This window comes from Rhopalosiphum padi, chromosome 1 (genome assembly GCF_020882245.1).
Source record: "Rhopalosiphum padi isolate XX-2018 chromosome 1, ASM2088224v1, whole genome shotgun sequence".
NCBI lineage: Eukaryota > Metazoa > Arthropoda > Insecta > Hemiptera > Aphididae > Rhopalosiphum > Rhopalosiphum padi.
In genome coordinates, this window is record NC_083597.1 from 36,190,680 (window position 1) to 36,304,679 (window position 114,000).

Genomic DNA, 114,000 nt, shown 5'->3' on the forward strand with positions numbered 1-114,000 from the left:
TTATTTAAATAAAATAGTTATATGGGATAAATTATACCTAGAAAATTTTTGGTGACAATATTTTCATCATGTGTAGAGCTGTTAATTTTTCCAAGCTGTATAGCCAAATAGCTATTATTTATTCTATTTTATTTATATGTTCTCTTTCGTGTTTAACTGTACTTAGTTATTTTGCCGTTTATTTTTCATTATCTATAAACACAAATGAGTATACTCGATTATAATCGTATTTGTTACACGACCAATTTTTACGAGTGAAATAACTTAAACTTATATAATATTATGTATGTACTTATTACTTACTATTATATTTATAGAAAAAATACAAATTTTTAATTATCTGTAGATAAATGTGGTCATATTTTATTATCGATTATTGGGATAAATATTTTGAGCGTTATCTAATATTAATACTTGTCTAGAAAAATGTCAATGAATTATCTATTATCTTGTATATAGATAAATTGAGGGTTACCTTTGTACAACACTAAACATTATGTGTTTCAAATGAGTACGTTGTGAGCGTATAATATACATAATTATATAAAAAAAAGCTAAAAATCTGACCGACTACATAGTTTTTATTATAATGGAATTAATGGATAATCGGATTTAAATGATTTCATAGTAAATATAGTAACCACCACCCAAGTAAGATGCCTGCACGGGTTAGGCGATATGACTGCACACAATGTATATAGCCACATAGGTGACAAAAATGAAATAAAAAATACAGCAGTACACAATATTCAATTATACGATATATGATATTCTTGTACGGTTGAACGGGTCTTAAAAAACCAAGATTTCTTATAAATTGGGAAAATTACTTACTAACTACAGTAGAACCTCATTAATTCGGACCTCATTAGTCCGGACTTCGCTTAATCCGGACAGCCATTTATAATACATAAATTACGCTAGTTTATGTCATAGATTAAAATAAACGAGAAAACGAATTCTAAAAATATCCTATATGTATTATGTATCATGTATTTTTAGGTTAAATATTGTAAGACATACATATGTATTTATATTTAGTTTGAATAGTAAATTAATATCCAATATATTTTTTTTTAAATTTATAATTTACGATTTTTGGTTATTTTGTTTAATCCGGACTTTCAATAATTCGGACAACCTAGAGCCCCATATAGTCCGGATTAATGAGGTTCTACTGTATAACTTTTAAAAAATCGTCTTACACAAATCGATTCTTTTAATATTTAACAAACATTATCTCAAACAGTAACTGGGAGTTGATGTTATTGAAAATATTTTGCATACGATACGTTCAAAAATGTTGTTTTATAACGAATTCGTATATTATAGGTATGTAAAAAAAATATATATATAATATATATTCAAAACCGTTAATGAACAGGTTATCTATAAGAGGTCTCGCCAGTGTTTACATATTTTGTATTTCCAACGGAAAATTTTTCGTATAACAATATTTCTGATTAAAATTTAAAATTGCTCTAATAACAACCCCTTGTATAGTTGTACGGTATGTGTGTTGTATTATTTTCGTTTTCGCACACTCGATCGTTTGTAATTGTAATGACGTTTTCCCTAATTACTCGTGCGCGGTTCTCGGCCTCTCAGGCACCTATCGTTTATTTTTCTCAACAACTAGAGTGCATGCACAACGTACCGCGACGGCGGCCCGTAGCCGATAAATCATCGCTGTAGAGTGTAGATATTAGTTGTAATTTAAAATAACCAAACGAAACCAGTCCGCTAGTTAATTGGTCATGTATATAATATATATAATATATATACATAAAAGTGTACACGGAGACCCAGGTATATATGCTCGTACAGGTGTCTGACTGCGTGAGAACACACAGTCTCCGCGCGAGTGTTATTTTAACGACCTGTTGGGTGTTGTATTGAAATTGAAAATAATCAATACAACATCGGATCGTGTAGTATTATGCACTGTCATAAACCATGCTGCAGTGCTCGACGCTGTTGCATATTATGCAGTTGACGCGCGGGAAATGCGCTTCCAACGCATTTTTAAGCTCGTGTCCCGTTGTGTGTTTTTATGTGTGTGTGTGTGTGTGTGTGTGTGTGTGTGTGTGTGTGTGTGTGCATATTGCAATATATATACTCGTGATATTAAAATCACCCTCTTAAATCAAATTGTTTTCTTGAACGTTGAAATCGCCACAACCACTGCTAAAACGTATGATTAAAATTCAACACCGGTTATAATATATAATATAGGCAATACACGGTTAAAATATAATTTCAATATAATTAGATATGAAATTAATTTAATAAAATAGTCAAATCTAATATCTTCATGAATATTTACTGCAGTAAGTTGTATTAAAGTATATTTAAACTCATAAAAAATTGGTACTATATTAATACTCAAATGGTCAGATCATACATAGTATGTGTAGGTACATTGTGCATAAACAACGATTTAGTTCAAGAATCAAGATATTGTGGCCATGCATAATAATTATTAAGGTAGGTACCTAAGAATTGATATTATTATTACATTTATAACATAAAATACTAATAAATAGTATCTATACAACACGTATAAATTTAAGCTATTAACTTTTTTTCGTAGTAATATTGTATACATTGAACTATGAGAAATAAGTAAAAGAAAGCTCAAAAACAAATATTTAAATAATCAATACCGGCCGTATCTACATTTATATCGGTATACTGTTTGCAATTACTCTTATACGCTATTTTTTCAAACGAATAAATACATTTTTTTAGTTTAACATATGTTTATACAAGCATATTTCACACTGTGAAGCTTACTTGAACTAATTAAATTATGTTAAAACACCGAGGTCACAACTCACAACTCTCATTTTACCAACCGACTAATTATTGTTCTACATCGCGATTGTTAGAAGGTTGTATCTAGTTTTAAAATGTTGCAATGCATAATAAATTATAAATATTTTCAATATAGGTACTTTATAATCAATAAATTACATGAAACATGTTAGCACTCGATAATAACTTGTATATGAGTGCTTGTCGGTTATTTTTCACACTATATTATATTATAATTTTATGATAAATGCACTCGAAGAACCCAACAGTTAACTTTTAAAGTTTCATAATTATAAATGTTTTAATAATTAAATTAGTAACAAACCTGTTAAATATTTTCAAACAACCTGCAGGTATAAAACACCTATATATAACATGATACAATTTAATATATTGATATTATTAATTAAATAAATAAGTTTTGCCAGGCAACAAACAAAAGTGAGCCGAACCAAGTGACCAAGTGAATTAAATACACATAATTTCTACTTTCTATAAAGAATTAAAATTTTCGATACTACATTGTCAAAAGACAAAATTTAGATGAATACTTATAATACATATACATACCACTAAAAGTCTAAACATTATAACAACCTAATAGGTTGAACCTATAATTTTAATTTAAAAATAATATGCATTATATATTTATATTTATTTAAATAATAACTCATAACTAAAAAGTATAATACAATTATTATAATTGATAGGTATACGTAAGACAATCGTTTCTGATGAAATAGTAAAGATTTCAACTGAAGAAATCTGATAATTCACGTTCCGTTTAAACACTTCCCTTCTAAAATAATTGACAAGTTGTTTCTTTCAAAGCATATCTGCCTACGAACATACCAATAGATGCAATTTAAATTCCATAACCTACTAATTTTTATAGACATTTTGTCAACGTATCAATATATTGATTGTTTTCAATTAGGTATTACACTAGATACCCAGGAAAAATATACTGCTCGTATACAGAAAAATGCAGACTTTTAACGTTTAAATTATATATACCTGAAAAATTTGTAATAAACTTACTTTTATTTATGTAAACACTAAACAGTGATCAATATTTTATTTATTTTTAAAACGTATGTTCACAATCTGTATGAAAAATACTATAAGTAATAAACACAATACAATTTACAGGGCTTGACGGCTTGAGTGAAAGTTTTTATTATATTTTTGTTTCCCTCAACTAATATATGTTTAGAAGATCGCGTGGATAATTACGCTTTAAGCAGCGGGTAAAATTACCCAAGATATTGAGAGAAGTTAGACTTGATATTATGGGATTTGGGTGGGCTGAAGTGTTGAAATGGAATTTTTTATAGTAAGTGGGAGCGAGTCTTAAAGTAGGGATTTTTAAATCTTTATAAGAAGTTTTGTTCCTATAACGTACCACGAAGATTTGATTAATAAACGTAAGTTTATAGACTAAGAAAATTTAAACAGTTTAAAATTAGAGACTTTGGTCGATCCACAGATTTGGATACCATGAGGCATAAATCATCGCAGGATGAACATTAGTTGTAAAAAAAAAATGTTATTATTGAGTGAGATGTTGGAGCGAAGAAAGAGTCTTAAACTAAAAAGTTTTAATTTTAGGGAAATTTCTTTTTTTTTCTAATATGAGTTTTCCAACCTAGGCCTTTATTGAGATAAACGCCTAACTATTTAACTGAGCCGACAATGGGAATTATTTTATTATCGATATTAGTGGAGGACTGGCTAGGGCACAACATATTTTTGTGAACAATAATTTCGTGCTGCCATCTAGTTTTTGGTTTGAAGACATGCAGATTTTTATATTAAAAAATTACATTATCTTCATTTATAGATGGCGTACAAAACACGTTATGATAAACAATATAACTGGTCACTTTATTTTGTACTTATGCTGTATAATTTATTTATTACGCAATACGCACGTATAATAATGAAATAATTGTATGAAATCTTTATATTCTCTGGATATATAAAATTACAATATAGTGACGTTTAAAAATCACAATAATGAATGTAGAAATCAAAAGTCTTTATTTGTCATTAATAATAATTAATGACAAGCCATTAAAGATATATGAGTAATGTATTTTAAGAATATTGTAATAAACGTAGTAATATGAAGGTTTAATATCATAAGCTTCAATTTAATTAATTTTAAAGACCATTTTAATTAAAAATAGATCTATATACTATTTTATAATTGTTGATTGATAATAAGACGTCGTATTAAGTACAATAACAACATAATGTCGTCCTTAACGTCCAAAACAAATAGGTTGTAATTGAAAAAAATTAATTTAATTTTTAATTCGTACTTATATATAATAATCCAAAGTAAATATAGATGCGAATGTATGGAAATACATTATACGCAATATTGTAATAGGCGATATATTGTCATTAAAAATTAAAATAATTAAAGTAACTATAATGGCTTAATAGTTAATTATGTAATTAACCGCCGTTACATATCTATTATTTTGATTAACTTGTTTTATATTTTGTCGTTAATTTTTATTATCATTGTTACACGTAATTATTACTATTATATCATTTTTTTTATTATTATTAAATTTAATATTAATATAATTCAACGAAACCCGAACGCTATTCAAAATCAAATGTTTATGGTTAACATAACTTCTATTATGAAAACGAGTGAAATAAAATTGATATAAAATTATAATAAACTTAAACCTAATTATTATATGCAATCAATCACAAAAACTAATATCAATTTCATACTACGCAATGACTTCTGTTCAAATTTTTAAATATATGCAAATACGTATGTGTGTTTTCAGAAACCAATTAACAAAATATATTTAAATAATACACGTAATTAATATAACTAATTAAATTTTAAAAATATATATTTTAATTTTAAAATTGTATATGTTACATGTGAATATTATACTTCGTCCATGGCGACGGCATATTATTATGTTATTACTTATTTAGTTATTTATAATGTCGTTTCTTTAGTTTTTGCAATTTAGATTCAACAAATAATAAATGGCGTAGGTAATAGGTATATTAATACTATATATGTCCATAATTACCTAAGTTTAAGTATTATAGACACTTATGGTCGTTTAATATTTTTGAACTTAAACATTTGCTTAGTCGATATTTAAGCAAACCACTCATAAATAATAGCAATAGTAATTATTTAAAATAACCAAACACAATATATGGGATGGAACTCTTTCGGGACAAAATATACCTTTCCTTTTTCAACCGGTGTACATTTTCAGGCTTTCTGTAAAAAAAATTTTAAAAATTTTCAGCACACACTATTTTGGTCACAAAAGTAAAATTATATAACTAATTTATCATCAAAATGATATCTACGATTTTGAATCCAAACATTTATCGTTTGATATAAGATTATCATCTCCTCATAAAATATTATACCTGCATATTATGATACATAGAGGATTTTCTGTTGTTTGTTGATATTGTCATTTAGGTATTTGTATACTACGGGTTGTGTAATATGTGTGTGCGTAGGTACTCGTATTAAAAATTCACTGGCATTTATTTTAATAATTTATTGTAAGTACTTATAATAAGCATATAAATTTAAAATTTATTTTTAATTTATTTTGCATCTTTTTAATGATGAAGTAATTTTACATAAGTAACCAAAATAGTGCACTGGCTAAAAAAAGGTTATTATAGAATAACCGAAAAATTACATTGGTCGAAAATAGAAAGGTAGAAAAAGAGAAATGGTTCCGTCCCAACATATAGGACCAACGGGCCACGGCCTATAATATTATTATAAATTATAAAATACAAAATAATAGTGGCCTTAAATTGCCTACCTAACGCGCCGTTCGTTAATATGTAATACTTTGTCATAAATACCGGTCATTTGGTAAGTGTCATACTATAACACCTCAAATACCTCTAGGCTTCAGACCCACTTACGTATTTATTTTGACAACTGATTTAGATATGTAAGTATAATGAATGCCAAAGATGGACATTATAGCTATAACTTTTATGTTTGACTTTTTTATTAATAACTCAACTAGTTTATTTATATTGTAATAACTTTTCCAAATGGTTTAAAAACAAAAATTAATCTGTTAAATTTAAATTTAAAATTATTTTAATATTTTTTACTTATTCACGCCATATAAATGGTTTTAAATGCAATAAATAATTTCATCGTGTTTTCTTATAACACAACAATAGATAAAAAATACTACATGATAATGTTATCTAAAGGTAAAATTGGAATTAAAAGAATTTTACTAGATAAAACAAAAAAAAAATGTCATCTGGTGTCTCGGGTAATACCTATAAAATAAAATATTCTAAAAATATAAAATTGATAAAAAATAACCCACGTAGAAAATATGAGTGAATTTTAATGATTATCATAAAGTCGATCACTTATCATTATTTACAACTATTTTAATAAAACAATTTTAGTCAATAATTTGTATCCGTCATATTATATAGACTATTAATAAATTTTGATATTTTTCAGATTTTAATTTCAGCCGTCCCGTAACAATAAAGACTTTTAAATAATTATCGAACTACACTAGTTACAGTACTACCCAGTATATATGACAGAAATGAATCAATGAACTAAAATAAACAGTGTTAGCATTCTATTTTTATTTTTATTTTCAATGCCTGAAATAATATTTTATTAATATAATAATACAATTTTATCAATATTTACATCATTGTAATATCAGTTTCGTTAACGGTATTTAATATCGACAATACTAAGTACTGACTGTATGTTGTGTTTTTGTCGAATAAACTAGGAACATAAAAATTTAGACGTGTTACTTGCCAATGTACTGATTGACGAATAAGTGATAATAATTCTGATAACTAACTTTTATTAAATCATCATGCATCAATAATCATAATCAATCATATTATGCATCTGGATTGATTTATATAATATAATTTATTTGTTATACATTACCTCTTTGACTCTTTCACACATCATTGAGTTTTGAAATAAAATGTTTATAAAAACAAAAATTTTAAAATACAATAATTATTCACAATTATATTTATGTTTACGAATAAAAATGATCCCTTCCTTTTATCACCTGTCCTGTGCATATAATGATAATGTTAAAAAAAAATGTTAAATCAAAATAGATTAGAAAATACAATATCGTTATAATAAACTTAAACTATATATCTAGTAGGTAACAAATGTTTTTATCATTTTCTATTAGTACTTACACAATGTACATGACTTCAAGTAGCCAACAATCATAATAACGCATTCTAATACTTATTACACTCCTATATGAATTCTTACTAATAACTATTTTAACAATAGTTTTTGATTGTTTTTATTTCAACTAATTATTTTTGCATCCATCAACACAAACGTTTAGCTGTCTACGTTACTTTAAGATAATATAATAATTAATTATTATTAAGACTATACAAATTAAAAAGAGTATTTTTTATGACGTGATTAGGTTCGATCATACCGTTCTATCGGAAAAGGGGATTTTTCCTGAAAATATAAAAACGTTATTAATATATTTTGTTGAAATTATAACTAATTTGCAAGATTTAAAATACTAACTATACTAGACCCGATGCTTATCAACCACCATATTATGGTGATCGTGACGAATATCAGCTGATTATTTTACATTTTTTAGTAAAACAAATTTATATTTATCGGTATGCCAGAAAGCTGTTTAATTCGGCCACACGCTCAACATAGGAAATACACGTTTAATATAACCAAATGTGTTCTGTTACCTTTAATTATTTAGAGTGAATTGACCTATTATAAAAGTTAAAGCGAAGAATTTAATTTAGAACAACTTGTAAGGTATATTATTAATATTTTGATTATATCGTATGTGACGTACAACACGTAAGGTGACAATAGTATGGCACGGATACATCAAAATTGTATACAAATAAACAATCTACACTTTTTTTCCCGTGACGTGATAACATATATACATATGATATAGCACGCGCGCTCACGTGACGTGACAATATAGACTGTTCCCGGTTTAAAACATTTAAGATTTTTTTTTGTTTTTGTAAATGATAACGTATATAAATTAAAAATTTGAACAAGTAATTTTCAAATTATTAAACTTTGTGTACCTACAAATTCGAAAAAATGCATTATTATAAAGATTAAAACGGAGATTATAGCGTGCTTGCTAAATCCTGTGACATGTATTATTATTACACGTGCACATTTTTTTATGCAGTTATTTTTAATATTGTATAAATATTTAGTTATTTTACACATTGTATATATGTATGTATTACTATGCATTTTTTTATCATATACGATGAATCTCGTACCATGTAATAGTCTATCCGTGACGCCGTACTATCATATTTTTATGATACCTAGTATGTACATTGTACAACCTACTTAATGATTTTAAAAATTAATTGATATTGAAAAAATGAACCAAATAGAATTACATACTTCACAACACCTGTACAATGAAAGTGGTCTTGGATAAAGCATAAGCACGTTTTACAATTTTTTTTTTTCATTAAAAAAAAACATAATAGCGAATCCATGACGCTGTACTATTATATTTTTTTATGATACGTAATGTTTTAAAAATTAATGGATACTAGCAAAATGAACCGAGTAAAAATAAAATATAAGAAACTAATTAATCAAACTTATTGGAGTAATAGTACTTTCAATAAATTACTATGATTTTCATTTCATATAATTTATCAATTACTCACATAGTTATGAAAAATAATTTATCATATGAAATAAAAGAAAATTATTCGTCGTTATATACATAATCATTTATGCCTAAACGAAAGACAATGTAAATTACAATTTTTAATGTTAGATAAAGTTATAAATTATATCAATAAGAATTAATTTATCATACAAAAATAACTAAAGTATTAGTGATTTAACAACTCTTAAATTTATTGTACGATCCTTAACAATTATCAAAATTTTAAAAACATTAGACTTTCAAAATATATGAATTAGATGTTTGTTGATATTCGCAACAATGTATTAAGGATTGCAATGTTATTATATACTAAAAGATGATCGGTTATTTACCAAACATATTAACCAAATATTATGTTTTACCTCGTAACTATCCTACTTTTATGCATATTAAATATTAATATATTTTGTTCATAAAAACGAAAAGTTATTGAATATTAGCCATATTTTTAGATTATGTATTATTATCCTACATCGTTTATAATTATTTGAATTTTATATATGTTTTAAGAGGCCACCACACCAACATTCATTTTCTCTGTCTATCTCTCATATAATATAGGAACAAATATATTCCATATTTCCACGATTGCGACTCATTGGTTCAGTTTAAGGCAAAGGCACCTATTATATATTTTATAAAGAAGAATATTTGTTGTGCATTGATCAGTAAGATTTTTAATATTTACATTTTTTTAATAAAATTATTAATGGTTAAAAATAATGAAAATAATTTTAAATTAAAACATGTTTATATTTATAAAAAATGTAAATATTAAAAATCTAACTGGTTAATACACAGGAATTATCTACTTTGTAAAATATATAATAATTATCTTTGTCCTAAACTGAACTAGAGAGTCATATAATCACAAAAATACGGAATATCTTTGTTCTTATATTATGTGGGAGACAGACAGAAAAAACAATTGTTGGTGTAGCGGCCCAATTAACAAATAACAATAATATACTACATACCTATTAATTGGACGAGTTAAGTATAAATTATTAGAATCAGAGAAGGATGTGAATAAAATCATCTGACATCGTACAGCAATTAAAATGTGTACCGTCTATTGATCAAATCATCGTAGATATGACAGTGAAAGATCGTATATATCTAACTTTTATACATTTCTTCGAGCATTGATTAAATTATATTTTATTAAAAATCTATGATTTTATACCTCGAGCAATTAATTAGACTATATATAAGAAATGTTATTATAAATCATTGTTTTCCAAACCAATAAGTGTATTTATTTTTGAACTATTTACTATATAGTAATTTTGTATATGTTTTATACTGCAATATTATCTTGAATAATTTCTACGAAAACTAATAGATTAAAATATTCAGAAAATAATTTTAAGTATTGAATAAAAATATTTTATATTTTTTTTTAATTATCTTTATTAGGTATTTATAAAATCGCTTAACAATATTGTAAAATCTGCCTACGTGTATATTGTACGCATAAAATCAAAAACTAACAGTAAAGTTCTGAAAAATGGTGCAAAGCATTCTTGCTATTAAATAAAATATATCATCTCGGAAGAAAATCACCCTATATAATATATTATTATACGTTCACATTGATTTATTATTTAATTATTTGACACGTTATATTAAATTGTATTATTATGAATTTTTTATTATATATATATTATACAAGAATAAGACTCTCCGAACATGTAACATAATAGCCTATCCATGACGCCGTACTATCACATTTTTAAAATATTTATTTAGACTATTTGGTACTTAGTAGTTTGTGGTATCTACTGTTTTTAAAAATGAATTTATACTAGAACATTAAATCAAAATATAGAATATAACATATCTTCAACACCTACAGCGTGAAAATGGTTTTGGATAAAATAGAAACCCGTTTCACCGTTTTTTTTTTCAATTAAAAAAAGACAAACCACTGATGAATTGTCAATATGCGCACTTATTTTTATTATTACTATTTCTATGCGTCAGTCAGCAGATAAGTAATTTGAATTAAAATATATATGCTGCGTGTGATATTTAAAACTAATTAAGTAATATTATACTATTGAGTTAGTATCAGGTCATTATTATTTCCTATTATAATACCACACTAAGATTAAGCAAATAACATACTTTAGCTCTTTTTTTAAACATATACTTAATATTTTAAATTCACCAATTTTGAGTTGTCAACATAGCAAATTTATTTTCATTAGAAACAAAAGATTTTTGTGTTTTTAACTTTAATATTATAGCGAATTTACCTTTTATCAAACTTACAAATAAAAACATTATTTTTTAACTCTCGTCGGTTTCTACGATATTTTAATTTTTAAGCAATTATAATTTATGGACATTTTTATATTTTAGTTTTACACATATTTTCATTAATCGCTTATAAATTAAAATATCGTAAAATACCTCAAATAACAGATAATGGTCTTACCTGTAATGAGATTGATAATAGATCAATCCGCTTTAATATTAAAGTCAGAAACACAAAATCGACTGAAAGCAAATTTGATGTGTTGTACGTTTTTTAAGCCGGAAATAACACTTGCGGGTGTAGCATCCTCTTTAATAATTAATTTCTACTCGAAGTGCAAATTCATTAAAAACATAGGCGTGCGCACAGGGGGTTCCGGGTGTGCCTGGGCACCCCCACCGACTTGTAATTGGGGCCCTAAAATTTAAGTCCTATAGCATATATATGGGTCCGTATTTTAACTAATGTTACTAGAATAAAATTATAAAAATGATATTTTTTCTAAAATATGTTGTAAAAAAGTTATGTTTTGAGATAAAAAAAATAATACAACTTAAAATATTTTAAATTTGCATGGTAAAACTTATTATGATTATAACAGCTAGATGTTAAGTACAAAACAATAATTGACTACAAAAGTAAAAATAATAAATAAAATATATTGCAATTATCTTGAAAATAGATTTTAGATCCAACTATCTAATGAAATATTATATAACTTGGTACTAGTAATACTAATGATTAATATGTATTACGTGATATAATTTAAGTAATGTTTATTCAGTCATTATAATTTATTAAAATATGTACATGTCTTGTTAAAAGAGGGCACAAATTCAGAAAAGGGCCCGAAAAAATTGTAAGTACCCCCCGAAATTCAGGTCTGCGCACGCCTATGATTAAAAATTAATATATTTTCATCTATAGCCTATAGGTATATGTAAGAATGGTACCTAATTTCAAATACATTATACATATATCAATAACGGTAATTAATAATAATGGATAAATATAAAAATGTTATAGTTTTACATAATAAAAAACCGAAACCATATGACCAATATTATCGATACGAACAAAAAATATAAATAAATAACGTAAATATTAGGACGCCAGGAAATAGAGCAAAAATGTAAAAAATCACATTTTTTTTTATTATTTCCGTTATTTACACCGGCGGATTGCATAGCAAATAATGTTTAGCTTTCTCTATTGATTCTATTTTATTTCTCGTGAACTTCATAAGAAAATGCAAATCCTTGATCATATTATACTATTATAATGGTTATTACTCATTTATCGAAAACAATTTAAAAATACACATCGATTTGTCAACAGAAAATGAAATATTTTTGCAGTTTATATTTGTACATTGTACATCAGTATTATTGTCACATCTGTCAACAACTTATATATTATTGTTTATTAAATACTACTGACTCAGTCCACAGGCATTATTGTGTATTTTTATTTTTATTGATCGCCAATTAAAACATAACATCCTAATTAATAATTACAATATTATTTTAGTATATTACCTACCTATACAGCATGCCTTCACTTGTGGCAGGATACCTATCTAATAGTTTCAGTGTGTACTACATGACTACATTAATACATTTTACACGAAACAAAGGGTGGACGATAATATGTTTACTTATAAATTATAACTCATTACCGTTACCGTCAATATGTATTTATATTATTATGGATAAAATATGTTTTCGATTTTTTCTGGCATGTTTATCTCACACTGTTAATTAATTTTCGATACACACTGGGTTTATTATTGTTTTTTAAAAAAGACAGTACTACTTACCTGTCTCTATTACAATGTATATTTCACAGCAAACTGAGCATTATTTTCAAACCACAAAAATCTGCCGTCTCTCGAACATCAACCACTCTTTGCAATATCTATTCCAAGAAATCTCACTACATAGAAGGCTGTAAAGAAATTGGCCAATAGGCGCCTTAAACCAATAATAATTGTGTTACCAATTAATTTTTGTAAACAATATAACCAAGGTAGTTTCGTCTCAGTCTAATCTACCGCAGTCCATGTACCTACAATTTTACTTTTCACATTTATGTTTAAATTAATTATAATATTATACGCAAATTACAAAAATAAGTATATATTATACCGTATATGTGCCGAAATGAGCATATCATGAGAATTGCAACCGCGGTAGATTAATCTACCGTGATTACAACTATGATTGTTTAAGAAATAAAAATATAGTTACCCTTACGTTTGGCGATGCTTTCATAGCGAAACGACGAATTATAAATCGCTTGTTTTTAAATAACACTGCGTGTATTTAAATGGCGAAAATGGAAGCATATTTATAATATTACGATTGCGCCATTAAATTTCTCCGACATCAACTAGAGTATCGAAAATAAATGACGACAAAAAATTTCGAATCAAAAACAGCGTATTTTACACAAATTATTATTATTACAATACCTACAAGAATCGTTCCGTTTTCTTTGTCAAGCAAGTTGGCGGTTCTCTGGTCTATGAGCAACAATTGGAACCCCTTTTTAATATTGATATTGATACTGCATGTAAATAAAAAAAAATGTAACGGAATTATATTTGTTCTTGATGGGACCCCCCTCTTAACACACATACAACTAAACAAAATACCGGGATACGACCGTCGACTATAGTAACTGTTGTAGGCAAGTATAAACGTGTCTAGTAAAGCTCTACGGGAAATTGTCGAAAACTTAAAATCAAACAGACTGATACTTTATCGTGCAATAGTATATATTAACTATTATGTTTAGCAACGGATTAAGGGGAATAGGTACCGAGACAATAGATCCTTGTGCATATTTTTTCGTTTGTATTCGCACGTGTAACCTCCTCTATTAATTTATCATCGACAGTCGTACGACTATTGTTTTGTTTTTTTATTTTTATTTTTTACGCCTTAAAAATTTCAAATCGTAAATGACCTGCAAACCGTGAACAATTGCGATTCGTTTCGGTCAGCAAAAAATACGTGGCCAACACAAGCTTGCATAGCTTTCCTCGTTTCAGATACGCTTAAGTCTCGAGTGAAATCATAAATACATCGCAAAACCGTATAAATTGATAATATATTATTATTATTATACCGGTTGTACCGCACACACGCTCGTCGACTGCTTTTCAATATATTCATAACTAGACCAACAATATTAATGTAATCGTGTGACTAGTTGATTATTTTGAATTTCATTTTATCAAAATTATCATCGTGGAAAACGATTTGAAACGTTTTATTTTTTTTTCGCTATTAGGACATTAAGATACAAAAATAATCATCCACAGTTTCATAGGTATTTTTACAAGTTTATTTTATAGAAAAATCAAATAAGTAGGTACCTAAAAAAAAAAAAGAATGATAATAGATTCATAAAAAAGCGAATAATATTATAAATCCAACACAATACTTAATAATACAAAAATTAATAGTTAACAAAATTAGTCTTAAGTATAAATCATATAAAATGTATAAAAAAAAAAATAGGGCACTTACCATATTTCTAACCTGTTTACCGTTACAAAAAAATTCATAATATAGACGTATACAAAATAATAAAACGAAATTTTGTTGGTAGTTTGTAAATAATATAAATCAAGGAAAATGCCCATTATTAACACAAAAATACAATAATAAACATTGTACATGGTCAGATCGATCTAAATCAGTCAGATGAAGTATATATTTAAATACATATATTATATATATACATATATATAACATAAAATTATTGTCATGGAAAAATAGTGATTTTTTTTAAGTAAATCTAGTGGTGCATAAGATGAAGACCCGTAGCGATTAAACAGTCGATATGTAATATTCAAAATCCTAAGACTTGATTTCGTGAGCAAATTCATAAAACATGAATCACCTACACTCTTATTGTACTATTTTTATCATTTTCCCAACAGTGTGGAATTCGTTTAACAATATTTCGTTCCGACATATTACAAAATATGGTAGTTAACTGACAACTAATTTTAACCATCATATAAAAATACAAACCTAACATATAACAAAGCACATGTAAAAAAAATTTTACAAAAAATAAAACATGTACACCTGAAAATACAACAAACATTTGGAAGACACTAGTTGTACATACATTTTTAAAAACGAGAGTATAATTTGAATGCTGTAGTTTAAGTAAAAATTCAATAATCACATGTTCATAAGGCACTTTGGAAGCTCACAGTGAGGTATATCCGTAAAAAATATATAATAAAACATTGATACAAAAAGAAAAAAATATTTTATCACATAGCGTTAAACAATTCATGAGCTTTGAAATTCGTAATTATATAATAATAATAAATTCGCTTAAGTACTAAATCTTATAAAAATAATTAATACTAGAGAATAAACTTATATGTAAGTTTAAATGATTAACATTTATCATTTAGTTTAATATATATTTTAGGAACAAGTGTAGCGGTTAATCCTTAAATACTGCATACATAATATTAATATTATATAAAATAATACGCACACTGTCCTACAATTACATAAGAAAAAAAATACAACTTAACATAAGACACATGCATATAACATTTTACATAAAAACTCAGTTTCAAAAACATCTGGTCATAATGAGGACAACATTATTCATATAAAATTCCAATGCTTAGGAAACAATATTAAGTCATAGTGCTTTAAAATGTTCTTGGACATTATACAATACACACTGGATAAAATTAATAACTGTAAATATAATAAAATCAATAGAATCAACTCGAATTGATATTGAGCCTTAAAATTATTTGTTCAAACGAGTTAGGAAAATAATTGTTTTATTTCATTCAATAAATTGGAAGCTAATACTGAACCCTGATCAATGAAGTTTCCATGAAATCACAACAATGAGCAAATATGAAGGTTTGTTTAATAATAATAATAAAAAAAAATTAAAAATAAAAAAAAGTTTAGAGAGCCTCAACTACTCAAAACTTTTATATTGGATGTTGTGACGCATCTAGGAACTTACTCTAACGCAGTATGATACTTGCGTATGTGCACCCTAAGATTACCACTCTGTTTGGCGCGATATTCGCAATGAGGACAACGATGAACTGGTTCTTTTCCTCCACATTCAAACACTTCATGACGTTTTAATGTACTCTTCCATCGATATCTCTTACCACAATGCTGACAACTGAATGGATTTGCTTGGGTTGTACGCACATATTTGGAGTTTTGTTCAAAGTTTTTCCACCATAAAGAACCTAAAGAAAGAACTATAATAAATAAACATAATCTATTAACACATAAAATCGACTTATGTCAAATGACAAAGTCGTCATAAATACCTTGATCCTGCATGTTTTGTGGTATGTTCATGCCTCCATACTCAGTAAGTTCCATACCTAGAAAAATAATTTTAAATTTTGATTAATATAAAATATTTAATTAATTATTAGCAGTCAATGAATTAAATTAGATTTTTAATGGTAACAAATCCATATAATAAAAACAATGAGTTTTAATTTAAAAAATGATTTTTACCTTCTTCGGGCCGAAAATTTGTCATGCTGATTTGTGAGGATGATAAGTCTACTTTAACAGTTGTGCTTGTTGTACACATTTCACTATGGACATTATTTTCACTTTCACTAGCTTCTTCTTCTGTATCAGTTTTCTCAAGTTTAATATCACTTATTGAGCCACTAGAAGGCCAGTACTTATCTTCTTTATCTCCAATTACTAAACCATTTACTTCGGGCTTTTTCTCAGAATTTTCCTCATCAGCTTGAACATTTGCTGATTCCACCACAGGTTTAGGAATAACTGGAGGAGATGGTATGTTTGCCTTGCCTTCACCAGCTAAACTGGGTGCAGTGGGATTTGGTGTATTGTTAACATCTAAACTATTGGCATTAGTACGACTTGGATTAACTGGTGAAACAACAAGGCTACTAAAGTTCTTTACTGGTTGTACTAATTTACGTCGTTTTGTATTTGGTATAGTAGGTACAATAGGTGTTGGTGGTGGCAGTGGTGGGGCAGTCATAGATGGATCAAAAGCACCATCAGCAACTTTAGGTGTAACAGACTTTTTTGGCAAGCCAGGTGAAATATTTCTTGTTGCATTTTTTCGAGTATCTAGTTTTCGATCAGATCGGCCACTACTTTCAGTCAGTCCTTTAATTTGCAACGATTCTGCAGCTTTCAGGAATGATCCGAGTTGTTCTTGGGTAATATTTACTTCACCGCGGTACATATAGTCCATCATAGACCGCAATTCTTGATATGTTACATCTTTAAGTATAAGCACCGGATATTTGTCGAAATGTTGATTTAACAGCATCTAAAAGTAAAAAAATAAGAGTAAAAATTAGTTAAAAAGGCTTATAGTAATTATGAAACATTTAATAAATAAATTATATTTCAATTTATAAGTATAACCTAAATTAAGAAAATTGATTAAGACCAGTGTTATATTTAAATTGAAAAGATTTTAAAACAACGAAAAAATGTACCTACAAATCTTTGAGTTAAAATTGAATAATTATACTTCCATAAGCTCGCATGAGTTTAATGTAAAATAAGAAAATACCTTCTATAAGAAAAAAACAATTGTCTGAAGTAATCAAAACAACTACCTACTCATTTCATTCAATGCAATGATAAGACTAATTATTATTTAAAGTAATTTACTTAAAATTAAATGTATAGATAAAATGGACTAGCAATGAGTTATGTGATATTTTTTTATTATAGCCTAGCTCTGTGTCCAACACAGTAGGTAGGCTATTATTAAATAATAATTCACATAGTTTGTTACTGGTATCTCATAAAAGAGGTCAAGTTGACAAAGTGTATCAGACAGCTGTCTGAATAATGTCATACACTCAATAGTCTACCGGAACAAGAAAAAAAAGTATGAGCTAATTTCTCCTCACACATACAGGCTAAACAATATATTATATTCTACACATTTATTGCCTATTGTGTGACATATTATTTTCTTTTTTTATTATATTTATAAATTCCTTAAAAAATTGTGTTTAATAGTATAAGAAAAATCAAACCACTATTTAAGTGTTAAATTTGATTTATTCTATTTATTACATATACATTTAATAAATATATAATAGATCTAAGTGAATTTTTAAAATAAATAATTAAAATACTAAATTAGGTAACGAAATAAACATTAAAAAAAAAAAAATTATCTAGGCCACTTTTTTTGTGATGTACCTTCTATTATAATTGACAGTACACTCAAAGTTGGATGTACCAAATCAGTGAATGGAAAATAGAAAGGCAATAATAAGATGAGGCTAAACACAATTATATAATAGTTTCCAACAAGATTTTCACGGTATTTGTTTAATTTAAATCATTCAGTTGAACTAAAAGTAATTCAACAAAGACCTAAATATGAAATATATTATATTTTAAATGCAAGTTCAAAAATGACATATTTATAATATATAATATACATTTTTTTTAAATCAATACCTAACTTAATATAATAACAAAAAATAAATAAATACATAATCTATTATGTACATAATGTACCTATATAAATTATACCAGAATAAAGATTTGTATTGGTATAAATATATTCACTTGTAATATCTCTATGGATAACAAATTATACACAAATAAGGCAATTCTCAATGATTAATAGGTAATAAGCACTCTCTATTCAGTTAATAAAAAATGTAATAGATTATAACAAATACACAAATTGCATACCTTAAAATAAACAACATAAACACTTTATTCATACATAAACATTAAGACAAATTATTATAATTTTTAACATCAAATATATTTTTTTTTATTCCTTTAAATTTAAAAAAAAAATAAGAAATAAAAGAATAAAATATTATTTTGCTACACATTTAGTTTGTACACAAAGTATTTTAAAATATGATAAATAAGCTAAATATTCCCTTATCTCTGAAATATGCTTTAATAAGCGAAAAATAAACTTTTTCTACGAATTATTTTTTAACAAATTGTCAACATATTTGTCAACCACATCACATTATGTAATAACTTTTTGTACTTACTTGGGTAATGATAAATAATTAAACAAATTATGCAAATTACAATACATTGTTAAATGTATGGTAGAACAAACACAGTAATTTAATTGAAAAATTAGTTAACACTATACCCAACTATTGTACAATATAAAGGTAAAATAAGTTTATGTAAAAAAAAAATACCAATAATTAATATGTTTATGTTGTGTAATACCTACATCTTAAATTTGGAAATTATAATTATATATTATATAAAAAGGTTTGAATTTTGATAATTCTTAATAACAGAGGCAAAACTAATAATGACTGTTTTTAACATATACGAAAAATAATTGATCTAATGATCTTTCGACAATTTATAGTTTGATAAAACAATGTCTGATCAATAATTATTAACAAGGGTTTCAATAAAAAAAAATGAATACAGTATAATTGACAAAACATGATTAAAAGTTTTGAAATTAAATGTTTGTTTTAAATTATAATAAAATTGTTTGATACCCAATAAGTAATAAGTATTAAAACATTTAAAATGCAAAGTATAACTAAAAAATAGAAAAAGGTACCTAAGATTTAAAAATGACTACATTAAAAAAAAAGTATACCTAACAGTTGTTATTTGATTTCTATTTAACCATTGTATTATTACTATTTTTTAATCTTAAAATACATTTAACTAAAACAATAAATTATAAAAATGTTAAATAATCTTTTTGGTGTGGCAATGAAAAAGATAATTGTTTGATTGAATTGTTTTATTCTTTTAAATTAATTATTAAAGTCACATAAATAAGTTTACCTTAATCAGTTTATTTTAATAAAGTTTTATACAAAGAAAATTCAAAAAACATTTATTTGATTATTAGAAAATATAATAACAACAAACTATTTAGAATCCAATGGTTTTCAATTAAATTGATCTATTAAAAAACAATAATAATAATAATAACAATAATTTATTTAATAATGATTAATATTTTTATTTACTCATCAACATTGATATAACCTAAACATTTTTAAAAAAATGTTATTATTATTTTAACTTTACATTTTAATGTGCAATAGAAGACCATTATAAATATGTATCATCAAATGCATTGATACCAAATATTTATTTAAGAAAATTGTATTTTATACATAAAACTATGCAGTGATCTAATTTTTAATTTAAAATCAACAATTGCTTCGTTTTTAAATAATAAATATGATGTCATAACAATCATGAAAAAATAAAATAAATCAAACAATATGGTTAACATCACACATTTATAATTAATTTTATAAAGGAAATTTGCCCAATCCATTTAATGATTATTTAAAAATACTTATATCAAATTAATTCATAGAGCTTGTTTGAAAATCTAATTGAGATAACAAAGGTATTTAATATGTTATTAAGCATAAATGTAGGTAAATAAAAATAAAGCAAGTAGTTTATAGTTATAATTAAAATACTAACACTACTAACAGGTATATGTAATCAACAACTTTAATTTACAAAGACCATTATTATATACAACTTAAAATTTTAGTGTCTAGGTAAAATAATAATAAAATTTATATATATTTAAAATAAAATAAAATAGTATAAAAGTTAAATTCAATTTTTCATTGTACACTCAAGTCCGTACAATATAACTAATTGTTTACTACCTACATTAAATGTAAATAAAATGCATCTTTGATATTATACATTAAATAGGTACTAACACTGGAATGCTTATCCAATTTTAATAGGTACATTAGATATGTGTAACCTAACAGTTTCAACTTTCTGTCGGTTAATATATTAATACCTGTGGTAGAGTATATCAGTGAGGATTATATTATAGTAAACTTGCCATTTACAACTCACACCATAAGTTGTTTATTAATTTAAAATATATTTTCTTTTAACAATAATTTTACTCTAAAATATCAAATACTATGAAATGTTTTATAACACCTATTTATATAAATTAAGACAGGTATTTCTATACAAGGAATTAAGTTAGCTAGTCACCATTACTGTATTGTTGGTAAAAAAGGTGCTATATGATATAATCAATAAGTAAGCAATAAAATAATTTATTCTAGTTTTCAATAGATATAAAATGTATAACAAATTGTCAATAAATTTTGAAAATTTATGTTTAGTTGTTACACATTGAAATTCAACTTGATATGATCATCCTTACATATATACATTTTTAAAACAAGTTTAAGACACATCGAACCAGACTCCCTTACATAACTATACTGCTATGAGTATACCTTAATTCAGAAGATTCTGGCTTTCTACAGCAAATACATAAATTAATAAATCAATAGAGAAATTTTTAAAATATCAGTGTTATTCAAACAATACAAAAGTTATATGAAATTTCTTGTGAAATGTTAATAGATAACATATATATAATACCTATTAATATTTGAATAACCAAAATCTTTATACATTTTCCATCATATAGGTGTTTATAAAATTAGGAACATAAAACAACATATCTATTATTTATGGGTACTGACTAATTTAAAAAAGATCGTTAAGTATTATTTTTTTTATATAATCAAATATAATTTTTAATACTAATAGTTACACTAGCATCTCAATTAAAATTAAAAACAATTTAGTTTGTAGGAGACATCTATTAAAAAGTGAAATAGTATGCTAAATTTAATGTGGTTGATAACCTTTTAAAGATAGCATTCAATAGGACCTATTAACAATTTTTAATGTTCTGATTCATTTTCTATATTATTAATATTATATCAATATAATATGCTTGTATGAATGTATGTTATAATATACCTTTATACATGTGTCTAATATACCAGACAATAGTATTTTTAAGCTAACTTAAATGAAAGGGTAGTTAAATTAATTACTATAAAATAATTTAGTATACATAGTTTTTGTAGATATCCATATAGATACCTATAACATAGATTTTTTTTTAAACTTAATTTAAAGCGTAGTTTAAAGCAATTATAAGCCAAATCTCAATAAACAATCACACAATGAAAAAGTGTGAACACAACTTTTCATATAAATGCTTATACCGCACATTGATAAAGATTTAGGTTAGTTTAATCACAAGAGCCAAAACCAAAATATAAGAAGCCGATTTCAGTCGGTGCAAAAAATAATGTATCAAAAATGTAAATGTCGAATAACTAAAGCATTTGAACAATCGTAACCTATAGTCAAATAAAAATCACATTTTCGATTGATCAATAGCAGATTGGGAAATATCAAAACCACTAAAAAAGTTTTGAGAACAATAGATATCAATTATTAAAACAATAATAAAAACAAGAACAACCGCGACCACGACAACAAAGAAAAAGTTGGAAGTTTCTATGGGGGAAAAATCGATACGTTCTGGCACACTCAACAGGTGCTTCGCGCGGTCAAACAAAAACGCGGAGGCTCAACATATGGGACACGCCACAACGTGGTCGTCGCAAGATTTCGTGGATGACACGACGCAATAAGTCGGGTGGACTACGACGACAACGACACAACCATATAACATAATAATAATATTATATAAAATTACAAACGGTTTACGAGGCTTACCGCGAAATAAGGGCTGCAGGCGGACAGGACGACTTTGTGCGCGTTCATGCACTGTCCCTCGGCGGCCAGGGCGCAGTCCACCAGCGATCCGCTCTCCAACAGGCTATCGAACACCGAAATCAACGTGTTCTGATGGTTGTTCCACCGCAAGCAGAACTGTTGCTGCTGCTGCTGTTGGTGGTCCATGGCGTGACGGGACGTGATGCGCGTTCGGCGGTGGTTATAATGATAGTAATATTATTACTACGACAATAACAATATATATTATAGTCCGGACGCAAAGATGCTGCTGACCGGCTAAAACGTGGACGGTGAATTGCTGTTCTCTTGCCTGACGAAAATGTCTGCGTTACAAAATGCGACGACAACAACGGCGACGAGCAGCCGACGCGAAGACGACCTGTTGTGCGCGTTCGCGTGTGCACAACATATACACACGCACGCACGCACACACACACACACACACACGCACGTACACACGCACTCGCAAGCACACGACCGATAGGCCCGGACGGCTGTGTAAAGTAAACGCGCTGCGGCGGCAGCACCACACGCACTACAAAAAGCGCCGATCGCACAGACACATGAGATCGCGAAAAACTTGTCGGCAGAAAATCCGAACGAAATAGATAGAGAAACGTATGGGGAAAATTTACAGATAAAAAAGAAAAAAATTAAAAATTAAAAAATTCGGTACGTTTGAAAAATACTTGAATAGCTAAACACGATAAGAGGTCGTCTCCGGACTGAATAATTACTATTGGCGTTGCTACGGTGCAGAGGAAGTTTGTGATGATAATAAAACAATATTATGTCGTTAACGATCCACGACGTCGTTACAGATTTCGCGACGGACCGGACGCGCAGAACGAGTCGAACTATGGAGCGCCGCACGGTCGTGTCGGCGACAAAAGCGTCGGATGAGTTATAGCCGGCCGATATGATGGGTAGTGGGTACCTATTGGACGTCCGGCGGTCCCGTTTTCAGCGGTGGCAGCAGCACCGGCGAAAGCAGCGCTGTGGGACAAAGAGAAATTTTCACACTGAAACGCGGCGTAACGAAATTCAAACATACCATCGCATCGGCACTCCGGTGTGGTGTTCGGCACTTCGGTTCGTTCGTCGCGTATATTACCAAAAATATTGTGTGTGCGCGCGCGCGCGCTCGCGGGCCGGGTAGTCTCGGGCCGTGGGAGGGGTAGGACTGGAACGGGGGCGCGGGGAGCCGAGAGAGAAATACACGAAAAATAGAGAGAAAAAACAACAACACAAAAAAAAAACAGAAACGACGGCGCGAAACGCGGACAATAAAGTTTTTTTTCGGCAGTGCCAACTTTGAAAGTTTGCACGGTAATTTAGGACCGGTCGGCGGTCGCTGCACGGAGCGCGGTCGTCTTTGGGCCACCGCGCCGGTTACATGGAGGCTTGTCGGTAGTAACTAAGTTATCACTCTCGCCAAATTGCATATGAAATCATCAAACAACGCTAACGACAGTGTAATGTCGTGTTGTATGATGATTTATCTTTTAATATTATTATTAATGTGTGCTCATACACACGCTCGCACACTCATTATATAAAAAAAAATCATAATTGTTATCAGTCCGCGTGTCAGCACGCGTAAATGAGTTTTTTTTATTAATGAAATGAACAACGGAGGGCAGTGTTAATTAGTGCGGGACCGGGGGGGACGTCGGTGGGGGCGGCGGCTGCGATTACGGATCCGTAAACATGACCGACAATTTATAGTTGTATAGTAATAATAATATCCGAATAATTATTTCTGTTATCCGGTAGGCTGTTCGTACTGTTCACAGCAATAGCTGCTCCTCGCCGACGTGCCGAATTGGTTGAGTCAAAACGTGCTTGCAGTGTGCGCGCCCGAGGGAATGGCAGCATTCGGCGTACCGGTCACACTGCGCGCGACGAACGTTTGGAAAGTTCGACGGCGGCGGCAGCGGCTGTTTGTTTACACAATATATACAACCGCGGAGATTCGAACGCGGGCAAAAAAAAAAAAACAACGAAACAAGGGAAAAAAAAATAAAGAGAGAAATAATATGAATTTTCGACGGCGGCACGGGTTGTTGCCGCCATCGTTTCGGTGGGAGGAGAGAATTCTATTTCACGGAATTACATTGTGATGATCCGTATCGGGTCCGTCCTCACTCCTCATCGCTGCCTCATGGTTCTTTTATTATATTATATATATATTATACACGTTTTATTATTATTTTGCTGAAACGCGTATATAATACAATGCGCTCGAAAAACGGTAATATACTTTAATATTATCGTACTTTGCGTCCTCTCCTCGCACATATTTTATTGGAAAGCTAATGCGCGTGTACTAACCATTTATAACATTATATATGTAGATAGGTACTGTGGATATGTGTGAACGTGTGATTATGTTATGTTTATGATGTCTTGTTTAATATATTATGCACAATATGGTATTTAATAGTAATTCCCGAAAAAACTAGCTCGGCGCTTACGTATATTAATATACGCTTTACACACGTCAATAAATTCATAATACCTAATATATAAATATTATACAATTCGTCGGCCAAATCGTAATATTTTAAATATTTAATGAAAAAAATTATATTACGGCGAAACGTCACGTGTAATGGCATGACGGCAAACCAGCGTATATTTCATTTTTAACGGTAAACACGTGTTACGTACACGTATGATGTACCATTATATTATATTATCATTTGAGACCAAGATGGACAATAAAATCGATCGTTGTCCGGTGGTGGCGATCTGTTCACGTAGTTTTTATTCAGTTTTTCTGCTGCCGCCACCGGACTCGACATATGTGTGCATGCCACGAATTCCAAGAATTTGGATAAAAACAGCGGACGACCCGAAAACAACGATGGTCCGTCGCTTCGCCCCCAAAAGGCAAAAACGTATAGAGAAAAAAATGTGTTCACCACCACAGGCTGCAGACCCACGAAATAATACGTTGTTATACGTAATGTTCGCCACACAGTTAAGGACTACTACGTCCACATACAGGGCGCACGCATTGTTACGCAAGGCCGGAAACAGAGAATGATTATAATACCATCGTTGACCAACTACATCACATCATACTATAGTGGGCAGTCCCTGAGATAATTATCGATCAATTATCATAATAATGAACGATATTATTAAGTATTATTATAATATTATTATATTAATGTATGATTAGTGATTACTGCTGTATACCGATTGAAATTTGTTCATCAGATATAAATGAGATTCCTTGACTGTAATACTGGTGCACAACTGCACAAGCACAAAATAATTCAAAGTCCTGCGGTATTAATGCGGGATTGAAAGCTATGAATTTCTAGCTTTAACTAACACACGACACGCAACATACAGGGATTTAAATATTATGTGGTATATTTCCAATGGACTGAGTACTCTATAGTGAAGAGATACGTGTACTCCGAACATTTTATTTATTTGTATGTGTTGTAGTCTACTTGAGATCAAATTTCGCAAATTTTTTCCTAAGCATTGAAATAGTATGATCATTTTTTGATTTCTACTTTTTATGAGTTAGAAAGATAAAAAATCAAAAATATGTGAAAGTCGATCTCCAATAGATTAGCGAAAAATTAAAATATGTTTTGAGAATTCTGACGGCTAAGATCAGAATCATCAGATCAATCATTATACGTAACAAATAAAGAACATTTAAATTCATATATTATGAAGTGCGTATAACGTATTTTATACAATAACTAATAATAATTGCTGCTTTCAATCCATGATATTATTTGTATTTATTTTTACATTATATTTGTTATAAATTATAATAATTTATTATATGGAATAGACTACCATACTGGTATCGTATCAATGAAAAAATGTGTCTTGAAACCGTCATATTATATATTATGGAGTCATAAAAATATAATTGCATTTGTTTTAATCAAAGATGGATCACGAAATAATTATTGTCGAATTATACATTTAGAATAACTTGTTTTTTATGACGGTCGGAATAAGAGAAGACTATAGATCCTTTAACTCTTTTCAGATTTATGTACGAATAAACAAAGAAGATAAAATTAATTTTAAATTAATTATTGTTCTTTTTTACCCTTGTGAATTTAATTTAAAAAAAATTCGGGTGGTTTGATTGATAGAGGATTTTAAAAGCCCCAGTTTTTCATTGAAATTTCGACCCTGAAGTCATTAAATCTTAACAAACTTGAGTGATTTGAGAGAAATTTATGTTTCCTTCAATTAATTTTTTTTACTAATTCAACTTACGAATTAATCGATATTGTTCAATATAATATTATTAACAATATTAACAGTAAATATTATTATTTATTACAAACATACGGTATAGTAGTTTTTCGTATGTCGATGCAATGGACGAAACACGGACTATCGGAATACTAAATATTATTTTATACAACGTTTGCGTACAAATTTCTTTTCGAACCAACCATATGAATATAATGTTAATAATAATAATAATAATAATATTTGGCAATAAATCTCGTCGACCCCGCGCCATCGAATATAACCTATACGGCTATACCTGCTGCTATTCATTGTGCCGAGCCCGTTTTGAACCCTTGTCCAAAAGCGACACACACGTGGTAACCTCGCTATTATACTTTATACAACGACTGTGTTCATCCACTGTTCCCAAAGATGGTTTTTGGAACTGGCGATCCAAATGTTCAACGTTCACACAATAACGCGCGCGCATCATCGTCTCTTGTACTGCAGTAGGTGGTAGGTAAGTATACGTGAAAAAAAATACAGGTAGGTAGTCGGTAGATAAGTAGGCATGGGTTTAGGGTTATGCTGCCGACAGAATGAAAAAAAAAAAAGGTTCGACGACGACGAAATATCCAAAAACTGGTTTACGAACGGGTATATATGCGATATTCGTGCGTAAAGCGCGTATACAGGGCGCTTCAATTAATCTACGAATCCGTCTGACAATCACAATATCAATATTGTGGTGTATGTACATAGTAAAGTCATAGTTATTAGTTATCGCCACAGACAATGATATTAATATTATTGAAATTGTTCAAAAACACACTCGGATATTTTCATACAATCATATTCTGAAAACTATAAATCTCTTTTAAATTAGAGTCCTTACTTCTTCCTAGGATACGTTTAAAAAGTCCATTCGAACAATACCTACTATCGTTTTGAAATACATTTTGACATTTTGTGGCCGGGGTGTTTTCGATTTTAAATCAAAATTATGTACGGCTCTGTACAACGATGATGCCACTTGGGGTGGGGATTCCTTGAAGGTCACGCACAGCATTTCGAATGTGTGATCAATAATATTTCAAAAAGAAATAAAAATTGACTTGGGTAAAATAACGTGTGTGAAATGTTTTACTATTATATGCGAAGGACTGGTTGGCACTAAAAGAATCACTCGGTATAATATGGCGCGCGCGATTGTATATGAATAAATACTAAATAACGACAAAAAACCTCTATATTTTAATAGTTAAAATATATATATTCGTAAAAAACATAAAACGTACAAGATTATATTTCAACTACCTAACTGTCCAGTCACGATAAGGTTAGGTACATTATAAATTCGTATATATACTTTTTTTGGTTCGATCGCGAAAACGTGTTGACCGTAATATTATTACAATATACCGTCGGTAGCTGAATTTTTATTGCGCTTTTATCAATTTATATTATATTAATATTATTAGATATATAAATATAACAATATACATTATGATTTATCATCATAAAGCAAAATATTTATAAATACATGTACTTCCCGTACATAAATACATAATTAATGTAAATAAATAAATACACAGAAGGAGTATAGAAAGACGCATATTAAATGATGCACATAAGACATAAAATATGATGATTGGCCGAGATCGATATACCCTCAAAAATCTTGTTCGATACGAATGACCGATATGGGCGATATTATATGACCGTTAAAACTTAAAATCAAACTACATAATATTATAATAAAATGTACGGTAATAATCGGTTCGCACACTTTATAATAATATGCACAACGACGACGATCTATAATAATGGTACCGCGTATAAAGAGATTTATAATACTCATTATTCTGTTTTACCGCGACGAACGGTTCGAAAAGTACGATGAAAGTCAGCGGCGGCGGCGGTGTTCTGCTTGCCGCTCGGTGTGCCGATGTAGGTCTCCGGCCTCCTCCGCCGCCGCGCAATGAAAATGTTTTTCTCTCGCGATTCGTTACGTTTGGTTTCCATCAGAAAAGCGCTCCGGCGCGGCATCGTCACACTCTTCTCTAATCTCCATTTCTCGCCACGACCGTCAACCAAAACTGTACATATTATTATTATAATCATCGTCGTGCGCGTGTACACTATACAACTATTTTCCAATGTCGTCGGCCTTCGGAATTCGCGTCCACCAAGGCCAGGGATTGTCGAATTCACGCGTATAGGTAAACGGAATCGCGACAAGTCCAGTTTAGACGCCATTATACAATTTATACATATTCTATTGAATAGTATAAAAAATAATACAAATCATTTATTTATGTATTATACTTATACACCTATTTTTATTATTTACCGATCGTTTTCGTTCGATTATATTAAATTACGCGCACGCGTGCCCGCTAATCGGACGGGTCGATAAACGATCGTTAAAAAAACACACACACTAGCGCACGCGAAAAGACGGAAAGAAAACGGTACATTAATTTCCACTTATAGAATAAGAAAACGCATTATGCCACCCAATAGTAGGACATTTTAAAATAATACTTGAATGTGTTTAAAACAAACTGTTTTCTTGCTAAAAACTAAAAAGATACAATAGGTAATTTCATTCTGACTTATAATATACTGAATTACTGAATACTAATTGATTGATCAATTGCGCAATAAGTATATTTTGAAAGAAACTTATAGGATTCCTCGTTTTCTCGCCTTGTCTTGATTAGATCATATAATAAACCAATTTACTCATCAAAATTTGACTTTAAAAACGTAAACCGGGGAATTAGGTACATACTCAACTGTTTGTATAGTTGGTGTCAACTGACTCGACTGTACCTCGTCATTGAGTATAGGTCATTCTATAATATGTATGTGTTAAATTTCAATTAAATTATTGAAAACGAAAACGATTTTGACAAAACGTTGCTTGTTAGTTTATAAAGTTACATTATACAACCAATCATTCCTATCACTTTATACGTTTATATACATTAGTAATTTATTTTACTATTAAACATTTAAATCAACATAATAGGTAGTAGGTTAAACTTATTTTTTTCCAAAATCATTATATTATATTATTATTAATTATTGTAATAATAGTTAATACTAATATTTTGTATTTTATATTATTGTTATTGTTAACTTTTGACTTTTGAGTCAATATCAACTTGTAACGCGTATAACTTGATATATTCAGGAAATAATATTTAATATTAATTTTAATATTTAAGAGGACGCCATACCCGCATGTTGTCTCTGTCTTACTAATGTACATCATAACAAATTTTCGTTCAGCAGAATACATTTTGTGATGTTAGCTATTATTAGAGTAAATTTACCTATAATCAAATTTAAAGGTAAGAATATTATCTAGCCTATGCAATATGCTTTTAATGATATTATCATTTTAAAGTTGTAATATTTTACATAGCTGTAACTCACTTTAAAATTATAATATCATTAACAGCATAATATGTACGTTAGTATAACACAGATAAAACACATGCGGGTATGGCGTCCTCTTAAAAATATATCATTGCAGCTTACTATGTATAGTAAAATATAATCATTAATCATATAATGAAAATATAATATAATATTATTATTTATTTTTTTATTATAATATTTTTAAATATATAATCATATATGAATATACCTATAGGTAAATATAAAAATTTAAAATTCCTGATTCGCAGTAAATAGTACGAAAAATTAACTAAAAACGTTCATTTTTGTTTAAATGTTTATTTTGTTAAAATTTTAACTTCAAATGCCTAAAAAAAATTGTGCAAATATATTTTTAAAGATTTTTAAGTTTCATTAAGTAAGTACTTATAAGTTATAACTTTATAAGTAATCCAAGATTTACTATAAGCTTGTATTATATCTTCAAGCCTATATAAGCTATTAAAATTAAAAATATGTTTTCCAAAGGCGACGTTACATGCGCGCGGGTACCAGAGTGGGCAAGTGCCCCCCTAACATTTGATATTGTCCCCCCCTATAATTTAATGTTAAAAATATGTAAGTAAATAAAGAAATTGTATATCATTATTAATATATAAAATAGTATTAATTACTTTTAAGAGTTTTTAGACTGAAGTTATATTATTTTAAGTTTGATAAATTAAATATACTTTTTTTGCACATTTAGAAACAACAGTGGCTTATTTGAGGGGGGTCAATAGGGGTATATTCCCTACCTGAGGAACCTAGATTTAATAAGTTAAATTCCATTATTATGAATATTATGACTAGGACGTGGCTTTATTAAATATTCATAAACACTGCGAGGGCATTTAAATAGATGAGGTCATTATTGATATGCTGCCACGAAAAAAAGGAATATAGACCTTATAATATAATTATTATTTTATGACTACCTATGACTATAAACTATTTTATATTCAAATTTAAACTTTTGAGCAATAAATAAGGTGCTTTTTATTGTGTTTAATTTATTTTGGATTATAACTGAATAAGTTTGAACTAATGTCTAAAACCCTAACCAAATAAAAATAATAAACCATTTTAACCATTGTATTCCCTATATTAAAATTTCCTTATATTTTAACAGCTGAGAGATTTTCGTATTTCCCCCCTGAAAAATTATCTCAAACACGCCACTGAGAAACAAATATAATACTTAATAGAGTTAATGCTAACGGCACACTTTCTAAAATCTCATATACATTAAAAAATAAAAAGTTATGTATTGTTACATACAGATAAAAAAAAATGGAGGAAATTTGAAGTTTTACTGTAGTCAATTTGTGATAATAATATAAACTAGGTACATTTTTTGTTTATTTATTTAGAAATATTACTTATCATATCTAAAAAAACGTTAACAATATGAAAATATGGTATATAAACAAATTAATGGGTGATCAGTAGTCATACATAAATGCCCTACCAGAAAAAAATTTCCGGTATCGCCCCCTCCCCTCCCCCCAATAAAATTATCTCGCACCACCATTGCTTAATTCATTTAAATTAATAGAATGAATATAGAATTATACTACCAAACATTTATTTAAGGAAAAAAATGACTTGATAAAACATATATATTAAGTCACTTCACTTAAAAACTTATAATAACGCTCATAAATACTAGTCATATATCATATTTCATATTATATACAATTCTACAAAAAAATTCTAGAACTATATATCTATAATCAAAATATTTTCATCACCACCATCCTCCACAGTTACATAAAAGTTTAATTCAGGCGCGCGTAGCTAAGAATTTCAAAGAGGTGGACTGGGGTGTTATTCAAAATTAATTGACAACATTATATACACAAAATTAATAACTTTACGTATACTTTACAAGTGAATAGATAATGGTTTATGAGAAAAAATTTAAATATTTTTATTATTAATAAAAAAAAAAATGTTATTTTTAATTTAATTTAAGAGGACGCTACACCCGCGCGCATCATGTGTTGTCTCATTTGAGTTCAGTTGAACACATTTTATGATGTAGCTTTAATATTAGAGGAAATTTATCTATTAACAAATTTAAAGCTAAGAATAATATTTAGGCAATGTCATATGCTTTTATTGATATTATCATAGGTGGAACTAAACATATTCATTAGACTGGGCCACTTATGTGAGTCATTTTGCACCTATCATACCCAAGTCCCAAAGGAAAGGGTGAAGGAAGATAGGAAACACAAATGTTTTTTTATTATAATACGAATGTATAACATAAGTAATTATTAATGTTTTAAACTTATAAATCTAAAATTGTATCACTTTTACAAATCTTACATATGAAATACAGATGCTAAATATATTTTAAACATTTAAACTATTTATTACGTACTATTAATTTATCAATTTTTTTTCGTATTTATACCTAATAATTTATTTTATTACATTTAAAATAATATATTCTTAGCAAATGTATGCATTAATACAAGTCAATTAACCTGGGCCATGGCCCAGTTGGCCCAGGCCGTAGTTTCGCCCATGGATATTATATTATATTTTTAAAGTGAGTTATAGCTATGTAAAATATTACAACTTTAAAATGTTCATAACTCACTTTAAAATGATAATATCAATAAAACCATATCATATTACCTAGATAATATTCTTAGCTTTAAATTTGTTAATAGGTAAATTTACTCTAATATTAAAGCGCTACATCACAAAATATGTTCTGCTGAACGCAAATTTGCTATGATGTACGTTAGTAACACAGAGACAACAGATGCGGGTGTAGCGTCCATCTTAATGCGTCGACTTTTTAAAGCTAGTGTAAGTAATAGGTATCTATTATTTCGTCTAAGGTTACGACTAAATCTCGATGAATATTCTTTACTGCTAAGCTGTTTAAGCAATTTTCACTAGTTGTGTTTCTCAGATAAGTTTTCAAGCGTCGTAATGAGAATAAAAGATCTTTCATTGCTTGCAGTAGTTGTTACTGATAAAAGTAATCAATATTTCAATATTTGTAAAAGTCAATGAACAGTAGGAAATATTTCTTCATTGCAATCAATGAAAGATTTAAGATTCCGTAGCATTTTTAGGATTTTTGTTTTTTATCTATTGATACCATATTGTAAACTCACAAATTGCAGATAAGACATAAGTATACCTTGGCAGTGGGGGGAGGGGTGTTACTACACCTGTAACACTCCCCATGACTACGCCACTTAATAATATAATGGTTTAATGATTAAACCATTAAACCATAATATTATTATAAAAAAAAAAAGGTACTTAATTAAGTATTTATAAATAAATATTCTGGATATACAAAAATGTATTTAGATTTTAGCAAATATATTTTAATATTTTAGAGTGTAAAGAATTTAAATCATTTTTATTTATTTTAGTTTCAATCATAGGTATATTAGGTACCTACCTATTAAATTATACAAAATAATCATTACCATTTATTACATAAATAAATATAAAAATGTTTATGATAGGTATATATTATATATATTCATTATTCATTATTATTATTTATGTAAATATTTGATTCTTAAATTTTTAGACACATTTTTGTGTAAATTAAAGTAATGAATGAAAAAAGTATGTACATGGATAGAGCAATGGAAGTCTGGAGAATTACTTATAAAATTATATAAATTAAGTACCTACTGATTTACCATGAATATTATATATTGAAGGTGGAACGAAGTGACAATCAATATGTGCTGCGGTGTACGCGATCGTTAAAGTTTATAGTTTATAATATTATATGTATGAAAAATGATAACGAAGTACGAAGTACTTATTTGAAATGAAAATACAATTATTCTTAAAAGTAATTCTACCAGTTTACCTATTCCTAAACACCACTTAGAAGTATTTAAAATGCGTATTGACAATTTACATAGCTCAAAAGTTTCTTGCTGTACTAAAAACATACAAATCATATAATACTATTACTATATAGCTAATGCCTAATGCCTTATTATCTATATCTTATTGTCTATAATTATATACTTGGGGTATTAGTGTACTTATTTATAGGTGAATTAAGAACACTTTACCAGTATCTGCAAGCGATTCCTTTATTGTAATTCATGATCTGCTTATTATTTAAAAAAATATTAAAAGGTTTTTGAAAATAGTTCTTTCACATAATTTTGTATAATAAAAAAACCCCAAAAACAAAATGTTTCTATTTTTATTATTGTTTATCATTATAACTAATATAAATATGAAATAAATAAATACGTAGATTATTAAATTTTGGACGTTTAGTTTTTAGTTATATATAAATTTTCTGTAGATCCTATAGATATTAAAAGTTTTAATGAATTAAATGGAATACACTGTTAATTAAAACTTTAAATAAACCAGTAGTCCGAAATTTGATTTTTACAAATCGAAATACTCTGAATAATATTTTACTTAAATCCTAAGGAAAACGAAATTAAAAATGCATGTTATTGCACAAAAAAAAGTTTAACATACTTGAAAATATAATGAAATATATATTTTTAGAAAATCTGTTTTTTATCACTGAAAATAATTTTAAAAAAAAATTTCAAGAACTTTTATCGCGTGATGTCGACAGTGAGTGGATTAGAATAAAAAAAAAATCACTCTGTATGCACATATTTAAATTTTAATCTGTCAAAGTTATCACAACTATTATTTGGTTGTAAATATAGCTGCTATTGTTCCTGCTTTCGATTATTGTTGTAAATTATTCGTAATTTATGTAATCATAGACGATATTATACTGTACATTAAAAATAAATACATGCATATAGATATAGATTGTGATTGTCAATATGGCATATGCGGGTACGCGATTAAGATGTAGTTTTTAGTAATTATCACAGTTGATGACACACCATTATTCCTGGTATTAGTGGCGCCGAGTTATGTGCATTTGAACCACCTAAAATTGTGGTGGGGTACTTTAACCAAAATAGTTAATAGTTTAATACTATTACCATAGTAATAGTATAAAGTAGATAAGTATACCTACTTAAATATGACAGGAATTATTAGATCCAATCAGTTTTTGATTGATGGACAAGTGATCAGTCAGCAAATTTTGCTATTCTGCTTCGTTAAAATCGCCACTGTAGCCGCCGCACCGTTCCATAATTTGTACTCGTAAATTGATGAGAAGTACAAAACACTTACATATCTAGGTACCGAACAGCAATTGGTAAGCGGCTAGTCTATTGTAATGTCTATACGATTATAGATTAGTATTTTGCTTTCCTCGGCGATATATAGCTAGTGGTACATTTGTAATATTATATATATTTTCATCTTTCATGTTCTAAATCGATACATTTATATAATAATATGTAACAATTGTGTGAGTGTACATTATCGATAATTTTCGGAAAAATTTCGAAAAAAATAACCAGTGACCAATGGAAAGAAACCTAATTGCTAATACTTACTTACGACTGGAAAGTGAATTTTAAAACCATGTGGTTGATCGTAGTATTAATCATAACTTACGGTAAAGTTTAACATATTAAAATTAGGTACCTACTGATAAATTTATTTTTCATAATTCACAAGTAATGTCAGGGACACCGATCACGTATTCACGTGGTTCAACTGTGACAATTTCTACAGTTAATTTAAATGGGTGAGTCTAGACACCTAAAATTGGTAAAACCAGGTTTTGAATTACAACATACCAAAAGAGATTCAAAAATTTGCTTATAGTTAGTTGTTAAACCTAAACGGGAGTTAATGAACCTCTAGTGGCTAGTGCCCTAGTGGATTGAGGTGGGTTTTAGGTATACTATTAAATGGAAATTTGTCATGTGTATTTCAGATGACAATTGCGCCACTGAATAATAGTAATGTTAGCATTTATGCTGACAATAAGTAATAACTACAAATAAGATTTTCAGAATATATTGTCATTAATATTAATTTTGAACAGAGAGTCATGTCAAATTTTATTTAATAATATTAATTTATAAAATATATATTTAATTAATTAATTAATGTTATTAGATAAATCACAAAAGAATTAACTACCTATTTCTAATGTGTACAAATATACATGTACCAATGAAAATTGTTAATGATAATTCAATAATATAATTTTAAAAATATTTATACAGATTTTAAATTTGTTTAAATGTCTATATAGATACAGTAATTAATAAATTGTAAAATAAAAAAAAAACTATTAAAACTATTATTACACATCATTTAAAAAAAATTGTTCATAAAGGAGTAGACGGTGCAATTTTTCTGAACTTATAGCTTTTACTAGCTGGATTTGCCCAACACTCTTTAACATGTTCCTTTACATTCTTAAAAAGTTTATAACAAAATGAACAATAAGTTTGACTGACCATAGAGCTTTTGGGAGCGATTTTGGGAATTTTAGGAGTTGAAACCTGTGACCGAGTCACTGGATAAGGTTGGCTAATCATCACTGATGATGGAGTGGTAACAGGTGTCGAAGTTTGTTGTAAAAACACTGGTCGTGGCTGTAACATTGTATACTGAACAGGGTTGTTTGAGTTTTTACCATGATCGCCCAGAAAAATTTGATAAGCAATCCCAGGCATTTGAGGAGAAGGCATAATAATCTGATGTTGAGCTTGCTCCAAATGTGAAGTACTTGCTGAAGCTATGGGTTGGGTCATGGGCAGTATAGGTCTAGGTCTACGACCCATTCGTCCTCTAGGCTTTTTCACTGTTTTGAAATTAAGTTTTGGTAAAGCATTTTTTTTTACTTGAATGTCAATTGCTGGTGGTGGTGGTGGAGGTGGTTGAATTGGCTCACATACTATTGGTGGTTGTATTTTGATTTCTTCTTCTTCTATTTCTTCTATTTCATCCTTAACATCTATTATGGTTTGGTACTCGCATTCGGATATTTCTTCTTTGATTTGATCTGTAAACAATTCATCTGAAGGTTTCACCCAAACTCTTTGATCACCATGAATTGTTATCTCATTTTCTTCGTGGTTTTCAAGTACTATTGATTTTACAGCATCACTAGCTTCTTCTAAATCTTCTGTTACTTCAGTTTCTTTAGTTGATTGGTGGTCCATATCATAATTAAAATTGTCATCATCTTAATTTAAAATAATAATGATTAGTTAAAATATTAAAATTAATTAAAAACAATATTTAGAAGCGTTAATATAATAGCATATAAACATAGCCGAATAGCAATTTACTGAAGACAAAAAAACAGTAAAAGAACACTATAATAGATAATAAGTTAACTTGAAAGTATGACAAATTTATTAAGTTTATCATATGCAGCATATATTTCAAGGAACAGGATCAAGGACTATAAAATAACAATACTTATGCATTTGAATTAATTTAATATATTATAACATAACTTTAAATTTCAATTAATACATTTATTATAAACAAACTACCAAAATGACTGTAATATATTGAACTTTATTTCTAAAGTATACTTTTGTGCCATAAATATATATGTATTAATATGAATGATCAGATAATTGCAAGGAAACAATTATCTTTTCAAAAATATTAACACAAAAATATATTATGTAAATGTGGATCACAAAATTGTTGCAAATAGTAGAATTTCAACCAGCCTAAATTCATGATAAAATAATAAAATAAAAGTATACTGATTAGTGATTATCTTTTAATGATATATATTATTTTGTGCATTTACTCGTCACAAATATTTTACTACTTTCCTGGAACATACTTACTCATACATTATGGATTCAGTCTTAGTGTACGCTGACAAGTAGTTACGAAAATAATTAAAGTTATACTTTACCGTTTTGATAGCTGACATAATTTTAATTTTAATTATTATTATGTATTAGAATATTTTTTCAGTTAAAATCTAAGAAATAAAATATACAATTAAAAGCTCTAATCACAGACCTATGAACTAAAATTTAACTTTTCTACAACTATTCTGTGGTTAATATCTTGATAGTACCATAGCCTTAAATCCTAACTCTAAGTAGAATTTGTATTTTTAACTAGAACAGTAGAAAATAGAAATAAGCAAAATACTAAATACAAATCAAACTATCTCTTATCAACCGTAAATTGAAAAATGATAAGATAGTTGGACTGATAATAATAATTTTAATAATAATTATAATTTTATTGTACCCGAAACACACTGTACTTCACGATTAAATATATATTATACCATTTATGCCTCATATTACAAACTTTAATCGTGGTAGTAGGTACTACACTAAAACTTTGTTACACTCATTAGTCATTAATTATTTTACTATATAGTAAATAGTATTTACCAAACAAATTTTTTTATAATTAGTAATGAATAATGACCTAAGTAATAATCGAACTATCGAGTTTAGTAATGACATTGCAAATTTGTATTCTTTATACTAGCACGGTTTTCTTAAATCAGGGTAACAAATTTGAGACCCACCAGGCTGCTACTCGTGAATATTTACCACATTTAATCCTTCCGATCGATCATTAATAAAAAATATCATATGTACCCTTCTATAATAATTTTAAATAAAATCAGTACATGAATTTGCCACCGCAAAAAAATTTCATTCAAAATTAACCACTCTAACCCTTCTATAAAAAAAGTTTTCCCTTTTATATTGTGAAAAAATAATATGTCCTCTTAATTTCAAAAACCTGTGCTGGAGACCTTTTAAAATTGAATATGAAAAAAATTTATACTATAAGCCTAACATTTCTAACCTGAGATTTTTATCTGAATAGTCTCCTTTTTGTGTGTTCCATGCCCAATGTTTTAAATTTTCTGTAGGTACTCTATAATTTCTATTATTGTTTATTGATGTGTAATATATTGAACATATTGTGTATTTATAGATTGTAAATATATAAGAATAATAAAAAAAGACCCATTAAGTAGGTAGGTATTTAATGTTATTTTGAACAATATGATTATAATTCATAAGTATCAGCTAGGTACTCAGTACTCACAGATTAAATGAAACATATGGTTCAGAATATATTTAAACTTTAAAACCTATTATAATAATATTAATTAGTAATTACTGAATAAGTAATAACTAATGTACTGATACTGTCATCAATTACCAGTACAAATACAAAACAAAATGTAAAAATAATACGTAATAATCACAGTTGTAAATAATACTATGTATAATATAATGTATATATAATCCAGCGACAGTTTGTGACCACAGTCTTAAAAAATTAGATATAATAATAATATGTCAATTAATATTTTTTTGCTTTGTTTAAAATATGGAAATTTTTAATTTAATTAAATTAATTGACAAATGACATTGAATATTTCAAATTTCAATGTATCTTGTTTCAATCAACACACTATCATGATTAACTTAGTTAGTTAATCATGCACACTATGATCTGACTACTAATACATACAATTAAAAAAAAAAAAAAAAAAAACCAATAAAAATAATGTTTCACAGGTATGTATATGTCAATTCAATGGTGTCAAACTTGTTAATTGTTATGAAGGGTTAAAAGTTAAAACATTGATACATTTACTAGAAAAAAAAATAATTTTGAATAGCCAAATTTTAATTTAAGAAATTATCAGTTCATTTTTTTGGAAAAAATTAATAACCAAGATTTTGCAGTCATTCTAATTTAACTACTAAAAAAAATGAATTAATTATTCTGATACTTTTAATATTGGAAAAGTAAGATTGGTAAGACAATTATTTTCAACATGACATATTTGAGGTATCTCAATAGGCATCATAGATTATTCTGAATTTTTATAAATTATAATTATATAAATATATTAAAAATGTATACACTAGTATTTTTCTAATAGTTCAGGTTGTATTTTTAACCTTAAGAGTTATGACTTATGATTTACAAAATCACTTTAATTAGACTAGACTATGCAAATTACAATCAATCTGTAAGTTGTAACCTATACAATTATAACATTTAATGAAAAACTAATAATCATAAAAAAAAATTGATTAAATATCGCAACAAATTTCACTAAATTATGTTTTAAACATAAAACGATGGATTGTTAATAAATAATATTATTAGATTAAAGATGTTAGTATTGGTCTGAGTGTAACACTCAAATATGTTATATTATGCAATCATTTGGATAAATGTGCAAATACAACATATTAGTAGTTATATGTATTTATAAATTGAATAATTAAATAATATATTTGATGAATACAATTTTCTAAGGAACTTATACAAAATAAAATAACAATTTAATTATAAGCGTTTTAGATGAACGTTGTGTATAGTGAAAAAAATAAGGAATAACGAAATGTTAAAAGTACGCTTAAGAGATTATTATTATTTTTTTTGTTGTTGACTAATGATTAGAGCCGTGGTGTTGGGATTCGGCTAAGGAAGGTGATAAAAGCTTAACAGACTCTGGTAAAAAGTATAAACCAGTTGGTGTAAACTTCATCACTCCATTATCTGATGTTGGTGAGGCTGATCTGGAATTTCCACTAGTTTCATTAGGTATTTTTTTACCTTAAATAATAAAAAATGTTAATATAATAATATTTATGTTTAAAAATGCTTAGAATATATACTCACTAGAACTAGAAAGTGGTGATAAAGCTTCATATAGTATAGTTGGTTGCAAACTTTCTGATCTTAACATTTGCATACAACTTTTTAGTTCTTCTATATGCCGTTTACGTAAATTCTCTAATTCAAAATATTGCCTAAAATAAAATCCAAATATACATAACAACTCAAATAATAAATAATAAATACTTTAATTTTATTAAATTTTACCTTTGTAATAAATTTTGAAAATCAAAAGAAGATACATTTAATTGAGTAGCTTGTGATATTTCAATTGAATTAGAAGGTTTAAAATCTATGTTTAAATCTTTCTGCTCTTTAGTTTCTTCGTTCTAAAAAAAATATATAAAAATCAATAAATATACAGATTATGATAAAATAATAATTAATGTAGAAATTTATGTTTTATGTTGGAATATTATGGTTAAATATGTTTAACATACAGAGTGTGAAACTGATTGGTAATTATCACAAGGGACATCTGTATCTACAGATTGTGTCACATGTTGATCGGTTGATGAGGGTAATGTATGGAAATTGACTGCATTTGAGGAATATTTTTTGTATGTATTGCTATGGATACTAGACAATTTCTAAAACAAATAATCAACAAATTATTCATAAAATATTTTGATAATGGATTTATCGTGATAGATTTACTTTAATCTATACAAAATGAGAAGGAACCTAAGAAACCTGCTATAAGCATCAACCAGACAGAAAAAACTACAATAAGTCATCACTTTTCTATTTGATGTGATAGGACTCAATGCAACATTGGTAAAAATCAATCCACTAAAGTTCCTTCTCATGTCTCATTCAAACCGCAGAAAAATTTAAATATTCAAGAAAATATTGTCATGAAACTTTTGAATATAATATGACATTATGTTATACTGTTTATTTTATTTGTTAATATTACCTTACACGTTATCATAACAATAATATTATACGGTAATTAATTTCTATCAACTATAACCAAAGGTCACAGAATTATCTTAGTTTACATTCTTATAAATTTATAACTGATCAATTTAGACTATGTACTCTTCCCCTGTTACTTATTTAACAAACCTAGTCATCCATTTTTTGATATAATATAATATAATATATTTAATGTGTTTTTTATAAAACGTGTGATATAAAAAAAATTATTAATACTTTGATATCTACACAAATATTTAATAATACTAATTTATTCCCATACATTTTTATTTTTATTTAACTATTACTTTTAAACATTACCTTTTCTAAACTATGCAAATCAACTGACTGAGCACGACTAATTTTTCTTTCTTTAGAATCTTCTTTATGACTATTTGAATTATTTTCAAATTCCTAATAAATAAATGGTTAACAATTTAGTTAGTAATGTGGTTAAAAAATTAAGCTAAGGGTATAACAAAGTGCTTTAAATACTTGAACAGACGGATCTTGGTTTTGTATAAATCTTGAATGAACCATAATGACATGACCCGGTAATGGTTGTACAACCATAGTTTGTTGATCTTTATTTTCCTCTGGTACTATTACACGTTGGAGTGTTTCATTACCCGTCAAAATTGACTGAGCTTGAACTGCATGCACAACAATTGGCCCAACTTCATCACCAATATGTACCTCGTCAACTCCAATGGCTACTGGTTGCATAGGCTTAACAACTTCAATGGCAATAGGTATTTTTAATTTAGATGTTGCAGAACTTATTGCATGTAATGTACTTTGAGGTGAGAGCGGTCCCTTTAATATGTAATATAATTATAAACGGTAAATACATATTTAATAACGAGTTTGGTTAATACATACAAGTATGTTGCCAGCAGGCATTGAAATGGAAGCTAAACGTTTTTGAAGGTTATTCATGTATGTCTCATAACCAGTATGCCCATGTGGTGTACTTGGATGAGAACCAATAGGTGGAGTACTAGATAACTCTGATGGCTGAGCTGTCAGTTGGATTAATTTTTGCTGGAGTTCGGATATTGTAAGAGAACCTCCTTTTTGACATGCTCTAAATATAATTGCCATTAATTAATCAATAATTTTAATTTATTCTTCATTTTGATAAATTTTATTTAATACATACGTATCAGATGAAACTTGGGAATGTAGTTTAGAATCAGTCGTAAGACCGGTATTCATATCAGGATTTGATGTATCTTCATTTGTAGTTGAAGAACAAACCGTTACATTTTGATTATTAGTACTTGCCAGTGTTATCATTTCATTTAAAATATTTTTTTGAAGTGATTCTGGACTGAGTAATTCATTTTGTTTTGGTATGTTCTTATCAAAATTATACTAATAAAATAATGAAAATAATAAAAAAAATACAAATACAATAATAAAATAATAGACTTACATCTTCTAATGTTTGTTCTGTAATGACTGGGCTTACTAAAAACCTTGATATTTTTCGTGCCTAAGTAAACAATAATTGAAATTAGGACCAATAGACATAAGTTTTATAGTTAATAAACTAAAATTTTAAAATTTGATTTTATGTAAAAGAAAAAATTATTAGTGTTTAAGTGCATACTGGTTTTTTTTTCTCTGGCTCTGATTTTTCTTCAACTTCTTTTATGGGTTCAGTAACAGTAACATTGATTTGATTTGTATTTATTGCATTTTCTGAGTCTCCAGTAATTGGAATTCCTTCAGTCTAAAGATAACATTAATTAAAAAAAAAAATAAAAAAATAATAGAATATTTAGTTATTAATAACAAGAAAAGGTTTACTAGTATCACCAATGTAGTAAGTACAATAAATAAATTTGTTTTTATGACACCACTACATTAGGTTAGATTAGATAAATATTAACAATTCACAAATTTTTAAATATTATATTTATTGTTCAACACTTAGTGCCCAACTGTACGTGTGAACTCATAATTTGTATAAAAACAGTAAAATTATATCAAAATTTTTAATTTTCAAAAATCAAATGAAAATAAGAAATTATTTTTATTTGTGAATATGCTTATATGTTATTGTTCATAAACCATCATAATGGTCAATATATTAATGTTATAAAAATTGTATGTAAATAGTACCTCTTGTTTTAATAGAGACGGATCAACACAATTTGATAAAGGTTCCATATCCAATTTCAGTTTATTCACCAAGTCTTTCATCATTTCAGCCACTAAATCCACATGGGATACTTCTAACAAATCTTCAGTGACCTTAAAATTAAAGTAAACCAAACATTATTTTATAATTTTTATTTGTTTTTATCTTAGATTTTTAAACAATCTATTTAGTCCTTACCAATTTGTTTGCTACATCATAAGGTACAACATCATCAATGTTAAACCTGAATGTCACAGTTTTATGTTTATTATTTTCTAATTGACATTCTGCTTGACGATTATCATACACAGCCAAAAGATTTAATGAAGGACCAGAAGTTCTACTTTTTTTTCTAGTTGCAGCCTCTTTTATCACAGATGATTCTTCTAAATTATCAACCCTAAAATACCAATAATAGATAATTTAACAGTTTTTTATTTCATTAAAGCAGTAAGCATAAAATAAATCACATTCATAAAATTAATACAATAAATGAAAATAAGTTATTAATTAGTAATTAATTCATGATTTTTGTAAATTTATATGTTTTTACTTTGTTTTTTAAATAAATATCAAGTATTAATAAAATAAAATTATCAATTTTATTATTTATAATTTATAAGCATTAATTATTGATAATTTACAGTTAGCATCTTAGCGAATAAAATCAGTACACAGAGATTCTGATCTTATGGTTCAGTTATGACAAATGTTAAAGATAATTTAAGTGGGTAGATCGGTCTAGACACCTAAAATTGGTAAAACCAAGCTTTTAACTATCACATATCAAAATAGATTGAAAACTTTGCCTATAATTATTTGTTCAAAGAGAGATATTGAACCTCTAGTAAGTTGTAGTAGGTGGTAGGTATACTAGTTATACCATTATATAAAAATGTATCATAAATATTTCAGTCTGAAATTTTCAGATAACATTGGTACCACCGTCAGTACAAATATATGATATTCAACATTAAATTAAGAACATATTTTTTTACCTCAAGTTTTGTTTAACATCAGGTTCAGCAACATTAGTCGATGATTCAACAGTAGGTTCCAACAATTTTTCTTCTACCTGTATGGTCTCTTCAGGAAGGATAATTTGATTATTATAATTTGAACATACTTGATTTTCTTGATAGGATTGTATATTTGATAAATATGCTTCATTGGATGGAGATTGTGCATTACAATAATTTAAATTATCAGATTGGTTCACATTTATTCCTTCTTGATTTCTTACATATACATTCTGATTATTTTGTAATGCATTTTCTTCGTGTATAATAGCATGAAGCTGGATATCTTGTAAGACAAGTCCTTGAACTGAATCTGACGATAATGAAGATAAATTTGAAACAGTAGATACTGTAGATATTTTTCTTTGTAACTCTTCATCAGCTGTTGGAGGCAATTGATTCTGAACAGTATTAACTTGATAATTCCAATGTGCATTTTGAATAAATGTAGAAGCATCTTGATTTATTGCAGGTTCGACATTTTGATACACAGTAGAATCTTGATGATAAATATTGTCATTTCCATTTGATACATAGTTTTCTGGTACAACTTCTACCATATTTGGCACTTGATTCATATCAGAGAGCTGTTTGTAAGTCATATTGGTATCTGATGTATAAGCTGAATCTGTAGATGCATTAGATATATTTGATATTTTTCTATAGTTATCTTGCTGACTTAATGTATCTACTGATCGAAGAGGGAGACTTTTAGATGGGGAGGTCTGTGTAAATAATTGGTCTTGATTAATAAGTTCTGTTACGTTAATTTCACTTGAAGGTTTAAGTAGATTTTTAGGTGGAATTGATGTATTATCGTACTTAATTTCTTCGTCCTATAATAAAAATACTAAGTATCAAAATCAATTTTGGTTAATAAAAAAAATGTGAATTGAATTGAATCAACAATATTTTATGTATATTAAGATTTAATAACAATGAAATATATGTATAAATATATTAATTGTATACCTGATTAATATATTTAGCAGGTTGATACATAACAACAGTTTCTGGTTGTCGAAACTGCAATCCACTAACATCTGAATTCATATCATCTAAATAAAAAATAAAAATAATGTCCATGTAGTTTCAAAACAATTCCTAACCCAAATTCTAAAATTTATTGTATAACAATTAATTCATATGTACCCTTATATAGTTCTTCGTCAATTGGCACATCTCTTTTGTCATTTTGTTCTTTATTTAGATTATAAACTTGATTAGTTAACATTTTAGCAATGGTTTTACTATCTTCCTCCAAAATTAATCCAGATTTTGCCTACAAAATAATAGATATTAGTATATATCTGTAAATTATTCAAAAAATGAAATTTTATACCATTTCAGATGCTACATCATCTGCATTATCATTATTGATATCAAAATCAAATTGAATTGCTTCATTTTCTCTGTGTTTATTGCTGCAACGCTTTTTTGGATCAAGAATACGTAAACGAAATTCAATTCGACTGTCTGTTCGACTAACCATTTCTAATTTAATACCTGGGTCTTCCGTAAAAAAATCATGAGCCAATAATTCTTTAATTGATGGTCTATAAAAAAAAATACTCCATAATATCAAATATATATTATTCTATTATATTAAAAGGTGTTTAAAATTACCTTTCTTCTTTTTTCAATTTTATACATGACTCTATTATATCTTTTATTTCTGGATTTTCAATCTTATCAAAACTTAAAGGTTTAACACCCTAAAAGTTTATAAAATAAAGATTACATAAATACAAAATATATAATAAATAATAATATACATCTATTAGTTCATTTTCTTTACAAAAGTATTGACTTACACTTATAACTTTTTTATAAATTTGAGCAGGTCCAGTGCATTCAGTATAAGGATACTCAGACGTAGCCATTTCCAGCATGCACATTCCAAAGGCGTATACATCAACACTCTCATCATAATGTTCTTCATACATTTCTGGAGCCATAAACTCAGGAGTACCTAAAATGTACAATCTAAAATGAGTATCTTAAAATAAACTACTATTGGTTATAAATTACCAATCACAGATTTAGCAAATGATCGATTTTTTAGAGTGGCTAGTCCTAAATCTCCAATTTTTACGCATCCAGTTGTACCAGTAATAAAAATATTATCACATTTTAGATCTCTGTGTATAATTGGAGGTGTTCGAGAATGCAAAAAACTTAATCCTTTTACGATTTGTCGACACCAAGATTTTAGTACTTTAGGATTAATCTTTTTGAAACGACGTAAATATGTTTTTAATGTTCCTGATGTCATTAATTCAGTAACAAGAACAATATATTTTCGTTTTGTCAAAGAAACTTCCCAATAGTCATAAAACCGAACTATATTAGGATGCTGTAAACCTTTAAGCATTTCAGCTTCTTCTCGAAACCGAGCGCGTTCAGTCTTGGTTAACTTATTTTCCTATAAATAATAATACAATGAAATTAATAATTAAATCAATAATAAATTATAATAATTCAATAACAATTTTTTTTTTTTAATTTACCTGGAGCTCACACCAAGCAACTGCAACTCCAGTTTGAGTATCTAAACCTCGGAAGACTGTTTTAAAAGAACCATGTCCAAGCTCCTCATCAAATTTGAGAAACCTAATATTTATATAAGTAATGAATAAGTAAATATTATAAAAACTTCTCATAAAATGCAATAAATAAAATTAATTACCTTCCATCTGGAGAAATTCCAGTAGCTTTTTCTTCATCGTCATCTGAACGATTGAGTATAGCTGATTTTGTATTCAATATTTCTGTTGGTATTGGTAATGTAATTTGAGGAGAACATGACTCTTCGATTATCTCTACAGAACAAGAACCTGTGTCATAATAATTCTGGGTAAATAGATATGATTGTTTGGACGGCATATCTGCAGATGATGATTGGCATTCCTTATTAGGTTTGTTATCCACAGTTTTCTTTTGAACAGTTGTTTCACGTCTGAAACGAGGAGATGGTGTTGCAGCTCCTCTACCTCTTGCTGACACCTATGGAAATAAAATATTGAAATAATAATAAGAAAATAAATAAAAGATATAAACCTTTCTTTGTGGAGTACTTGGAGAACTCAGACTGGTACGATTTATTGTGGTTTTTGTAATAGTTCTATTTGGAGTTCTACAACTGGCTGCACAACTCGAATCGCCTGTCAATTGGTTTAATCTGTAATTGTTAGTGATCGTTTTATAACTCGATTTCACTGTTCCGGATTAAACCAAACTACCTAGGAATTCTATTAACGCCTAACACTCTATCTACAGAAGTAGCATTTCTGTGTGCTTCGTGGTTGCCATTAATGCGATCGTGCTCAACACTACTTGCTCGTAACTTAGTAGCACTGCAACAGTCGTGTCTGGAAGTATTTTTGTTCCTTGAAGGTGTTTCGTTGTTGTTTTTTGCGACGCGGGACAGCCGATTCCGAAAACTCATGGCTCACTGTGTCAACGAGAAAAAAAAGTGAAAAAATGTACCTAGGTAATATTAAACAGTCGGAAAAATCAAACAGATTTACGCTCAAAATTGCAAGCGGAAATAACAAAAAACGAAACGATGTCAAATCTCAATGGAGAACGAAATAATCCTGTGATGCAGCTGTCACTGCAGTGGTTTTCTCGTATCGGGCTATACACAACAGAGCTTACCTTATATTCACATATTACTACGGTCGCTCATTGAGCCAAACACGTACGGCGCACTAACAAACCGATGCACAAAAACAGTCGCGTCTCTATTGCGTCGAGTATATTTAGTGACTTGGTATGTTATTTTTTTTTAAATTGAGTTAAATTTTCTCGGCTCTGGCCTATCCCCACAATATCGCGCAGGCAGATCGGAACTCGGGCAACTCCACTGCTGAGGTGATAATAGATGAAACCACAAGAACAGGCCGATTAGGCCGGGACGGCGGGACGGAACCTCGCGAAGTGAGATACTGCCTACTGGTGCCGTGGCGGGGATGACGACGGCGGGGCGCGGCGATGAAATAGCGCCGCCCAAAACAACCTTGGTACAAGTGCTGCCACCACCCGTTGACGGAGTCAATGAACGTGAAATCTCTATGGGAGCCAATTTAATTAATAATAATAATAATAATAATAATAATAATAAAAAAATTGCATATTATACACTTGCAGGCACGGTAACACACGTATGCACACCACAAATGAGCAAACGCACACACATACGTGATACGTCACACACATGCATCCGTCCCTCTATCCGCTGCAGCAATAAAAATTAAATTTTTTTAATATCGATTTTTTTTTCAATTATTTTATTACCTGCGGACTGAAATTTTGATATTTAGAATGTATAATATTTATCGTTGACGCCCGTCATCGGTGCAGAAAAAAAACCAACGACCGTAAAACAAACAGCACATCGCAATCTTTCTGTCAATAGTCAATATAATATAATATTGTCTAGGTACGTCGAATTCTTTTGATTTACAAGTTACAACAACTGTTTTGTCATAGAATTTTTTTTTCGTTTGAAGCGCACAAGAATGTCACTGTTTTTACGCCGTTACCGTCGATGATGTCACCCGGTCGTCATCGACTACGCCCACTTTTCATTTTATCTCTCAGAACTTCGTCTGGTATTATTGTGTTATCTGATTTTCCACAATTTTAGTCTAGTCAGTGAATGTTCTATATAGTCGTAGTCGACGACGTCATACTGAATATTTTTATATTTAACGACGTCGAAGCGAAACTCATAAAGACATTATGTGTCTACCTTTTAGGCAGTTGAAGGTACACTTCGCATTCATCTTTTTCTATGGTAATTGGTTGTGTAATGTTTAGGCATATCGCGAGAAAGCTCATCAATATTCGTAAACTCTTTCTTTGTTTCTTTTACCACAGCATAGGAAAACCACGTACTGACTAAATGTTTCAATTGATTATTATATTAATGTGTGTTTGATTTTATACAACCTATGTAATATATAAAATGTATTTAAGTATTTACTGCGGTAAATATAATAATACTAATACCTATAGTATAGCAATACTAATTTATATGTTATTGCAATTTTGAGGTAACAATGTTCTATTATACTTTAGACGTATACAGTCATATTATTATTTTATAATACGTTAACGAATGATATAATGAGTCAATAGTTTACCATTCTAAATTTATATCATTACCGTATTGGCAAAATATGTAAGTCCACGCGACCATCTGTGATCTAAAAATTAAAAATATTTTTACGGAAAGACCGCGAAATTCGTGAAATTGTAAATGGAAGAATAAAAAAAGCCGTTTTACTTTCCACAACGTAATGTAACTTCATCGCCGAACGACGCCTATCAATGTTATCGTAATTGATAACATATCTTGCATTTAATTTAGGATTACTGATTAGGTTTTACCATTGATTAAAGAATAGTCTATTCTATAATCAAATATCAATGGTTTTACTTTGGACAATTTGGAGTTTAGGGCTTGGGAATCAAATATCAATTTTATTTGTATAGAATAAAGATAATTATGGCAATAATGTTCAAATATTTGTATTAACTGTTAACTTTAAGTCTTTAAATAATTAAATCATTTTAAATATTAATTACCTTCATAAACTCAGCTGCTGTATTGTACAAATACAAATATGTCGGTCTAGGTTCAATTGATTAATTTTAGTTACATGACCTATTCTAGGTATAGTAATCTTTGTTCAATAAAGACTGCAGAGCTATAAATTGTTATTCCTGTGTTTACGAGTGCAAATGATTTACAGTTCAAAATGCATGACGTGTACGAAGTTGTAAAACTGTTAAAGTATTCTGTACAAATCGAAAGTATCACTGCTTATGGTAATTGTTTTCATCATAAATACCTATGGATTTAATTTAATATTTAATTCTTAAAAAGTATCTATTGTATCTATAAAATATTATTCAATTTTTATTATTATTATTAATTTTTAACGGGTGTTCATATTAGATGATATACAGAAATCTGCATCATATGCTTAATTATTTGTTTTTTTTTTTAACTATTTATGTGCATAAAAAACATTACAGTGTTTTAGATTATTCTATTTGATTTGAATTTCTTTGCCATATTCATTACCTATATAAATTGTTTTTATAGAATTTGATTAATATTTCTTCTAATTATATTCCAATTAGTTTATAATTTATAAATTTAAATATCAATAGGTGAACATATCACAAACTATAGAATATATGTGACCATATAAAATTATTATTAATAACATTCTTTTGTTTTTTAGATAATTATTTGCTGGTTGGTAATCGTTTAGGGCATATATTCTTATATACTACCAGTCCTAGAGTACAATTAGTTGACTGTAATAAAACATTTAGCAAAAGACCTATACTACAATTAACCGCAATATCAGAATGTCAAATAGTTATTTGTCTATCAGGTATTTAATATTTTAATAATAAACTATTTTTATACTATTAAATTTTTTTTATTACATTTTTAGATGAAAGAGTTAGTGTACTAGATGTATCTCGAGATAAAGTAATACATTTAAAAACACCTGGTTTACAAAAAACTAAAGGTGCTAGTACTTTTACTGTAAATGTGAAGGTAAATTATTTATATAAATGTAATGTGTACACAAAAAAAATTATTAAAATTAATTTATAGACTCCCGATGGATTGCAAAGTAATGCCAGTAACACAGTAGTTCGTCTCTGTGTAGCTGTTAAAAGACAATTGCAAGTTTACTATTGGAAAGGAAAAGATTTTTTAGAGCATTCTGAAAATATTAACTTACCAGATATACCTCGCACATTAGTGTGGTGTGATCAAACAGTAATTATTGGCTGTAAAAATGAATATTACTTATTTGATGTAAGTATCTATAATAATAACTATACATTTTTTTTAGATGGTAGTTTTTAATACTTAAACATCATAAGTTATTAACCTAAAGAATAAAAAAAAAATAATATGTTGCAAAATATTAAAAATTAAAAGTTATGTTTATCAAATATTCATTAATTTGAATGATATTATAATTAGCTATGCAAATATTTAAAATTTCGAGTCGTATTGCCTTGTTTAATAAATGTATGAATAAACCACAATAAAAAAAATATTAAAAAAATAATATTTTGTGTTGTACTCAATGTATAACAATTTTTATAATTAAATAGTACACTAGAAATACAATTTTTTTCTATAGAACTGCATTAAATTTCATAAAATAACTATCGTATTTTACAATAATTCAAAAATTAAATTTTTTACAATAAAAAATTTATTTACTTATTGATTTTATGAAATATATCTATAGCTTTTAACATGTTTAAGAATATTTGCCATGTGTACAGTGTACATTATATTTATCTGAAATTACACGGTCCGATTAAAATCTAAGATATGTGAGTTAATAATACAAGTTTTTATAAGTGATTACACTATTTTAAGTTAGTTAGGATTTTGTGCTATTATATTCACTGAGACTTGAAAGCTTCTTCTAAATTGTTTGATATTTAGGTATTTTGTATGTATTTAAATTTTGGACATTTTTAAATGATATGTTGAATTGTTAAGTCAATTAGGCATTAAGTGTGTATGAGTGTTGGATCTTTACTAATTAGCATAGGCGCAAATAGAGGGGCGCTTAGGGGGTATTAGCACCCCCAATTTTAAAAGTAGCACCCTCAAATATTTTTTTTATACTATTACAATCAGTAACTATTCAACGCTATGTCCGGAAAATGAAGAGATTAAGTACCCTCAGTTTTTTTTATTAAAATTGCACCTATGCTAATTAGGAATTGCTCTATAGAAGTGGCTTCCTATCATCTATTGCAGTGTTTTGGATTTGTGATTTTTTGTAATTTTTAATTTATTAGATGTTAAGATTGAATTTCATTAATTTTCCCACACCATGTTTATTTGTTTTGTTTGATGGAGATTTAATATTATTAGTATGTCAGTGATTATTCTAGTCACAAGATCTGCTTTATCAGCCATCCTGATACCAGTTAAACTCTATACCTACCATATTCAGTAATTATATTCAGATAAATTTAATTTTTTTTTAAAAGTGTTAAATTTGGTTGAGATATTTAATTTGTCATCAACAGACATTGATTGTACAAATATTAAATGAGCTAAGTTTTTAGAACTATATATCATACAAATACTCGGGATTCATAATACCCACAGATAGTTGTAAATAATTTTAAGCTGAATATTTTAGTATAAATATGAGTCATGGGTCATGAGGAATATTGAAAAATAATCATAATTATAAGCTTCAATTTAAAATTTAAATGCAATTGAAAATCTAAATCTGTTCATTATCAGTTAAACTGTGAAAACTAATAAATAAACCACTTCCTAAAAGTGTTTTATAAAGTATAACAATTAAATATAAATAAAAACTTAAGTGTACCTACCTAATTCATAGAATTAGAGTAACAATTATAAATAATTAATGGAAGAGTAAATGTAGAGATAGATCATGGATACATTCATTTTTAAGTTTAAATTAAGAGTTTATCAAAAAATCTTCTAATGATATATTGATATTTTATGGTAGATACAAAACAATTAAGGGGATTGGAAGCGGTGACTTTCTGTCTTTGTCTAATACACGTGGAACATAGATATACGCCTGATAAAAATTAAGGAACTTCTAGTTGTTCGATTTAAAATATGTAAAGATGTTTTAATTTGTATACAAGTTTACTTTGCATCGGTCAAAGCACTTTTTTGATTGTTTTATTATTTAAAATAAATATTTTAAATTTGTCAATTTTTATTATTAAATATATTAAAAATATTAAAAATATGCTTCGACCGATGCAAAGTAAACTTGTATACTAATTCAATCATCTTTACATATTTTAAATCGAACAACTAGAAGTACATTACTTTTTGTCAGGCGCATATAGCTATTTTTCCTATGTTCTACGTGTGTAAGACAAAGACAGAAAATCACCGCTTTCAATCCCCTTAAAATCAAACCTTTGAATTTTTGGTTTTGTCATTAATTATTAATTTGCTAGTTATTACATTCTATAGGTTTTAATGTCTTGTTTATGTAAGTTTTAGGAATTAAGCTCAACAATAATAATAATCATATTTTTCTATTTTTGCAAACATTTTTATAACAGTTGAAGTTTCAATAACTAGTTATTAGTAAATAATATGATTCATTATTTAAAAATTAGAACATTAGTATATAGTTTATAGTGTATACCAGCTATAATAATATGAACCTTTACCTGTTGAAAGAATTTAAGTTTTAAAATAAATACTTGATATATTCTGATTATGTTAATATTTTTAGTTAAATTGAATAGAGTTAAAGAAATTTAAATATTGTATTTTATATCTATTTTAGGTTACTATGGAACAAGTAAAACCATTGATCTTAACTGGCAAAAATCAAGAACCTATTATAACCAAAATATCTGACACAATGTTTGGTGTTGTCAAAGATTCTCAGTTAATTGTTATGAGTACAATGGGTAAAGTAGCTGAACAGCAATTTGTTAAATGGGTGGACACACCGTCTATTATTTGTATGTAAAAGTTTTATATTTAAAAATATACTTAACTATTGTACTTATTAATATAATTTTATTTCAGTGTATGATGAACCTTACTTAATTGCAAGTATAAGTGATAAATTGTATGTACAAACTATAGAATCAGTTGAAAGTTCGGTCTCACGTCAAGTAATATCAGCTTCTTCTAAAACTATGAATATGTTCACTTGTAAAAATGGTTTAATTTATGTTTCGTCTACGTTGGATGTTTGCTGTTTAAAAGCAGTTCCATTTGCTAAACAAATCAAACGGCTTCTTGAAGATAAAGATTTTCAGCTTGCTTTAAAATTGGCTGTAAGTAGTTAACTATAAAGAATGTTTTACATAGAATAATGCATTTTAAATTGAATACTATTTCCTTACAAAAAATTATTTAGAGAAATGTACATTTTACTTAACTTTTTTTTTTTAAAAATGTGTATTAAAACGTTGATTACTACAGCTGTCATGTATATGCTCTCTTCTTATATAAAAAATTTGTATTTCAAATTAAATAACATCTATAACTACAATAGTGGATATTACGTGAATGCAACCTAGCCAAACACAGCTGACTTCATGCAGTCTAATAAACACTTTCTTTTTATTTGCAACATATAGAACGGAAATCACAAATTTAAAAAAAGTATTTCCCAATACAGTAAATTTAATCCAGTGCAACTAGCTGCAGTTGTCAGAAGGTCAATACTTTAATAATAGTTTACAATTTTAATCTATTTTACAGATAATTGGCAATTGTGATTCTATCACCAACAATTACAATTCTTTTATGTAGTGTTTTTAACTGTTTATTGATTTCCATAGACGTGTCCAGACCTTTGATGCAGAGGGAACAACCCTGCACCCCCCGTGGACATGTCTATGTTGATTTCTAGTAATTTAAATCTAATTTAATTGATATTGTATCTGTTTTAAAATATTTTAATATTTCAGTTCACTATTCATCCTATCTTTTGAGTTTATTTGTTTAGTAACATACACATAAAAATAAAAATGATAACTAATGTAATAACTAGAGCTCAGATTTCAATGCATTTGCATCTTTTTTTTTGGAATCTCTTACACGATGCTACAAATTTGTTTCAAGTACTCTGTCTTCTATCCACAAAATTTTTTTGAGGCATTTTTGACAAATTTCTCCTATTATAACTAAAAAAATTGACTTCATTAAAATATTAGTACTGTATAGTACTACGTAATATAAATTATTTTCATTTTGACCTTACCACCAGGTAATCCGGTTTTAAATTAGAAAAGACTGAAATTGTAAATTTCTCTTATTGTATGGTGTAATGCTAATGTAATTTAAGTTTTTACTCACTTTTTTGTATTATATTTTTTTTTACATAATAATTTGAATTTATTTAATAAATAATGCATTTTTGGTATTTTTAAGGGCATTTGTATCTGAGCCCTAGTAACAACAATAAAATTCCCTTTTAACTGTTATAAAAGTAAATCAATATTATTTTTATACAGTCATAATTCTTATTAATAAAAATCATATATTCATACTTATATTTTACGTACAATATAGAACATATCTGATGAATCTATCGATGATAAAGAAAAAAATGTATCACAAATTAGAACCTTATATGCCAATGATTTATTTGAAAAAAAGAAATATCAAGAATCTATGAGAGAGTTTTTGAAGTTAAATACGGGTATGAAGAATTTATAATTAATATTTTAAAATTTATCTTTGTGCAATAATGATTTAATTCTTACAGATCCTTATGATGTTATCAGATTATTTCCAAATTTATTACCTCAAAGTGATTCAGATTATGGAGAAGAAATACTTGAAAAAGAGATGGAAATAAAAATTGTTGCATTGATTGAATATTTAACTGAAGTAATTAGACGAGTATTTAATTTAATTGATTGTATTTCAAGATTAAAACTTGGTTTCTGGTGAATTTTTAGGTGAGATTTAATCTTTTGAAAGAACCCAATATTAAAAATCAGTCAGATATTCTTGAAACAAATACTAATCATCAAGAACAGTTACTTCAGATTATAGACACAACACTTCTAAAATGTTATTTACAAGTAAGCTAGCTATAGATATGAAAAATAATGAAAAAATTATAATTTTTAAATGTTTGTGTTATAGACTAATGATGCTCTGATAGCGCCTCTTTTAAGACTTAACCATTGTCATTTATTAGAAACTGAAACAACCTTAAAAAAGTATAAGAAATACAGTGAATTAATAATTTTGTACCAAACTAAAGGACTACATAGTAAAGCATTAGAACTTCTTCAAAAGCAGTCAGATGATTTTGATTCTAATCTCAAAGGACCTGAAAGAACTATTCAGTACCTACAAAATATTGGTAATTAATTACCATTATTATTTTTTATTATATGAATTACTACAATTTACAAAATATTTACATTATAGGTTCAAATAATATTGATATCATTCTACAGTTTTCTGATTGGGTATTAAAAAAGTATCCAGAAGAAGGGCTTACTATATTTACAGAAGATGTTGCTGAAGTAGAAAATTTACCTAGACCTAAAGTATTAGATTTTTTAATTAGAAATCACAAAAATTTGATTATACCTTATATGGAACATGTAATACACGTTTGGAATGATACTAATGCTATATGTCATAATGCTTTAATACATCAATATAGAGAAAAGCTTCAAAAATACAACACCATGTCAATGCAAGCTGATGAACAAACAGCACAAAATACTAAAATAAAACTTCTGGAATTTTTAGAACAATCAAAGTATTATACTCCTGAAACAGTATTGGTACATTTTCCATTGGATGGTAATATTAAAAAAGTTTTACTATTATTAAATTGTTAAAGATATCTTTTTTTTTTTTATTTTGTTAAAAAAAAAAAAAAAAAAAAAGATATCTTACCACTATCACATATAATTTAACAGGATTTTTTGAAGAACGTGCTATAGTATTAGGTAAGCTAGGTCGCCATGAACAAGTCTTGTCGATGTATGTCACTGTGTTGGATGATGTTAACCGAGCGATTGAATACTGTGATAAAGTTTATAAATCAAAAAATGAAAACTGTGATCAAGTAATTTTTATAACTAAAAATTATAATACATCTTATGTTTATACATTTAAAAATTAATTATAGATTTACGTTATACTATTGAGATTGCTCATTGACCCTCCAGATAGTTGGTTAGCTGGACTAGGTGATGTATCAAAACCAGCACCCAATTTAGAGAAAGTTATTGAAATTTTAAATAAAAATGCTGCTCAAATAGCTACTCCAGATGTATTAAAAGTATTACCAGATGAAATACCCATTCATCGTATAAGTAATTTTCTAGTTATTGCTCAAGAAAAAGCAATTAGCAATAGAAGGCTTTATCAAGTGAATCGTGGACTACTTTATGCTAAACTTTTAAAAGTAATAATTATTAATATTGTTTAATATGTACTTGAAATTCTAATATTCAATATTATTCTTTATTAGATTCAACAACAGAGAATATTTTATGAATCGCAAAATATCACTTTGACGGAATTTAATATCTGTGGAGTATGTAAAAAACGATTTGGAAATCAAAGGTATTTTAATTAATTAAATAATAAAAAACAAAATGTTCATTATCTTAATGTTTCAGTGCATTTGTAAGATGCCCAAATGGTGAGATTGTCCACTATTCATGTCATAATCACAAGGCAGATCAATAAGAAAACTTATAATATCCGAGTTCGTTGGCATAGGTAAAAACTGTCATGAATTATATAGATATGTCAGATCCAGATCCTTCATGATCAGAATCCATGAATGTATCTTCTTCATGTACAGCATTATTGAATGGTGTTGATTCATTTTCAGCATTATTAACACCACTAAATGTCGCATCTAAAAGTGAACCATTTAAAACGGGTCCAGTAGAATCTGCGGATGTGGCTGTTGAAGTATTGCACGGTTTTCCCAAACCCTCTAAACTCTCCATAACTCGTTTGTTATTCGGGTCAAGACTAAAAAAAAACCATTAAATGATAGTTATTAAGTGAATTTTTTAAATTTTAATTTATAAAATCTGTATAATAAATTGTAATAAAAAAGTAATATTTTATATATATATAGTTACATTAATTTTAGAATACAATTATTAAAAAAAAATCCTATTGTTATCAGATGAAATATTCTAATTAAACTATGTTTTTTGTTTTTATTGTTTTTACAATTAGACATTAATATTTAATATTTACCTAAATTTTATTATTTTTAAAAATGAAAACATTATTATACTTAAATTATTAAGATATTATATTATATTAATATCATTTATTCAATCATAATATTTATTACACCTAACAAAGAATATCAAACAACCCTTAAAGATAGTTGAGCAACTTGTAATTGTAGTGTAATCAAGTGAAATGGTGTTAAATAAAAAGATTGTGCATGTAAAGTAAACACATTTCCCTGACCAATAAAAATGTAATTTTATTATACTTTGATTGTCTTAAATTATATTTTAATTTCTTAATTTTAGAGCATTAGACAATTTAGTTCACCTATTTTATAAATATTCAAAAAATAACAAATAAACATACTATAAAATGCAAGTTGTAGAATTCTGTGTTTGTAATTATAGCATAATAATAATAAGATAACTTGATCATTGCATAGACTGATGAGCTATAACATATATTACTGCAAGATCATGAACTGGAGTAAATAATTACCACATGGCCTATGTGCAATACTAACGGTTGATTAAATTGGCACAATTACATAAGTTAAATAAAATTGCTGAAGGTTATCCTATCCTAATAATAATTAATTAAATTTATATAATTTTTTAACGTATATATAAATAAATTATCATTTCTATTAAATTTATGGATACACCATTATATAAAAATCTGCAAGTCAAAATGACTGATATCATTGTTAACCACAATATTATTACATCTCTTTTCTTCTTGTTTAAATGTTAGTATCTTTATCGCTCGGAAGCTTCTATGCAAGTGACAATCATTATTTCTCTCTCTATTATGTAAGTTTAAAAGTGTGTATTTAGCGAATATAAGAATGCCATATCCACATGATTGATATAAAATGTAAATCAAATTAATTACTTTAGTGCAGAATAATAGAAGTCAAATGCTTTTTCTAATTGATTTTGTTTGACACTTAAATCACCCAACATTTGATATAATCTACAAGTTGGTTGATCTAATGCTTGCTTATGTAATACAGCAACAGCAGGACTGTAATTTCCTTCTTGTTCAAATATCTGAGCAATCATATATATTGCTGGAAGATAATATTCGTCAACATTTAATGCTCTTTCCAAAAGTATTTTTGCTTTGCCAACAGTCATTGGATCTTTCATTAATATTGAAGCATATAACTGGAAAATAAATATGAATTATTTAATATATATTTATAAATACAAAGAAACTTATGAATATTTACTTAAGAGATATAATAATTAAATTGATATTGATTTACTAAATATTCCAACCTCTAAGTAAAATAGGGAACAAGAAAATTGAAATGAAAATGATTTTTTTTATGATTTGTATTTAAATAGAAATATTGCTGCTTCTAAAATACTAATTTATAAAATTTGACAACCTTTTGCATTAATGATATAATTGCTATTAAATCAAAAATATATATAACATATAAATTATTAATAAAATTATTACTTACAGTTAATGCTTTTGGATGGTTATTCATTTGTTTACAACAATTGCTAGCAGCTGTCACAGCATTTCTCATCTTATGCAATGCTATGTAACAATCTACCATACCTTTATGTGGATCGAACAGATAAGAAGCAATCTAAGAAATAAAACATCCATTATATCATGATAAAAAAAAGAAAATTTAATAACTTACATCATTAGCTTTACGAAATTGTAAAATAGCATCAGAATACTTTTTCATACTTGTTAATATCATTCCGTGCAACAATAATGCTTCAATATTTCTTGAATCAACAGAACAAGCCTGTATAATCACATAATGGTTAGCATACAGTAAATTAAATATATTTATTTAAAAATCTTTACAAATACCTTTTGCGCCAAACACAAAGCTTTTGAATAATTACTATTACTATAGCATACAAAAGCAAGAACAATCCACATATGGGAATCAATCGATGATTCATCTGCATAACTTGTCGGGAGTAATTTTTCTAACTCTCTGTTGTGTTTTTCCATGTATAGACACATAGCTAGAGTACACAGGCCATCTTGCATAAGTGGATTTAACCTGTAAGCCTACAACATGAACTGTATTAAAATATATTTAAAAAAAAAATAAAATTGAAACAAGGAATGGTTTTAAATACTAACTCTTTGTAAGTAAATTAGTGCATTTTTACGATCTCCATAAAAATAATATGATCTTCCAATAGCTACTAATAATCTATTACTATTGCATAAAGGTGAATTATCATCCAACTGTTTTAAGGTACTAATAGCTGCAGGATATTCAGTCTGTTGAAATAGATAGGCATGGGCTTTTATCCAACCACTAATCCTAAAAATATATATAATATGTACTATATATATATACAATCAGTAATATAACTTCATAAATATTAAATACTAACCATTCAAGTCCATTAATTCCAACCATTTCTAACATAATAGCATTTACTTCATTTCCTTTAACACCTAAGCTCAAAAGCCCTTCAGCTGCTTCAATTGCTAGTGGGCATTCCTTGAAAATTAAATTAAAACTGAATTAAATTATCTATAAATTAGTTAAATATTCTGAGAAAAACAAACAATGCAGTAATGATTTTTTAAATTTGATTTTAATTTTATCTTTATGAATATAAATTTAAAAAAAAAGAGATATATTTAAGACATTTTTTTATAACAATATAATAATTTTAAGTTTGAAAAAAATTTTTATAGAGATTAACATTAAACAATATGATTGAAAATTAACAGTAATATAATATCTAGCTTATAAAAAAACTTTGGTATTCTTGATGTATGCGGTTTACCTCACACTTGTCGTCTACCACACATGTCTTTACACATTTTATAATATGGTCTACCGCACACCTAATCTACCACACATCTATATAATATGTATATATTATATATATATTATATAGTTATTCCTAATGATTCGTCGACGATTAAGTTTTATCTTAACGTTGTAACTTCTTTAATAATAATATAATACTATAATATAACCTAGGTCTAATGTATGAGATAATCGGTTACTGTTTAGTTTGTGCTGTAATACATGATACATTTTTCTGCACTTAAAACATTTTAAACATTATGTTAGCCAAATATTTTTATGCAATTGAAGAATTGGAGGAAAATACCATAGCTTTTTTAAAGGAAAGAGGACTTATTGACTTTTTTACCTATGTGGTAGGCATATATAAACATAGGTGGTAGACCACATGTGACATGTAGAAATGGGCAGTAGACTGCATACGACAAGAATACCAAAACATTAAAACTATTACAAAAGATTGCAGATACTTACTTTTAAAACTTTGTTATAAGCAGTAACAGCATGAACAATATTGCCCATTTGATGATTTAGTTTTGCTATGGCCATGTTAATTTTAGTTTTTCTTTGTTTGGATGGTACTGATTGTAAAATAGCTAAAGCCTGTTTATTATCTTTTAATTTCACCAAACATAAATGCAAATGATATTTTATATCTATAAAAATAAACAGTATTTTGCTATTTTTAATAAAAATTAAATAAATAAAACACTAAAAATGTATTACATATATTATTTATACTAACCTAAATCAGGCATAGGATCTTTTAAGCCATCATATTGTTTTTGTGTAGCTTTTGCTGTAGAACAGGCATCTTTAAAGGTCAATGCTGTTTTATACGCAGCTTCTGCTTGACGATAATTACCTAAGTAATAATGTGAATCACCCTGATATGCTAATATACGGAATTTATGTGGGGCTGTTAAGATATCTGTTGAGTGTTCACTAACTTTTAAAACCATCTCTGCCTAAATAAAATTTAAGTAAAATTAGTCAAAAAATATAATAAAATAAAATAACACTTTCTAAATATATATATAATTTACCACTTTTATGACATTGGAGTGTAACTTTTGACTGTGTAACAATTTTATTTGATCAAATAACATACTCATTTTGAAAAATAAATTTAAATTTTGTATTAGATTGCCTTTAAAAATAATAACTTTTGGCACTTTTAAATGTAATTATGTATAAAATTAATATTATTGTTACTTGTTAGAAGTAAAAATCCAAAATAAAAGATAGGAAAATACAATATTCAAGAAGTATTTTAAAATAAACAAAACAATAGGTACAATTAGATAAATGTATAGTTAAAAATCATAGGAAAAGGTTATTCCGGTAAAATACAATTCAGTACACTATATAGTAGAAAAAGTTTAACAAGCCAAATAGCTAATAAACGAAAAAATGTAATTATAACGATTAACAGCTTAAAAGTTAATAAAGTCACAGCGTTAATTAATTAATATTTAATAATAATGTCTTAACGAAATAACGAATAATCTGTAATCTGTATGAGTTATCACTAATAACAACATAGATATTAGATGGAACAAGAGACCAATCACGGTTCATGAGGGTTCTTGTGAATTTGAGAATTTGTAGCGCTCCTCGTAATAAATAATCAATTCATTTTATCCATATTCCCGCGCAAATAACATTTAAACTCAATAGTTAATTATTAAACATACAAGACACAACAATAACAGTTCAAAAGTTTGAACAATTAAATAATAATGATAATAACAATAAATACCATCACGAGGAAGGTTAATCTTCTATATTATAATATTTATATATTCATAATTCATATAAAAGAAGAGACTGATTAAAAAGTGATTCATCGAGACATTGACTGACTGACACAATTTATCAACGCTGGGTCTACAAACTTTGCCAATCCTAATCAACCCTCTACCTCATCATACTACCGTATAGACATATAGTTAATTCCTACACAAACACGGTAACGCCGTCTGTTGGCAAACAGTATCTACATAAAACATAAATACATAATATATATAAACCTTTATACACGCATTTCAATTTGAAATCCCGAGTAGGTACCTATATATTAATACATTATAATATTTTTACGATCATAACGCAGGTCGTTATATCTAATAGTAAATTAACTTCTTTCGCGGTGTTGCGGTAGACCGCAACTTCGACTGCGGAATCTAACATTTAAAATAGTATCGTGAAGTCAAATAAGACGCATCAGCTTTTAATTAAATATTTAATCTCTAGTCCATAAGTTTATCGAAGTATCGAGAATATAGAACTTTATAATTAGTATTGTATAAGACTACTTGTACAAGCAGCCCACCTGCAGACTGCAGAGTTCTTACAAAGGTTGAAAGGTGTTACTGTGTTGACGATATAATATACTTTTTGTGCAGCACTACTGCACTAGTAAAATCATTTTGCTTTATCCAGTAAGTATAATAAATTAATAACCAATAAATAATAATATTCAAATTATTTATTTCTTAAGAAGACTATGAACCCTTAGTACCCATCTATGATTTTTTATAAAAATTTAAATTAATATCATATCATATAGATATAATTGAATCATAATATTCACATGGGGCATCGGTTGAGTCTCAAATGTCGATACTTATAGTTGAGTACTTGAGTAGCTTACTGATGGCGTGACTGGTTTTTTTTTTTTTTTTTGCTAAGACTATTGGATTATACTATTTATACTAGATAAAGTATAAACGCCTGCCACGAGCACGTGCTCAATTCCCTTAAACCTCGGGCTTTCATTTTGTTTAATATTTCTATTTTCCATGTAGATATTAAGATATTGAGTTGATACGGACACTGTTACGCGTTGAAGTTTAGATTCAGGCGGAATAATACCACACCACCTCGTTTTTTACTAGAAAATCATGACCTAACAGAATCACACGGCAGTATATATAAGTTGTCGAGTATAGGGGAACATAGGACGAAATAAGGTTTTAATATAAGAATAAATTGTTTATTTCATATGATATTTTTCTAAAATTACAGTCATATTATCTTTATGTCATCTCATATGTATGGGGCAAAATGGAGTACTCTTTATAAACTGAATAACAATTTAACTAAACACAATTTTTTTAATTTTTTAATTTATTTTATTACCTAATCTTAGTTTTCTTATTTCATTTTTACAAATAATTGTATGAGTAGGTAACATAAAGAAAAAATAGTTTTATGAGTAATATAATATGTATAAAAAAAAATTATGAACAAAATTCACATCAATGCCAGCATAAAAATTATGAACATAAAGATTGTGCATTTAATCTAGCCATCAATAGACTTAAAAACTAAAGTAAAATTCATCACAATAAAAACAAATATCATCATCATTTTATAAATATCACGTCTTCATTTTGTCCCTAAAACACATGTTATATTTATTGAATTATTTTGGCAGACGTTATGACGTTTATTATTTTTATGAAAACACTCTTTTTAGTTTTTATGTACATAGATATGCATTGCTGAAATAATTAATAATTAAAAAATAATTTACCTTCAATCAAAGAAAAAATTAAAAACATTATTTTTAAATCACGGTCTGCACGGTATTTTTATCAATAGGTATAGGTAACTCATATTATAATGCAAATAAAATAATTAAATATTAACTACGTTTTCTCGAAGGAGGACCAATTCTAAACGGCTATATTAAAAACTTAAATTGTCATTATTTCCTTAAAAATTAATTATGTTCCCCTATTAATTGGGGGAAAATGTGAATAATTGTATTCTTTTGGTTCCAGTTTATCAGATAAGTGAATCGTTTTATAGTCTATATTCTATAATCTATATATATATAAACTTATTATTAGCTTTGTCCTCTGTGTACGCAGTCACTTTTCGAGAGATGCCGTACCATAATAGTGTATGCAACCATGCAGGGTTTCGATGGCGGATACTTTTGAGGGTGATATCAGAGCTAATATATTATTACCTTTATGAAAAAGTGGATCGGATTCAGGGTCTTTTGTTAATATTTTTGTAGCTTCATTTTATATGGTAATATAAACATAGTTATTCGTTTAATTGCGTAATAGTAATTACAATATAACTAATATATATGTAGTTAGGTATGTAGTAGGTACCTACTTTATACTTATAGATAAGTACTTGACTATTTGAAACCTATTAGCTATGTTTATATACCCAGTTCGCCGACACTATAGGTTTTTTATATGAATTGTATTATTCATTCAATAAATACTTTATTCCGGAAACATAAAATTTATATATACAAAATAATTCAACTAAATACTTTTTGAAATAGCTGCTGAAATGGATTAACTATAGGTATAGTATCAAACTTAAAGGTCTCCGGGCCCCAAAACAGCTTCTAAAAAGGGCGTCTTTTTAAAATATATTAATAAAAACTGCTTTTAATTTGCTATTAAAAATGTATAAAATATGGTTAAGATAGACATTATTACTTTATACAATATACATCCATAACAATATAACATCAACAATATAGTAAATTAGTAAAACATATTATTAATTTCCAAGTTACTATCTACCTCATGATGATATTTATATAAGGCTATTGCCTATTTCTATCGAAGCCTTAAAATAAATAAATAAATAATATACTATATACAAAATATTTCTCCATGTTGATCCATTTTGTGTGACATTTTTTTTTGTTTTTGGTACTTGAGCACCGAGAAGGTAGGTATCTAAGAGCCACTAGGCAGCTGCCTATAGTTTGCCTAGGCAGAAGTTTAGCACTGAGTCCATGTCCATAAGAATAAATTACTTCAGTCTACATTAATATGGCTTACAAAACTATTTTTATACTTTAGAATATTATTTTAACAGTTTTTTATTGGTACCCATATTCAACATAAAACTTTATACATCAATATTAACTACATAATTCAATATGCATTTTATCTCCGTCTCAGTGATAATTATTAAATATGATTAACATCTATATTTCTTTTAAAACTTGTAGGTGTAGACTGTTGGTATACGGTATACCCTATTTTAATAGAACTTACAAGCTATTTATTGGATAATTACCTTTTTGACTTATGACTAATGTAGCTCAATAATTATAATTATCATTATTATCAATATATAATTAGTTTTAATATTAGAATATCCGATTTATAATTTGATTATATAATAAATAAAAGATTAATAAAATCATTGATTATAAATACTATAGTATATTCAATGATAAAATGTATACTTATTATTAATTTTATATTTAAATTATAATTATAAGTGATACATAATTTTGAATACAAACACAAATAATAAAAAATATATCCACAACTAATATTAATATTTATAAATATTTAAATATGAAAAAATGATACAATAAATTGTAAATACATATAGACAGATAGAAAAGTTACGGTAGTACTTAAATATAAACACATCGTTATTATTATTGTACGAGTATATTATAATGAATAAATCATGTTTTATATTTAATATGATGATTGTAAACCAAATCACGCCACTTTGTTATACATCAGACTACATATTACTTCCTTATTAATTGGTTATAGATAAAAACATTATATTAGGATTATTAGTGAATTAGCCGTTTAGGTGCGGTTACGCTGCAGTTGGAGTATATATATATACGTTGTAACTTGTAATTGAGTGTTTATTAGGTTTATTTCACTCGGTATATTTAAACGTTAAATTTAAATTTTTAAACACTTATCATTATTATTAATAAAATTAAACTTTCTATTTTAAAATGTCAAAAGTTCCTGCTGTAAATATGTCTAATTATGACAAACAAGGATGTCTCGACGAGATGTTTAAAATTCAAGCAAACGCTACCCCAAATGCAGTTGCTGTAGTTAATGTTGATGGATCAACGGTTAGTTCAGTTGTTTATAGTTTATATTATATCGACATTTAATAAAATGAATTGTTACTTTCATTTAAGGTCACGTTTAAAGAATTAGATGAAATGACAGATGTATTGGCCGCAAAACTAAGGAGTATTGGTGTTACCAAAAACTCGATGGTTGGAATCATGATGGAACGTTGTCTTGAGTATACTATTAGTTACATTGCTATTCATAAAGCTGGTACCTACGTCATTAGTGACATTTATTATTTGTTTATTCTTTATTAGTAAAGGTTTAATAATTTAATATTCAACAAATTATATTCTAACTGTATAGGTGGCGCATGTTTAATCTTGGAGGTATCTTATCCATTACCACTACTTCGTTCGGTTTTAGAGGATTCGACTCCTAAAGCAATTCTTACCAAAGAATTCTTTGAAAGTCGATTTAAAGAACAGCAACTAATTTACTTGGATAATGGTTGGTACGATAATTTGAAGAAATCAGTGGATAAATCACTTCTCAAGAAAGAACCAAATGAACTCGATGATTTGGCTCTTGTAGTGTTCTCATCTGGCACCACAGGAAAACCAAAAGGTATTTTTCGTTATATAAATGTATGATACTATTAAAATTAACCTTAGATAATGTCAAGGTAAAATTTGTTATAGGTATATTAATTATTCATAGAAAAAACTATTTAACTTAGTTGTAAACGTAATTTAATTCAAAAATTGCTTTGATATAAAATGTATACAATTTATATTAATTAATTAATTTTTCATTAATTCCATATTATACCAATGTAGGCTTTTAAATATTTAGTTTAGACAATAATATATTAAAGCGACTATTAGTATTAATTAATTGTTAACTTTGATTAATAGACTTAAATATAATAATAAAAAACTACTAGATCAAAACTTTTTTGTCAACTGTTATAAATAGTTATTATGTTTACCTAATTTAAACAGTTTTGCTACTGACTATATACAAAATAGTAAATATTAATGTATTTGTATAGTTATATAGCTATATGAAAATTAAACAGATATAACAAATATTCATATTTATAAAACTAAATAATTGTAAAGGTATTCAATGTCCTCATCGTGGTGCTGTGTATTCATTTACATGGAGACATAAAGCATACCCTTACGTGGATGAAGACAGAGAAGCTTGTAATGTATTTTTTATCTGGGAAATGATTAGACCATTACTTAAAGGTAAATTTATATTTTATTAATTTATTGGTAGTATAGATGGTATGTGTGGACAAGTGGTGTATTTTTAAAAAACAATACATTAAAGATTAAAGATGATTAAAGAGTTGGTTGTATCGTATAATCACTATAATCCAACATGTACGTTATATTGTTATTTTATGTAAGTATTATATATATATACTATCTCTTACCTATTAATTATTTTTATTTAAAATAAATTTATAATTAATTGATAAAACATAAAGAGTAAATATATTCTTTTAGTCACATGCATATGAATTAATTTATAAGTTTTATAAATTAGCTTAATAACGAAATAATTATAATTAATATATAATATACTTGCATAATTTTAAATTAAATAATATATGTATTTCGTTATTTTTTAATTTATTTTTTATAATTGTATATTTATTACATTTAGTTGTCTATTATGTAATATACGCAAATATTTATAGGATTTCCGATGTATATAATTCCTGATGATGCGATTTACGATCCGCCAAGATTATTAATGTTTTTACGGATAAATAAAATAACAAGAATGTTATTCACGCCATCGCTTTTACAAACAGTCCTAGATTACAAGGGTATAAACATTCCCGAAGGATTCAAATCACTTAAGTAAAATATTTAATCAAATATCAAAAAACTATTAGGCTATATCATATTATTTCATATTCATAATATTTCTTTATTTTTGTAATAATTGTTTATTTATTGCATATTCATCAGACAAATTTGGATATGTGGAGAAGTAATGACATCCTCTTTAAGAGACAGAATGGAAAAAATTGCTCCGTGGGTTAAAATGTTTAACTTTTATAGTGTGTCTGAATGTCATGACGTGACTTGTGCTGGTAACTATTAAATATATTTATTATTTTATAATATTCATTACTTAACATTTTATAGATGTTTCAAAAGCATGTAACTTAGAACCAAGCAAATTTGCTCCCGTTGGTGCATCTTTGCCTGGTGTTCACATAATAATAATGGACAACGAATATAAAGTTAAAAGCATAGGAATATCAGGCGAGGTAAAATTATATTTTATTCGGTTGAATAATGTTCTTTCGTTAGGTTCTTAAATAGTAATAACCGCTTTAATATTATGATTACGTATGTATATACATAGATTTATGTCGGAGGACCTACACTTGCAATTGGTTATTTAAATCGTCCCGAATTAAATGCTTTAAGATTCATTAAAAGACCCAGTACAGTACCAAAAGAATTTGGTGATCGATTATACAAAACCGGTGATTGGGGTTATTTGAGATCTGATGGAAGTTTAGAGATTTGTGGACGTTGTGATACTATGGTTAAGATTAGAGGCTATACTGTTGAACTACAGGTTAGTATAGGACTATAGCATATAAATTAAACTACCAGATGCCAGTGTTTTTATTACATAATTATTTTTTGTTTAGCTATCATATATGACATTTATTATTTAATCACAAATATATATCTTTTGTCAATATTATCTAAATAAATATATGACTATAATTTATGTATTTTATGCATTGTATGCATCCGTTATTGGTTCTTAGATTTTATGATGTATTAATATAATTTATAAACACTTTATTTTTATAGGCTATTGAAGCTACTATTTTAAGTGAACCTGAAGTAAATTCCGTGTGTGTCTTATCCATTGGAGAAGAAGGCACTGACAAGTATTTAATAGGTTATGTTGTATTAGAAGCTGAAGCAAAGTTATCTGCATCATCATTAAAACAAAGATTGAAACTTAAATTACCATTTTACATGGTTCCACCATTTTTCTTCTTCTTAGATAGGTTTGTATAGAACATATAGGGGTGACTCTTGTGCATTGTTATTTTTTTTTACTTTTTATGATAACAAAAATGTGATAGTTTATTTAATACGTTGTTTGGTAATTTCGATTATCTGAAGGAAGTATTAATTAATGTATTCGGTAGTTTTAACTTTTTAAGATCATTTTTTATTTTTTTTTATGAATACATTTATGTGTGTCTTTAAGTTTTTAACTTTTGACTTTTGAGTATGATAAAAACTACTCCAATAGCTTCAAATAACATTTTATAGAAAACAATATTATATTAGTATTATTGAAAAATAGTTTTGATGTATTCTCAAATACTTTATTGTAACTCAAGGTCGTACATAGGTAAGGGGGGGTTCAAATCCTCCCCAATATTTTCTTGCATTACCCAAATTTATCATTATTTTATAGGTACACCACTTACTAAGATTTGTATACGCTGCCCCTCCCCCCACGAGAACATTTTTTTGGGAGTACGCGACCTTATAGAGATCTGTTTTTTGGATACTCAAAAATGTTCGTGTAAACTGGACCTGGATTTTTCGTAGTCAGAACATGACATTTTTTTCCGATGTCTTAACACCATTCCTCCATTTTATTTATTAACCCTTTTGACAAATTTGACATTTGACATAGTACGCCGCCAAAAGACGCGTATGGGCCAAGCATCAATTACACAAAAACAAAATTCCTCAAGAATTTTTAAACTTTTATATTAATATATTATAGGCATATTTTTAGCTCAAATGTCCTTGACCCTTGATTGTTGAGTGTCATTATCAGAAGACATCAATGCACAAGTAGGTACATTCATCGTAGTAGCGGGGTTTTTAAACGTATAGTAGCGTCATAATAAGGTAATAGGAACGATAGGGTATTTCATGAGGCCATTGCTTCAAAACCAATTTGCTTTCGGGACTTGGCTATGAAATATAACAATATATAATTATACGGTTTTGGATAATAAAATGTAGGAGGTGGTGATGATTGACCTTTCACATCTATAGCATTTAGGTTGGTTTTAAGGGAATTGAAAGCGGTGATTTTCTATCTTTGTTTAATACATACGCAATATAGGATTATAGACGTGTTTTATTTCCAACGTACTAATTGATATAACGAAGCAATAAGAATATTCTGAACACAGATTTTATCGTCAAATCGACTTTCCCACATTTTAATGTTACTCCCCCAAAATCCTAAAATCGTTTTATTAAAAAAGTATTTAAAAAATTGACATATTATAATTTATTCCTGTTGGAGAAGTAAAAATCAAAAATATGAGAAAGTCGATCACAAGAAGACTTGATGCCAAATTTAAATCAGTTTTCAGAATTCTTATCGCTTTATTATATTAATCGGTACGATGAAAATAGAACACGTCTATAATCCTAATATGTTGCGTGTGTGTTAGACAATTCTTTAAATTTGATATAGGTAATAAATAATAATACTAATAATGCATATTATAATAAATTCCTAAAAACAAAACTTACTATAATACTATATTATAATTTATAGACTATTTATAGTTTATTTAAACACAATTGTCAATTAAATATGATTAGGTACTTATGTTTTATAAGTGTTATAATATAATATCAATAGTCATTACTTATTAGTCATTATTCATATTCGTAGTTTATCTTTAGTCTTAAAATATTAATGTAATAATATAATATTATTAGCTATGGAAAACTTTTAAATACCCACCGAGGCAGCGCGAGAGTGTAGTTGATTCACTCGTGTCGTACAACAGTGACACTCCAAGTCGGTATTTTGGTCGCAACTCACAAATTAAAGGACACGAAGACAAAGCACCAACAGCACCAACTGGCTAACTGGCAACTACACTCTCGGCCTCTCGGAAAGCCGGGAATGTCGTTAAAATGTTCAATTCACATTTCACGACGAGGCGACCTCGTGAGAGTGTGGACTGTGGAGCTAGCGTTACAATAATATATTATAATATATTATAATATATAAATAACAATTATTTATAATAACATTAAATATTATAACTTAATTATAGATTGCCAGTTGTAGCAGCTTCTGGTAAATTGGATAAGTCAGTTTTACCAAAAATTATCTTGGATAAATCAAATGGTATTTTAATTGAAAACTGGAAAACACAAACTGAAAAAACTGTGGCTATCATATTTTGTAAAGCTTTGAAAACCTATAGTCTTGATGTTGAAGATAATTTTTTTGAGAATGGCGGGTAAGTAGAAAATAAACTACCTATAAGAGTATTTTTATAGTAGTTACCTACCTATTGTAATAGAATATAGTTAAGAAATCTATATAATATAAAAATTGATAATTTGTGGTTAGGTTACCATGTTCAAAACATATTTTTATTAAATTTCTAGCAATTTACACATTAATTACCAATATGTAATGATGCCAAATTGTCTATTGTGTTATTTGTATTGATCGATTTTAATAAAATACAATTAATACACCTACATGTAATGCTTGTCAAATAAAAATTAAAAATCATGAGAGATTAGATACCTAGCAAATTTTTAAATTCAAAGATTTAGTTAGTAGTTAGTACATCTTAATTAGTGAGAATAAGCCACCATAGACTGTCTTAATACCACCATATTTTTAGACTGTCGACACAAATTTATAAAATGAAACATTTGATCTTATTTTACTATGTACAGGTCATTTAGTTGGGTTGTTAGTAATAAACCATTAAGAAGTATAATGATTATAATGTAACAAAATGTGAACAAACTAATATAGTAATATAGGTAGCTATAGATATGTACTATCTATATATATTATCTATAGCCTGGTTAAAAGGCTCAAGCCCCTCCTCCAAGATGTATGAGCTAGTTGTTCCAGTGTGTTACTGTCTCTACACTCTATCACATTCATGAGGATTGACCATGCCTATTAATTCCCATTACTTATAGGATGTACCAACTGTCATAAGTACAGTCATAGAAAAGAGATTATTATATTATACATACCTACTTATAATAATAGGTAAAACTTTTATTATTTTATTTCTAAAAAATACTACATTGTTACTGGTGAGACTTAGTAATAAAATATAAACTCTCATCAAATTATTTTGTATTTACTGTTATTTTTAATTTTAGGCATTCATTATTAGCAGCTAGTGTAATTGGAGAATTAAATAATACATTTGGAACTCAATTGCGTGTATACGACTTATTTCTAAATCCTAATGTTAAAGCAATGGCATCACTATTAGATCAAAACATATCTGCATCACATGAAATTAACTTAATGAAAGAACTAAATAATCTTGTCGATGATTCTATCATGTAATGTATACGGATTCTTGGTTGAATACAAATTACATTTTATAACAAACATTATATACCTTTATAGTTCAGATAAAATGATAAGATGGTTTTGGAGAGCTGCAAATTTAAATAAAAATAAATTCACTAATGGTAATGTACTCCTTACTGGCGCAACTGGATTTGTTGGTGCATTTATTTTGCAAAAGTTATTGCAAACTCAAGTAATTATTATCTGTGTACTAATATTAAATTTACTAATAATAATTGCACTATTATTACAAGTACTCTATCAATGTTTTATCTAGGTGAACATATTCTGCTTGATAAGGGATTCAGCAGAATTCAAACCTTTGGAAAAGCTTGAACAGACTATGAAAAAGTATAATATAAATGTTGGTTCTTTAAATAGCCCATTTTATTCTAAAGTTGTTGTCTTAAAAGGTACCTATATAAATTGAACATTGAAAACTATCTACCTATATACTTAATTGCTATATATGTTATGTACTATGTAATATTTATGCTATAATAATGAAATATAATATATTTTGTATAACATGATACTATAATAGTAAATAAGTAAATACGCACATTTTTAATGAAATTAGTAATTTTTTGGGTTACCTGCCTGAAATAATGGTAAGGAGGAAGGGTACTAGTTCTTTTAAGTGAGCATTTGTTAAATTTTTCGAGATAACCACCTCTGCTGATAAACACTTATAATTTGCATACATATATAATTAGATTTAAGGATCACATGAAATACTGGATTCTGAAATTTTTGTCCTGGGACAGGTTTTATTTTCCCAGTAATATTTTATAACTACCTACTCCATGGAATTTTCTGGTCATAAAAATCTATATTATGTTTTAAGTAGGAATAGTTAAACTTTGTATTTATTATATTATTAATAAATTAAATTACTTAAACCGCTTAACTATATTTTAGGTGATGTATCATTAATACAATTTGGAATGTCAGATGATGATTATGAAGCAATATGTTATGATATTGATTATGTTATACATGCAGCAGCTCAAGTTAATTTATCATATCCATTTGGAGCATTGTATAAAAATAATGTCATAGGTACCAAAAATATAATAAAATTTTGTATGGATGGTAAAATTAAACCACTACATCATATTAGGTTCGTAAAAATATTCAGTACTAAAGCTATTTTTATTATTTTTTATCATAAAATATCAAAATAATTTTAAGTTGTATCACATATATTAATTTTCAATTGACCTTCCGAGAAAATTAAAAATATATACAAAATTTAATATGAATTGATTACAATGTGTATTATTATTTATTAATAATAGAAACCAGTTTTTTTAGTAAATTAAAATAATATGTGGTGATTTACATAAATATATTTTTGTGTTGAAAATGAAATATAAAATAAGTTGTGTAAAATGATACAAATTTTTAAACATAAATTATAAGAAATAACTACAATATTTATAATCACCTATTAATAAATATTAATAAAATATTTATATATGTAAACATTTTAAAATAAAATAAAAATCATACATTTATCTATCATATTTTCAGCTCATCGGCTGTTTTTCCTCAAGGGCTTAAAGATGTTTCAGAAGATGATAACCCTGAAAACTGGGCACCATTACTCAAAAGTGGTTATGCGCAAACTAAGTGGCTAGCTGAACAATTAATTTTGAATGCTATTAAAAAAGGATTACCAGCAACAATATTTAGATGTGGTAACATAAGTGGAAGTAGATTGGTACCTTGCTGGAACTTTGCAGATTTTACTTTATTTATAATACAAGGTGTATTATATACAAATGCATGTCCTGATTTAAGTTGGAAGGTGAATATTATATTAAACATGGGATATTCGATATATTTTTAAATAAGGGTATAAGTAGGCTATAAGAGGATATATGATAAAACAAACAAATAATATGCAAAATTATTTACAGATTGAACTAACTCCTGTTGATTTTGTCGCAAATACTATTGTGGAACTGGCACAACATTTAAATGAATCCTCAGGAAAAATCTATCATTTAATTAATGACACATTTGATTCAAAGTATGAATTAATTTTTAAAATGGATTTATATAAATAATGATCATTAATTTTTTTTGTAGATATTTATGGGAAGAAATGAAAGACATTGGGTATAGTTTAGAATGTGTGTCTTATAAAAAATGGTCAGAAATAATTGAAAAAAATTCTAATCTTCAACCTCAATTAGCTTCTCTTGCTTATTTATTAAATTCTTCTGTGGAAGATAATAATTATTTAGAGAATCAGTCAACAGTGAAAAAAACAAATGTCGAATCATATTTAACTTCTGTCAATTTAAAATATCCAATTTTAGACAGTAACGAATGCCGTAGAATTTTAGTAACATTAGCCAATTTAAATTTGATTCCCCAACCGGCCCTATTCGAAGGTAAAGTATATTTTTGAAATTAATAGTGAATGGTTTTATAAAAAAATATTTTGAAAAAAAAAATTAAAACCTTACATTTACACACAGTCTTTACATTTTAAATAAATAGTAATATTGATGAAAAAAAATTATATCATCTTAAATAGTGTACTGTTAACTGTTAAGGTTCTTATTTTCATTCTATTTTGTCTTTGTATGTGCTATAAACCTTAAGTATTTTATAAACTATATAATTTACCTGTTTATTTAGGTTCAGTTAAACCATTAACAACACAGTTTTTGCCTTTAAAGTCAAAAGTTATATTGATTACTGGAGCTTCTTCAGGTATTGGTTATGAAATAACTAAAAGCTTAGCATTAGCTGGTGCTATAGTGATTCCAACTGGAAGACGAATCAATCGCCTGATGGAATTAAAAAAGAAGATTTTTTCACTGGGTGTAACCAACAAAAACATAGTTTTTCCATATGAAATGGACGTTACTGATCCAATTAATGTATATTTAATTATTTAGGTTATATATTATTTTGTAAATAGATATTATAGCTATTATTTATTAATAAAGGTTAGAACCGTGGTTAAAAATATTGAAGAATCAATTGGCCCTATTGATATAATGATTATAAATGCAGGAGTAATGTTTTATACAACTTTTGACAAATGTAAAGTAGACGAATGGAATGAAATGATACAAGTCAATTGTAATGGTATGTTAAATTGTCTTGGAGCTGTCCTTCCTACCATGACACTAAGAAATTCCGGCCATATTGTAAACATAACATCAAATGCTGGTCGAAGAGTAAGTCATTAACTCAAAATTTATGTATAGTTCAATGTATAAATATAAATTTAAAAATTTAAATTATAAAATAATGGCATTTCATAGTCATTTCCAGGTTTAGGAGTATACTCAGGAACAAAATTTTTCATGGAGGGCATATCTAGTGCACTAAGAACTGAGATGACTGAGCATAACATAAAAGTCACCTGCATTCAACCTGGAGACGTTAAAACTGAATTGTTACACAAGACTAGTGATTATGAGGTAAAAATAGTTTCCTGCATTTTGATAAAATTATAATATTATATTACAAATACTATTATACAATATATATAAATATTTGTTCTTAACAACTAATAATACTTTACTATAAAGTATAAAATATTTTTTAAATTTAGGCTTTAAAGCGATATGACTGCAGCTCTAATAATGAAATTCTCGAGCCATCAAATATTGCCGAAGCTGTTTTATTTGCTGTTACACAACCATCATTTTGTGCTGTCAATGAAATTCTAATTGAACCAAAAATGCTCCCAATTTAAATATTTATTATCACAGTTCTACAGTACAAAAAAAATATATGTATATATATTATAAAAGAAAGATATGTATTATAATTTTATTTTTTTAGCAATATTATATTACTCTTTATATTTTTTTTATTGTTTTTAATAAATATATATTTTTTTTTATTTGACTAAATTGACCATATTAAAATTGTTTAACATAATTAGGTATTTAGGTACTATTATTTTCTATAAAAGATGAGAAAAATGGTTATATATTTATATACCTATTTATATATCACTGCTCTAAATGAGAATACTATTTATAAAGAGATATGAACTTAGATGTTATGAAAATATTAGAAATAATATGATTATTATTAAAATGTATGTAGGTATTATCATTGTGTATTTTTCTATTAACGATGCCTAGTAGCTATATATTATATACAGTAAGTCAGTAAATTATAAATTACTAACTATTAAGTACTAACAATGGCAGATTTACGGTAGCCGTGGAGTCTGGATCCCTCCCCTCCAGACACTGATTTAAACATATATAATTATACAAGAAGACTAGATTTTATTTTGTGAATTTTGAATTTTAGGTCCACATACAATATAGTATAATATTTAGGATCCCCCCCAGAAAAATTTTGAAATCTGCCACTAAGTACTAAAACTAAAGTATTTATTAATTAAAAGTGATAGCTAAATAATTGCAATTATTGTCTATTGGTAATAGATATTATAGATATTTATTAAATTAATTATTCATTATACAAATATGATTCCTCATAGACGTGTGCAAACTCTAAAAGTACCTAGTTAATACCCATATATTATTTTCGGTCCTCAAATCTCTATATTTAAATTTTTAGACTTTTTTAAAATCAAATGTGTTTTAATATACATATAATAGAAAAATATAATTTGTACATATCCATTGGTATATTTTGGTTGGTTCATTGGGAGGTACCTATCAAAAATATCTCTTAATAACCTGGTAAAATTTGGATAATTCCTGGATATTTCAGATAAACTGTGAACTTAAAAACATACCTTGAAAAGTGTGGTTGGATCTAATAAAATTAATTTTACTTTGGAGTTTTGCAGTTTGGATATATGTAAATATTTTGATAGACGTGAGTAAAATACCAATTTATTGGGCTATTTTTTTTTTTAACTCAAGCGATGCCTAGACATGAAAAACATCCCTTCCTAAAAAGTATATATATATATATATATGTAATATATAAATAAAAAATACACATTACACATTATTTTAATAATAATAATAATGTTATTTTCGACGAAATTCATACAGTGATATTTCAAAAAAAAAGCCGTGAAAAAAATTTCTCAAAACTTTAAATGAAAATAATTCATTATATTTAATGTAAATTTCATATAAGTAACTAAACTATTGTTTCATCAAAGTTAATTGCGGCAACTGCATCTGGATTCTGGAGTAATATTTTCTTGAATTTTATACATTTTATCTTTAAGACATCACCCTCGTTACAATTAGTTATATTTAAAAAAATAATTTTTAACATTTAAAAATACTTAATAGAAAGGTTGTTCGGATTAATAATACCTAATAATTGCAAAGAGATTTAAATTCAACAATTCAATATATATTTGATACATCGAATGAAACAAACGCAAATACGCAATAATAATTAAACTCTCAACTATACATATGTAACAATGTAAAAATAAATAGCACATAAATACATAATTAGCATGAAATGCTTAGTTAAAATTTTTCAGTGACACTAATACAATTTATGCTAATTGAGTGCTAGTTATTGATAATGATAAAATATAAAAAATATTTTTTCTAATGGATAGTTCTGGAGCAAAATACCTACTTACGACTTACGTTATATTATATACTGACTAAATGATTTATTATATTATATAATATTATAATAATAACATTACAAATCAAATCACGTCGCACGCCGCTTTGTAATATACTTACATCAACAGTCAGCATACATAATAATTCAATATGAATTGGTTGTAGATAAAAATATGAAAGGATTATCAGTAGATTTAGCCCTTTAAGTGTGGTTATATATGCTGTAATTGGAGCATGTACTCGTGTATATATATACGTTGTAATTTGTAGTTGAGTGTTTATTGGGTTTATTTCACTCGGTATATTTAAACGTGGAATTTAAATCTCTAAACAGTAAACACTTAACATTATTTGTAATTAAAATAAAACTTTCTATTTTAAAATGTCAAAAGTTCCTGCTGTAAATATGTCTAATTATGACAAACAAGGATGTCTCGACGAGATGTTTAAAATTCAAGCAAACGCTACCCCAAATGCAGTTGCTGTAGTTAATGTTGATGGATCAACGGTTAGTTCAGTTGTTTATAGTTTATATTATATCGACATTTAATATAATGAATTGTTACTTTCATTTAAGGTCACGTTTAAAGAATTAGATGAAATGACAGATGTATTGGCCGCAAAACTAAGGAGCATTGGTGTTACCAAAAACTCGATTGTTGGAATCATGATGGAACGTTGTCTTGAGTATACTATTAGTTACATTGCTATTCATAAAGCTGGTACCTACGTCATTAGTGACATTTATTATTTGTTTATTCTTTATTAATTATTAGTAAAGGTTTAATAATTTAATATTCAACAAATTATATTCTAACTGTATAGGTGGCGCATGTTTAATCTTGGAGGTATCTTATCCATTACCACTACTTCGTTCGATTTTAGAGGATTCGACTCCTAAAGCAATTCTTACCAAAGAATTCTTTGAAAGCCGATTTAAAGAACAGCAACTAATTTACTTGGATAATGGTTGGTACGATAATTTGAAGACATCAGTGGATAAATCACTTCTCAAGAAAGAACCAAATGAACTCGATGATTTGGCTCTTGTAGTGTTCTCATCTGGCACCACGGGAAAACCAAAAGGTATTTTTCGCTATATAAATGTATGATACTTTTAAAATTAACCTTAGATAATGTCAAGGTAAAATTTGTTATAGGTATATTAATTATTCATAGACAAAACTATTTAACTTAGTTGTAAACGTAATTTAATACAAAAATTGCTTTAATATATAAAATAGAGAGTGTTTACTTTTTATAACACTCAAATTAAATGTCATTATATATGTATAAAATTTATATTAATTTATTTATTTATTGTTAATACCATATAGGTACCAATGTAGGCTCTTCAATATTTAGTTTCGACAAAAAATATGTATATATACAAGTTTGTGTTACGGTAAAAGTACGAATATAGGTAAAATCTAAGATATACAAAGTAGTTTGGCCAGAGCCCGAATGATTTTTGTAGTTTGAGATTTTACAAACGAAATTTGGTAATTTTTAAAATAAATAACTAGTGTCGGTAAAAGTTCTAAATTTTTTACCAATGTGTGATATTTTTATCTCTTGCTTTATATTCGTACCTATATAAAAATAATAATTATTATTATTAAGTATATTATAGGTACTAGATTAGCTAGTATCTACTAGTATATTATTACGGTGTTGTACGATTGAGAACGTTTTACCTTTTTAGCAACACGATTGAGAACGTTGTCGGCAGATCAAAGAAACAATATTTTGTACCTTAAAATCAAACGATTGAGAACGATTTTTCTAGCGACGTTGCCATTTATCTTAACTTTTAGTTATCTAAACTTTTAGGCAATAATCAACTCCATTGAAAATAATATTACAAAAACCATGGCCAGCAAAGATTATAATCGTATTGTTTCAACAATTAATTTATATAAAGAGTTTGAACAAAATAAGGACATAATAAGATATTTAAAATTAACCGGAAATAAGTACTTGGGAAAAAAAATTTAAATTGTGTATATACTGGCAAATAAATATTGATTTTTTAAATTTTTAATCTTAAGCTGACAAATATGTTGTATATAAATATAGATTCCAGGTAAGTTTATTTTGTAACCAAAATATAGTGATTGATATCTTATATATATTGTATATTGTATTTTTATTTTTAATTAATGTGGCAACGTTGCATAAAAGTTAGCAGGTAAGAACGTTCTCAATCGTGCTATTAAAAAAGGTACGGCCGATAAGGACCGTTTTCAATCGTGTTCTACCCTATTATCATTATAATTATTAGATTATTATAGATCAGTCATACGTACACACTACACACATTTATATTATTATTAATTATTATATAATGTGACAACAAATTTAATTTATTATAAAATATTTATTGTAATTATTTATTTGTGGAGGTTTGGCTACTGTGGCATTTTGAGTTACAAAATAGCACAATACATTTTTGGATCGACATTGATATCGATTTATGATATATTTTTTCAAACAGTAGCACTTTATCAAGCCTTGTTCCCAGATTCCCCGTCAAAGACAATTGCGATATAGTTTGACGAATACCAATTTTATTGTCTAGAGTTATTGCTAGTTCTAAAAAATTTTCTTCGCATAAAGTTAACTGATTCCGAATGAACCTGTTTTTGTACCCAGACGATAAAAATCTCCTCCCAAAATGTTTAACACCATAGGTAGCTAGTAATGTGTGGGATCAACTTTACATTGATCGACTTTTGGAATTTTAATTTTAACGGTTTGTCCAATCAATACAATTGACATTTTCTTGTTTGACATTCCTTTCATTTTTCTGGCTTGTTTTTGTAATCCAATATGTGTCATGTGATTCTTCTCGATGTTGATTAATTTTTTATGACCGTACTGGTAAAATATTTTACTCATATATTATTATTACAAATTATTATACTGCGATCGACTTTGGAAATTTTAATTTTAATTTAATATAAATAATGATAATGATGGAAAACCTTGATACAATCGATAAATTAGATTCGATATGTCACAGTAGCTAAGTTTGACAAATAAATAATTATAATAAATATTTTTACTGTAATATTTAATAATAATTTAAATTTGTTGTCACATTATATAATAATTAATAATAATATAAATGTATGTACATATAACTTATCTAATATAATATAATATATTACTGTATATATATTATAATGACTATTAGTATTAATTAATTATTACAATTTATTAATTACTAGCTTTAAAAAAATATGAAAATACAAAAATAAAAAACTACTAGATTAAAATATTCTTAACAAATGTTGTAAATAGTTATGTTAACCTAATAGCTAATTTAAACAATTTGGTTACAAAACGAAAATGTGTATAGTCCTATAGAGTAGTAAATATTAATGTATTTATATAGTTATATAGCTACATGAAACAAATATAACTTTATTTATATTATTAAAAATAAATTATAAAGGTATTCAATGTTCTTATCGTGGTGCTGTTTATTCATTTACATGGAGACATAAAGCATATCCTTACGTAAATGATGACAGAGAAGCTTGTAATGTATTTTTTACCTGGGAAATGATTAGACCATTACTTAAAGGTAAATATTTTTATTTTTTTAATTAATTAATTAGTAGTTGATGGTACTTGTAGTATTTTTTAAGTAATAATACATTAATTATTAGGTTGTATCGTTCGTATAATTCAATAATATGTACGTTATTGTTTTGTACCTATAATTATAGATTCACATATAATATATTTCCGTTTAAATATTTTTATTTAAAATAAATTTATAAATAATTGATAAAGTATAAAGAAAAAATATATTTTTTTAGACATGCGAACGTATGAATAATTTTAACATTTTATGAATTAACTTCCTAACTAAACAATTATGATTTCAACATCATATAATTATATATTTACAGAACTTTAAAATTAAATAATATATATTATATTATGTTTATTTAATTAGTGCAGTGTATATTACACATTATTATGTTAATAGCCTACTTATATAAAATAATAATAAACGTATATATTTATAGGAATTCCAATGTATATAATTCCTGATGATGTAATTTATGATCCACCAAGGTTATTAAAGTATTTACGTCAAAATAAAATAACAAGAATATTATTCACACCATCTCTTTTACAAACAGTCCTCGATTGTAAGGGTATAAACATTCCCGAAGGATTCAAATCACTTAAGTAAAATATTTAATTAAATATTCATAATATTTAATTGTTTCTTTATTTTTGTAATAAAATTTTTATTTATTGCATATATATCAGACAAATTTGGATATGTGGAGAAGTAATGACATTCTCTCTAAGAGACAGAATGGAAAAAATTACTCCGTGGATTAAAATGTTTAATTTGTATAGTACTTCTGAATGTTTTGACGTGACTTGTGCTGGTAACTATTAAATATATTTATTATTTTATAATATTCATTATTTAACATTTTATAGATGTTTCAAAAGCATGTGACTTAAAACCAAGCAAATTTGCTCCCGTTGGTGTATCTTTGCCTGGTGTTCACATAATAATAATGGACAACGAATATAAAGTTAAAAGCATAGGAATATCAGGCGAGGTAAAGTTATATTTTATTCGGTTGAATAATGTTCTTTCGCTAGGTTCTCAAATAGTAATAACCGCTTTAATATTATGATTGCGTATACGTATGTATATACATAGATTTATGTCGGAGGACCTACACTTGCAATTGGTTATTTAAATCGTCCCGAATTAAATGCTTTAAGATTCATTAAAAGACCCAGTACAGTACCAAAAGAATTTGGTGATCGATTATACAAAACTGGTGATTGGGGTTATTTAAGATCTGATGGAAGTTTAGAGGTTTGTGGACGTTTTGATAGTATAGTTAAAATTAGAGGCTATACTGTTGAACTACAGGTTAGTATAGCATATAAATTAAATTCATTATTCTTTCAAAGACTAAACGCACATATGTATCTAGCAATAATACGTCCGTTCGTCATAAAAATTAAAAACAAATCTATTGAATTACCTTTTCAAAAATATTGTTATGATACATTTTATGTATAGTCATCCTTGTCATATATGCAGTGGCGACTAAGTCAAAAAAAATATGTAGGACAAACACTTAAAATACCCACCCACCACATAATTAATTTAAATTTTAAGTTTGTTCAATGTTTCTGTAATTCAATAAAATCATATATTTTCCCAGATAATAATATAATATTTGCAAGAGACTTCGTGCTGATGGGGACCCACTCACCAACAATTTTATATGTAGGACAATTGTCCTACATTAACATAGTGTTTGGCGCCATTGCATATATGCGATTATTATTATTTTATTATATATGCCTACATATTTTGTCAATATTGTTTATATAAATGTTTCAAATGTCTGTCTTTAATATACATATATATATATACACAATATGGGTATATGTACATACATTATAGATTTATAGACCATATAGTCACTTAATGCTTTAAAAAAATAAATTAATGTTAATACTTTGTTTTTATAGGCTATTGAAGCTACAATTTTATGTGAACCTGAAGTAAATTCCGTGTGTGTTTTATCCATTAGAGAAGAAGGCATCGATAGTTATTTAATAGGTTATGTTGTATTAGAAGCTGAAGCAAAGTTATCTGCATCATCATTAAAGCAAAGATTGAAACTTAAATTACCATTTTACATGGTTCCACCATTTTTCTTCTTCTTAGATATGTTTGTATAAATATAATTGTTATTAATTTATAATTCTTATAATAACAAATAAGCAAAAGAGGATTTACAGTAGACACCGCTTATAAGACTCACGGATATAAGGTTCAGTCGCTTATTAGACTCAAAATCGTCTGGAACGGTCCGGACGTATCAAAATACATTAAAAAAAAATCGGTTATAAGACACACATTTCGTAAAATAAATAGTAGAAAATAAACTTTTTTGGTTATAATTTAGAAATAAATTGGTATTGAAAAATTAAATAATATTCGTGTTAGTTATATCTAGTTTCTGTTGGCACCTTATAACGTATAATAATTTTTATCGCAGATAAAAGTTTACATTTATCTCAACGATTATTGTTATTATATTTTCGGAATATTAGAACAAAATAAAAAAACAAACTAAAATTACAAATTTTTTTCAAAATAAATAATAAATACATTATACATACATCTTTTACAATTTTTTATTAATGTATAATTTTTATAATATTTTTATATGTAGTATTTACCTATTATAATTTTAGTTTTTTTTTATCAGGATTATTAAATTTATTCAATAATAAGTATGTAATATGTAATATGTGTTAAAGTATTAAAATTAAAGCAAAATATGTAATAAAATAAAATTTATAAATACGTAATTCATTTTTTTTTCCACTTCGCCTATAAGATTCATTCGGTTATAAGACTCATTTTGTGCTGGTCCCAAAGTGAGTCTTATAAGCGGCGTCTACTGTATTATATTGTTAGGTAATTTTGAGTATTTGAAGAAAGAGTATGATATATTAGTTATAAAATTATTACTGTTACTATATGCTCATTAGTCATTACTATCACTATTTCCGTATTAATTGACAACGGAATATAGGTAATAAAAACGTAATAATTAGGAAATATTTCCTTCTAATTCTACATTTTTCTATTCGAGAAATTAGAGCGAATTTCTTGTACTTATCTATAAATTTTTTAAGATATTCTGGTGTATATGTTTAACTTAATTGTCTGAATTTATATTTCATTTAGACTGAATAATACTTTATATAGATTATAGGCTATAGCAGTGTTAATAACTATTTCAATTATTCTTTGAACTAGATATAAAAAGTATTTACCTAATCACTAAATATTGTACTTCTTTATTATTTAATCTTCTATCATTTAAAAAAAAATATATACCAGGTACCTACTCAGGTTCCTCAACAACCAGTTACTACAAAGTGCTTATGGATTATTTAATCACAATTAAATAATAAATATGACTACCTATATTTTATTGGTGTTATTCAAATTCGTAATTTATTTTTAGGATCAAATATTAATGTATTATTATTAAATTTAGAATAATTTTAAATATTTAATTACAACAATATTATAAATAACAATTTTATCTACAATAAGATTAACTGCTATATATAACGTGTATAATTATAATTTAAATATAGATTGCCCGTTGTGAAAGGTTCTGGTAAATTGGATAAGTCTGTTTTGCCAAAAATTATCTTGGATAAATCAAATGGTATTATAATTGAAAACTGGAAAACTCAAACGGAAAAAACTGTGGCTATCATATTTTGTAAAGCTCTGAAAACCTATAGTCTTGATGTTGAAGATAATTTTTTCGAAAATGGCGGGTAAGTAGATAATGATTTAATAATTTATACATAGTTTGAAAATCCATAATTTTATTTCAAAATTAGTTTCAAAGGTATTTCTTTTGTTTTCGTGGTTAAGTTATCAATTTTATCATGTTCAGAACTTATATTTTTTGAAATCCTCAATCAATTTAAAGATTATTAATCAATATGCCATAGAATCAATTATTACTATTGTATTCACATATTATAATAAAATAAAATTTTGATTTTTATGTCGTCTAACCTATTTTTTAAACAGTTCTTTGATACAAGTATTACTGTTTTTAAGCACTCTGTGTTTGAATTTATTATATTCTAAAATCATAGAATATTTTTGTACTTTCTAAGATGTAATAATTTTATTACGTTAGATACCTACTTAATAACTTATCTAATATGTATCTGATAATGCTGAATAAAATTTTAACTATATTCATAATCCGTGTATAGTTGCACTACTGCGTAGATAATACATACATAAAACAATTATTATTATTATATATTTACCTACAAAGCCGTACCATAAAAAAGGGCAACCCCTTTGAGGGTTATCCCCTCGCAAAATGTACGGCCTTGCATACCTATTAGTACGTAAAACCTTTATTATTTTATCCCTACAAATACTATATTGTTACTGGTGAGACTTAGTTATTAAATATAAACTCCCATAAAATTATTTTGTATTGACTGCTATTTCAAATTTTAGGCATTCATTATTAGCAGCTAGTGTAATTGGTGAATTAAATAGTACACTTGGAACTCAATTAAGCGTAAAAGATTTAATTCTAAATCCTAATGTTAAAGCAATGGCATCACTATTAGATCAAAACATATCTGCATCACATGAAATTAACTTAATGAAAGAACTAAATAATCTTGTCGATGATTCTATCATGTAATGTATACGGATTCTTGTTTGAATACAAATTACATTTTATAACAAACATTATATACCTTTATAGTTCAGATAAAATGATAAGATGGTTTTGGAGAGCTGCAAATTTAAATAAAAATAAATTCACTAATGGTAATGTACTCCTTACTGGCGCAACTGGATTTGTTGGTGCATTTATTTTGCAAAAGTTATTGCAAACTCAAGTAATTATTATCTGTGTACTAATATTAAATTTACTAATAATAATTGCACTATTATTACAAGTACTCTATCAATGTTTTATCTAGGTGAACATATTCTGCTTGATAAGGGATTCAGCAGAATTCAAACCTTTGGAAAAGCTTGAACAGACTATGAAAAAGTATAATATAAATGTTGGTTCTTTAAATAGCCCATTTTATTCTAAAGTAGTTGTCTTAAAAGGTACCTATATAAATTGAAAATTGAAAACTATCTACCTATATACTTAATTGCTATATATGTTATGTACTATGTAATATTTATGCTATAATAATGAAATATAATATATTTTGTATAACATAATACTATAATAGTAAATAAGTAAATACGCACATTTTTAATGAAATTAGTAATTTTTTGGGTTACCTGCCTGAAATAATGGTAAGGAGGAAGGGTACTAGTTCTTTTAAGTGAGCATTTGTTAAATTTTTCGAGATAACCACCTCTGCTGATAAACACTTATAATTTGCATACATATATAATTAGATTTAAGGATCACATGAAATACTGGATTCTGAAATTTTTGTCCTGGGACAGGTTTTATTTTCCCAGTAATATTTTATAACTACCTACTCCATGGAATTTTCTGGTCATAAAAATCTATATTATGTTTTAAGTAGGAATAGTTAAACTTTGTATTTATTATATTATTAATAAATTAAATTACTTAAACCGCTTAACTATATTTTAGGTGATGTATCATTAATACAATTTGGAATGTCAGATGATGATTATGAAGCAATATGTTATGATATTGATTATGTTATACATGCAGCAGCTCAAGTTAATTTATCATATCCATTTGGAGCATTGTATAAAAATAATGTCATAGGTACCAAAAATATAATAAAATTTTGTATGGATGGTAAAATTAAACCACTACATCATATTAGGTTCGTAAAAATATTCAGTACTAAAGCTATTTTTATTATTTTTTATCATAAAATATCAAAATAATTTTAAGTTGTATCACATATATTAATTTTCAATTGACCTTCCGAGAAAATTAAAAATATATACAAAATTTAATATGAATTGATTACAATGTGTATTATTATTTATTAATAATAGAAACCAGTTTTTTTAGTAAATTAAAATAATATGTGGTGATTTACATAAATATATTTTTGTGTTGAAAATGAAATATAAAATAAGTTGTGTAAAATGATACAAATTTTTAAACATAAATTATAAGAAATAACTACAATATTTATAATCACCTATTAATAAATATTAATAAAATATTTATATATGTAAACATTTTAAAATAAAATAAAAATCATACATTTATCTATCATATTTTCAGCTCATCGGCTGTTTTTCCTCAAGGGCTTAAAGATGTTTCAGAAGATGATAACCCTGAAAACTGGGCACCATTACTCAAAAGTGGTTATGCGCAAACTAAGTGGCTAGCTGAACAATTAATTTTGAATGCTATTAAAAAAGGATTACCAGCAACAATATTTAGATGTGGTAACATAAGTGGAAGTAGATTGGTACCTTGCTGGAACTTTGCAGATTTTACTTTATTTATAATACAAGGTGTATTATATACAAATGCATGTCCTGATTTAAGTTGGAAGGTGAATATTATATTAAACATGGGATATTCGATATATTTTTAAATAAGGGTATAAGTAGGCTATAAGAGGATATATGATAAAACAAACAAATAATATGCAAAATTATTTACAGATTGAACTAACTCCTGTTGATTTTGTCGCAAATACTATTGTGGAACTGGCACAACATTTAAATGAATCCTCAGGAAAAATCTATCATTTAATTAATGACACATTTGATTCAAAGTATGAATTAATTTTTAAAATGGATTTATATAAATAATGATCATTAATTTTTTTTGTAGATATTTATGGGAAGAAATGAAAGACATTGGGTATAGTTTAGAATGTGTGTCTTATAAAAAATGGTCAGAAATAATTGAAAAAAATTCTAATCTTCAACCTCAATTAGCTTCTCTTGCTTATTTATTAAATTCTTCTGTGGAAGATAATAATTATTTAGAGAATCAGTCAACAGTGAAAAAAACAAATGTCGAATCATATTTAACTTCTGTCAATTTAAAATATCCAATTTTAGACAGTAACGAATGCCGTAGAATTTTAGTAACATTAGCCAATTTAAATTTGATTCCCCAACCGGCCCTATTCGAAGGTAAAGTATATTTTTGAAATTAATAGTGAATGGTTTTATAAAAAAATATTTTGACTTTATTGATAAAAAATTAAAACTTTTTACTCACGGTCTTTATGTTTTAAGTAAATATTAATAGTATAGTTTAGTGAAAATTTGTTAATTTGTTAATTATTTATTTTATATATTGACATATAGTAATTTCTAATAATATATTATAATTATATATTACGTTTAGGTACTATATATTATTACTATCGTAATTATGTTTACGAATAATTGTAATTTAAAAATCACAATAATTGTACACCCAGTCAGAGTTTCATTTACTTAGAATAGTTTTGCAATGATTATAAATAGGCTATACTCAATATACTCGTAATATGTAGTTACAGATTATAAACAATGAATAAATAACGTCAGTTGACAGTCAACATCTATATACATCTTTATTGTTTTGATTATAAAATGCAATCGATAAACACATATAGACAATCAAATATAGGCGCAACTAGACCTCTAAAACATGTGCTGCTAAAACTGTTGACAGTTTACCAATTGATATTTGATGGTATTTCACTAAAATAATTATACAAAGGTAGTTAGGTTTAAAAAACAACGGGTGCTATATTTGAACTTGGGGGTTCTAAAGACCTTTTTGCACCGCCCTAGTTGGGCCACCGCTTCAATCTTACAAAGTTATAGGTTGAACGGAGTTGCTTCTCCGTTTTTTGGTTATTTTACGTTTTGTTTTATTTTACTCATTAAACTCCATAAGACCGCCAAAAAACTTGAATCGACGCATGGATATCGTATCGGTGTATCACATGAATCCCGGAAAAAAAGAACAATTTTTAAAAATATTAAATATATTAATTGAATATGAAAATTAAAAAATGATCACTTAGTACGCATACATTTACATGACCCGTATGCACATACATAGAAATTGTCTACATTGAACTCCTTAAAAACGGTCGGTATCTAATCTATAATATAATTTTTAAAAATATTGATACATAAAAAATATATTTCTTTTGAAAAATGCTTTTTTCTTATTGTATAAAATTATGTGAATTAATATAAAAAAATGTAACTACCTAGTTTATTTCTATATATTAACTTGGTATAATATAGAGTAAAATACATTTTTATTACAAAAATGTATACATTATAATATAATTATTTTGTAAATGTTAACGAGCTTATTATTGAAGTTTGTGGACAAGGAGTTCAAAATAACTCTCTAAAAGTGTTAATCCAAAAATATTTATCGTGACAATAATCAGAATTCATAATTAATATTGAGAAGAAGTGATATTAATATTTGTTTATGTCATTCAAACATTAGGTGTCATGTTAACAATAACCTTCATGAATCTAAATTATTTATACTACTTTAATTTAATTTTACAACGTAAGTTGTTATGATTAAATTGTGAGTCCTAGTGAATAATTTAATGGTTTTATTTTAACAGCATCAAACTACTATGGTAGTAACTATGGACTATGGTTTAATAACTTTAATAGAATTTAAAACTGTTCTAACTAACTCTTAAAATAAATAAATAATGAAAATGAAAATTGAATATAATATTATGTGTTATTTAGACATTTAACTAGTTGAATATTAAGAGTAAAAACATTTATGTGAACACTATATTAGACATTACTTTAAACACAAAAATATAGGTATTCAATATACCTTATTTAATATAAAGACAATAATATTGTATTTAACTAATAGAATTGAATTTAGTATACGTAGATACTATACGCGGGCATACAGAGAACTGTGACCTAGAATATTGTCTCGGGTGTCAAATAATATGGCATAGAGCATAAATGTTTTGTGTGAATTTTATGTCAGCATGTCACTATCTTAAATCCTGTGGTTATATAGGTTGTATTATAAATACTTGGCGCCTGATATAGTGATGTGTATTGAATGCAACCAAACATACAAGGTTTCTTATCACTAGTCTTATGAAAAACAGTCGCCGTGGGCTTTGCTTATACATTTTGTGTCGTAGACTCGTCGTGCATACTAGTGACTATTATTGATGGAAAGCCTTCGAAATATTTTATATCGAGGTTTAATTCGTTATTAAAAATCAAATGGTTTAATTGTCGGTATATGAAAGATTTGAAAATACGCAATTATGTTTACGTACCTTATTAGTTATTGTACCTACGTTGTTTATTTGTTTAGGAGGTCTTGTCAAGTTGTCGTCACTCGTAATTTTAACCTCATTAACAATTTGATCAGATTTTAGTTATCGTGATGAATTCAAGATCTTAAAATGTACAAAGTTGTATTTAATGACATTTTCAAAGGACGTACTACTCCATTTATAGATAATGTTCTAATTTTTAATTTTTACAAAATCGAAATCTTACCAAACTACTATTAAATGTTTGGAAAAACTTTCATCATTTCTTATGGATAAATAATAAAATTTGAAATACATTCAAATGAAAAATAAACGTCAATAATAATTAGGAAAGTTTTCTCACTCTAAGATTAATGATAAAAGATTACCGCCAGATGAAATATTTAAATTTGAATTATACAAAGAGATTGTAGTAGCATTAAAACAAATAAACAAATTTATTGTTAATTTAATCATTTTAATAGTTATATTTTATTTAAAGTTTTTTGATGGAGTATCGCATATTAATTATTGTTGTTAATTTTAAAATGATACTTACCAAATATTTAAAATAATAATATGTAAAATATATACTGATCCGTTACTCACCGATGGGCTGTTATCAATGTGGTGACGAACGAGGGCGAATCATGCCGATGGGCGCTAGCCAATGGTCGATCAGTTGATACCATTCATTAATTTCCGTTCGTTGCCCTGTAATAGTTCGCTGTCCGTTCATAGTTGCAAATTAATCTTAATTGTTAACTAAAAGATTTGTTAACTTTAATTTCAACGGTATTACTTTGAAAGTTTCAATAAGAACCTAAAATGACTTCCACAAATTTCAATGTTGGCATCGGTGACATCAGGAGAAACACTAGCAAGTAAGTTTGCGCTAAATCACGTTATTTTCTTCATTTGCTTTTACGTGTGATTATTACCATTTACTTCGGACAATTATGAGCTGCATGAATATTTGGACATTATTATTATATAAATGTATACATATTTTAAATTTACTCAGTAGTTGGTTACTATTCATTTAGTTTTTCTAAATATTTTTTGAGGGCTGTGTTTTCCCGCTAAAAAGTAGAACAAAGGACGTGTTCCATAATAAATATCTATACAATTATATTTTTACGATCAATATCGAAAATAGTTAGTAATAAATAGATTGTAATTACATAACAATCAACCAAATATGCATGCGTAACTTTTATTATATTTATTCGACATCTATAACTTATTGTTTCTTTAAATTATGTACCTATGTAAATTGTCAATGATTTTGTCAATTAAACTATAAATAATATTTATTATTTTTATAGGTTATTTAATATATTCAGTATATTATACTCGATATTATATTATTAATACAATTCATTATTATTTGATATCAAATATTTGCTGCTCTAATAACTTATAGGTACTATTGTACTAAAAATTAAATCATTATCAAGAATTAGGTAGATGCAGCATGAGTGTATAACATAAATAATATTTGTATACTTATTTAATGTAAAAATAAATATTAATTATATCTATCTTTGTTATTCTGTGTTTATTTAGACATCTTTTTAAAATAACTATATCCTTGATTAGTACCATGGTAGTCAGAATTATTAACATAGAAAAAAAGTATGAATTTAATATTTTTTTAGAAAATAAGTCCATATTTATATTTTATTATAAAAAAAATAATGTACAATTATTTATCATTAATAATTCTAATCTCATTTTCCTGTTCAACGTGAATTACCATGAGAACTATCAAAAATGACTAATATTTTTATGTTGCTGTATTTTAATTTTTGATTGAATTTTATTTACCTATAATGTTCTATTATATTACTATTTAATTTTCATAACTTAAGAGGACATTATACCTGCATGTGTTGTCTCTATCTCACTAAAGTACATCATCACAAAATGTGTTCTGCTGAACGTAAATTTGCTTTGATGTACGTTAGTAAGACAGAGACAACACATACGGGTATAACATTCTTTTAATTTGTAATTATAATTAACTTACCTTCTATTACCCATCTATATAATACCCTATAACTAGTTAAATTAAGTTAAAAGTTACTCATATGTTTTTCGTTAACTTGTTAAGTTAAAAGTTAATTTAAAATAAAAAGTAACTTAACTTAGTTTAAAGTTAAAATTTTTAATTTGCAAAAATATAAAAATTCCAGATATATAATATTGTTTATTAGTTAGTTTTTCTTTATGCTCAAGAAAATTACTAGAGAAATTTAAAATGATACATCAAAATACCAACTAGCTATCAAAAAACTAGATTTTTTAAAATAAATCCTAAAATTTTGAATTAATCTTGCATTATTCTTCAGACAAAAATTAACTTAATTTAGATACTTTTTAGTAAAATTAACTTGAAGTTAACACGTTAATCTAAAAAAAAGGGAACTTATTAAGTTAAAAATTAATTTGAAAAAAAAAGTAACGAGTTAATTAACTTAATTTTAACTTTTAATTCGTTAATGGCCAGCTTTTCACAAATCTATGATTTATAGGTATTCAATTTATATTTATATTTCCTTTTAGAAAAAAAAATGTATACACTATGAATTCATTAATTAAATCATCTCTGCAATAAACCTAAACCTTACTGTTACTAATTCACTGATTTTATAACAATTAAAGTTGGATTTTTGAGACAAGTTCTATAATATTGTACTTTTAAATTAATTTTAGATATCTATTATTTACCTACATATAATAGGTATTTATAATTTATGAGATCATTATTACAATTTGTAAATACCTACTTAAAATGTATCATTCAGTTTTGGTTTTTATAAGTATATTTTGGGTAGCTAAGTAGCGTTATATTATGTATTATTAATTGGAACTTAATTTATTAATTTTTTAATTAGTATTATTTTTTGTATATAATTAAATTTGATAGTTTTTATTTTATGCATTGTTTAATCTTAATTCAATTTGTTAAATATTTTATTCGAATGTTAGTAGAATATTAATTTGTTAAAGCTCAAAACATAAATAATAAAAATAGATATTTATAATTAAGATAATATTAGAAAGTATTTTATAATATTCAGATTCTTCAACTAATATATTTTTGTATTTTCTGAGTTGAACTAAGTTTCCTTTATAATTAAAATTGGTTTTATTAGTTGAATAATGAAATTAAAAAAATTTTAAGATTACTAAATACTACTTGATCTACTAATAATTATTAATCTGTCAATATATTTTTACATGTATTACAACTTCACTGTCTACATACTAGATACTAGTTCTGTGAAATATATAACATCCTCTTAAAACCTAGTAATTTTATATTAGTTTCAATTTATAATCAAAATTTTTTAAAGGCAACGCCCTTCCTGAATATATGTTGTACCTAATCACTTGCCCTTAAGTGCTTATTGTTTCAAATACTATATTAACAAATAATAATTGAAGATTTTTAGGAGTGGTATAGAAATTAAATTTAATAAACGTTTGTTTTTGTTAGAAATATAAATGTAACATTATATATATATACAAAAGTCTATTAAAATGAAACCTATAAAAAAATAAAAACCTATAAAAATCTATTAAATAATAAGATATATAATAATGATTAAATATTTTCAACATGATTGTAAAAAAAAAAATATAGACAAACATCAATGGTAACATGTTTCTTTGTTCATGTATAAATGAATCTAAGTAAAATATTGTTTATATTTAGGTACAAATCATTAATTTTTCTTTTATGAAAAATGTAAATAAATACATAATTACTAATAAGTCGTAATATAATTGATTAGTTTTTATTTCGTTTAATGGTTCAGTTTATGATTTATTGAATCTAAAAATTAGTAGGTATAAATGTTATGCTTATTATTATTTAATATTGTTTATTTATTTATTTTGTTTGATTAAAAACAATTATGATTTCAAGTCTTACTAATCTAAGTACCTATTAAAAATTTATTGAAAAACTCGATTTGTACGGTATCGGTACGGTTAGATATTAGTTTTTCAAACGTTCGATATTGAACCTATATGTATTATGTATCAATACACTCTGATTTCTTCTTAGAAAATTTCGATCATTTTTTGTATTATTTTTAATGTACATAAATAAGTATTCTCATTGTTTATTTATAAAAAAGAATTATGAATAGAAAAACAAATGTATCAGTAATTTTTAAACTTGTTGATTCGTGTTAGATATTTAGGTATCCAAAAAATTTCTGGTCTAACACTTTGGGGTCATCAGTTGAATTAAAAAAAACAGTTAAAATATTTATTTGTGTAATAAATTCATAGTTATATTCTTTTTGTTTTAATGTAAACGCATTAATATTAGTATACTCGTATTTTACGTTTGTATTATAGTTTATGCATTTATAACTAGAAAAAAATTGATTGTTTGTAAAATATTTGTCGTATAACAGTTTTAATTTATATCGTAAATAATATGTTAATACTAAGTATAGCACAATCGGGTTAATGTCCTTAATACAGTACAGGTATCGTAAACCAAAAATAACCATTCACAGATTCAATGTAATAATATTTTTTGTTCTTTGTATAACGAAAACCGTTAGTAGTCACTACTCAGAGTAGGTAGTAATATATCTAAGGCACATTGTATACCATTAAAAAGAGATAATGAAAATGCACTCATCATCATGGGAAACATTATGAACCATGGATAATGGTCTGTTGTCCAGGCAAAAGGGTTTCATAATGATCATGCTGGAGCTGGACATCGGTATGCCCAGTGGTTTTTCGTTGGGCGTATATAGTAATTTTTAAAAAGAAAATAACTTTCGAAACTCGAGAGTTCAATGTTTACAACAGTATTTTTTTTTATTCCATTTACTACTTCAACCTTTTAAGTACTTTATAACAATACAAATTATTTTATATTAAAATTGTGTGTGATTCTTATGAATTCACATATATATTTTCATAGTAAATATATAGTATTATAGTTGTTAATGTTTAACTTAAAAAATGTTTAAGTATACAAAAACTAAATGTGATATAGGTCGGTGTGCTTAGAAATATTATTATAAGGTAGTTTTATAATAATGTTAATCGTCTATTCGTGTATATCTGTAGCTTTAAAGTCGTATCTATAACTTACTATTCTCGAAATAGGTAAAAATTACATAGTTAATAATAAATAATATTAAACATTTAAAAAAAATGCACTATTTGTATTTCACATCTTATTTCTCCCCACCCTGTTTAGAGGCCGATGGCATTATATTATAATATATGTAGTGTGTACTGGGTGTTGAGGACAAAGAGTAAATATGATGACCGTTCCGGTTTGGATTTGATTGTTCCGCTATGGTTTTGTGTTATATAATAATGTTCTATTAAAATGAACAGAAGATGCAACTAACGAAAATGTTTAGACAAAATTAAAACAATCAACAGAGTCGTCGAACTGTGATGTTAAGCATGGCGATTATAAATATGGGATTAAGGTGCATAAACGAGTATAGAAATGTAGCTAATTATAAAAGTAGACCTTTTTCAAAGATCGGTTCGTGAGCACGTATTCATTAAAACTTAGAAAGTCTAAGGATTTTATACTGTTGGCACGCAAACAGATAAGATTTCAGTTGTCAAACGTTTAACCACTATATTGTATTTCGAGTATCAGCACGAATTAATACAGATATTTTTTTAATTGGATTTACATTTTAAATTGCTGTTGTAAACTTGCGATTGTAGCTCTATCAAGTCTATCGTATATAAATGGCGTTAAAAAATTGTTGAATGATTAAAATAATTTACTTAAGACAATGTCAAAATAGTTACTTTTCCTTTCAGTTACTTTTGATCTTTTAAGTATTTTTAATAATATTACTGTAATTTAATTATATACCGTTAACTGCAATATATGTAGAAAATAGCCTATTAACAAGAACAAACAATGGCCGCAGTCAAGGCTATAAAACAAAACATTTAAAAAAGTATCGAATCGTCTTTAAGAAATCCGGATATAACCTACATAATATTATTATTAATAACTGCACGATCTTCTATAATCTTGGTATAAACTGTTCATGCACTAGTAATTATTTTCGTTTCTTAAAGAACTTTTAATCATATACATTTATTTTATCTAACAAGATATTTAACAATAAACTTAAAACTCAAATAAATTTGTTTAATAAGCTAATTTTAGTTAACTACGTATAAAAACAACTGATAGTAGCAGGTGACTGGTTTCAAATAGCCGACGGACCGTATCTTGTTTATGGTGGAGGTCTTGTCATCCATCGATAATTTGTAATTTTTAGATCGGTTAAAAATGTATGGATAGATCCGATACCATGTATACAGTGTAAAGTATTTGACCACAGACCTTGAATTCATTTCGTCGTCTTCAAAAAAAACCATCATGTTTAAAAATGTTAAAATAGTAAAAGCTTAAATGAAAAAAACAACTATTACCTAGAAGTTTTAAATACCTATACTAAAAAATAACAATTTCACCAAAAGACAAGCATAAATAATTTTAAAAATTGAAACCTAGTAAATTAGTCGTAGCTCATAATTGTATAATCTTATATCCTAACTTATATATTCATATTATGGTTAGAGTTCTAAAATTTATAAACTGAGCCGAATTGTCTGCGGGGGGAGTGGGCTATAGTCCAGGGGTTCTAAAATAAAGAGGCCTCAGATTAATAATAAACGACGTATAAACATTTTTTTGTAAAATTTGGGCCTCCAAAAATAGAATAATCAACCGCCAATTATTACATTAATCCGGCTCTATTTGTATATGTATTTTTATATTACAAAAGCTTAACAATAAATACGAATAAATAAGTTATGATATAAAATTACGTGAGTATAAGATTATAATATTAATTTATAAGGTTTAAATTTTTTAAATTATTTATACTCGTCTTTTGATAAAATCGTAATAATTATTGTATATATTTAAAACTTAATAATATTTTCATAACATTACACAATAGTTTTTTTGAATAAAAATTGATGTTTAAGATACTCATCCTTCTACGTATTTAATATTTATGTAGCTTAAAATTTAAATAGTAAAACCCATATATTTATATTTTATTTAAGATGAAAATATTTAAATTGTTTATTAATAGTTTTGCAGACCCACTTATATTAAATAAATTAAACGGTTATTGTAAACAATTGATTAAAGTACCATTTTAAATTCCATATTTAATAAAATTATCTTACTGAAAATATTGGTTTAATTATAAAATGTCCTAACTTAATCAACAGAACTACTTTCACTATTTAAGAGTATTTTGTTTTTGTATGACATATGTATCATGGACTTATAATTAAATTTTTTAAAACTTAAAATGCATTTTTTCCGAAAATATTATTTTGGCCAGTGTTTGAGATTCTATTGTTATATAGTATCCTATGATTATAATTATATTGTAGAATATTAATTTAATTTGCGCTTGTCGAATTCGTGGTGTTAAAGTTTCAGTACAAACCTTAAAACTGTTATGTGTGTAGGTATAATGAAATTATTATTGTCAAAAGTGCTTAAATTACGTGAAACTGTTTTCTGATTCCTCACAGACATTTCCGTCTCATATTGCTACTTTGACAGTTATACTGATTCTTTTGGTGAATACTAAAACAGTGTAAATCCGGTGTGGTGTGAATAGTGTATATATTGTATACGTAGCCTTTCAATAAGGAAAGTGAGGAGTGGGTGTTAGGAAGTGTTGGATCCGTCTTTTTTGGTCGGTGGGTACGCGTCCGCCATAGAAGTGAATCGTTGCATGCAGTCTGTCGGCGATTTACCCGTAACCACGATACCGCAGCACACTAGGAAAACAAGAGTGCCCTACACCAGCGCAGTCGTGTATTGTCAGTAGTCCTCGTTTGACGTGTCCCTTGTGTTTTATTCAAGTCTCTCATTACTGGACCATGGCTACTTATGCATCCTATAGACACATTGAGTTGGACAATATAGGATGTGGAAAAAAAAAGTAATTATACATAATTCAAAATAAATGTAATATTTATTAATTTTAAGACAAGTTTGTCAGTAATTACTTTAATAACAAGTATTTAGTTTAGTATAATTTTTTATTTATATAAATTCGTTTTAAACAGTTAATTTTTATTACATTTTTTTTCTTGTCATTATTCAATTCTTTTTATTTAACTTGTTTTGATATTTTCATATTGCAAGTTTTTTGAACAAAAACTGATAATAATAATACTATTTATATTATCTACAAAATATAGTATTTTTTTCAAAAGCATAGTTCATTGTTTTCAATTATAGATATTAAAAATTAAATTTTCTAATTTATTATAACGCGTCAATAAAATACTAGTACATTTACCTAATACATAAAAATCTTGATTGATATTTATATACGATATTTACCATTTAGTATTTACTAATGTATTAATGAAAAGTAATGTATTTTTGTATATTCAATTTATAAATGCTAATTAAATAAAAATACGTATTATAAAATAATAATAAATATATTTTTTGATTTTAATTTATGATAGAAATTTTTAATTAAAAAAAAAATTAAAATTTTAAACTAATTACGGTTTATATAATTATTTATTAGAGTAAAATAACGTATTTAATTAAAATATTATTTAGAATTTAACTGAGGTTATTAAATTCGTATGAAATTTTTGTAAATTAAAATTTTAATTATGTATCTTTTATGTATGACTATGTAGTTTAATAACTATAGTATTATGTGCTTATTATTATTTTCCATTTCTCAAGTTTATTTTTCTGTGATTACTGATATGATAATGCAGTATTATCTTTTAATGGATGTTATAAGTTTAATTAAGTAAAATACTTTTACTTTACTAATATTATTGATATCTTTATTTTTTATTTTTACTCAATTTTGAAATCTATGTAATCATTAATGATAAATATTATTAATTGATCAAAGAAAATATTGGTTATTTATAAAAAGAAGCTCATTTATGGTATTTAAATTGCAGTTTATATAGTATATAGTATAAAATTATTATATTCATTTTCTTTATAGAATGATGCCCCTAATAATATTATTTTTTATTTTTATCTTTGTGATTAATAGTTGATACGTATGCCTGCCTACAATTCAATATTTGTGAGAGTTGGATTTTGAGTTATTCTTTCACGTACATTAACAGTAGATTACCATATTATTCAAAAGAGTTATTTTACTATGACGTATCTTACTATTTTTCAATAATAACCATGAAGTATTTTCATTTAATTTGCTTCACTTTCATTCAGTGCGGTGAATGTTTAGAAAGAATATATATTTTTCTTGAAAATTTGAACTATTTAATTTTCCATCTAAATATAAAAGTATTACAATGTGCCTCATAAAAACGTAATTCACGTAGTAGGTGGGGGAGGTACACATGGTATTGTGCATGCGAATAATAGAGCACGGAAAGTATACATCAATTTAGTAAACGATGACTACACAGGTACCTTATAGTGAGTTGGTGTCTGGTACAGATATAAAATGTCAATGTGTATCACATTTTTATTTGCTGTTATAAAATATTTTCATATTGTTTCGGTACCTGGCAATTACGGCATTTAACTATAAATTAAATTGGTTATTATTATTTATAATATGTTTATGTTATATATAAATGATGATCCCAGGGGTAGAAAGGTGTGCTAGTTACGGTATTGTAACTCATTTGAATTTCCTATGTGTACGGTCCACCGAACGTCATAGATGTTCACTGTAATCATCATACTACATAGTGGCACGTGACTTCCTACGGGAATATTTTCGGATAAAATAAAAACGGTTCATTGAGTTTTTGAAATTATTTTTGAACAATGTTGTGTTACACTTCCATAGAGGAAATGTTTGATCTATTGTAGGTTGTCATCCGTTACTCGTGCTATAATAGCTTATTCTGGAATCAACATTCGTATTCTACTTTATTATTATCATGACCACCCTACAGTGTTAGTTATAGGATATACCAAAATAAATCGTGATAGGGGGAAAGTACATATTTATATTTTTACGTATTTTAGTCATCATTACCTTCACTGCAAATAAAATTCAGATATTTAATCAATATTGAACGCTTTCGAACGATAATATTAATCCTAGGCTTCAAATAATATTATACCCATGAACCAAATGCAATTGAACCTAATTGTTTTTAGTTAATTAAACTTTCCCTATTTTTATGTGACCCCAATAATCCATTAGGAAATTAATAAAGTAAACATCTGCATTTTCCTATTTTAAATTACATACCACGTTTTTTTTTTAATTTACATTATTAGGTTAATAATATATTGATAAAAAAATAAAACGTTATTGAGATTATGTAATAGATTTATTAATATTTTGTGTCAGTATTACGTTTTTACATCTAATATATTTCGGAATGAAGAGTTCGTGCGCTTGGTCAAATTTTAATAAGACTACCAGGTTAATAGTTTAATAACTAATAAACCATATTATACTATGAAGTTTCATACGCAAATAGAAAAACGAGTTCATAATGCTTAATGGTTTTTTTTATTATTAAATTATCACTTATAGACTAGAGACCAATAATGTACAATATACATGGATCCGTATAGACCACGCGGTTGCCCTCTTATCGTATTGTATTTTTTTTTGTTCATTCAATACCCGTTACTACGTAATCGCTTTGGAATCTAAAATAGTTTTATTGTACAAATGTACTCAAGTCAAGTTCTGTTTCGTCTTGAACCACGGCTTTGGTGTAATATGCTAACCGAACGTTGACCCTTGTCCGTTGTATAGTAAATACATAACAAATTACCCCGCAATGGCGAACTCCTGGCTTTTACTATGTTAATGTCGGTTTTAAACACGCATCAAGTATTAAAGATATTATAAATTAACTGTGTTGCTTGAGAAATTCATATTATGTCTGTTTTTATTTATTAATATTATAAACTAAAATATGCAATAAAAGTATAGTTTATTTAATTCTATAGAATATTAATTTTTAGATTCTGAACGAAGTGATGAATGTACTTTTTTTATTCTTATTTTCATAAATTAAATTGAAATATAGCACAGTTTTACATGATCAGTTTTCTATTTATATAATGTATAATAATTTTATCATAACAACATAACAATTATACCTATATTGATTATTTTGACTTGATTGTATGTTGCGAGTGAATGCAAATATTTCAGATTAAAGTTATGAGGCTTAACAATTGTTTAAATAAATGTGTAATTTTTAAATTGTCATAACTCCGTGTCAACTATTAAAATGTTTTTCAATAGTTTTAATACAAATCTTTATTAAAAATTAGTTACTCATTACTCGTAAGTTTTTGTATAACATGAGTCATATCATTTGGAATGTGAATACGCCTTGTATAACATATTATATAATTTGGGGAGAACCCTAACCCTTATGAGGGTGAAATGACCGTGTCTGCGTCAAAACTCAATTTTATTCGTTGCAAGATTTTATGGGGTCTAAAAATCGTTTGACATGTAGCATATAATAACTTATTAAGTTGTATAATGTGTGTGTCGGTTGTAAAGGAAACAAGAATGACAAAGAAAATATTGGACATGCAGTAAATTTCGATACTGTTATAACTTATATTGCATTTTTAGCATTGTCAATATCAATGAACGTAAATCAAATATAGCCAATCTATTATAGCGGCGTTTATTATTCCATAGTTGTTCTCAAACTTTTTCATGCTCATGAATAGAGAATCCCTCTAGCTATATTTATAATCGGATGTACTGTCCGTTTTGGTATACATACGGTATTTATTAAAATTATTAATTTGGTTTATGAAATAATAGAAACGTGCTTAAAATCAATTGCTCATAAATCTTCTATTATAAATAACGGTTGTTTCGAGCACGACAGTTGGAATTATTGAGGGTCGATCCCCTTGTAACAAAATCTATTTAAAGTCAATCGAATTTGTTTATGATTATTCTGTATTATAATATATACCTACATAAAAAAAATATCAATATTTAATACAATTTTTATTTTGTTATAAGTAAAAATGTATCAAAATGAACGAGAGTTACGGTTTTCAACAAATATAAATAATGAAACATGATAATTATGAAATTTATTATTAATATATATATATAGGTATTTAATACGTTTTAAACACGAAAAGTAATATTTCCGATTTCAATGTAGTATGTGGGTACAAGGTACATATATATAATGTATATTAAATGACAGTTAATATTATACCTGTATTACCTACATTAATTTCTTTACTTCTATATACTTGTTAGTTGTATATTATATTCTAATTTAATAATTTGACTTTAAATAATTATTATTTATTGCCCCTAAATCGTAAAGAACTACCATTGTTTTAACTAAATGGAACTCTTATTGTACATCGTATATTATTCATACAATCTGTATTTTTATAATAATTAACGATTTGCAACTGTTAATCTACCATTTATTAGGTATTATATGGTTTTTCTTATTTTATTAAAACATGAAAAATAAAATAAAAGAGCACATTTTGTATTTTCATTGTGGCTGTACTGGTTTATTTTACAGTTCAACCTACACACACAATTCAAGGTAGATTTTTTTATTTAATACTCCAATATAAAGCTCGGTACTCGGTACAAGTTCTTCATTTTACATAAAGTGCTAGTCAAGACCTATCACTTTGGTAAATCGGTTTTTTGTTGGTTTATGAATTTATGATATTCGTCGAACATGAGTTTAAGGTACTTATATTATTTTTTACTTTTAATTATATATTATTATATTATTATACACATTTTTTTTTAATTCTTAAAATATTTAATTATTACATTTTGATTATGATAATTCTAAAATTAAAAAAAATTGTAGTTTTAATTATGTTTTCATTTTCATTTCGCCAATAAAGAAATTTGTGTAGGATGATTACTATTAGATATTCCAAATAAGGCGAGGTCATTCAAATATCGTCCAGTTTTCTTTGTCTACCCACTTATATTATAAAAAAAATAGTTGTGATATATTAAAATCGACCGTTTTTCGAATATGGCTATCGATTTCCCAGTTTTATTTTTTCACTCTAATAAAAATAATATTTCTAAATTATCTATTAGAGAAAATAAAACGCCTCCTGGAGGAGTTTGCCATGATCTTTGGGGCGCCGAGTTCGTAGGATCTCCGTGTCATAATAGGCAAGTAAAACATTTGAAATGTACGCAGTATTTCAAATTATGAAACATTAATTAACAATATTAAAGATAATCCTCATATTTTTGTCGGTGGTGTTAAAATTAATGTAAATTTAAAACATTAAAAGTCAATAATTATTAATTTTACATTTTACTTAAATAGTGCTTGAAACTAATTATATTCTAGCTTATTTATAATGCGCTGATTTTGAGGTTTCGACTTCCTAAAAAAATGTTTTATTAAGTGCAAGTATCAATGTTTGTTTTTGTACGATTAATTTGCATTAACAAATATTTACTAATTTCTTTAATATAGCTTTTTAATAATTATTTCTATCTAGTATTTACTATATAGTATATTATATATAATCTATATGATATGTACTAAGTCACTTAGAACTGTACCTCCTGTACTCCTACGATTGTTATTTGTTATTTTATCTTAAATTATCTTAAAATATTGTACTTGAAGGTAGGTTAGTATTTATTGCATACTTATAAATAATTGTGTTAACTATAAGTTGTTTTAAATTAAAACCAATATTTTTTAGCTATTACAGGTGATAAATATTTCAAAATAATTAAGTTGTAAATAATAATTTAATTACATACTGTTATTACACTAATACACTTCCCACATACAAATATACATGTTTGATCTATAGATATTATTACCATATGGTATAACTTCTTATGAATCCTTGGAACATTTTTAAGTGGTGACCTATGTCAAGTTCTTGTAAATAATAATATTTATTAGCTCATATTATAAAAATATAAATTTGTTAAAATAACTGAAGTACCTATATTGAATATTAATTAATTTATTGTTATTTTGAAAAACATTAATGATAACATTTATTTATTTTTATCCGATGATTAAAGGTAACATGTCACAATTAACAATATTAATATAATATGAAATATTATACATGTATTACTTTTTAATATATTTTAAAATGCATTACCAAATATAATTATTTATATGTACAATAAATTAATAAAATATTTTTTTTAGGGTTTTGAAACCACCAGGCGGTGGAAGTAGTGACATATTTGGAACAGCATCATGCGATGAAGTTAATCCACATAAACGTGGTACAAATCAGAAGAATCTTCAAAGTTCCATTATTTTGGGTGGTCAAACACCAAAACATAGTAATGGTACAGTTGCCGCCAATGGAAATTCAGATAAACCTGGTAATTTTAATATTTACTTTATGTTCTATGTACAATATTAGTCTATAAATATTTTAATTGAATAAGTTATACTTTAGCTAATGATATTAATGTTGAATCTCAAATTGCTAATGATAATAAGGTTGAGTCTAAAGTTGCTAATGTTAATAATGTTGAGTCTGAAATTGTAAAAGAAAATATTGAGAAAGTATTTGAAACTCAAAGAAATAAAGGTAAGATTAACATATGCTTGTCTATAAATGTTTTTTCTAGTTTTTATACTTTTCATTAAAACATAACATATGAATACATAACTTTAATTTAATGCATTACTAACATTACTTTTGTTTTTATTATTATTATGGATTTAAAACAGTTATTCCAATTTCTTATTCAATGATTTTTCTAATTCTAAGTTGTTAAAATGTAAAAATATATTAAATGTACAGCTTCTTTGTAATAATTGATAAAATTTGATATTACATTTTTACTAACAATTAATTGTTATGACTTATAATATATTATAAGTATATCTCATAATAAGAAATATTTACTCCATTTAGTATTTATATTAAACTGTAAAATAATTGTACAATTCCCTATTAATTATAATTTTCAAAATTTACTTCATTATGAACTTTATATAATAATTATTATATTACAAAATACTTGGATAACATTTTGTTATCATAATGCTACTATTAAATTATTTTTATTATATATTACTAATTTATTAATTTTAAATTATAATATTTTGTTAATGGTATCTTTTATCATTCAAATCATTTCATTGTAATGTTTTATATTTTATGCTTTTTTAAAACCATATTATTTTTTGTCAGCTTTTAGTTATTAGTTAACTATAATATTTTTAACATAAATGTGTTTTATTATTTATTAATAATTCACTTTTAAATACCCTGCATTCTAATAAAAAGAAAATGCAAATTAATTGCTTTTAAGTATACTATAGTGCATACCTTTTCTGCATATTTAATAATTCGATTCTGCTTGCTACTTTTATGTTTGTCTACTGGATATTTGCTTGAAGCTTTTAATTTTGAATCTGCTTCTACCAATAAAACTAATTGTCAAAGATGGTCTTATAAGAAGAAAGGTATGTTATCAACTTAAAACCAAAAAAAAAAAAAAACATATATATCTGTTGTAATAAAATAAGGTGATTGTATGCCATATTATAATATACAATCAAAAAATGTATTTTAAAAAAGAATTTAATTAGAATTTGTAAAAATGTGTGTTCCATTTTTAAGTATTATTATTCTTGTATAATAATTTATCTGTATTATGTAATTAATTATTAAATAACTATTAATAATATTGTGTGTATAATTGTTATAATTTTAAAACTCAATGCATTATAAAAAATTAGACTTCATATACCATGTTAATGTGATGTACATTTATATTTTAGATGGTAATCCAGTGACTGGAGAAGGTTATGAAGCTCCTAAGGCAACAGCTACACCAGCTCAGCATGTTTCTGCTCAATCAGAACCAGCTCCAGAACAAAAGAAGGCAAGTCGTGTGCCACCAGGTGGATATAGTTCCGGCTTATGGTAATTGCTGAGCCAAGAAGACCAACCAAAATTTTGTCACAATTTATACATCGCTTTTGTATTTCTATGATATATTGATGATCTTTGATCACATTTCATCAATAAAATATTTATGCCTTATGGTATATAAGAAAATGACTTTCAGTAAATGAAATACATAATATTACAATTGTCATTCTTTTAAAATTACCCTGCATTTTATTCATTCTCAAATTGTTTGATTATTGTTTTGTAATGTTTGTGAATTGATTTATTCCTAAAAAAAAAATTCTTTTTTATACACAATAAAATACTATATTTATTAATGATTTTAGTGTGAGATATTAGTTAATTAAAACTAACATAACCTAAATGTCTTAAATGAATAAATTATTTATTTCTCCTAATAATTGTATATTTATTTCTAAATAATTAAACATAATATATAGGTAGTAGGTATGATTAATAATGGCGCCAGCCACCGATTTCAAATTGAATTTCATTTTCATAAAAATAAAATCTTAGATAGAAGGTACCTGTAAACAGTGAATTTGTTTCACTAAAATACGGGACAAATTGCGTGTACTTTTATCCAAATATCATTACTTACCTGGATCGTGCGCCCCGGACTTCCCACCTAAATTGGGTATTTCATCACTTCATCAGTAATACTTAATACTTATACACAGCGATCGGTGCTACTGGGGGGGGGGGGTACTATAAAGTAAAACAAACATGATATAATAATATAACACAATAATAAACAAGTTATTATTATCAATAAAAAGTCAAATAATTTATATTAAAATAAAACTCAACAAAAAAAAAAAAGGAACTTAATTTAATTCTGTCTTTTAATAAAAAAAGACCTTTCTAACGGTTAGTAGTTAATAATAAATACACCGTTAAATATTACAACATAAAAAATAAAAATATTTTCCTAATAATTTATATATAATATATACGATTAATAGTTTGTGGCTTTTCTATCGTTTTTAAACGGGCCGTAGTTAATAATTCCATACGAGAAATCGTTATACAGTCTATTGTAATAGATTCAATTCCAATTCAATATCTCTATTGATGGTTTTCCTACCCGCGACGCCGTATCTACCGATATTTTTTTTTTCCACAAATCCAGACAGCTATGATGGCGTTTGGATTTCCGAAATAGATCACAGGAAGAGTTGGTTGCCTTACAGCGCATCAGCTGTTCGGCGTATCGCTGGAGCAGCGCGTCATCGTCGCCGGTGGGTGCCGCCAAAAAGTCGCACCGCTGTCGTTTGTGCACGCAACAGTGAACCGGTCCCGGGTCGGTTTCGAATTCGGGCCTCAGGTCGGTGAACGCGAGTCCGGCGCGTTCGGCCAGTATGCCCGTCACGTACAGGTCGTCGATCCAGAAGTATCTTTCGCGCACCTCTATCGCCCGCAGCAGACGGACGACGGACGCCGCCCTGGCCGCGTACAACCAACCGGACAAGAACGGCGGGTACGCGTCGCCCGCGAATTCGGCGCGGCTCACGTACCACTTGTTGCGCTCGTCCCGTATCGGTTTCGCGTCGATCACGCACCCGGCCAGGTCGCGGTTGTCGGCCCGGCCCAGCACGGCGTTCAGCTTGAACAAGTTCACCGCGATGTCGTCGTCCATCTTGACCATGTAGTCCGACCGCGGGCACCGTGCCGCGAACCACGTCAGGCCCATCGCGTGTTTGTACGTCAGGTTCCTGTACGCTTCCCGGAAGTTGCCCTGCACCACGTCCCCGTGCCGGGACGATTCCCGGAGCAGCCGCTCCTGCAACACTCGATCGTCGACGCCGTTACCGGACGACGGCAAGCCGACCATGAACACGTGACGAAATCCGAGCCGGTCGAGCACGGTCCGCGTATAGGACTGGCGAATGGCCCGGCGGCGTTCGAAGTGGCCGACGTGGCTGTGCACCACGACGGGCGTGTGGCGTCGCGGTCCGTCGCACGCGCCGCTGTCGATGACGTACTCGAAACCGTTCAGGTCCATCAGGCGTCGCCGGCTGTCGAGACGCGGCGGTCCGGGGCGCATCGGCGCGATCCGCCCGGTGTCTCGGTCCGCGGAAAACGTGTCGAACAGCACCAGGAACGACGTGTTGACGGCGAGAAACATGGCGATTTCGTACCTCCACGACGACAGTGCCATTGTCCACCACCTCTGCAGGTATCCGCGGTCCGCGACATCGACGGTCCGGTCCGGATTACTCGACACTCGTTGACGACAATATTATCATTATTATTATGATTATTATTCGGTTTCCGTTTCACGTGAACGACGTTAAATAGTCATTGATATTAATATTACAATATTTTACTTCTCCGCGAGCGCGTCGCTTCGGCTAAATAAGGTCTCGCGAGATTTTCTAAAATTTAGTCGCCGGCGATAGCGCGGCGTGTTTACTTTGCAGCCTTGGAATCGCGTGAGCATTCACTGAATGTCGGTTTTCTGCGACATTAAACATTTAAAACAGCTTTCACTTCGCTCAAGAATGGCAAACCCCCGCCTCCAACGGCCTACGCCGTTCGCTGTTGTAAACGGTATGATGGAGGGGCGGGACACATCGGCGGTCTGTCGACCTACGTCCTACACTATCACTGTCGTTCACTCAAACATAATAATATATAAATAGCAGCCGGACGCAACGACAATGGAAACCAAGTCGACTGCAAAAGCTTACGAAATCATCTCTTGAGGGCACCTACGTTTTAACGGATAATCGAACGGCGCGTAGGTGTGCTTTGCGCAGTAGGGAAACTTAGCGTTTTTGTTTCGTAACGCCGCCGCTGTACTACAGCTGACTGTGTGCCGTTACATCCTACAGGATTGTTTAAAAAACTGTGATACTAATAAACTTCTTTTTTTTTTTTAGCGCGAATACTGAAGGCACTGCATATTTTATTAAAATAAAATACAATTATATCTGTAAAATAAATTAAATAATTTACGGTAAAAACTTAAAAGGGTAGGTTACTATTGGCATTCGGTAGAAATACAAGTTTGTATCACTATAATAATGATACCACTTAAAAAACATTTAAGTGATAGGAATTTAATTGTACCCATCGTTACTGACCCCGTGCCGGATCATCCACCAGTGCAAGCAGTGCATTGCACGGGGGCCCTGGGCCCTGATATTATGTATATTAAAAATCAAAGTAACATAAAATAAAAACTTCGTGAAATTTGTTTTTTTCAAATGGTGTATTGAATTTTGGTTTGAAACTATTTTTAATTTATTCCTATCGGTGGTTGATTATATATTTATATGTAAACCTTACCCAAGACGTTTTAATAAAACTTGGTTTAGAAATTAAAAAATGTTGAGGCCAGGGATACGACGTAGCTTCTGTGATGAGTGGAACACATTCAGGAGTGCAAACAAGGATTAAATATATTGTTCTATCAGCCAAGTATGTCCATTTATTCATATTTCATTTTTATCTGTATAGTTTCTACAGGTATTCTGTTAAATAAAGATAAATTATTTTATCACAATATAAACATTATAGTTCTTACTTATGGTAACTTACACAAGTATCAGTTAAGAATTTAAGATTATGTTGTCTGTCAGATCTCATGTTAGGTATTTACTGCATCAATCAAATATCAAATATCCTATGTTAAATTGTAAGTAGGGCCTATTAAGGGGATCGAAGCAGGTCGAAAAAACCTTGTAATATGTGTTTGGTAGATTTTGATTTAGAAAACATATTTAAACTTATTAGTTTTTTTAATTTTGATCAAGGTGATTTTAGTTAAAAAAATGATCACGTACTGAAGTCTTCATCAACAAAGGAAATTCATGGTGCTTTTTGTTAATTTATTTATTTTAATGATTAATTTGCTCATGCACCTTAGCTTACTCGAAGCTGTATATATATATATATTGTGCTGTAGTTTAGTTTGTTAACAAAAATTAAAAATTTCAAACACTCGAATCCAAATAAACAACACTGATATATTTCTTTAAAAAAAAGATGGGTCAGTTATCGCTCGCATGTTGCTGATATCAAAAAATAAAGAAAAAAAATTGGCTCTTGAAATTTAATAATATTTAAATTTTAAATTTTGCCGATCTAAACATTTTCTTTATTATAATTAAAAATAAGATTGAATATCATTTAAAAGTATTCATAGAAGTCATTATAATTCATAATAATTTACTCGATTTTCAAATTTATTACATATTTTTACTGAGCGTATGTAGTTCCAATTGGATGAGATTTGTCGACGATTCATATACCTATGAACTGATGTACAAAAGTTTTTAGCGCATAAAAAAGAATATTTCGACGTTAAAGAATATTTTGTGCAAAATACATATTTTAGGGAATATTTTGGCATTTTGGAGTTTAATTTAAATATTTTATAAAAAATCTAATGGTTTAAAAAAAAAATTAAAAAATATTTTTAATTTTAATATATCATATTTATCAATTATCAATTATCATGATGAAATATTGGCGCAAAGAAATATTGATAAGAACATAACATTGATAAGAAAATCAGTAGTTCCCGCGTTTATTAAAACACACTTTTTCATTCTTGTTAACTCCATTAAACAATTAGAAAATAAAAATTTATCTTTACATGACTCGTTAAACATTGTGCATAAAGTTATATTAGAAATGGCAAATGTACCTGGAAGGATTGGAGCTGAAATAAAAATAAAAGTAACACAATTAATTTCAAAAAATCCTGGCTATCAAAAGATGAAACAGTTGTCTTTGATTCTGAGTGGTGAATCTGAAGGAGAACTCACATCAAAGTTTACACCTACTATGGCAGCTGACATGAAATATGCCCAAATTATATAAGTATGTAGATGTTGAAAGGTCCTTCAGCAAATATAATTTTATATTGACCGAAAGAAAAACTAACATGTTTTCAGAACATATGGAGCAGTATATGGTCATAAATTGTTTGAATACTTAATATTTTTTATTTTTATTATTTAAAACATGTTATTATTATTATTTTTTTGAATTTTTTATGAAAAAGAATATTTATTCATAAAAGAATATTTTCGCATATAAAAGATTATTTTGATGAAATTATAGAGCATAGAAACATCTTATTTTTAG

The 114,000-nt window shown here is 27.1% G+C and overlaps 9 protein-coding genes across 19 annotated transcripts; 4 read left to right on the forward strand and 5 right to left on the reverse strand.

Annotated features, from left to right (window-relative positions):
- Positions 1 to 15,163: 15,163 nt before the first annotated feature.
- On the reverse strand, positions 15,164 to 24,822 carry LOC132926175 (protein tramtrack, alpha isoform-like). The gene is made up of 4 exons (XM_060990514.1): positions 23,433 to 24,822; positions 17,379 to 18,180; positions 17,183 to 17,239; positions 15,164 to 17,098 (listed from the first exon to the last, which is right to left on the reverse strand). The coding sequence occupies exons 1-4, from the start codon at positions 23,616 to 23,618 to the stop codon at positions 16,857 to 16,859; spliced, it is 1,287 nt and encodes a 428-aa protein (XP_060846497.1). The 5' UTR covers positions 23,619 to 24,822; the 3' UTR covers positions 15,164 to 16,856.
- Positions 24,823 to 37,039: 12,217 nt separating this feature from the next.
- Positions 37,040 to 38,236, reverse strand: LOC132917892 (uncharacterized; the record flags this gene model as incomplete). The annotated part of the gene is made up of 1 exon (XM_060978876.1): positions 37,040 to 38,236. A coding segment is annotated over one exon (864 nt), but the record flags the coding sequence as incomplete, so codon positions are not given.
- A 3,054-nt stretch (positions 38,237 to 41,290) lies between these two features.
- LOC132917810 (serine/threonine-protein kinase WNK1) lies at positions 41,291 to 50,304 on the reverse strand. Of its 5 annotated transcripts, XM_060978734.1 has the most exons (25): positions 50,085 to 50,302; positions 49,446 to 49,859; positions 49,028 to 49,239; positions 48,846 to 48,966; positions 48,475 to 48,791; positions 48,296 to 48,398; positions 47,817 to 48,210; positions 47,600 to 47,757; positions 47,412 to 47,500; positions 47,128 to 47,341; positions 46,938 to 47,067; positions 46,758 to 46,843; positions 45,765 to 46,621; positions 44,965 to 45,166; positions 44,748 to 44,879; positions 44,233 to 44,355; positions 44,056 to 44,115; positions 43,780 to 43,994; positions 43,500 to 43,704; positions 43,113 to 43,433; positions 42,939 to 43,031; positions 42,137 to 42,286; positions 41,904 to 42,025; positions 41,700 to 41,830; positions 41,291 to 41,633 (listed from the first exon to the last, which is right to left on the reverse strand). In XM_060978734.1, the coding sequence occupies exons 3-25, from the start codon at positions 49,231 to 49,233 to the stop codon at positions 41,467 to 41,469; spliced, it is 4,596 nt and encodes a 1,531-aa protein (XP_060834717.1). In that variant the 5' UTR covers positions 49,234 to 49,239; positions 49,446 to 49,859; positions 50,085 to 50,302; the 3' UTR covers positions 41,291 to 41,466. The 5 variants fall into 5 exon arrangements, with proteins under 5 accessions (XP_060834717.1, XP_060834720.1, XP_060834718.1 ...); XM_060978737.1 differs by lacking the exon at positions 42,137 to 42,286 and having other exon boundaries at positions 50,085 to 50,304; XM_060978735.1 differs by lacking the exon at positions 49,446 to 49,859 and having other exon boundaries at positions 50,085 to 50,303.
- An 894-nt stretch (positions 50,305 to 51,198) lies between these two features.
- On the forward strand, positions 51,199 to 59,943 carry LOC132917812 (vam6/Vps39-like protein). Of its 3 annotated transcripts, none has more exons than XM_060978739.1 (16): positions 51,199 to 51,623; positions 52,046 to 52,201; positions 52,265 to 52,371; positions 52,432 to 52,638; positions 55,148 to 55,328; positions 55,396 to 55,649; positions 56,893 to 57,022; positions 57,089 to 57,213; positions 57,285 to 57,410; positions 57,475 to 57,697; positions 57,766 to 58,149; positions 58,269 to 58,417; positions 58,481 to 58,759; positions 58,826 to 58,920; positions 58,977 to 59,079; positions 59,195 to 59,943. In XM_060978739.1, the coding sequence occupies exons 1-15, from the start codon at positions 51,554 to 51,556 to the stop codon at positions 59,044 to 59,046; spliced, it is 2,556 nt and encodes an 851-aa protein (XP_060834722.1). In that variant the 5' UTR covers positions 51,199 to 51,553; the 3' UTR covers positions 59,047 to 59,079; positions 59,195 to 59,943. The 3 variants fall into 3 exon arrangements, with proteins under 3 accessions (XP_060834722.1, XP_060834725.1, XP_060834724.1); XM_060978742.1 differs by having other exon boundaries at positions 51,199 to 51,468; positions 51,548 to 51,623; positions 58,977 to 59,943; XM_060978741.1 differs by having other exon boundaries at positions 51,199 to 51,404; positions 51,469 to 51,623; positions 58,977 to 59,943.
- Positions 58,907 to 63,858, reverse strand: LOC132917813 (anaphase-promoting complex subunit 7). The gene is made up of 10 exons (XM_060978743.1): positions 63,415 to 63,858; positions 63,114 to 63,336; positions 62,843 to 63,024; positions 61,941 to 62,050; positions 61,681 to 61,867; positions 61,399 to 61,605; positions 61,220 to 61,330; positions 61,031 to 61,162; positions 60,451 to 60,725; positions 58,907 to 59,340 (listed from the first exon to the last, which is right to left on the reverse strand). The coding sequence occupies exons 1-10, from the start codon at positions 63,481 to 63,483 to the stop codon at positions 59,097 to 59,099; spliced, it is 1,740 nt and encodes a 579-aa protein (XP_060834726.1). The 5' UTR covers positions 63,484 to 63,858; the 3' UTR covers positions 58,907 to 59,096.
- Positions 63,859 to 68,010: 4,152 nt separating this feature from the next.
- On the forward strand, positions 68,011 to 78,458 carry LOC132932099 (uncharacterized). The gene is made up of 21 exons (XM_060998316.1): positions 68,011 to 68,255; positions 68,325 to 68,469; positions 68,566 to 68,826; positions 69,324 to 69,455; positions 69,914 to 70,079; positions 70,191 to 70,315; positions 70,371 to 70,495; positions 70,594 to 70,812; positions 71,058 to 71,260; positions 73,301 to 73,489; positions 74,385 to 74,573; positions 74,641 to 74,776; positions 74,861 to 74,996; positions 75,505 to 75,706; positions 76,120 to 76,396; positions 76,509 to 76,621; positions 76,681 to 76,988; positions 77,239 to 77,483; positions 77,553 to 77,786; positions 77,874 to 78,032; positions 78,167 to 78,458. Exons 1-21 carry the CDS (start codon positions 68,130 to 68,132, stop codon positions 78,308 to 78,310), a joined length of 3,834 nt encoding a protein of 1,277 aa, XP_060854299.1. The 5' UTR covers positions 68,011 to 68,129; the 3' UTR covers positions 78,311 to 78,458.
- A 1,982-nt stretch (positions 78,459 to 80,440) lies between these two features.
- Positions 80,441 to 91,247, forward strand: LOC132932100 (uncharacterized). 2 transcript variants are annotated; one of them, XM_060998317.1, is made up of 17 exons: positions 80,441 to 80,652; positions 80,722 to 80,866; positions 80,970 to 81,230; positions 83,605 to 83,736; positions 84,188 to 84,353; positions 84,438 to 84,562; positions 84,618 to 84,742; positions 84,847 to 85,065; positions 85,677 to 85,879; positions 87,327 to 87,515; positions 88,225 to 88,413; positions 88,481 to 88,616; positions 88,701 to 88,836; positions 89,345 to 89,546; positions 89,960 to 90,236; positions 90,349 to 90,461; positions 90,521 to 91,247. In XM_060998317.1, exons 1-17 carry the CDS (start codon positions 80,527 to 80,529, stop codon positions 90,843 to 90,845), a joined length of 3,069 nt encoding a protein of 1,022 aa, XP_060854300.1. In that variant the 5' UTR covers positions 80,441 to 80,526; the 3' UTR covers positions 90,846 to 91,247. The 2 variants fall into 2 exon arrangements, with proteins under 2 accessions (XP_060854300.1, XP_060854301.1); XM_060998318.1 differs by having other exon boundaries at positions 84,847 to 85,008.
- Positions 91,248 to 93,647: 2,400 nt separating this feature from the next.
- Positions 93,648 to 109,075, forward strand: LOC132932084 (microtubule-associated protein Jupiter-like). 4 transcript variants are annotated; one of them, XM_060998290.1, is made up of 4 exons: positions 105,578 to 105,709; positions 106,079 to 106,156; positions 107,172 to 107,353; positions 108,768 to 109,075. In XM_060998290.1, the coding sequence occupies exons 1-4, from the start codon at positions 105,699 to 105,701 to the stop codon at positions 108,914 to 108,916; spliced, it is 420 nt and encodes a 139-aa protein (XP_060854273.1). In that variant the 5' UTR covers positions 105,578 to 105,698; the 3' UTR covers positions 108,917 to 109,075. The 4 variants fall into 4 exon arrangements, with proteins under 4 accessions (XP_060854275.1, XP_060854274.1, XP_060854273.1 ...); XM_060998292.1 differs by lacking the exons at positions 105,578 to 105,709; positions 106,079 to 106,156 and adding an exon at positions 93,648 to 93,844; XM_060998291.1 differs by lacking the exons at positions 105,578 to 105,709; positions 106,079 to 106,156 and adding an exon at positions 100,805 to 100,960.
- LOC132932083 (beta-1,3-galactosyltransferase 5-like) lies at positions 108,783 to 111,490 on the reverse strand. The gene has a single exon (XM_060998289.1). It carries the CDS (start codon positions 111,059 to 111,061, stop codon positions 109,949 to 109,951), a length of 1,113 nt encoding a protein of 370 aa, XP_060854272.1. The 5' UTR covers positions 111,062 to 111,490; the 3' UTR covers positions 108,783 to 109,948.
- Positions 111,491 to 114,000: the final 2,510 nt, after the last annotated feature.

Bases quoted from the DNA above. Each gene is read 5' to 3' on its own strand.
- LOC132926175 (XM_060990514.1), bottom strand. From the start codon at position 23,618: ATGGACCACCAACAGCAGCAGCAGCAACAGTTCTGCTTGCGGTGGAAC. The intron at 17,240-17,378 runs GTAAAAATCATT...TTATTTTTCTAG, and splicing joins AAATTTTCGGCCCGAAGAAG to GTATGGAACTTACTGAGTAT. The intron at 17,099-17,182 runs GTATTTATGACG...TTCTTTCTTTAG, and splicing joins ACAAAACATGCAGGATCAAG to GTTCTTTATGGTGGAAAAAC.
- LOC132917810 (XM_060978735.1), bottom strand. From the start codon at position 49,233: ATGAGTTTTCGGAATCGGCTGTCCCGCGTCGCAAAAAACAACAACGAA. The intron at 47,758-47,816 runs GTAATTTATAAC...TGTACATTTTAG, and splicing joins ATTTGCTAAATCTGTGATTG to GTACTCCTGAGTTTATGGCT. The intron at 44,356-44,747 runs GTACTATTTACA...TGTTATCTTTAG, and splicing joins CGTCTCTATTAAAACAAGAG to ACTGAAGGAATTCCAATTAC.
- LOC132917812 (XM_060978739.1), top strand. From the start codon at position 51,554: ATGCATGACGTGTACGAAGTTGTAAAACTGTTAAAGTATTCTGTACAA. The intron at 52,639-55,147 runs GTAAGTATCTAT...TATCTATTTTAG, and splicing joins ATGAATATTACTTATTTGAT to GTTACTATGGAACAAGTAAA. The intron at 57,214-57,284 runs GTAATTAGACGA...GTGAATTTTTAG, and splicing joins TGATTGAATATTTAACTGAA to GTGAGATTTAATCTTTTGAA.
- LOC132917813 (XM_060978743.1), bottom strand. From the start codon at position 63,483: ATGAGTATGTTATTTGATCAAATAAAATTGTTACACAGTCAAAAGTTA. The intron at 61,163-61,219 runs GTAAGTTATTAA...TTTATTTCTTAG, and splicing joins AATTTCGTAAAGCTAATGAT to ATTGCTTCTTATCTGTTCGA. The intron at 60,726-61,030 runs GTAAGTAATAAT...TTTATTTTCCAG, and splicing joins ACCATCCAAAAGCATTAACT to TTATATGCTTCAATATTAAT.
- LOC132932099 (XM_060998316.1), top strand. From the start codon at position 68,130: ATGTCAAAAGTTCCTGCTGTAAATATGTCTAATTATGACAAACAAGGA. The intron at 73,490-74,384 runs GTAAGTAGAAAA...TTTTAATTTTAG, and splicing joins AATTTTTTTGAGAATGGCGG to GCATTCATTATTAGCAGCTA. The intron at 74,574-74,640 runs GTAATGTATACG...ATACCTTTATAG, and splicing joins CTTGTCGATGATTCTATCAT to TTCAGATAAAATGATAAGAT.
- LOC132932100 (XM_060998317.1), top strand. From the start codon at position 80,527: ATGTCAAAAGTTCCTGCTGTAAATATGTCTAATTATGACAAACAAGGA. The intron at 80,653-80,721 runs GTTAGTTCAGTT...CTTTCATTTAAG, and splicing joins TTAATGTTGATGGATCAACG to GTCACGTTTAAAGAATTAGA. The intron at 84,563-84,617 runs GTAACTATTAAA...AACATTTTATAG, and splicing joins TTTTGACGTGACTTGTGCTG to ATGTTTCAAAAGCATGTGAC.
- LOC132932084 (XM_060998290.1), top strand. The intron at 106,157-107,171 runs GCAAGTAAAACA...TATTTTTTTTAG, and splicing joins GGATCTCCGTGTCATAATAG to GGTTTTGAAACCACCAGGCG. The intron at 107,354-108,767 runs GTAATTTTAATA...TTTATATTTTAG, and splicing joins TGGAAATTCAGATAAACCTG to ATGGTAATCCAGTGACTGGA.
- LOC132932083 (XM_060998289.1), bottom strand. From the start codon at position 111,061: ATGGCACTGTCGTCGTGGAGGTACGAAATCGCCATGTTTCTCGCCGTC.